The sequence below is a fragment of the Canis lupus genome, chromosome 4 (assembly GCF_011100685.1).
Source record: "Canis lupus familiaris isolate Mischka breed German Shepherd chromosome 4, alternate assembly UU_Cfam_GSD_1.0, whole genome shotgun sequence".
Lineage (NCBI taxonomy): Eukaryota > Metazoa > Chordata > Mammalia > Carnivora > Canidae > Canis > Canis lupus.
In genome coordinates, this window is record NC_049225.1 from 51,281,959 (window position 1) to 51,424,616 (window position 142,658).

The following is a 142,658-nucleotide window of genomic DNA, read 5'->3' on the forward strand; positions in this document are numbered from 1 at the left end:
AGACAGAGAGTAGGTATTAGTAAATACTAGTTGAAGGAATTTAATTCATCCTTTCTCCATTCCAGGGGTAGTTACAGTCATTATCCTCATTTTTAATTTTTTTAAAGAGATTTTATTTATTTATTTATTTATTTGAGAAAGAGAGCACACACACACACACACACACACACACACACACGAGCAGGTGGAGGGAGAGAGGGAGAGGGACAAGCAGACTCCCTGCTGAGCAGAGAGCCATACATGGCTCCATCCTGAGATCCAGAGATCATGACTTGAGCTGAAGTCAGATGCTTAACCCACTGAGTGACCAAGGCGCCCGTAAATTTAAAGTAACCTCTATGCCCAACTTGGGGCTTGAGCTCACAACCCTCACAACCCTGACATCAAGAGTCACATGCCCTACAGACTGAGCCAGCCGACTGCCTGTGGTCTGCACTTGTAGGTGAGGAAAGTCAAACTCAGTCTTGCTTATTGGGGTCACCCAGCTCACTGGGGGTACAGCTGGAATATCAACCCTGGGCACATCGGACTTTGGCCCCTAAGCTTTGAACTGCAAGAACTTACTTTATCAGTAGCCTAGTTACTGAGGAATACTCTTAGTCTTGATCATCAAATTTAGTGTTGGCAATGTAATGTTTTTAGGTACTTTTTTTTTTTTTTTGAGATCTTATGTATTTATTTAAGAGACAGAGTGAGAGAAAGAGAGCACGAGTAGTTGGAGGGGCAGAGGGAGAAGCAGACTCCCTGCTCAGTGGGAGCCCAATACTGGATCATGACCTGAGCCAAAGGCAGATGCTTCACTGACTGAGCCACCCAGGCACCCTTTAGGTATGTTTTAGAGATTGCCTTGCTTATATGGCATAATGGTTTTCACACCGTGTAGGGTATGATTTAGAGGTTTAATAAGAATGAAAAATGCAATGGTTCAAAAGCCTTAGAGGGTAAGATAAATACTTGCAACTGCCCAGGTTTGATCTAAGGGTGAGTAGTGGATGTCCTGGCAGAAACTGGAGAGTGAGCCATTTAAAGGGAGCCTCAGGGCACCTGGGTGGCTCAGAGATTTAGCATCTGCCTTGTCTGCCTTCGGCTCAGGGCGTGATCCTGGGGTCCTGGGATCGAGTTCCGCATCAGGCTCCTCACGGAGAGCCTGCTTCTCCCTCTACCTCCATCTCTGCCCCTCTCTGTCTTTCATGAATAAATAAATAATTTTTTTAAAAGGTAGCCTCTATAGTGGCCCACAGTTGGTGCCTTACAGTAGGGTTTAGCAAACCTTTTGTGTAAAAGACCTGATAGTAAATAGGCTTTGTGAGCTATATCATCTCTGTGGCAGCTACTCACCTCTGCCATTGTGTAGCATAAAAATAGCCACAGAGAATACATACATGAGTGAGTGTGGCTGTGTTCCAATAAAACTTTATTATATAAACAAATGACAGGCCAGATTTGGCCTTTGGACTGTAGTTTGCTGATCCCTGCTCCATAGGACTGTAATCCAAATCTTTTGATTTTTCAAGAGAAATAGAGTTGGGATTTTTATTTTTAAGATTTTTTTTTTGGGATCCCTGGGTGGCGCAGCGGTTTGGCGCCTGCCTTTGGCCCAGGGCGCGATCCTGGAGACCTGGGATCGAATCCCACATCGGGCTCCCGGTGCATGGAGCCTGCTTCTCCCTCTGCCTGTGTCTCTGCCTCTCTTTCTCTCTCTGTGACTATCATAAATAAATAAATAAATAATTAAAAAAAAAAGATTTTTTTTTTTAATTCATGAGAGACACACACACAGAGATAGAGAGAGGCAGAGACACAGGCAGAGGGAGAAATAGGCTCCATGCAGGGAGCCCCATGTGGGACTCGATCCCGGGTCTCCAGGATCAGGCCCTGGACTGAAGGCGGCGCTAAACCGCTGAGCCACCCAGGCTGCCCTGGAGTTGGGATTTTATGTGAAATTTCCCAATTCTAAAAATACTATATGGGCTGCCAGTCTGCACTCACTAATTTAGTGGCTGTCATATATTGCCTGGGAAGTTTGTGTGCTTCTGTTCAGGAACTGAGACCTGATATCAATAATCATAATACACATACACGTGGCAGGTGAAAAATACTGTAGTTCAAGAGAGAAAATTTCCTCTGGACCAGGAAATAATTGTTAAAGTCTTTAAGGAGGAGCCGGTGTTTAACTGGAGTTTAAAAGTTAATATTTTTCTATGTAAAATTTATACTGTGGGAGCATTCCCAGCAAAGGCAATGGTATGAGCAAAAATATTTAGAGAACCACAAATATTCATTTGACAGAAAGCACCAGGTGATAAGGCTGGGAAGCAGAAAAGGAGATCAAGGGACTACCAAGGAGATGGGGTCCAGCCCAGGGAAGGTTGATGTTAGCAGTACCCATTTAAGATGGGAGCCTGAGGGCACCTGGGTGGCTCAGTGGGTGGAGTGTTTGCCTTCGGCTCAGGTCATGATCTCGGGGTCCTGGGATCCAGCCCCATATTGGGCTCCCTGCTCAGCCGGGAGTCTGCTTTTCCCCCTCCCTCTGCACCTCCCCCCTACCCATGCTCTCTCAAATAAATAAATAACATCTTTTAAAAAAGTTAAGATTGGAGACTGGAGGGATCAAAAATGGAAAACCAATTTAGACACTGCTCTAGGGCAGCCCTGGTGGCTCAGCAGTTTAGTGCCACCTTTGGCCTAGGGTGTGATCCTAGAGACCCGGGATTGAGTCCCACATCAGGCTCCCTGCATGGAGCCTGCTTCTCCCTCTGCCTGTGTCTCTGCCTCTCTCTCTCTCTCTCTCTCTCGAATAAATAACTAAAATCTTAAAAAAAAAAAAAAAAGACACTGCTATAGGCTGAACACTTGTATCCTCCCCCAAAATTCATGTGTTAAAGTCCCAATCCCAATGTGATGGTGTTTAGATGTGGGGCCTTTGGGAAGTAATTGAGTTTGAATGAGGTCATAGAAGTGGAGCCCCCATGATGAGATTGGTGCTCTTTTAAGGGGATGAAGAGATCAGAGCTCTCTCTCTCTCTGTACCATGTGAAGATATAGAAAGAAAATAGCTATCTAAAAACCGGGAAGAGAACTCTCAAGAACCCAACCATGATGGCACCCTAATCTCAAACTTCCAGCCTCCAGAGCTGTGAGAAATAAATATCCGTTGTCTGAGGCCCCTAGTCTATGGTAATTTGTCACAGAAGCCCAAGACAGAGACTGCTGTAATAGGCAGTAAAGGTTTCTTGCAGTTCTGAGTTCAGAATCAAATTCTAGCTCTAAACCTACAATCATAGAATGCCAGAGCTGGGAGGGATCTCAGAGGTCTAACCGTAACAACCACCCCCCTACACACACACACACACACACACACACACACACACACACACACATCATTGAAGCTATGATCTGAAAGGAGATGTCACTTGCCTATGGTCATGCTAGGGCAGAGGCTGGCCTGCAATTGGATTCCCAGGTGCCTTTGAACACGTATACCAACGTGTTCTGGAAGCCTATCTCTCAGGAAAGAAAAAGAGGTTTGACTATACATGTCCTGTAAGTTATAAAAACCCAACATAAAATATAAAGACAGCAGGAAAAACATTTGCAATAAATCCGACAGACTAATCCTTGTTAGCTTTAGTATATAGCAAAACTTGAATATGCCAACAGAAAGAGAGATAAAGAACAGTTTGCAGAAAAAATACAAATGACAGATAATCACGTTTTTAAATTCCAGTCTCACTGGAAAGCGAAGAAATGTGAACTAAAACAATATATTCAATTTCATAATCAATTTGAAGGAAAATCTAATATATATTTCTTTCCTTGTTTTGTTTGGTTAATGGTGACTTTGTTTTGGTGAGGGGTCATGGAAGCCGTCACTTTCTAACACTGTATTGACAGGAATGTGTTTTGATAGAATCTTCCTGGAAGTTAATTTATAACGTACTTCAGAAGCCATAAAACTGTCTATACCCTTTATCACAGCAATTTCACTTCAAGGAGTATATCCTCAAGATATAACTAGAGAAGCATAAAGAAAGTATGTTTTTAGGATTTTTAACTCAGTGCTGTTTATAACACATGAACACACAGAGAAAAACCGGAAGCGATGTCAGAGTTACCAATAGCTCTTGTTCAGAGTTTAAAATATCCAACAATAAAAGACTGGTTAAATAAATAATGATTTATCCAGATGATAGCATATTATACAGCCATTACAAATATTTTTGAAAGATATTTTTAAGGTATCTCATGAAAAATGCTCATAAGACGATTTGGGGCTTAGAAAGAGCAGGACACACACTATGTATACATGTGATTACAACTTAATAACAAAATAGTAATTTTGGCTCACACTTGTTCAGTGCCCTGTACACACCAGACATTGTATGTACCACTTGATCTTCATATAGCTCTACAAAGGAGGTGCTGTCATTATTCTCATTTTGCTGATGAGGAACCTGGTGTTGAGTCACTGGCTGAGAGCAACAACTAAAAAGAAGTAAGGCCAAGTATAAGGCCAACAGCAGAACTTTTGTGGTGCTGGGATTGAGGTCCTTGTATCAATAAACAAACACTTCAGACTTTAGGTGCTCAGGTTGAAAATCTTGAAGGCCTTCCTGGTTCCCCTCTTTCACACCCCACATCTGGTCTAATAGGCAGGGCCTCCTATTAGCCTTCACTTCGAAATATGTTCCGAACCTGGCCTCTTCTCACCTCCTCCACCACGGCCACCTGGAGTCTCTGATCTGGTTTTCCTTGCCCTCCCAGGCTATGTGCACCCTCCCGCCCCCGCCCCCAAGTATATCAACCATGTGATATCACACTGCTGCCTGGTGCTGGGAGGAGGCTGGGGTTGTTGAGGGCCTAAGTAATATTTTAATCATGCTTAGGAGGAGAGTGAAACTTGTGTAATCAAAAAATTTTTAAATAGAAGATGGCCCAGCCTCCCCTCCCCTCCTACCCTCTGGCCTCAGGATCTCCAGGTGAGTGGCTGCTAACCTCATTCTTGGCCCTTCCCCCTGAGCTCTCTGCCCACCTGGAAGCTTAGGAAGCACCTCACAGAAGGTGACCTCCTGGCGCCCTGCTGCTGGCAGCCAGGACCTTCCCATCTTGAAGGCCCCACCTGCAGGCCTCAACAAGCTCGCCTGGTTGCTTTTTACTGTCCCTGGTCTCAGTTTCCTTCCTGCTCATTGTCTGTCAGAGGAGGGGGGTCTGGCAGGCTCAGGGGCTTTGAAGTTAATGGCTGCTTTTATTTCCTCCTCCTGAAGTCTGGGTTGTTCTGAGGGTCTTGCTCCATTGTCCCCCACAGACTCCTAGTCAGTCTGGGGGGCTCCTTACCACACACTCATTCCTGAGTTCACAAACTAGGGCTGATGCCAGGTGTGGCCACATGGCTTTTTTTTTTTTTTTTTCCTTTTTTAAAGCCAATGTTGTAAAAATTAAGGGGCATCTCAATTTCTTCTTTCTCTTGAAAAATCTTACAGTCTGGCAATACTAGGCCCAGATACTAGAACTAGAACAATCAGAGGATATTGAAAGGGCTTCTTGGTTTGGATGTGCCACAGGCTCTGTCTTCACAGCAATCCCCCACTCTCTACTGCTTCCCTGCCTCACCCTGGCACCTCAGCCCCTGGCCCTCACAGAGAAAAATAATTCTCGATCCCTATCTCTCTTTCCAAGCATGTCAGGGGTGAGAGGTCAGGGGAGGTAGACCAGGAGAGCTGTGAGACTTTGCTTCTCCTCAGCAAGCTTCTCTCACTTAAGTGTCTTGATCTCGTTAAGCCTTGAGGTCTGTGTTCTTCACCGACCATCCCATTCCATCCCTTCCTTTGATAGGAGAAACTGAGGACCATGGGAAGAAGGCGGCTCACCACATCCCCACAGTTAGTTTACACAGAGCTTCAAGCTCTAAAGAGCAACATTCTAGGAAGTTTCTAGCATGTTTGCTGTTATTCTGAATGACAAACATTAGCAAGCAGTCTGTACTTTCCTTCGTGTTTCTTCTTTTCACAGCCACGACAGTTTTAAGGAAAGAGTAGTTCCTCCCTTTTGCTAATAGGAACAATAGGTTCAAAGAGCATAAATGTCCACAGTCACACAGCTTCCTGGGTCTCACATGAAAAACGGGGATTTACCAACCTGAAGTCTCAGGCCTCATTAGCTCTGCTATCTATATGTCCCTCATTTATATGCTAGCGCAGTAAACCTGTATTGACCACCTCTTTTTTTTTCTTTTTTAAAGATTTTATTTATTTATTCATGAGAGACAGAGAGAGAGAGAGGCAGAGACACAGGCAGAGGGAGAAGCAGGCTCCATGCAGGGAGCCCAACGTGGGACTCGATCCCAGGACTCCAGGATCACGCTCTGAACCAAAGGTAGACGCTTAACTGCTGAGCCACCCAGGCGTCCCAGTCCACCTCCTTTATTTGAGAGAAGGCACAAGCAGCAGTGGGGGGAGTGGTTGGGGTGGCGGAGAGGAAAGGGTAGAGGGAGGGGAAGGGGCTCACTGCCCGCTGAGCAAGGAGCCCTGGGCCTCAATCTCAGGACCCTGAGATCATGACCAGAGCCAAAGGCAAATGAGCCACCCAGGCACTCCAACCATCTCGTTTATTTTATTTATGTATTCATTCATTCATTCATTCATTCATTCATGAGAGACACAGAGAGAGGCAGACACACAGGGAGAGAGAGAAGCAGGCTCCCTGTGGGGAGCCTAATGGGGACTCGATCCCAGGACCCCAGGATCAAAACCTGAGCCAAAGGCAGACAGATGCTCAACCACTGAGCCACTGAGGTACTCCCCAATCACCTCCTTTAAATCAGGCACTGTGCTTGTTGTATTCAAGGAGCCTACACTATATGACGGTAAACAATAATGTTGGGGAGAAATAGGGAAAATTTTCCCTCAAATGTTGCCCATGGAGAGGGAGGGGTGAGTTCAGATTAAATGATAAGCATAGAATATGTTCGGGAGGAAATATAAATGAGTATTTTAGTCCATTTGGGGTGCTCTAACAAATACCACAGACTGGGTCACTTACAAATGATAGGAATTTATTTCTCACAAGTTCTGGAGGCTAGGAACACAGATCAAGATGGTACCAGTATGGTCATGTTCTGTTGAGAGTCTACTTCCTGATTCATAGCCAGCACCTTCTCACTGTGTCTTCACATGGTGGAAGAGGCTAGGGATCTCTCTGGGGTCTCTGATCCCATTCATGAGGGCTCCAGCCTCATGACCTAATCACCAAAGACCCCACCTCCTAATATCATCACTGTTGGGTGTAAGGGTTTCAATATACGAATTGGGGGGTACACAAATATTCAGACCATAGCAGTGGATTTCCTCTGGAGTAGACTTCAGAGGGGTCAGGGGTGGGAGCTAGGTCAACTACACAATTTGCAGTACCCCGTGTAAAATGAAAATAGGGGGCCCCTGCTCAGAAAGCAGGGAAATGTACTACTAAAGGCAGTAAAATATGAAGGTTTCTCCTTTCTCCTGCCATCTCTCAACTTGTCATAGATTTTCTTAGTTGCCAGTTAATGTTCTAAACAAAGAAAAATGTAAACTATTAGCATGAGTTTTACTATTCATCTTTATACGGGCAATGTCACTTTTCAATACAAAAATAATAGTATTTAATTTATATGCAGATCCCTGAAATTATACAATTCATGTTTCATAGCTTATGTGCACTCATGTGTATTTAGTTCCTACAATAACAGTAGAAATGCTGCAGAAAGTTAACTTAACGGTTCCTAATTTCACTGCATTTGTTCTTGTTTGACTACAATCACAGTATTACACTTTTTTTCTAAGGTCTTATTTATTTATTCATGAGAGACACAGAGAGACAGAGAGAGGCAGAGACACAGGCAGAGGGAGAAGCAGGCTCCATGCAGGGAGCCCGTCGTGGGACTTGATCCCGGGCTCCAGGATCACGCCCTGAGCCTCTCGCAGAAGGCCCTGAGCTTCACGGATTCGTTCCTTAAGGACATCTTCGAGCGCATCCGTCGAGGCCTCTCGCCTGGCCTGCTCCACCAAGCGCTCCACCATCACCCTCAGGGAGACCCAGACCGCTGTGCACCTGCTGCTGCCGGGGGTGCGGGGCGGAGGGGGGGGGGCGCGAGGGATTAGCAAACACACCGTGTCCCAGGCCTCCGAGGCCATCATCCGGTACACTGGATGCCAATGAACAGCTGCCTCAGGACCCTCTGACCACCCCATAAACCAAAGGCTCTTTTCAGAGCTACCTCATTTGGTGGGAAAAGACCTGTAGCTCCCCACAGTGCCACGTACTCCCGCGTTTGGCCCTATGCCATTCTGCCCATCCTTAAAGCATGTTTACCATGTATTAAACATTACCAAATGTAAAAAAAAAAAAAAAAAGAAAGAAAGAAAAAAAAAAAGAAAAGAAAAGTGACTTCTCCAGAAGCAGAGAGAATACATTTTTGTTGTTTTAGGCCACCCTTGTTTGTGTACTTTGTTACAGCAGCCCTAGGAAACTGGTATACTTTCTTTCTGTGTTCAGAGCAAGTTCTAGTTCAAGTGGAAAGCATGGCCTCTGGGGGTTGCCTCCAGGAACTCCCATGCCTCGTAGGTCCACTGGAATTCTGTGCTCTGGGACACAGAGAGCATCGTATGTGAAGGGCAGCAAGGAATAGCAGTCTCCTCGGGCTCGTGTGCATGCTCCACTGTCCACTCACGCTTCATTTACAAACAGGGCTTTGAAGGTAAAACTTAAGAATTTCCAAGTGGTGATGGTAGAGCATTAAACCAAGCACAAGCCCTTCTGAGCACAGGCCTGTACGACCGCATAGGTCACACACATGTGAACTGGTCTCCAGTAGGAGAGGGATTCATTTCATTTTTTACTTTTTCATCTTCTCCCTTTCCTTTTTAGTTAAAAGCAGTGATATGGGCCAGCTTTACAAATGTCCTAGGTTTTGAGCTCTGTTTGCAAAATGCTGCCTTTTTATTCTTCCTGCCTGGTTCTCAGGCCTAATCTGTAGAACTGTATCTCAAGAATTTCTAGTCAAAAAATCAAAAACAAACAAACAAACAAAAAAGAATTTCTAGTCAAGGAACATAAAGGATTTAGCCAATGTTCTTCTGACTATGTACAGCACACAGCTAGAACCAGTCTGAAGGTGTTGGCATGGTTTCTGGTTAAAGACCAGCGTGGTAAGTAAACACGGCTTATGTCTCTAGGTTGATGGTCCAGATGTCTTCCTTCTGTCCCTATAAACAGAGCCAGCCTTCATGAGTTAGGTCCTGAATGGAGCAAAGCACACCATTAAGACCCAAAGGAAACACTACTCAAAGTATATGCTTATCTGCCCCTGAAAAGCTGAGTACTTCAAGAATTTATATCACTGACTCCCCTGCCACTGCAGGGTGGTCATGGCAGCAAAAGGCTGGAAACAACCTAAATGCCCAGGAGAAGATTGGTTACATATCTTATGATGGATCCATTCTCTGGGACATGGGATAACTGTGCAGCTCTGTGGCCACAGCCATGGAACCAAAAGGAAATAACAAGGTGTAGAAGGATGTGTACCATATGCTGTCATTTGTGTACAAGGAAAAAGGCAGAAATGCCTATGTTAATAAATGCACAGATCACTTGTGGAAAGAAACATAAGGCTCCAGTTTTCCTTGGGGAAGAGAATGAGCCCTGGAACCAGAGTGAGAAGATGTTCAATTCACCATATATACTTGTAATGTGAGAGCTTGTATCCTATGAAAAAAAGAGAGAGAGAAAGAAAAGTTAAAGTGAGCACTTGATAATATTAGATTGACTTGTCCTCTGAGGAAGATGGAAAATGTCAGAGAAATTTTCTTTTTCCTTATTTTATACCTGGGCAAGTTGTAGGTAGACGATAGTCTTGCCCTGAATATCTGGGTCCCAGCCTGTGAGCTTCAGAGATTCGGGAAGATAGGGCCTTTTTTTTTTTTTTTTTAAAGATTTTATTTATTTATGCATGAAAGACACAGAGAAAGGCAGAGACTTAGGCAGAAGGAAAAGCAGGCTCCCTACGGGGAGCCCAATGTGGGACTCCATTCCAGGACCCTGGGATCACACCCTGAGCCGAAGATAAGCGCTCAACCACTGAGCAACCCAGGTGTCCTGGGATGAGAAGGTCTTAATTGGCTCAGAGTAAAGCCCTTGATGAAAGTTTGGTTTTGAATGAATGAATGAATGAATGAATGAACAAATGAATCCTTCTTGGCATGGGTGGGGTGTGGTGGCGGGAAGAGAGCATTCCAGTAGCATTGCTCCCCTGCCAGGCACCAGAGGGGGGCACTGACACCATTTCTACCTGTGGACAGTGACTCACCACCCAAACCATCAGTGCAATGTCTCTTTATTCTTCAGAGATCCTGGGAAAACGAGAGTCTCCTGAGGATGATACACAAAGGAGAGCAGAGTATGCATGCTTTTTTAGAGTCCTCTTAAAATTGTTCCTGGAGAAAAGCCAAGCTTCTACTTCCCTCTGTCTCATCTATCTGAACTCCTGGTAAGCGAGAGCTAAAGTTTAGGAAAAGAGGAGTCCAAATTAGTGAAGAAGAAAGGCCTTTATTCTTTCACTGGACCCTGCATAGAGAGGTGATAACACCGCTATGCAGAACAGTAACAGCAACAAAAAAGCAGCACAGTACTGTGAGTTGTTACTCAATGGAAGGTCACTCTCGGAAGTAAGTATATAATGCGACGTAAAAAAATAAAATAACATTGGCTTCTTTTTTTGATTATAAAAGGAATGCACATTTCTTACAGAAAACTTAGAAAATACAGATATCCTAGAATAACAAGTAACAGAAAATTTCCCATAATCCTACCACTCTGATGACACAGTTAATACTTTTATGGATAGTCTTCAGTTTCTTTTACGTGTGTGTTGAACCAGTCCATTCTGATAGTTCACTATAATAAAAAGGCATTGTGATGAAACCCCCTACAAATAAATCTTTCTTTGTACTCATCTGCTTATTTTTTAAAATAAATTTCCAGAAGTGGAATAGTTAGATCAAAGGATACATTTAAAATTTTTTTTCAGTTACATCTTTTAGTAAGATGGTATTAATTTATACTCCCAACAACACTTAAATTTATCAAGCTTGCGTATTGTGTTTTTAAAAATCCTCAACAAGGATGTTCTTTTCTTTTCTTTTTTGATGTTATTTATTTGAGAGTAAAAGCGAGGGTGAGAGAGAGACCATCAGTAGGGGAGGGGAGGAGGGGCAGAGAGAAAAGCAGACTCCTAGCTGAGCAGGGAGCCCGACAGCCCAAAATGGAGCTTGATCTCATGACCCAAGCCAAAGGCAAATGCTTAACTGAGCCACCCAGGAGCCCCATACTGCACTATTTCTAAAATAATAATAATAATAATAATAATAATAATAATACTGTCTTTGCTAGCTAGTATGAATATTTTCAAAATGATACTAATCCATTTGAATTTCTTCTTTCATGGCATGCCTGTTCATCCATTTCTGAATTTTGGTGTTGGTGTCTTATGTAGTATTGATTTATAAGAGATCCAGATAGGGGCAGCCTGGGTGGCTCAGCGGTTTAGCACCGCCTTCCGCCCAGGGTCTGATCCTGGAGACCTGGGATCGAGTCCCACAAGGGCTCCCTGCATGGAGCCTGCTTCTCCCTCTGCCCGTGTCTCTCTCTTTCTCTCTCTCTCTCTCTCTGTGTGTCTCATGAATAAATAGAGCAAATCTTTAAAAAAAAAAAAAAGAGGTCCAGATAGTAGGATCAACCTTTCGTCACATTTGTTAAAAACATTTTCTCCAAATTGTCATTTGCCTTTTCGATGATACTCGATATGTCTAAGTCTTGTACATTTACTCAAACATAGATACTCATCCTTTGGTTTCTTCCTGTGCTTTGTATCTGGGCTTTCTCCTCTGAAATAATTCACCTATATTTTCCTATATTGTCTTGTGATTTTGTTGTTGCTGTTGTTTGTTTGTAGTAGTTCTTTGGGCTTGATAAAAACTAATGTATAGCTAGGAACTCATAACATGGACGCCACCTTAGTAGCCTGTCCCACATCATAAACCTAAACCTAAGTCAGCCTGTACTTTTCTGGAAAAACTTGGCAAGGAAACCTAACATACACCAATCACAAATCTCCAAATTAGCTTTAGCTAGTTTACCTTACCTTAGAAAATAGGACCTGCTAGTCTTGTAAGGAAATTCCTAACCTCCAACTAGCCAGTCATGCTCTCTTCTGCATTGCCTTTTTTAACATTCTAGAAAACTTCCTCTTGTCCAAAATCCCTCTGGAATAGAGCTCCACTGCTGAGACCCTGTATTCCCCCAATCCATGGACTGTCTTCCCTTGAATAAGGGATATCAGACTTGTTACTAAATTGTTCTGCCATTTAACAGGTTCTCATATTTATATTGGTGATGGTTTAAATAAATATCTAGTTTTACTTGTTCCTCCAATTAATTAATTTCCCCAGCCTAATTTATTGAAGAATTTATTCTTTTTCCCTCAAAAGTGAAATACCACATTTATCCTAAGGTTAATTTTTAAGTATCTTGTATAGATATCTAGACCTCAATTATTCCACTGATGCTTATCCATTCATTTTTTTATCAACGTCACACTATTATAATTACAGCTTGGCAATATGTTTTTTAAGATTTGGTAATGCAACTCTATTCTCCATTTTTAAAATATAAAAATCTTAGGTTTTCTCACAGATACTCTTCCATTTGAATGTTACAAAAAGTGTTGTGTGTCATCCCTCACCCACCCCTATCTATCTGCAATCATTAGAATTTTATTACAAGAGCCAATTTGAGGGGCGCCTGAGTGGCTGGCTCAGTTGATTGACCATCAGACGCTTGGTCTCAGCTCAGGCCTTCATCTCAGGGTTCTGAGTTCAAGCACCGAGTATGGAGCCTACTTAAAAAAAAAAAGTTAATTTGAGTAAAGTTGGAATTTTCACCTCCTTCTATTTCTTCAAGCCTTTCTTATGTTTTAACTTTGTAACTTCTTTATTAAGAACCTGCACTTATCAGTAAGTTTTTTCCTAGGTATTTCATTCTTTTACAAGAGCATATGGATACACACACACACACACACACACACACAATTCTTTCAACATTAAAATTGCTCTCTCTAAGCTCCAGTTGAAACTTATGAAAGCTGACTTTTACATTTTTTTTCCAGGTGGGCATGTGTTTGGAGGATATCAGTCAGAAACTAAAGGTTCCTTGTAGTGGTTATTTATTGTTTTTTTTTTTTTTTTTATACCTGCCACTTCGATTATCCCTTTACACGAATTATCTTATTTAATGATACACCATCTCCAGCAGGCTGGTGCCATTTTTATTCCCATTTACACAAGGAGGTTCCCAGTCTGAGAGTGTGTGAGGAACTTGGCAAAAATCACGTAGTTTGTAGGTGGATTTGAAACAGGTCTGTGATCTCCAAAAGTATCAGGGGGGGAAAAACCAATCTGCCAGGAGGAGAGCCTACCAGTGTGCCAATAGATCAGCTGATTCAAGGGAGTGCCTTTCCTAAAACAATCAGCTGCACTGAAATGATCATGCTTTCCACCCACCGTACCCTTCAAAAAGACTGGTTTTCCGCCAACCTGGGACGCAGATCTACAATCTGCAGGAACACAATAAATACCAGTTTTATTCCCTCGATCCTCTTTTAGAATTAATGAGTCGTGGATAACCAGGGCGGCTCTTCTGGAGCTTTCGTGGGAATTGGAGACCCACCTCCCCAACGCAGGACAAGTTTAAAAAAAAGAAGAAAGAAAGAAAAAAACAAAAAAACAGGTGGAACCTACGTGGGACAGGCTCCGGCTGCGCGGGCGGGAGACCGGACTTGGGGGAGCCGCGCGCCTCCCGCGTGGTGCGCGCAGGTGGCGCCACGGGGCCTGCGCTCCCGCCCGCCGCCCGCCCGCCCGCCGCGCGCCCGGGAGGCCACCCCGAGTCCCCGCGAAGGTGAGAGGAGGCTTTCCACCCAGGCGGGGGAGGAGGGCGGGCAGGAAGCCGAGCCAGCGCCGGCGAAAGAAAAGACTCCAGTTCCCAGCCCCCCGCCCCCCGCCCCGCGGGGTGCGGGCCGGCGGCGCATGCGCGGCGCCCGGCCCCCAATTCCCCCAGCGAGGGAGGGAGGCCCCCGGCGGCCGGGAGGCTGCGAGCCGCGGCGGGACCCGGGCGCACGGGCAGGGGCGCGGCGGCGGCGGCGGCGGCGGCGGGAGCGGGGAGCGGGGAGCGCCCGGTTCGCGCGCGGACGCGTGCGGGCGCCGGAGGGCTCCGAGGGCTCCGCGGGCTCCCCGGCTCCGCAGGCTCCGCAGGCTCCGCAGGCTCGGCCCTCCCGGGGCCCGCGCGCCCCCGCCCCCCACGCCCGGAGAGGGATGCGTGAGTCTCGCCCCGGCTCCGGGGCAGGATGTGGGAGCAGGACAAAGGCTGGGCGGCGGGGGAGGAGCTGGGGACGGCGAGCCGGTGGCCGCGGCCGGAGCCCCGGGCTCGGGCGGACCTAGCGCGGTCCACAACTTTCGCGGCAACTTTTGCGAAAAGGGAGATAGAAATTCCGCCAAGTTGCTGCACGGCGCCGGGTCGGCCCGGCTCCCGCGGGCGGAGGGCAGAGGGCAGAGGGGACCCGCAGCTCCGCCGCGCCGGCCGGGGCCCCGGGGCCGAGCCCGGGTAGGGACGCGGGGGGTGGGCGCCCGGGGGCCGGGCTGCGGCTGCGGCTGCGGCTGCGGCTGCGGCTGCGGCTGCGGCTGCTCAAGTTGCCGTGTCCACGCAGGGAGCGCCCCGAGAGCCCGGTAGCGTCGGCTCGCGGCGCCGCGTCCCCGAGGATGGATGAGCCGTGGTGGGAAGGGCGCGTCGCCTCGGACGTCCACTGCACCCTGCGTGAGAAGGTCAGTTCCTCCCGCCGCGGTCCTGGGGCGCGTCCTTAGTGGGGTCTGGATCCGATGTCCGCGTAGGCACTGGACACTCCCGGCGCCTCGCTTTCTTGCAGCCCTTACCTCTCTCCCCGAGTGTCGGGGTGGGGTGCGGGGAGGGGGGCAAACCGGAGACTGGGAGTGCTTTAACTGGTTTTAGGAACCCAGACCTCTACACGGAGATGGTCACTGTACTCCCTAAAGCCGTATTTCCCGCAGTATTGACACCTGAGATGATTTTAAATAGTACATTTTTTTTTAAAAAAGTGATTGTGCGTTTATTTTTAATGTGAAACTTAAAAATGCATACCTAGCAAGTTCTGCATAGGATAAATGATGCTGATTCCCACCGACTATAAAGATGTAGCAGTTTCTTTTAAGATAATAAAAGTTGTGACTCGGTAGAAAGACGTGTGGTAAGTGACAGTGTAAGGTATATACAGTTATGCCTCCCCCCCTCAAAAAAAGAAATCTCTAGGATGGAACTGAATACAGTTTAAGAAACACTAGTCTAAATGAGAGGCTATGAAACTGGGAGGAAGTGGGGAGAAAACAAACTCTCCCCTGCCCCTGCCAGTGTGTCTCTGGGGACAGCTGAAATGTGATCCCTGCACTCACTCCCCTCACTTAAAGGAAAAGGAAAATGTGCCGATGGGCACTGCGGAAGGTAGATACCCCCAAGCAGATTGGTGACATGGCCTTTGTGTCTTGCCTTCTGCCTCTGGACTGAGACTGGGAAGGGTGGTTTGAGAAACAGGTGTGATATTAAGGAGTGTATTGGTTTTCTAGGGCTACTGTGACAAGGGGACTTAAGAACACCCGAAATGGGTTCTCTCACAATTGTGAAGGCCAGGCATACAAAATCAAGGTGTTGGCAGGGCCACCCTAATCTTTGCTGCTCCTTGGCTTCTAGATGCCTCATTCCGACCCTGGCTTGGTTGTCACAGGGCATTCTATCTGCGTGTCTGTTTTCTCTCCATTTAAGGACACTAGTCATTGGAATAGGATCTACTTTAATCACATATGATCTCTTGTTAACTAATTACATCTGAAAAGACCCTATTTCCAGGTAAGGTCTCCTTCAGAGATTCTAGGTAGACATGAATTGGCACTGGGCTAGGTGGGGGATGGATATTATTCAGCCCAACATAGGGAGGGAGACGTCTTCCTGGTGGGATACCGGGGTCCCTACACCAACAGGTCCCGCATCCAGTGCATTTGTATCCAGTGTCTATGGAGTTCTGCTTAAAAAGTCACCAGCTATCCAGGCTTTTTTTTTTTTTTAAGATTTTTATTTATTTATTCATGATGAGACACAGAGAGAGAGGCAGAGACATAGGCAGAGGGAGAAGCAGGCTCACTGCAAGGAGCCTGATGTGGGACCCGATTCCGGAATCCCGGGACAACACCCTGAGCCAAAGGTAGATGCTCAACCGCTGAGCCACCCAGGCATCCCATATCCAGAGTTTTCCACCCCCTCATCAGGGAGTAGCTGTCTTCCAGCCAAATTATGTTTTCTTTTTTTCTGTACCTCCTAGTCTACCTCTGTCTTGTGTTGGTTACCGCGCTGTAGCTTTTTTCTGCTTCCTTTGGTCTTCTTCTTGGAACAGAATGGCCAAGGCACAGCTCATTCTGGGCATCTGGAGAAGAAATCAAAGTCTTGGTGTGAAGTTAGAAAGCAGGGATAGTGGGTTGGTAGACCAGGCAGTGTAGTCTTGGTCCTTTTCTGGAGGTGGTGGCTAAGTGAAGTAGTGAGAACTGCCATGGAACCTGGGCTTCCGTGTTTATGGTGCTTGTCAGTTCTGCTCTTAGGTTAGCAGCAATGACTTTGACCTAATTTGTCCCTTTGTAGCAGGAAGGATTTCTGAGAGCAGTATAAACTAAATCAGCTCAGTCACCTGAGAATCCCCAATCTTTATGAGTCTCCCAGCCACTCAGGAGCAGGGGCAGGCAGTCCCCCGTTGTGTCTCACCATGCCAGAGCGCTTAGTTTCCTCTGGGCTGCCCACCTCAGAGGGAGGGCAGCTTTGTCCAGGGTTTACAGATTAGAAATAAAAACCTCACCCAGGGCTTGATGCCCAGGGTCATCTGTGGTCTTGAAGTTAATCTTATAAGGGGAAATCCCATGTTCCTTTGGCTATAGTGTCCCACCTTCCCAATATGTTAACTATTTTTCTTCTTTATTTCCTGTCTCTGTTCAAAGAAGCAGATAGTTTGAGACAATTTGGCTTCATGGAGAGTTTGCAGAGAAATGTGTGGACAGGGGGAAGCTGGTATCCATACCAGCCTCACCTCTCTTAAGGATTGAGGGCTGGCCTTTTATTTTTCCCAGAGCAGTATTTTAGTAAATATCTGTTAGGCTCACTCGATTAACGCAGGAAACAAGGCTGGATCACAGAGAGAATGGGAGCCGCACTTTGTCAGATGTGCGATTCCAGAATAGCATTATACTACCGAATGTAAAATGCGACACGTGGAAATGAACTGTGGTGTTGAACGCAAACTAGTTACGGGGATCAAACTCTGAGCTGGTTGTTTAAACTCTCTGAAATTCTTTGAACCTGGTGCCCCCATTGTCCATTCTTCCCACTAATACTGGAACTTAGATCGTGTCAGTTCCCTGCTTAAAGACCTCCAGTGTCATCCCGTTGCACTCACAGTTACTTCTACCTGTAATACCTGACACAGTTGGGCCCTGGCCTGCTCTCCTACCTTGCCTCCCACTCTTTCCTCCTTTCTCTTACCTGAATGAGTCAAGCTCATTTTGTGTCTCAGGGCCTTTGCACTGGCTGTTCCCTCTATTTGAAGTCTGCTTTTCTCTATTACTATTCCTTTGTGTCTCTCTTATCAACTCATCCTGTCTTGTTTTCTTGATAGTATTTACCAGTATCTGGAATTATTTTCTGCTTATCATCTTTCCCCCTATGCTAGAATGTGTGCTCTGTAAGAACAGGCCTGTGTCTGTCTTGTTCAGTGCCAGGTGTCAGTGTCCAGAATAGAGTCCTCTGATCTGAGTGGAGTGGTGAAAAGAATGAATCTTCTTTAGTTTTCTCTTCTGTAACGGGGGGGGGGGGGGGGCGGGGTGTAGTTGATAGGAAGATAGGAATGTTAGGAGGGAGTGAGAGGACTGGAGGACTATGGGAGATTCGTGGTAGGCACGTGATAGGCATTGTGCCTCTTCCACTTAACGATTGTTAAATGTGAGGCCGAATGTGAAACCGACAGTCACTTTCATGTAGCGTGTGGTTAGAGTAAGGCTTGGGGTTTGTGACCACCCTTAGAAGGCTTCACAAGTGCGACAGGTAGTCCTTGTGAAGAAAGGCATCATTATCCCATTGGGCTATTGGATCGTGAGGGTTTTGAGGCTGGGAAAGGCATCAGTTTGCCTAAAGTCACGCACCTGGGACCCAGCAGCTAGACACCCATCAGCAAAATCTAAGCAGCTAGTCTCAAGCATCCTGACTGTGAAGCAACCCTCCTCCTACCCATTAGGCTCTGAAGAACGGTCTCCTTCTCAAGCTGCCTTTACTCCATGCTCAGCCTTCAGTTGCCCCCTTTGTCATCCTTCCTGGTCGTATTGCTTCTGTTGAAACTGACCTAGAACCCCTTTCTCCAGCTACTTTCTGGGGCCAGGGGCTACCAACCAATACAGTGGGGTTAGGTTTCTTACTTGTAACACCTGTGCCCTTGAACTCCTTCAGTGAACCTGAGGGGAGGAACAGATCCTTCAGTGAACCTGAGGGGAGGAACAGATCCTCACTGCCAGTGGTGACAGTGAGGCTGTTGGTGGTGTTTCCTCGGTAACCAGTTGCATGTCCCCATGAGTATTCAGATTAAAGCTGAGAGTCACCTTTTCTTTCTTCCCCCCAAAGAGGAACGCACCTTAAGTTTAAAGTGAGCTTTAGAACTAGTTTAAAATTTAAGATCCTGGGTGCTGGGTTGGCTCAGTGGTTGAGCGTCTGCTTTCGGCTCAGGTCGCGATCCCGGGGTCCTGTGATCGAGTCCTGCATCGGGCTCTCTGCAGGGAGCCTGCTTCTCCCTCTGCCTATGTCTCTGCCTCTCTCTCTGTGCCTCTCATGAATAAATAAATAAAATCTTAAATAAAATAAAATTAAACTAAATTTAATATCCCATCCTCCCAAAGTCATGTCGACAAGCCCTACTTGGCATAATCTGGTAGCTTTATCTTCAGGAGTCCTGGGGAGCCTGTGTGCCAGATGTTCTCTCCTTCATCCTATTCGCCTCCTCCTGGAATCGGGGGTCACATGATACCTTGGGGGTCTTCTTGCCCTGCCCCAGATCTGCAGAGCAATCAGCCTACTTCTGAAGCTTGCTTCGTTGCACTCTTAGAGAACTTTAGCTACGTAAGACCATGTTTCTTAAACCAGTAGACTGATAAAGGACATTTTTATTGACTTGTGGCTGAATTTATACAAAGATCTTCCTAAATACCATCAACAGATGACATTTAGTGATGATAACGTTGGCAGCTACTGTCTATTGAGCAATTACTGTTGCAGGCGGTGTGCCAAGCATGCCCCCCATGTGCTGTCTCATTTACATCTCATATCTGCCCTAGTGCTGGCATTGACCTTGTTTTATGGATGGGAAACTAGAAGACTCGGGGGGTGTAAGTAACTGTGGAGAGCAACCAGATCATTGGATCAGAGCTTGAACATAAATTCATTTGCAAAAACACCCATTTTAACAAAGATTGGAAACGAGTGTCAGGAGACAATCAAGGCTCTGCCGTCTAGAGCACTGAAGGCTCTGCGGTTTAATCTATGTTACAACGGCTCTCTTGGATTTTCTAGAAACCACCCTGAGAAGCTAGCAGTCCTGGGCTCTGGCCTGACTCTGGGCATTGGAAGGGCTGAGTGCCTGGCCAGGGCCTTCCTTATTGAGTTCTGGTACCTCACCTGTGTGTGGTGCTTCTCAGCCTCAAGTGATGTGGCCTCTCCTATTGCCTGTCCCTGGGGTGGACATGATGGTGTTCTCACTTCTCAGAGCAGGGGAGGGGACACCTCCAGGCCTCCTTCTCTTACCTGAGCCCTGACAGCCGCAGGTGGTAGGATCTCACCCCAGCTCGGTCCCCTGCCCCTGGGTTAAGGCCACACCATTTTCTAGTGGCTTCTAAAGCTTTCATATCCTTTTATTTATCCCTTCCAATATCAATGTTTTTTTTCTTCTCACTCTTCTCCCGAAATTCCTTTAACTTCCCTACTGCAAGGCTGAACATTTATACAAAGTGCTGATCTAAGTCCATGCTTCACACCGTAATTGGTTTTCTATTTCCTTCCCCTCCTTTTGGGTTTCTGCATACTCAGGAGACAGTTGTTCCCAAATCATGCAGACAAAACTGGATCTGCCAATAAGAAAATGCTCTAAGGGCACCTGTGTGGCTCAGTAAGTTAAGTGTCTGCATTGAGCTCAGGTCGTGATCCTAGGGTCCTGGGATCGAGCCCTGTGTTGGGCTCTGGGGCTCCCTACTCAGCAGGCAGTCTGCTTTTCCCTCTACCCCTTCCCCTCCTGCTCTAGCTCATTTGTGTCCTCTCTCTCTCTCTCTCTCTCTAGTAAATAAAATCTTTACCAAGAGATGTAGCAGTGGCCTAGACTTACAGAACAAGGAGGGAGGGAGGGAGGGAGGGAGGGAGGGAGGAAGGAAGGAAGGAAGGAAGGAAGGAAGGAAGGAAGTGGGGAGGGAGGGAGAAGAAGGAAGGAGGGAAGGAAAGAAAAAGAAAATGCTCTAGACACTAGTGATGGGATATGTCTGCCCGGCTTAATTCCAGAAAGGTGTCCTTTAAGCCTTTCAGACCCCAGTTGCTGGTTTTGACATGCCCTTACCTGTCAACAGGGCTGCTTTCTGGTTATGGTCTTCAAGGGAGACCTGATGCTGCTGGGGAAAGTGAGGCTTTTTTGTCTCAGCAGGGTTTCCCACAGGCCTGTTTGCAAGCCTGATCTGGGCTGCCCCCAGGGGTTGTATAGTGAGGATGGAAGGTGGGTTGGTTGTATAGTGAGGATGGAAGGTGGGTTGGGAAATGGGGTGGGGTGGGGAGCTTGGTGAGACGTCCTTCATAGAGGCCTCAGCTCTGAGGCTCTGTGACACCAGCACCCCCACCTGTTTTCTGAAGGGAGCCAGGGACAAAACTGAATCAGAACTCCTGCTTTCTCCGGAGCCGCCCTGGTCTTAGATGACAGAAGCGCTCAGTGTGCCCACAGCACCCACTTGAGACTTGGTCTCCGTGCATCTTACCAGTGGAAGAAGCAAATTATCTTGGAGCCTTCCTTTCATCTGCACCTCAAGGGAGTGCGATCCCTGCTGCACCTGTCTCTCAGGTGTCCCGGGGGGAATGCATGGGTATGGGCCTCCTTGGGCAGCCTTTGGGACCTCTGGATTTGGGGGTGGGGTGGAGGGTTGGCGGGCACCCCTGTTGGCTTGGGAAGCCTCTGCTGAGTGAGGGGAGGACGTTTAAGGCTTTGAGCTGGCCCTGTGCCTTTGCCCTTGACTTGTTCTTTGTCTTCCTAAACCACATAGCCCCTTGGGGAAAGGGAGTGCAGCCAACGATTCTCTGGTGTATCTGGGCACCTGGCAGAAAGAGGTGACACTGTGGGTCTGCTGTTTTCTCTCTTCTCGGTTTTTTTTTTTTAAGTTATTAAACATACACATACACACAAAGTAGGGTGGGGTTGTATTTTGTTTTGGGGGTTTTTTTGCTTGTTTGTTTAGGAGACTGCAAAAATAAATACAAGCAAACAGAAGAAAGTAAAATTCCTCCTACAGTCCCAGCACTTGGAAGTAATCTCTGTTGATATTTTGGGTTAGATTCTTCTGTTCCTTTGTCTGCATGCCATCATGATACATTTTTATTTTGGTTTTTGGTTTTTGGTTTTTTTTTTAGTAAAAATGGAAAATATCTTGTCTCAAAACACTCTGCTCATTTCACAGTATATCATGCACACACTTCTGCATTATTGTTCTGCACCCAATTCCTGGTTATTGGACATGAGCAAAAAAAAAATGAGAAACAAGCAATTGTGCTTATTTAGAATGAGTAATATGAAAACATGATTAAAAACTAAGCTATATAAAAAGGTAGATGGTGAATAGGTTTCCTTCCACCCTGTTCCATGCCCCTAGCTTCCCATCCTAAAAGATACCACTGATTTCAGCTTCTCGTGAATCCTTCCAGTTATTCTATGCATAAGCAAACACACATGTGTATGTGTGTTCTAACACAAGTGTAGTATAATTTATACTTTCTTGTACCATTTGATTTTTTAAATATGTTTAGGAATTTAAATATTTCCTGTGAGGCCAGTGAACAGAATCTCCATGACCAGAAGGAATTTTTTTTGGTCTTTTCTGCTCATTGTAACTATAAAGGTATATAGTAGATACTCAAATTTTTACTGAACAAATGGATGGAATATTCCTTCTTGGTCATTTTTTACCTAAATATATATATTTTTATCTTACAAAATGCTATTGTAGTATGTATATTATAGTTAGGAAAAAAAGTATAGTTATAGTATAGTTAAGAAAAAAAGTACATACTATTGTACTCTAAAAAAAGTACTATACTATAGTATATTAAGAAAAAAAAGTACAAAAAAAAAGAGAAAAAGTACATACTATTGTAGTATGTATATATAGTTTTAAAAAAGCTATCTATAGCTTTTATAGTTATATCATTTACTATTTTTCTACAATATCATGTATCATGTTTTATTGTGTGGACATACCAGGATTTAATTGGCTCATCTCCTTGTTGGATATTTAAGTAGGTCTGCTTATTCCTTTTTTAAAATTGTATGATGTAGAGATCTTAAGTGTGCATACAGTTTACAGTGCACAGTGAGTTTTGATAAATGTATGCACTCATGTAACTACCACCATATTCAAGATATGAAACATTGCCATAGTACCTGGTTGGCTCAGTTGGTAGAGCAAGTGACTCTTGATTTTTCTGGGTCATGAGTTCAAGCCTCACTTTGGGTACAGAGATTGCTTGAATAAATAAACTTGAAAAAAGATCTTTAAAAAAGTTACAGGACATTGCCATCAACCTAGAAAGCTCCCCTGTGCTCCATCCTGCTCCCAACCCCAGGCAAGGATCTGCTATTTGTGGACTGTATTTGTCTTTTCTGGAGTTTCATATAAGTAGAGTTACCCATATGTACTCTTTTTCTGTCTGCCTTTTTATACTTCACATAATGTGTTTGAAATTTGTCCATGTTGTTGTGTCTATTAGGAGTTCTTTTTCCTGCTGAGTAGTAGTCCATTTGCTTATGTATATAACACAGCTCTTTCATCCATTTCTCTCTTGTCCTCTGAGGCATTTCTAGTGTACCGTTTGATTTTAAATTGCACCGTGGTAGTGACTCTAGTCTGTCTGTGAGTGTGGTTGTGGGAATAAATTCCTAAAATGAAATTGTTGTTCACAACAATTTCAGAAGAACTTTGCATATCACCAGTTAATAAATTCCTGAAAGGTTGCATCTGCTTGTACTTCCACTAATGGTGTGGGAGAGTGCCTGCTTCCCAGCAGCTTTGCTAGGCCTAGATATTGCTTAAAAAAAAAAAAAAAAAAATCAGTGGCCTTTAGATAGGTCAAAATGGCATCTCCTGACTGTGTTTGAAAGGAATCAGAACCCAGAGTGGGAACAGCACTGGAGGCTGGAGGGGTATGAGAAGGGAACTCTCAGTATCTTCCAGGACCTGGGGAGCCCCATCTGCAGCAGGGATCTAGCCTGGGATGCATGTCAGGCTGGATGAGGGCTGTGGGGGTAATCTTCCACTCTGACCAGAAAACTCCCAATGCTCTCTCTTAGCCCCCTCAGCTTGGGCTGCTCCCTACCCTCAAGTGGCACGTACTTAGAAACTGAATCCTTGGGGCACCTGGGTGGCTGGGTGGCTGCCTTTGGCCCAGGTCATGATCCCAGGGTCCTGGGATCGAGCCCCACGTCGGGCTCTTGGCTCAGTGGAGAGTCTCCTCCCTCTGCTTCTCCTGTTCATGCCCTCTCTCTCTCTCTCAAATAAATAAAATCTTTTTTTTAAAAAAAGAAACTGGGGGATCCCTGGGTGGCTCAGCGGTTTAGCGCCTGCCTTTGGCCCAGGGTGTGATCCTGGAGTCCCGGGATCGAGTCCCACGTCGGGCTCCCGGCATGGCGCCTGCTTCTCCCTCCTCCTGTGTCTCTGCCTCTCTCTTTCTCTCTCTGTCTATCATAAATAAATAAATAAATCTTTAAAAAAAAAAAAAAAAAGAAACTGAATCCTTCTTGAAGCTCAGGACATTTGATTGTCCTGAGACATCGGCTCCCTTGGAGGTCACAGGAGCAGGTGGTGCCAGAGCCTAGGCATTCTTTGTGATGGAGACATCCTCACTGGTACCATGAGCTACTTAGTCCAGAACTTGACCATCCAGTGACTTGGGTAGGGGGCTGGGGGTTACGAGAATGGGGGGGAGGGTCATTAGAAGAATCAGGAACTAGATTCAATAACTAAGGAAAAGTTGGAAAGAACCTAAATGACCATCAGAAGGGAATTGGTTTTGTTGTGGTTCATCTAATACACTAAAATATGTTGGACCTATTAGATCTAATGCTGTGAAAGACAGCTTTGCACATAATGGCTATTGATTTTTCTGGTCATTGTGAAAAACCCAGACAACTACGTGCACGTCTGACTCTGGAGCATATCTCTGTCTTTTTAACTTTTTATGATAGAAATTTTTAAAGATACACAAAAATAGTAAAACGAATCCCTATGTATCTTCCACCAAGCATAGTACTTATTCCCTCTATTTCCCAGACAGCGTGTCATTTTACCTATAAATATCTGCTAACAGATCTTTTTTTTAATATAACAACTATGCCATTATCACATCTCGCAAAATTAATAATTCATTAATATCTATTTTTGTCCAGTCCATATATAGCTTCTCCACTTGTCTCAAAAATGGCTTTTATCATTGGTTTATTCAAAACATTATCCAGATAAGGTCCACATACTACATTTCTTTAAAAATTATTCTTGAGGCACCTGGGTGGCTCAGTCGGTTGAACGTCTGACTCTTGAGTTTGGCTCAAGTCATGATCACAGGATTGTGGGATCAAGCCATGCATTGGGCTCCACACTCAGTGGTGAGTCTGCTTGGAATTCTCTCTCCCTCTGTGCCCCCCTAAATAAATAAATAAATAAATAAATAAATAAATACATACATACATACATACATACATATTTTTTAAAAATTACTTTTAAGTGTTTTATTCTCTGGTAGTGTTCCTGCCCCCTCACCATTCCCTTACATTTTTTACCCATAACATTGATTTTTTTTGGAGAAGCCAGGTCATTTGTTCTGATAAATGTCCCCTACCCTTGATTTGGCCTGTTACTTCCTCATGGTATTATTTGCCTTGAGTTCGCTGTCAACAATTTGTTTTCTATACTTCCCTACTCTTGTGGGATTTTAATATGCTCTAACCTACTTATTGTCGAGCTGACTGTGCAAACATCATTTCCTCAGAGAAGCCTTCCCTTACTCCCAGACAAGGTCAGGCCTGGGACCATTGTTATGTTCTCAGACACGCCCCCTGTTATTCCTTCAGCACTCGGCACAATTTGTAATTATACACTTATTAAAGGGATTATTTGATTTAGAACAGGCTTCCCCCTCGTAAAGGGTAGGCTGGGGCTGTGCCTCTTCAGTTCCAAGCAGGATGGCTACTGCACATCACGAACACCTTATCTGGAGTCTGTGCCCCACAGCCCACACATTGCCTTCCTGAACTTGGCTGTTGAAACGGGCTTATAGGGTGGGCCATGGGCTTATGGGGGAGGGCGCGTGGCTCCCAGTAACTCCATCCTGCTGCTGGGAGCTTAAATGCTTGGCCAGAGTTTCCCTATTCAGTGGGAGAGGTGGGGCTTTAAAGCCCTGTGATCTGCTGTCCAGAGTCTTACTTAGGACAAGCAGAAGAGTTGCAGCCAGCCTTGAAGTTGGTGATGGTGAAACACACTTCCCCTGAGTGACGTGAGAAGGCAGGAGTTAGTGATACAAAGCTGTTGGCTCACAGTTGATCTCTCTTGATAGTCTCTCCTTTTGTGCTCACTTTCTGTTTTGAAATAATATCAGACTTACAGAAGAGTTGCCAGCATGGTACACAATTGTGATCATTTTTTTTTTAAGATTTTTATTTATTTATTCATGAGAATAAATAGACACGGGCAGAGGGAGAAGCAGAGGCTCCATGCAGGGAGCCCGACCTGGGACTCGAGGGTCTCCAGGATCAGGCCCTGGGCTGAAGGTGGTGCTAAACCACTGAAGCTCCCAGGCTGCCCAGTTGTGAACATTTTAATGCATTTGCGTTATTGTTCTCTTCTTCCATCTTTATTCATTTTTTTTTTCCTGGAACCAATTTGCAGGCATAATACCCCATTATCCCTCAACACTTCAGGGTTTATTTTGCATGGTTACTTTTGAGATTGGCCATGAAGTGGTTTCAGGGGGTAATTTTTGTCAGACCCCTAGGGACATTTTCTCAGGTGTTAGGAACTTCCCTTGGAGGCCTGTTTGGGAAGGAAGGGATTTTAGCATTCTGGGGAGAAAGGAGGAAGCCTAGTGGCCACAGACAGCCTTTCTAAACCTTGAGTCTGGGCAAGGCAAAATTCTGGCTCATTTCCTTGGACCATCTCCAGTGGCCTCATTGGCAGACAGCCTCTTCATCCACCACTTACTCAGCCCCAAGTATAACCTGACTTTGGGGGGGCACTGTGAGCAGTGTGGACTCAACCATGCCCTGGGGACCCTCAGCAGTAGTAACAAGAGTCCACATTACTGTACATTAATGGGTGCTTGCTTGACAAACATTCCCTTCCATGATTGTAGTCCTCAGGCAGCCCCCTCTAGTATGTACTGTACTTATCCCCATTTTACAGATGGAGACATCCTCAAGTTTAGATAGTTAAATGACTTACCTAAGGCCATACAGCTAAGAAGGTGGCAGAGCCAGGATTTGAAGTCAAGCAGCCTGGCACCAAAACTCACGTTGTTAACCACTGTACAGATGGTGACACCTTGTTGCCTAGAGATGTGTGAAAAGCTTCAAAGAGGAGGTGTGGTTTGGGCTGGGTTCAAAGGATAAGCAGAAGCTTGCTAGGCAGAGAGAAGTGTGGAGGAAGTTCATCTCCCGGGGTCCAGGGCATCGTGTGATGGCCACGCTGTGATGGCTATGCTGTGATGGCCACACTGTGATAGCCACGTGGTGAGCTGCGAAGGGCTGACCGGTGAGTGAGGGAGGGGAGGGAGAGGACCCAGGAGCATTGGCTGGGGGATGTGGGGCTCCCAAATGTGTACCTGTATCCTGTGAGCATAGGGAGTACTAGGAGGAGGGAGTGCTGGATCACTGGAAATGACCTTGGCAACCTGTGTCTTCAGTGTTGGTGGTTTTATCCAAAGAAATGGCATCTGAACGAAGGGTGGGAAGTTGGGAGACTTGAGAGTTTAGGAAATAGAGTCAAAGGACCAGATAACAAAGGAGGGAAGGGCTTCAGGTTTCTTCCTAGTTGGAATAAAGTAAATTTCTATTGCTGAGCACAATTGGCTTTTTTCATGGTGAACATGGTTCTTAGAAAACTCCTCCTAGCATGTGCTGGTTTCTGCTAGGAGTCTCTTTAAAGAGACTCCCGCTAAGTTAAGGGATTTGATGTTTATTGGGTGCCTGTAAGAGGCCAGATGATGTTAAATGCATGATGTATATTATGTCATTGATTATTAATGTTGCTCTAAAAAAAGGACAAGTTAGTTGTCCCGACCTAGGCACTGGTAATTCTTGAATGTTGGTGCACATTCATTCTTGCATTCAACATATGTGTGTGTGGGTGTGTGGGTGTGTGTATTAAAGATTTTATTTATTTATTTGACAGAGAGAGAGAGAGAGAGAGAGAGAGAGAGAGCAAGCACAAGAAGGGGGAGCGGCAGGGAGCCCAGGGCAGGGCTCAATCCCAGGATCCTGGGAGCATGACCTTAGCTGAAGGTAGATACGCCTAACCAACTGAGCCACCTTGGTGCCCCTAACATATTTTTTTAAAAGCTGACCACATGGCAAGCACTGCCAGCTGCTGGGAATAGAAGTGTGAACAAAACAAAGTCTCTGCCTTCATGGAGCATATAGTCAGGCATCAGGCTCAAATGAAGCACATGGAAGACACAGATGGGCGCCCAGCTGCATCCCCAGGAAGTCTGATACAGTAAGTCTGCATCTGGGGAATGTAGAAGACAGCTAGGGCTGCCTCCAATTGGGTGGCTTAAAACAGAATTTTATATTCTCGCAGTTCTGGAGGCTAGAAGTTCAAAATCAAGGTGTCTGCAGGGCTCTGCTCCTTCCAGAGGTTCTTAGGGGAGGATCCCACCTTGCTTCTTCCTTGGCGCTCCTTGGCTTGTAGCTGCTTTAGACCATTCTCTGTCTCACTTTCACCTGGTCTTCTTCCTGTGTCCATCTATACCTTATCTTTCCTCTATGTCTGTCGTGTTTCTGTTTTCTGTTCCCATGAAGATGCCAGTCATTGGTTCAGGGCCCACCCTAATCCAGTACAACCTCACTGTACCTTGATAATATCTGTAAAGACCCAATTTCCAAAAAAAAAAAAAAGTCACATTCTGAGGTTCTGAGTAGATATGGATTTTGGGGAGACATTATCCAACTCAGCACAGGAGGAGGCCTTGATTTTTCTGTGAATTCTCAGAAGATTCCAGTGCCCATGATCAGCTAAGTACAGTTGCAGAAACCCTGAACTATAAATCCTCAGGGGAAATGGAGTCCCAGCTGGAGAGACTCAGGGGTAGTGGGAGTGGCTCCCCTATTGACCTGTGTCAGGCTGCGTGGTGGGGTCAGGGTGCCCAGGTGTGAGGGATGTGGTCACATCAGGAAGTGCCGAAATGAGCTTGGGGACAGTTTTTTAAAAGCCTGTGAGGGTTGTCTGTGGGGGCGTTGGGAGGTCTCAGGGGGCAGGGGGGTAGGAAGGGACCACGGAGAGGTAGGCACACATGTCTTTGACCACAGTTGGATGCCCAGCAGCTGTGGCCGGGCCTGTCACAGAGTATACCCTGGAGGGCAGTGGCTCCTGGGAATGAGGACGAATGTGTCCAGAGCTGGCCCTTTCCTGAGTTCAAGGGGCCAGTGAGAGATGTGGTGGCTTGAGGTGACCTTTCTGTCCTCTAGAAATAAACTACAAGCTTACGGGTCAACAGGAGGGGATGTCACCGACATTGTTGGCTCCCTGTGCCGCAAGACACCCCCTCCTGAGTGTTGAAATAGTATTCTCGCCGAGATGTTGGTTGTTTACCGAAAATACCTCCTAGGGCTTTATGAAGCAATTGGGGCAGAGAGGGGAAGGAGGGTGATCTTCGAGCCTCGCAGGGCCTCTCAGGTCAGTGGTGTGTTCTCCTGAGGCCTCTGAAGAACCAACCTACGCCCCTCCCCTTTCTTTCTCCCTTTTAATTTGCAAGTCTCCACTTCCTGTTGGTCACCTTGGTTACACATGGTGTTTCTTCATGTCTTGCTACTCTTTGTTCTCAGGCAGACACGATCCTTCAAGCTGTTTCCCAACCAGCTGGCCCAGTGCCTGGAGGCCCAGCCTCCCTAGGGAGGCAGCAGTTGGCAGCCCTGAGCATGGTGGGAAGCACAGAGGAGACCGGTGTGGTTTTCCTTCAGTGGCTGGTGTGGGGGAGCAGCTCAGCCCTGCTTTTGCACCTTGGGCCATTCATGAAGTGGTTGTCACACTCGGTGCAGTGTCACAGCCCACGCCCAGCCAGTTCCTCTGATGTCTAAGTCCAAGATTTGCCACTTAGGTGCAGCATGGCTTCAGTTCTCTGGGTGCCAACCAGTACCGGTGGTGGTCCCACTGACTGTGTCCACCTCAACAGAGTGAGTGCTGGGCTGGAGAGCCCAGAAGGAGTTACAGTTGTCAGGAGGGTGATCAGATGATGGGAGAGAGAACTGGGGGCATGTGTGTGTGTGGAGAAACGAGACTGGAGGGGCATATACCCACCTGTGTAGCTGTTCACATTTACCTCTCAGTGGTGGGATTCCTGCTGAATTTAATTTTCTTTGTACTCATATATGTGTTTTCTATAATTCCTATAGTAATCAGATATTTTATAATCAGTTAAATATGACATTACTTTGGAAGGAAAACACAAACCTAAACTATCCCATGGAAGCTACAGAACAGCATTAGAAGCATGGAGTCAGAAAGGCCAGATTCAGATCCATCCATCACTTATTAATGGGGTGAGGTGACCGTAAGCAAGTTGCATAGCCTCTCTGAGCTGTCCTTGTCTGGAATACTGGGACGAAGATAATCTCCACCTTGTTCGGCCTGTTGGAGGATGAGAGGACAATGCATGGGACACAGTACCTGGCAAATGAGATACATATGTATTTAAAATTATGTATATAACACATGCATATAAAATGGGAGGTTGTATAGAGTTGTTCATCACAATGGGTGATTCTAGATATGCAGGAAGACCAGAGAGGAGGTATATAAGCCTGGGGATGCTGAATTCTAGGGAAAAGAGAAAGCTCTGTCCTTGCCTTGGGGTGGTGGCATGTGCCTCAGTCTACCCAATGTAATAGATGGTTTCCAAGTGTTTGCAGAGGGTTGGGAGTTGCCAAAATTGTTAAATATATACGTATATATTTATATATATTACATATATATGTATTTAGGAATTTATATATATTTTTTCCAGGAAAAAAAATATAATATATGAGGTAGGGCAGTTGTAAGGAGGATTTAATTTGGAGCCCAGTCCCTAGACCTCACAAGGCAGGGCACTCAGCTCCTGGCTGCCTGGGTGAGCTGGCATCTGTACCCTCTTGTGCCATTCCTAGGCTCCTAATACCATAGCTGTGTGGAAATTCTTACCAGGGCAATTCTGCAGGTGGAAGCAGTGGTTTTTTTGTTTGTTTGTTTTCTTTTTTTTCTTATCTCCATGAGCTTTTCAGTAAATCTTTTGCTTCACATCATCAAGCTTGGAGTTGAGCCAGGGATTTTCTCTGGAGTTTCACCTTGCAGACACATTGGGGTTTGATGTTCCCAGAATACCAGTGCCCAGCTGCCAGCACCCTAAAGTACCTCTCCCAGAATGTGCTCTCTGGGATGTTACTCTGCACTTCCCCCCGGCCCCCACCACCAAAAGTGATGGTGGTGATGGTGATCTGTGGTTAAACAGATTTAACCTTGAGTTTCCTAAAACTATGTTTTTTCCTGAACATGTTTCAGGGCTTCCAGTGAGCTGATAAATGATTCCTTTTAGGAAGGAACAAAGTAGTACGCAGTATATAGTATGGCTCGAAGATCCCTTCGAGCGAACCTTGGGTCTGGGATGTCACAGAACACACATTGGGAAACATTGCCTCTGAAATGTCTGAGTATAGACTGTATAATTTATCACTTTGAAGTTCCCAGTCCCTTGTAAAACACTACCGGCTTCCTCTCTGTTCACTCTCTATTGCTATTGGGTAGACTGAGGCACATGCCACCACCCCAAGGCAAGGACAGAGCTTTCTGTCACCCCTAGAATTCAGCATCCCCAGGCTTTTATACCTCCTCTCTGGTCTCCATGAGTATCTGGAATTGTACGCTATGATCGTTTCATTCAATCTAAGATCAGGAACAACTCATTTTTACTTACCTTTTCATTTCAAGTATTTGCCTTTGTCCAAATTGGAACATTTTGGTAATTATAAAGTGTCTCTTTTGTGTCAAGTAGTGGGGTCACAGAGTTGAGCAAAATGAACCCATCCCTTTCTTCCTGATTGTTTACAGTTGAGGAGTGAAAAAAGACACTAAAAGTGAACGGATGGATGGATGGACGGACGGATGGAGCAAAGTTCTAGATGCTTAGAGAATATGTGACAGGGGCATGACCAGGAAACACATTTCAGAAGTGACTTCTCAGCTAGATCTGAAGGAAGAGTGGGTTAACAATGAGAAGTAGAACCATAAGGCAGTTAGAGAACAACACAGTGCAGGACACCAGGGGTTAAAACGAAGACTTCCCTTCCTCCCTTAATAGTAGAAAACAGGGGTGACTGGCTGAGCTTTTACAGTGCACGTGACCTCCAAACTCCTCTGAGGTTAGCCTCAAAATGCCGGCAGAACCTGTGTGTGAAGAGCACAGGCTGAATTTTCTCCCCCATCTGTCTGTCCTGCAGCAGTGACAGGCCAGGGTCCTTGCCCAGCTGTCCTGGCCATGGGCTGGGGCCTGTTGAACTGCACTTCAGCCTGGCCTCACTGGTTCTCCGGGGCATATCTGAGCCCAGCCAGGTGGAGAGTGTTTGCTGCCTCTGGCAAGGTCACTGCCTCTGTGGGGGAGGGGAGACACAGGCCTGCAGGCTTCCGAAGCCTGTCCAGGCAGCCCGCTGCCTCTGCGTGCGTCCCAGCTTGGGCTTTGCAGGCCTTGTGATTCACTTGTCCTTGGCCTTTCTCGGAGCACTATCCTTCTCAGATAATCCTCTTTCAGCTTTGGAACCCCCAGACAGAGCTCTTGGTCAGCAAGCAGAGTGGTTTCTAAAGCCTTTCTGGACGTGTACCACCTTCCTTTCCCCCAGAATGGTGCCTCTAGTCATAGAAGTGTCCCTCATCACAGCGGAGTTTCCCACTCAGGGCAGTCCCCGCGACACACTCCTCATTAGTCCCCCCAGGAAAGATACAGGACTGGACAAGGGTGTCAGGGGTGGGGCTGGGATGGCCACAGGCAAAGAAAGCATTCCTCCAGCAGGTGTTGGCTGGGGTCACACCTGTATTCATCACGAAGAACACTCCATTCCATTCGTGTGTTCATATATTCATTCACTCATTCGGTAGGTATTCATTAACCCTTTCTGTGTGCCACATGCCGGGGGTACAGCCGAGACCTGGAGAGAAAAGTGGCTCCTTCTCTCACAGAGATCACTTTCTGCAGGTGGAAGGAGGAGGACAGTTAATAAGCAGGTAGACCGTTTACTTGACAGCCACTGTGCAGTGTGGGAACACGTGGGCTGCTGTGGCATGGAGGGAGGTCAGGGAAGGCCTGTCTGATGAGTTCCAGAACAGACCCTGCAAGGAAGAGAAATGGCCCAAATGTCCAGAATGGAGGTCTGGTGGAGTCACAACACAACCTTACTAGGATGAAAGGCTCAGCTGCTATTCATGGTTTCCATGCCATCTGAAAGGGGAAGTGGATTATGATCCACTTGTAGATTATGATTCCACTTTGTGGAAGTTTGCACAGAGAAAAACAGCCGAATAAGACCTCTCTGTGCATGAGAGATCAGTAGTGATATTTGTTATTTTTTTCTACGTTCAAAAATTTGTCAGTGAATATATAATTTATGACTAGTAAAAAGCAAAAAAAAAAAAAAAAAGAAAAGAGAAAGAACACTACTGAGTTGGACCTGAGTGAGACCTTGCATCTTGTAAGGACAAGGTGGGAGATTTAGCACGGGGCTCGCATGGGGCATGTTCTTAGAAACGGTGATTTTCTCATGGTGATGATGTGTGGTTGCCCAGGCATCCTTGGGGATACATTGTGAGCTGGGCCTTAATATGGTAAGTATCCAGGCCCTCCCTGCTTTTCTTTTCAGACTGGAAACACAGTAATTAAAAATTCATATCGGTTACACATTGAATGTTTTTTTAAGTTTCAGTCTTTTCTTTTTAATGTTATTTACTTTTTTTTTTAAGATTTTATTTATTTGAGAGAGAGCATGTGCGAGAGAGCACAAGCAAGGGGAAGAGCAGAGGGAGAGGGAGAAACAGACTGCCTGTTAAGTAGGGAGCCTGACATGGGCCTTGACGTGGGGCTCAATCCCAGGACCTTGGGATCATGACCTGAACCGAACCGAAGGCAGACGCTTAACTGACTGAGCCATCCAGGCACCCTAATTTGTTTTTATTAAAAAATAATTGACATGCAATGTTATATTAGTTTCAGGTGTCTAACATGGTCATTAGACAATTCTATACATTAAGCTGTGCTCACCATAAATATAGTTACCATATGTCACCATGCAGTGTTATTACAGTATAGTGACTGTATTCCCCATGCTCTAGTTTTCATCCCTGAAACAATCTATTTTTTAATTGACGTAACATTATATTAGTTTCAGGTGTACAACATAAGGATTGAATATTTTTATACATTGGGAAATGATCACCACATCAAGTGTAGTTATTAGCATTTTCACTTCACAGTTACATTTTTTTTCTTGTGATGAGAACTTTTAAGATCAACTTTCAGCAACTTTCAAATGTACTACAATACCGTATTCCTAACTATAGGCACCACGCTGCACGTTACCCCCCAGCATTCATTTACTTTATACTTGTAAGTTTGTACCTTTTGACTGTCTTCACCCATTTCACCCATCTCCCACCTCGGACACTCCTCTGACACCTCTGACACCTCTGACACCTCTGACAACTCCGACAACTCCCAGTCTGTTCTTTGAGTTTGTTTACTTTGAGTGTTTTTTAAAAAATCCACAACGTCGAAAGCATGAAAATAAAAATCACACAAGATCTGAGCCTTCCAAGATACCGCTGTTAACATTTTGTTGTATATATAACAATTTTTTCTTGTCTATTGCTACTGTTTTGTTTTTGTTTTTTACTATTACTCTTTTTAAAAACCAAAATGAACTACTTTGATAACATAAGCAGTTTTCTGTAGGGCAGATTCCACCCCCACAGCTGAACTGCATCATGGCCACCTGTCCCCGTGTCCCTGGATGGCTCCTGTCCAGATGTAGCAGAGGAGCCGTTTTCTCCCGTCAGGTCCAGGTGATAAAGGGCCGGTGGCTTGGGAGAGAGTTTCTGGAAGCCTCTGCCTGTGCCGCTGCCTCTAGTCATCGGTGCCCCCCCCCCCCTTCTGATGTTGCCCCTGCCCTGCTGGGAGGAAGGTCACTGCCTGGCCCGGTTCCTGCCCCTTCCCGCCCACACTGGCTGCTGAGCGCCTGCCAAGTGCCTGCCTAATCCGGGAGGGCTTTATAGGCCGCCCCTCGCAGGCTGCTCTTTTGTTTCTGGAATCCAGGCCCCTGGATAGGAGGGGTGGCTTCGTTCACCCTGGCTGCTGCTGGCTGCCTAGGACTTTAAGCCGACTTAGGTCAAAAGTGTTTGGGGAGGAATGCGGATCTTTAGAGCAAAGCCTTTATAATGAAGGCCTTTCCCCCCCTAATTGGGTTACAGAAGGATTCAGCCGGGCTCTCAAACTAAACACGGTAGGTAGGCGTGCTGGCGTTCCACGTTGTTGGTTTGCGAAGGAATCACCCTTCTCAGCACCAGAAGCTGAGGCCGGGAGCCCCTCATTCCATTTGGCTTGGGGGTTCTCTGAAGACCTGGGCTGGGTAGGTTTCCTTTCCTGCGGAAGCCCTCGGGCCCAGCTGTAAACCCTCAGGTAGAAAGCTTCAGTCCACCCAACAAAACGTGTTCCTTTGAGAGTCCAAAGAGCTTTTGACAGAGGCAGATAAGCTCAGTTTATCTCAAGTTTGATTGCCTAGCTTGAGGAAGAGGCCACTAAAGCTTGCTGATTGCTATTAAGTGCCAAATACTTTACAGTTGTGGCAGCGTGACCCCCGATTTTCAGATGAGGGCACCGAGGTTCAGAATTCACATGGCCAAGGTTAATAAATAGTGGAGTTCAGATTCCGTCCCGGAGCTGCCTAACGTAAGTCTGTGCCAAGCCGCTCCCCAGTATGTGGAGAGAGGAGTGTATTTGGTACAGGGAGTATATTACTGCATTCATTCTTTTTTTTTTAGTGACTGTTTCAGAGCAGTGTGAGGTTCACAGCAGTATCTTTTTTAAAAGATTTTGTTTATTTGACAGAGCAAGAGTGTACAAGCAGGGGGAGCAGCAGAGGGAGAAGGAGAAGCAGGCTCCCCACTGAGCAGGGACCCTCCTGCCACCCATATGGGGCTCGATCCCAGGACCCAGGATCGTGACCTGAGCCAAAGGCAGACGCTTAGCTAACTGAGCCACTCAGGCACCCCTTGGTTCACAGCAACATTGAGCAGAAGGTACAGAGATATATAATATACCACCATATATATCCATATACCACCTGCTCCCACATTTGCACAGCCTCCCTCGTATCCACGTGCCCCACCACACCACAGTGGTACATTGGTTACAATTGATGAACCTCAGTGACACATCATTGTCACCTCAAGGTCTGCATTAGGGTTCAGTCTTGCTGTACATTCTGTGGGTTTTGACAAATGTATAATGACACATATCCACCATTGTAATATTATACAGAGAAGTTTCGTTGCCCTGAAAATCTTCTGTCCCTCACCCACCCAACCCCCCGGCAACCACCACTCTTTTTACCCTCTCCATTGTTTTGCCTTTTTCAGAATGTCCTAGAGTTGGAATCATATAATATGAAGCCTTTTCAGATTGGCTTCTTGCACATAGTAATTTAAGGTTCCTCCTGCCTTTTCCTGACTACTCATTCTTTTTTCACCCGCACACATAGTTCTTGAGCACCTGCCCCTGTGTCAGGCACACACTGGGCATGGGGTAAATGGTGCAGGCAAAACGGACACGGCCCCCACCCTCAGGAGCAAGAGTCAGTACGAAGACACACATAAATAAGTAAATATTTGGCCATGAGGAACAGCTTGCTATGAGAACCAGGGGGACCTGATGTGAAATGATGAGGGGTCAGAGAAAACCTCTTTTAGGAAATGACGTTGAAACCAGTATCTGAGCAATGAGCAGAAATGGGGATGGAGAAACGGGGATAAACAGCCGTTCTAGCTTTCAGAATCCTGGCCACTTTTGACGCCAGCGTCTTCTGGGAAGCCCTATCTGCTTACTCCTCCTTGACATGTATTGTTGCCCGTTCCAAAGGTCCATAACTTTTTTATTTCTTTTATGCACGAATTCTTCCTTTGAGAATCGGCTCAAGCCAGTGGTTCCTTTTCCCAGAGAAGTATACAGAGGGAAGAACTACAGTGTGTTGCTTTGAGCACTCTTCTCCCAATTAACCCAAGAGAAATGTCCAGAAGCATTAAGTTTGGCTGAGTTGAGCAGGGAGGGAAGTTAGGACTTTGCATATCTTCCTTGTTGTGTTTTGGGACTTTGAACTGCCCTGATGAGGGCCAGGCAGCCTGGGACAAAGGTTAGTTGTCTGATTTCCGGCAGCTGCTGCCTTGGAACACCAAGGATCTGTGATTGTGATTGCTTCTTGTCAACAGCCTCTGAGCCCTCTGTCAAGAAGAAATACCCCAGTAGCCTGCAAGCTTGTGGGGGCTGCTGGAGGGTGGAAAGGGAGGCTGCTTTTGGAGCTATAGCTGCCCCACTGGCCGCAGCTACCAGCTGTCTGGCCATAGTCTTAGAGGATCCCAGCTGAGAGGTCTTCATGTATAGCCACCCTGCCTTTGTTGATGCCCTGCTCTAAGCCCTTCAGCGGCTCTCTCTGTTGCCCTTAGGACAGGCTAGATATCTTAGCAGGACACGCAAGATAGGACTGTGCCCACCACCCCCACCTGCCCTGTCCAGGGACACCCTACCTGTCTCTGTAGAGTGCTCCAGATTCCCTGGGGGGAACACCTGGGTAACTTTGCAAGTGCTGTCTTTACTGCTGAGCTTCTTTACTTCCTGCATCTTCAACAGGTCAATTCCTAGACATCCTTCCAAATCTTGCCTGGATACATCTCTCCTTTTTTTTTTTTTTTTAAAAAAAAAAGATTTTATTTATTTATTCATGAGAGACAGAGAGAGAGGCAGAGACATAGACAGAGGGAGAAGCAGGCTCCCTGCAGGGAGCCTGATGCAGAACTCTATCCCAGGACCCAGGGATCACAATCTGAGCCAAAGGCAGATACTCAACCACTGAGCCACGGGCCACCCAGGTGTCCCACATCTCTCCTTCTTGATGTTCCCACTGACCACTCCTCTAGACCAGTGGGGCCAGGGCATTCGCTACTCACTACCAGGACCAGGATGCAGTTCCTCTTTCCATCCCCGTCCTCCCCATCCCTGTTGTCATTTCTTCCACAACTGGTTATTGGGCACCTGACAATGTTCCCTAGTCACCCTAGGGTGCTGACCAAATGGTAAGGAGCCAATCAGACCCAAACCCTGCCCATAAGGACTTTGAGATCCTACGTTGACCACATAAATTCATCAAACACTGGAGATAAATAATACACAGAGAAGTCAAGGTTCTTCTTTAAAGAAGTTAAACTGACGATAAAAGATCTTCTCCATGATTTAAACAACAACAAAAAATCAGGGGAGACTGGCTGGCTCAGTTGTTGCATCTTGTGACTCATGATGTCCAGGTTGTGAGTTCAAGCCCCATATTGGGTGTAGAGGTTACTTAAAATGAAGGGTTGAGAAAGTCTTGTGGTCTCAGATCAGTTGCACTTAAGTAAAGCCTGGGGTCTCGAGACTTTTTCAAACTCAGTTTCTTTATATGTAAACAAAAGGGAGAGGCAGTAATTTATTCACCATGGAGTACCTTCCATGAGCAAAGCTCTAGGGTTACCAAGAGAGCCATCCTGGCCTCCATAGGGGAATAAGCCAGAAGAGAAGAGATCCCAGCAGGAAATCTCAGGTCAGCCTTCACTTCCCCAGAGAAGGCCTCACTCTCACTCCCTCTAAGATGCGGTGCTTTCACTGCATGTAGCCTTCCTTTGTAGTGTTGATCACAGTTTGGACTTGTGTAATTGCCTTATTATTTGATTTCTAGCTCTCTTACTGGGCCATAAACTCTGTGTGAATGGGTGATGTGTCCATCTTATTGTTTTTACAACAGCTTTATTGAGATATAATTCATATGCCATAAAATCACTCTTTTAAAGGATACAGTTCAGTTGCCTTTAGTGCATTCAGAGTTGTGCAGCCATTAACACTATCTAATTTCAGAATATTTTCATGATCCCAAAGAGAAACCCCGTATCCATTAGCAGTCACCCCCCATTAACCTCCACCCAGCTCTAGCTCCCAGCAACCACTAACGTTATTTTCTGTTTGTGTGGATTTGCCTATACCAGACATTTCATATAAATAGGATCACAATATGTGGCCTTTTATGACTGGCTTTTCTTCACATAGCATGTTTGCAAGGATCATGTTCATGTCCTTTCTTTTTTATGGCCAAATAATATTGTGTTGTATGGATATGCTACATTTTGTTTATCCCTTGATTCCCTGATGCACGTTTGGGTTGTTTCCGTTTGGAGGCTGTTATTGATGCAGACTAGCTGGGTCCAAGGACCCAGAAGGGGTCCTGCAGAGCCAGCCAAGAGGGTCCTTGGCTTCTCACAGGATAGAAATTAAATGTGAGCCAAGAGGAAGTGAGAGCAGTTTGTTGAAGACAGAGCAGATACAGACAGAGCATCTGGGAGGCTCAGAAAGGAAAGAAGAGTGAGTCTCCTCTTTGCTTGGGGCCTGGGGTTTTTATTGACGATGGTGGTCTGGTGCAGTGTCTTCTCAGGCATCCAGGAACAAAGAGGGGTGTTTAGGTGTCCATAAGTCATTATGCCCTGAGGCCAGGGGTCTTGGTGAGTCATTGGTCTTGAAAAATGTTCATGATGACCCTGCCCCATCACTCCTTAGATGTTATCTGTTGGGCTCAAAGATTCCAAAGAGATTATTAACTCCTCGATCTTTACAAGAAGGACAAATGTTATCTGTACCATAATGCGTCCGTAGGGCAGGAGTGTAGGTCCTAGGAAGGATAGAGACAACAAAAAAGTAGTCTCTCTTGGGATCTCTTCAGTGTCTCTGTCCTGTGAGGGATAATGCTGCCAGAAACATTCTTATACATGTTTTGTGTGGGCATATTGTGGAATTTGTTCGCATCCTCACCAACACTTGTTTATTTTCTGATTTTGTTTTTATAATGGCCATTGTAATGGATGTGAGGTGGTATCTCATGGTGGTTTTGATTTGCATTTCCTAGTGATTAAGTGTTGCACATCTTTTCATGTGCTTATTGGCCATTTCTGTGTCATCTTTGCAGAAATACCTAGTCAGTCCTCTGCCCATTTTTAAATTGGGTTGTCTTTTTATTGTTGAGTTGTAAGAGTTCTTTATATATTCTGGATACCGCCTCTTACTGATACATGATTTCCGAACATTTTCTCCCATTCTGTGGGTTGTCTTTTCACTCTCTTGAAGTCTTTTGAAGCATGAAGATTTTAAGTTTTGAAGTCCTTTGGGACACCTGGGTGGCTCAGTGGTTGGGCGTCTGCCTTCAGCTCAGGACCTGATCCCAGGATCCAGGATTGACTCCCACATCGGGCTCCCTGCATGGAGCCTGCTTCTCCCTCTGCCTGTGTTTCTCCCTTTCTCTCTGTGTGTTTCTCATGAATAAATAAATAAATCTTTAAAAAAATAAGTTTTGAAGTCCAATTTAGATTTTTTTGTTGTTGTTTCGACTTTTGTGTCATATCAAAACCATTGCCTAAGCCATAAAGATTTGTTTTTGTTTTCTTCTAAGAGTCTTACAGTCTTAATCTTACAACTAGGTCTGTGTCTGTCTTTTACTAGATTATATCCTCAGTGCCTGGAATAATGTCTGATATACAGAAGGTACTCGATACTGAGTTAAATGAATGAATTGATATCTCTTGAATGAATGAATGAATGAATGAATGAACAGATATCACTTGTCCCAGAACTGTTGCTACCTAAGTAGAGCCCAGGGCTGTGAAAGTAGCATTGTACAGACAAGGGACTCCAGTTTGTTTTACTCTCACCCCCGTGAACCTACCATGAGCGAGCTCCCACAGTTATTTTTCTGCCAGGTCTTTGTTTCCAGTTTTTCCTCGATTTTGCGTCTCTTTAGTTTATGTACTCGCCCGAATGTAGCTATGGCATTTCCTAAATTAACCATGTTGGGCCTACTTTGGTTCAATTGCAAATAGAATAGATATATAAGAAAATCTTTCCTGTCATAAAAATCTTGGTTGGTTTGATATTTCTCTTGTTGGCTTTTCTTGTGTTAGAGAAATAAATTGGGATAACGTGGCAGTACACAAATTACAAAGTGAAAGTTGCTTCCTGGTGGAGAAGTATGTTTGGAATTTACTTTTAGGAAAAAAGTGTACATGTAAGCAGAGAGCGGAAAGGTAAAATGAAAGCCAAGGAATCTGGATGAAGGTTATTTTAGGAATTCTTTATACTATTAACAGCTTTTTGTACCTTAAATATTTTTTAAAAATCATCTCTCGCAGTCTCACCTACAGAGAAAATTAAGCTGGGGACCCTGAGAGGTGCCTGTGTGCTGGTGTTTACATTCATCTTTCATTTAATCCTCAACCGTTGAAAAATGACAAAAGTGAAGGCAGGTGACCAGGCTGGCACAACTTGGTTGATAGTACAACCGGAATTTGGATGCTGGTCTCTGACCTCCAGTCCTGTGCTCCTGTACATGCTAATCTTTTCCCCAGGGAATGACTGGGGTCGTTGGCACCTGTTACCTCCTTCACCTGCCTCTGCCATCCTATCCTTGACACTTCATAAACCTGTGCTCATTGAGGGCAGATGGGAGATGGTCCGGGAGTTTCTGGAATGGGGGCGCGGGACTACCATCCTGGTACTGGAAGGAAAACAAACAGGGTGTGGAGGGAATCTCTGCCCTTTAACCAGCCAGCAGATAGGCCCCCCCGTGTCTTGCTTTCCTGGGGCATCTGAGGCTCTCGAGGGGCAGCCCTGACCCCCTCCTTCTGTCCTGCCTGTCCTCCAGGAGCTGAAGCTGCCCGCCTTCCGAGCCCACTCCCCACTCTTGAAGAGCCGCCGGTTCTTTGTCGACATCTTGACCCTGCTGAGCAGCCACTGCCAGCTGTGCCCCGCGGCCCGGCACCTGGCCGTCTACCTGCTGGACCACTTCCTCGACCGCTATAACATCACCACCTCCAAGCAGCTGTATGCCGTGGCGGTCTCCTGCCTCCTGCTCGCAAGTATGTGCACTCACTGCTTCCTGCTGCCCCCCTCCTTGGAGCCTGGGTGCTCCCAAGTCATTTTACATTTCTGAGGTCTTTGCACGTCTTCTGTGTCCATCCTTTGCTGAGTGCGAACTATAGTGGTAATAATCAACATTTTCTTTAGCATTGGTTATGTACCAGGCTAAGTGATGAGGATTTTAGCCACTTGGTCTTAATAAATCCGCACCGTAACCCTAGGAGATGGACATTTGATGGTACCCCCATTTAACCGAGGCACGGAGAGATTAAGAAGCTTGCCTTGGGTCATCTAGCTTAGTAGATAGCAGGTAAAATTTGAACCCAGAACTGTGAGAGCCAGAACCTGTGCTCTTTTGGTCCGTGTTACCTGCTTCCTTGCATGAGGCCTCTGAACGTGCTAGAAGGAGAATCTCTGTTCTTCGGGGTATTTGGAAATGTGACTGCTTGACTGGGGCCAAGCAGGGCCCACTGTGTTGTCACCAGGCCTGGACACTGGCCTCCTAGGGTTTGCATCTTCCAGCAAGGCCTCACAAAACACACAACATACCTTTGACAGTCCGTCTACCTGCCTTGGTAGAGACTACCACATGACTATGCTGCTCAGGGGATGTGCTTAAAACACGGTTCTGTCCTGTCATCCTACCATCCTGCCGCTTAGAATCCACCCCCTGGTTTACCGGCAGTCTGAGGGTAGGGATCAGCTGTCAAGGTCCTGTCTCTCTGACCTGGTGCATCTCTAGCCAAGCCCCCTGCTGTCACAGAACTTTGCATGCACTGTCTCTTCTGCCTGGAGAACTTCCCTATCCCACCCCACCCCACCTGTCTGGTCCTAGTTAAATGTCACCCAGGCCCTGCATCCCTGAGAAAGCCTTCCCCCGTTGCCCTAGGCAGGTGAGGTCTCCCTGATAACACATTTCCATGGCATCCTGTATTTTAATTAACATCCATCTCCAGGGCAGCCCCAGTGGCGCAGTGGTTTAGCACCGCCTGCAGCCTGGGGTGTGATCCTGGAGACCCAGCATCGAGTCCCACGTCGGGCTCCCTGCATGGAGCCTGCTTCTCCCTCTGCCGGTGTCTCTGCCTCTCTCTCTCTCTCTCTCTCCCTGTGTCGCTCATGAATAAATAAATAAAATCTTTAAAAAAAAAAAAAAACATCCATCTCCCCCACTAAACAGTGAGTTTAAGGAAAAGTAGGGAACCTAGTACATAATAAGACCTCAGAAAAAATATTGGTGGAATAAAGGAATGAATGAAGCTAGGGCCCCGCACTTCTCCAAGGCGCCTTGACGCAGAGGGGCAATATGCCCCAAAGTGGCTAGCTGTAGTCATGACATTTCCTTGACATCTCTTTCTTTCTCCTTAAAATTCAGCCAGAGTTGATATTCCCCTCCACAATAAGTTGCTGTCCTGTTTTATTAAATCGGCTCCTCCCCAGTCCTTGAGTCTCACAGGTGCTGCGAGGAGATGGTACCCACTTTCTCCTGTGGCTTTGTCTGCTCTTGGCACGCTGCCATGAACCCCTATGGGCACGATCACCTAGTTCTAGAAGCATGGCTTTTGAGTTTTAAACACTCTGTATTGTTTTCCACCATGGCACCATCCACCTGCTGTGATGTGTAATCCCTTTCACTGCTTAGAGTTTACAGCCGCCCAGTTTGTCATTTGCTCTACGTTGGGCCAGCTGGATTTCCTGTGTTCTACAGAGAAAGCAGTCTTGCTGGGCGGGAATCCAGCCTGCCTAGTACTTCAAAGTCCCAAATCAACATGCAGCTCTCTTCCGTCTTAGGCTCACAAGACATCCCCATCAGCTTCAGCCGAGGGCAGAATGGGCATCGCGTTTCAGGCGGCCCAGGAGAAGTCTGCACCGTGGCCTTTGGCCTGCTGCTGTCTGTGATCTATGGGCTGCATCGAGGCCCCATGGGGGCAGGGGACTTAGATTTCCATGGGGCCATGGAGGCTGTCCCCCAGCATCTGTCTGGGGAGCAGGGACGTGAGGCGCACACTGGAGACGCCTTTGTGCAGCTGCCGCCATGGCAGAGGGAAGGGGGCCTTGCAGACGGGGCGGCAGACGCCCTCACCCACATGTCTGAGGGCAGCAGCCAGCCTGGGGCGGCAGGAACGGATTTTTCAGGACACCTGCCATATGCTCAGAGGCCTCAGGAAAGAAAAGTTTCCATGACAGCCTGAAATCCTATTGAATGCTCCTTCCCCTCTCCCCAAGCTGACTGTAAGCCACAAGGGGGGTCACCTTGCCTCAGAAAGCTTTGAGTTCTGCTAATTCAGTACCAAATAATTCCTCAATAAGAAGAGCTACAGTTCTTGCCCCCACCTGTCAGGTCTTCAGGCTTTAGAGCTTCCTCCAGATAAAGGCCTTTGCACAGATGCAACCTTGTACCTATGTACAGCCCCTCTGCCCCTTCAAAGTAAGGGTCAGTCAAGGGGTCTGTGTACAGGCCAATGGAAAAGGCGGGGGGGGGGGGGGGGAAGCAAGAACTTATAGGTTGTTCCGTGGTGGACAAGTGGCAAAGCCACCCCTTGGTCTTCCAATGACTGAGTTAACTGTCTGCATTTCCTACACAGGATGGCATCCTACTCTAAATATAGTCTAGATATAAATATACTATAAGAATAGGAGAGCCACTCTCTCTACCCTCTGCTCCATCTTCTACAGCTTCCCTCCCCCTCTGTCTTTTTTTTTTTTTTCCTCCCCCTCTGTCTTTTTGCAGTTGTAGTAGTTGCTTAATTGAAAGGATAATTTGGCAGGATGGAGACCTTACAACTCCCAGGTGAGTTGGCTTTGACAGTGTGCCATGCCTGTCATCCCTGCAGCAATAGTTTTGTTACTTACTGGTCCCTCTCCGTGCACCCAGCCCTGTGCCAGGCACTTAACACTCATGTCATGTGGAATCCTCTCAACCAGCTTATGTGCTTGAGCTGTCATCTGCCCATTCTGTAGGCTCAGAGAGGCTGAGTAACTTGCCGAGGGTCACACAGCTCAGAGTTTTGTTTATTTTTAATTGCAGTAAAATTCCTATCACAACATGAAATTTACCATTGTAACCAATGTAAAGCGTACAGTTTCAGGGCATGTAGTACATTCACACTGGTGTACAACCATCCCCTCTCTAGTTCCAGAACATTTTCATCACCTTAAAAGGTACCCTTGTATCCATTAAGTGGCCACTTCCCATTCCTTCCCACTCCTAGCCCTGGCAACCACTAATCTATATGGATTTGCCTATTCTGGATATTTCATATGAAAGAGTCACATAATAGTGAGCTTTAGTGTCTGGTTTCTTTTACTTAACATTTTCAAAGCTTATCCAAGTTGTAGCACACGTGAGTACTCCCTTCCTTGTCAAGGCCGAATGACGTCCTGTTGTATGGATATACCACAATTTGTTTAGCCTTTGTCTTTTGATGGACATTTGGGTTGTTTCTGCCATTTGGCTATTATGATCAGTGGTGCTATGAACATTCACCACCAGCTTTGTTTGGACACCTGTTTTCAGTTCTCTTAGGTATAAACCTGAGAGTGGAATTGCTGATTAGAATTGGCTCTTCGGGATCCCTGGGTGGCGCAGCGGTTTAGCGCCTGCCTTTGGCCCAGGGCGCGATCCTGGAGATCCGGGATCGAATCCCACGTCAGGCTCCCGGTGCATGGAGCCTGCTTCTCCCTCTGCCTGTGTCTCTGCCTCTCTCTCTCTCTCTCTCTCACTGTGTGCCTATCATAAATAAATTAAAAAAATTAAAAAAAAAAAAAAAAAGAATTGGCTCTTCAGTGCAGCCCAGGTGGCTCAGTGGTTTAGCGCTGCCTTCAGCTCAGGGCATGATCCTGGAGGCCCCGGATCGAGTGCCATGTCGGGCTCCCTGCATGGAGCCTGCTTCTCCCTCTGCCTGTGTCTCTCATGAATAAATAAATAAAATCTTAAAAAAAAAAAATTGGCTCTTCAACGTTGAACTTTTTAAGGAAACTCAAGAGTTTTGCTGTTGCCTGGCTGTTGCTGCTCAGAGATGACTGGGTGTTGACTCCTTGGCCCCAGGACAAGGAGCAAACTGAGGCAGGAGGAAGGGTGGGAGGGGCGCCTGGGTGACTCCGTCGGTTAAGCCACTGACTATTGATTTCAGCTCCGATCATGATCTCAGGGTCCTGGGATCAAGCCCTGCCATGGCTATGTACTGATTGTGGAGCCCGCTTAAGATCCTCTCTCTCTCTTCCTGTTCCTCTCCCCCTCCACACTCATCTGTGTGCTTTCTCTCTCTAAAAAAATCTTTTTTTTAAAAGAGAGAGTGTGGGAAAGAAAACCAGGAAGGCCAGAGGCATGACCAGGATGGTCTTTTTGCTAGGGCAGCATGGCCTTAAATGCAAGACATTGTTATTATGATAAAAAAAAAAAAGTATGAAATACATTTTTATTGTTAAAAATTCCAAATGAGGGGCACCTGGGTGGCTCAGTGGTTGAGCGTCTGCCTTTGGCTCAGGTTGTGATCCCAGGGTCCTGGTATCTAGTCCCACATCAGGCTCCCTGTAGAGAGCCTGCTTCTGCCTCTCCTGCCGTGTCTCTCATGAAGAAATAAATAAAATCTAAAAAAAAAAAAAAAAAAAATCCACATGAGTAGCACTTATATAAAAAAAAATTTCTTTCCCCCAAACCTGTGGTCCTTTTGCTACAGTTTGATCTGTATACTTCCAGACCCAGACTTATTTATGTGTTTTCATAATTGGGAAAATAAATCTATTTTCATTTATAAGGAGGAAAAATGAATCCTATATTATACCCATATGAACTGCCCAGTAAACAAAATTGTAAGATTCTCCCCTTCCCCCTGCCTTTTTTATTTTCTCTTCCTCTCTCTCTATAGAGATATAGATGAAATAGATTAGATAGATAGATAGATAGATAGATAGATAGATATAGATATAGATATAGATATAGATATAGATATAGATAACCCCAGCTCCATCATACTTTCTCTTCTGGACTATAAGTCCTATCCTGTCCTTCACTGATTGCTTCTGGTACATGAAAGGCAGGAAAAGCTAAGGGTGACAAGTCTGTTTCTTGGGCGTAAAGTCCTGACTTTCAGGTTTTCGTAGGTGAGGCTGAGTCCTCTGCTAGCCTTCATCTCAGCTCTCCTCCTCCTCCAGGAGAGGGGAGCATCAAGCAGGGGGTGGTCACATGGCCTTTCTGCAAGGCACTGGCCCTCTAGCAGGCCAGGATCCTTTAGCCCAGAGTGAATCTGTCATGTTCTGCTGCATGTACTTGGAGAAAGGCTCATCTTCCTACCGTATATTTTTATTTTTACTTATTTCTTTTTTCTTCTTTTTTTTTTTTTTTTTTACTTATTTTTTTTTTTAAAGATTTTACTATTAGAGACAGAGAGAGCACGCACACAGGAGTGAGGGAGGAGCTAGGGGAAGAGCAGAGGGAAAACTAATCTCCAACAGACTCCACACACTGAACACAGGACTCAACGTGGGGCTCAATCCCACGACCCCAAGATCACGACCCAAGCTGAAACCAATAGTTGGACACTTAACCTTCTGAGCCACCCAGGTGCCCCCCTCCCGTAGATTTTTAAAACTAGAAATGGTATACTCACTTGGATAGTGAGATTCAGAGGATAAAGGAGAAAATCCGCTACCCATCCCATGTGTCAAAGATAGCTTCTGGCAGTAGTTTCTTACATCTTTTTCCCAAATTGACCTGTATTTTCTAGAAATGTTCTGTGCATATAGAGACATAGAGTTAATCCTCATAATTCAAGGATTCTGTACTTGCAAATTGACCCATTCACTAAAATGTATCTGCAACCTCAAAATCAGCACCCACCGAACTTTGGCGGTCATTCACGGACTCTGCAGAGTCACTCCCTGTGCATTTCCCGGCTGAGGTGGAACAAGGCAACCCTGTGCCTTCTTGTTTTCAGAAGAAAACAAAGGTCCTTAAAAAGGGTCGTGCTTAAAAACAAGGGTTCTTTGCTTAGTCTCTTTAGCGCCACATTTTCTCATTTTTCTGCTTTTGGCAGTTTACTGTTTAAAATGGCCCTCAAGGGGTGCCTGGGTGGCTCGGTCAGTTGAGCATCCAAGTGTTGTTTTCAGCTGAAGTCATGATCTCAGGGTCCTCAGATCGAGCCCCCACCTGCTCCGCATCTCTCCTCCTCGCTCGTCCTCTGCCCCCCCCCCACGCAGGTGTGCTTATGTGCTCTCCCTCTCTCCCCACCCCCCCAAATAAATATATCTTTTTAAAAAGTAAATGAAACAGTTCTCATACTGAAGTACTGTCTCACGTTCCTGAGCACAAGGCTGTGATGTGCCATAGAAAGAAAATACGTGTGCTGGGTGAGGTTTATTCAGGCATGAGTTCTCACGCTGCTGGCTGGGAGTTTGGTGATAATGAATTGACAGTATGTTGAACAGAAACTCACAGGTTTTGTATTGACCGATTAAGGAAAACGTGACCAGAGGCTCACAGGAACCTAACCCCATACTTCCCCCCTAGGAATATGGTTCTGTGTCTACTTGTTCAGTGTCCCCAGTGACTTTATAGAACATAGCTTCTGCAGAATGACCAGAATCAACTGTGTATTTACATAGGTGGGTTCATACCAAAAGTGCTTCCTTCGTAGTACACCAGGGACCATCTTTCCTGTCAGTCTGCAGGGTTTTACCTTACTCTGTATTGATGGTAGAGTTCACCATATCATAAACACTGCCGTCTGTTTGATGACTCCTCAATCAGTGGGCATCTAGATTGCCATCGGGTTTTTTTCATTACTGTAAATAATATGACAACAACTATCCTTTTTGCACACGTAAGTATGTCTGTGAGAAAAATGCCCAGAGGTGGAGTTGCTTTGGTCAAAGGTGTGTGCATTTAAGATTTTGAGAGGTAGCAGTAAATTGCTTTGCAGAGGCTTTAACCAACAGGTGAGCTCCCTTTTTTCTTTTTTCTTTTTCCTTTCCTTTCCTTTCCTTTCCTTTCCTTTCCTTTCCTTTCCTTTCCTTTCTTTTTCTTTTCTTTCTTTCTTTCTTTCTTTCTTTCTTTCTTTCTTTCTTTCTTTCTTTCTTTCTTTCTTTCTTTTCTATCTATCTGTCTGTCTGTCTATTTGACACAGAGAACAAGTACAAGCAGGGGAGCAACAGAGTAGAGGGAGAAGCAGACTTCCCACTGAGCAGGAAGCCTGACTCGGGACTCGATCCCAGAACCCGGGGATCATGACCTGAACCAAAGGCAGATTCTTAACTGACTGAGCCACTCAGGGACCCTAAGATCCCTTTTTTCTTAAATTCAACTTAATTTGTGGGAGCCTTTGGCACCACACTTCTCTATCTAAATAAACTATCAGAAGAGGAGCAGTGTGCCTCCCCCATGTTGGCCCCTCACAGGTGTCTACTTGTGGCTGTTCTTCTGTGCTCCCAGCAGGGAGTGCATTTGCATCCCGCCTTTCTGCCTTGTCCTGTCCAGGATGCTCAGATGAGAAACTAATTCCCCAGACCAATTGCTTTTAAGACTCCATAAGCCAGAAAAATCAATAGCCTCATCTCTTTTCAAAGGCACCGATTGAAGCCATTGGCTGTCTGGTACTTATGCTCTGGGCCTCAGGAAATTCTAGGAGAGGCCTGTCTCCCAGTAAAACACCTTCACTCCCCCTCAGTCGCCAAAAATCCCTTCCCTTCCCTCCCCCTGCTTTGACTACTTAGCAACTGCTGCTTCTGAAGAGCAGCTTCCTTGACAGCAGGGAGGGTAGGATGGGGTCTCTCTTGGAGATTTGGAAACTTGAAAGCATTGAAAGCAGTCTTAATCCCCCCGTAGACCCTAGACCCTAGACCCTAGACCCTAGACCCTAGACCCTAGACCCGGATGGAGGAAGGCCTAGGGAAGTTAAGCACACTAGCTCTCCCCAAAACTGGGAGTGCTTGAAATGCCTCTAGGGCACTAATTATAGCCAGCAGATGCAAAGGGGGCCATTTTTCCAGGTGGCCTTTTTAGGGGTGTTACTTTGGACAAAGCATGAGATTTATTGATTTTATTTACAGGATTATACCCAAATCTGCAAGGAAAGAAATATGGCAGCCCCCATGCAGGAGGTAATTCGTGCAAGGGGGGCTAGGAGGGAGCACTACCATTTCCTCCCTGCCACAGTCTCACATTTCAGAAATTGGCATGGGTCTTCCATTTGATGTGTGCCCTTAATATGACAGTCATTGATTATTTCCTCCAGAAAGCTGCTGCAGCATCAATGGTGCATCTTCTAATCAGTGACGTTTTGGTGGTGGCCACGCAACACAGCCTGGGGTGGACTGGAAAAAGTGGTCTGTTCTGTCACATGAGGGCCACACCAAGTACATCCGGGCTTGGGGCTCTGATGTTGCAGTGCAGTGAGTGAGGAAGGACTTGGTGATTTTCCATTTCCTTTTCCCATCTCTGCAGACTGGCAGGCTTAGAGCTATTTTCAGGGAAAGGATTTTGTGTGACGCGTCAGTCAGGAAGCTGGCTGGGCCGGAAACTCAGAAATGTAGTTTGCTTTAGCAACTGTAGTGCTCAGGCCTACTTGTCCAGGGCCTGGAGTTCTGGGATCCAAGTGGGGGTTTTTTGTTTTTGGGGGGTTTTTTGTTTTGTTTTGTTTTGTTTTGTGGCTGGTGAGAATAAGGGAGGAATCTTAAAATGCATGGGTTAATTAAAGATGCAATTAACCTTGACCCCATATGGGTGAGTCACTCAAAAGACCTTGATTTGACCTCTGCTGTATACCAGAAGCTATATACCTGGGGAGGCAGTAGCAAACAGAAAGAATATCTACAGGCCTTGCCACTGAAGACAAATCATTTCACACACATGTACTTACTATGCACTGAGCCTGGGAGACAGCAGGGCACGAAACGATCAAGTCCCCGTCCTCATGTTGCTTATGATCTGGAGGCATGTTCTAAAGAAGGAGCCTCCCAGCCAGGGATCACCAGCAGGTCTCTGGGCACGTGCCAAGCACGGGCTAGTGGCTTCTATGAAAATCTCAGTGTCTTGACTTTCAGGAGAATAGCCTGACCCACTTCTTCGTGGGATAATGACCAAGACATTGACGTCAGGCACCCTGTCTGGTCTTCACACTTATCTGCAGCTTGTGCTGGGAGCTAGGCCTTCATCTTTCTTTTCTTTTCATTTATTTTAACCTTGAACCCTCTCTGAATCCTTGTGTCTTACCGACCGAACTTTGTCCCCTGTTACATCCAGGATTGCCTTATACACATTCTCTTGTTAATGCTGACGTGGAGGAGGGCAGAGCTGTCAAGTTTTTATTCATCCAGGGCCCCTTCCCCTGAGGGAGAGCCACTGCCGAGTTTTCCAGATTATATGTCTTCCTTGCCTCACCTCGGAGGCCCCGGCTCTCAGTGGTGGAGGGAGTTTGCTCCCCTGTTCACAGCAGCCTCCCCTTCACTGGGCACCCACCACCTAGTCAGTGAGACTTGTAATACTACCAGCAGGGCAGCTTTGGTTCCTTTAAAACTTTCAGATCCAGAGAGGAACTAGGCCAGCCCATTATACCCCAAGTGGTGAGATTAGAGATGATTTTTAGGTTAGGTGTCTTTGCCTGGATTTTCGAGATTGTCTTGAAGGAGTATCTGTTGCCTCTCCCTGCCTCCTGAGTCTTTGTTTTAATTACAAGCATTTCAATGTCTAGACAGGAAAAGTGTCGTCTTTGTCACTGACGTGTTAGGGTTCCTGGAACTCTTCTAGGGCACTCCGATTTGTGAGTACTTGTAAAGCAGATTCTCACTGGGATAGTCTTGGACTAGGACAGACACACATGTTCTGGAGCCTTCTTTGGTAGTTACTCTGCCAATTCTGGCTTCTAGGTTCCCATCAGTGGCATCTTTTAAGAATTTTAAACTGTTTTTCTTCAGTGGGAGAATGATATTAGTTCCTTGTAGAAAATTAGAAAATAGAGAAAGGAATAAAGGAATAAAATAAAGGGGGCCTGGCTGGCTAAGTCAGTAGAGCATACAACTCTTGATCGCAGAGTCATGAGTTTGAACCCTGCATTGGACGTGGAGCCAACTTAATTAAAAAAAAAAGAAAGAAAGAAAAAGAAAAAAAAAGAATAAAATAAAAATTACTTGCAAACTTACTACATTTTTTTTTTCTGTAATCAAAATTTGGGGTGGAGGGCAGACCTTGCCTGACCCCAGTGATCACGGAATGGCTAATAGGTTGTTGATATGCCAGGCAGTCTTCTGAGTTCTTTGCATGGATTTACTCATTTGATCCTCAGAACAATCCTATAAAATAGGCAGTATTATTTTCTCCACTTGCTAGAGGAGAAAGCTGAGGCCCAGTAAGGTGGGTGACTTACCCAAGGGAGTGTGAATGGGGATCCAGGTAGCCGTGTCCCTGAGTCCTTGCTCTCAGCCACCACACCACAGTGGCCTTTGTCCTACAGCTGGATCGCTTCCTTCGTTGGCCACACCAGGGAAGACAGACAAGCAGCTGGCGAGGTTGCTAGGAGACTCCCAGCTCTCTCTTCGGAGCCTGCAGACCACATGTTAGCTGACCTGGTTGAACACCTCAGTCTTTAGGACCAAGTTACAGATTTGGAAGACGCTCCCCTTCTAACCTTGAAAGAAGTGGCCACCTCCTCCTTTTCCCTGCTCCAGCAGAGGTGCCAGGACCCCTGATGTCCACACCTATAGCACTGCCATCCAGAAGGATTCATTCTCTGCTCTTGCTGCAGCTGCGGCCCCATCAGGCCTGGTCCAGAGCAGCCCCTGGCAAGCTGGGATGAGCATTCTACAAGGCAGTGACCTCTGTCATCAGAGAGGACTCCATTCCTCCGCATGAAGTACTTGCTCAGCCCTGGCCCCAGATGCCCACCGTGTACCTGAAAGGGCCCCCCACCCCGCAGCCCCTGCTTTTAGATAGGCAATGAAATTATTCATGAAGCAGAGCACAAAGGAGTCCAGGATTTCCAGGGGCCACTGCGTGAAGTCATTGTACCAGTTGCTCCATTCTGAGACAGGGAAGTCCTGTGTCAGAAGCCAGAAGGGAAGCCAATGTGTGACTCGGCTGGCCAAATGCCACCTCTGACCTGGGAGGCATTTTTACAATTTCCTCCCGAAGAAAACAACCACCCACAACCTCACCTCTTGTCTGTTTCCAAAGTTGGACTTAGGAATTGACTCAGCCTGTCAGAAATGTGCTTACTTTTATTCATTTATTATTCACTCATTCATTGATTCATTCTTTCCTACTCTGTGTCAGACTAGAGGTGCAGCCATCGGTGGAGCAACCTGCTTTTAAGAGAGGAAGGAGGGGCGCCTGGGTGGCTCAGTCAGTTTAATCACTGCCTTCAGCTCGGGTTATGATCCCAAGGTCCTGGGATCGAGCCCCCTCATCCGGCTCTGGGAGCAGGGAGTCTGCTTCTCCCTCTCCCTCTGCCGCTCCCCCTGCTTGTGCTTCCTCTCTCTCTCTCTCTCAAATAAATAAGGTCTAAAAAAGTGGGGGGAGGGGGAGCTAGGCCCTGGGAGGAGGGACACACTGTAAGGCAACCTGTGGAGGGGGACTCGGTTTGTGCTCCACCATCTCCAAGGCTCAGTGCATAGGAGGTATATCTGCAGAATGAGTCCTCTTCAGGGACAGGGACTGTCGACACTGCTTCCACTTAGGCCGTCTCTTTGGGGCTGTAAGACACCCACCCCGTAAAGACCTTTCTTTGTGTCCTGAGGAAAGATGGGACCCACCCAGGGAAGGTCCCAGATCCACCTTCATGTCAGGTCTCCCCAGCTGGCCCCTAAGATCAGAGGGTTTTTCTCTGGGACGTTTTCTAACCTCTAGATCCCTGCGGCACGTTAAGGGCAGAGTGGGGGCGGGGTGGGGGGGCACGCCCTGCTGCCTCACCTCCTGTGGTCTTCACAGCTTCTGCCCTCCCTGGAAGAGCACCAATGCCCTGCCTTTAGCTAAAGGCTTCTCGTGCTCTCTCCCTAGCTTTCTGTGTCCCCCATATCAGATCCTATCCAGAAACTAACCTGTCATCCCCGTGACTACAATTGCACAGTTGGCCCCAAATCGACAGAATTTCACAAAGAAGAGCAAGGTCCAGTGTTGGCAGAGCACTGGGCACCATTCCAGAATGCTGAGTTCTCACGCTACCTTTGCCAGTCCCACCTCTGTTGTTACCATCACAGGGGCCAAGATTCTGAGACCTGCCCAGCCCTCTGCCAGCAAGTGGCTGCGCCTCTGTAGAACCCCAGGGGAGTCGTCATCAGAGTGCCCTCTGCCCTCCGTGCTGCATTGCCAAGTACAACAGCCTTGGAGAGGGTGCTGTCTTCAGAGTAGTGTCCTGGCTTCTCTGTCACATTGCTCACAGTCTGTCTCCCATGGCTCCTCAGAAAGACACTGCCTGCTGGATAGATGAACAGTGTCCCCTAGGGAGACCAGTGGGAAGCCCCCGTCTGGCCTCCAGTAACTACAGAACGCCAAAGAATTTTTAACTTTTTTTTTTTCAAGATTTTATTTCTTTATTCATGAGAAACCTAGAGAGAGAGGCAAAGACATAGGCAGAGGGAGAAGCAAGCTCCTTGGAGGGAGCCTGATGTGGGACTCAATCCCGGATCCCAGGATCACAACCTGAGCTGAAGGCAGGCGCCCAACTGCTGAGTCACCCAGGTGTCCCATCTGCCAAATTTTTTTAATGAAAAAGCTGGTTTGGGTGGATGGGGGGGTGGGGGTGGTCCTTTATCACAGAAGGCCCCTTCTGTGTATCCCCTTATAGATACACTCTTGAATCCCCACTCTATCATTGGGGTAAAGTAGGTCCTGTTGATCCTACAGATCTTCAGTGGAAAGGCTCAGGCATCAAAGTGCTAACTAGCATAAGCAGAGAGGAGGATGAAGATGAGTGTGTGTGGAGAACAGGGCCATTGGGTGGGGAGGGGCATAGCCGACCTCATACCCACGTCCACGGGAATCCCTGCACCCACAACTCTCTGAGATGCTCTGGACTTCGGAGCCATTTATTTATCATTTAAAAAAACTAATCTTTAACCAGTTTATGCCAGGTGCTGTGCTGGGTGGAGGGGTTCTGTGATATTCTACAAAGCACAGTTGACCCCTACCCTCATGGAGCAAATAGGCATATTTCCAGTTTTCCTTTGTCTCTTACCCCTGGGTGATTGGAGCAACTCACTCAATCCTTCTGAGCTTCTGATTCCAAGTGGGAGACACTCCCAGCCTCCAGGCTTGTTACCAGAATGGGCTGAGAGGGCAGCCACAGGGAGACTTCCCCTCCACGGGGGCTGCCTGTGTTTCTTGATGCCAGCTATTCTGTGGTGGAACCTGGCAGGCGGTGCAAACGTGGGAGTCCCTATGCTCCCAGAGCTCACACCCTGGTGTGTGCACATCCTGCCTCTTGCTGACTAGCTCAGTGACCTGGAAGTGCCCCACCCCCTTTGGGGAGGACCCATCCAGAAAGGCTGTGGACCCATACTCCCCTTTGCCTCCCCTTACATGAACCTTGGAACCTGCAGCCCCAGAGTGGAGTTCAAGGTCATAGTCCAGAGGAAGGAGACTGGAGCCACTCCAGCGTCCAGCACAGCCCGGCCGGTGGCATTGGGTGGGGGAACCTTTTATTGAGCTTGTTTCTACCCCTTTATCAGAGCCTGTAAGAAAACGTAGCACTGGCTACCAGCTTTGGTTCATCTGTACCTAATTAACAGGACTTTAGAAGAATATCCCAGGTTTGGGGAGCAAAGGATAAATACTGTGTTCTGTAATCCATAGAGCAGCAGCTGCTGCCATTTACAGGGTGCTCTCTGCACCTGAGGCCCGGTGCCAGTCACGTTACCTGTGCTGTGTCCTGAGCCTGTCTACCATCCTTGGAGGTATGGGTTTCCAGGTGATGGCCTGAAATCACAGAATGTATATGTGTGTATCACAGAGTTAAGGATGGAACACTAGCACCTGAGCCTGAACTTGACTGAGGCTTTTGCGGAGGGCGTTCTCACCCTATTTCCCGTCAGGACCTCCCACAGAATCTGGGTTCCCCCAGGTCACAGAATTCTCAGCCCTCTTTAAATCTTCTCAGCTCACATTAAACATTTGCCCTCCTGGTGGCCACTTCTCTGCCCTCCAGTGAAGGAAGAATCTGAGAAGGAAAGAATGAGCATCGGAAAGGTCTGCCTGCATTCAGCCGGGCGCTGCCGGGAACTAATGAGCCAAAGTACCTGGAGAGAAAGCTCTCCACCAGAGTTTCCTCTGGCCTCTCAGGCTCCCTCTAACCCTAACTGCCCAGCCCTTCCCACTGTCCCTCCGAAGCTGGCAGATGCCCCCTGAGGGCCAGGCAAGGCTGGGAAGTCACTGGAGCCACTTTCTATGCCCCTGCCCTGCCTCTCTTTCCTCCTCATCTGCACTTCACAGATTAGGATGGGGGCTCCTGGGGGCTGTGGGACAGCCATGGGGGTCTCAGTTCCTAATCTGATTTTGTTCTCGTTCTCAGATGACAAGATGGGGGGAGAGCTTTAAAATAGGAGAGTGGCCCTTCTTGGGGAACAGTAGCTTTGCCTGTTTTTAAAAGCATTGCATTTCAAGGCACCTGGGTGGTTCAGTCCCTTAAGCATCTGAATCTTGATCTCAGCTCAGGTCTGGATCTCAGGGTTGTGAGTTCAAGCCTACCCAAAAAAAATTTTTTTAAGCATTGCATTTCTTTAGGTAAGAAGAGGTGCCAGCCGTTGCTTTAAAACCTGGTTCTCCTTGGCCAAGAAATTGTGGCCTCATATCAGAGCCTAAGTATAGCTCCTGAATGGGCAGCAGGTAACCCTGAATGAGTCTGTAAACAGGCCTCTTGCTGGGCCTGAAGGTCTGACTGTGGGAAGGTCACGGGGAGCGGTAAAGCAACCGCTTAGGAGCACATGAGTAGCCCTGGGCCTGGACTTCAGGTGAGGCAGCACTGGCTTTTTATAGAATTCTACTCCCCTACGTGCACCTTTTTGTTTAGGAATTTTTCCAAAGGCAGTATAAATGTTGATGATTGTTGGAGATGGGTAATGTATCAGGGGTTCATTATAGAATTTCTTTTTTTTTTTTTTGTATATTTTAAATTTTCCAAAATAAAACATTTTTTAAGCAATTAAAAAAATATTGTTTCTCTTGGCCCCAATTCAGAAAAGTCAGGAATCCCGTTTGGCCTGCTTAAGGCTTGTTTGCTAGGACCATAGGTGGAAGAAGAAAAGCCAGTCTCTAGAGTAGTCAGTTCGTAGAGAAAGAAAATAGAATGGTGGTTACCAGCCGAGGGGGAGCCAGGGACAGTGAGTTACTGTTTCATGGGTATACAGTTTCAGTTTTGCAAGATGAAAGGAGTTCTGGTGATTGTTGCACAACAGTGTGAATGTACTGAATGCCACTGAACTGTATGGTTAAAATGATAAATTTTATGTTATGTGCATTTTACCACAACAAACAAAAATGCTATTTAAAAAAGAGAGGGACCCAAAAAAGCCTGTCTGCAAGAGCCCCTCCTGAGGCTTGCTGGATTGACAGCGTCCTGCCTCTGTGGTTGAGTTAGGCTGCTTGGTTGGACTTGTGGTCGTCAGTCCAATAATTGTGTGACCCCAGGGATTGCTGGGGTTCACTGGGTTGGCTGTGTACCAGCCCCTGGGAGTACCAGGAGGAACTGTCATCCGGGTGTACAAGAGGGTCCTCAAGGGCATTATTTGCAGGCTTCACCACCACCCCTACATTCAGGGCTTATGTGCCTCTGCCTGAACTCCAGACCCTGGGTATGTGCTTCAGTGGTGTTAGGACTTTTTTTTTAATCTTACAGGTATGTTAATATGACTCTCACCACTTTGGGGCGGTGTGAACATCCAAAAAAGAAAAATGTAGATAGAACGATAGAATTGTGAAAAATTCTTTTTCAACCCCTAAGTAATTGTTTATTCAGGGAAAAATCATTTGTGGATGCCAGATCATTGAGTTAAAGGTTGTTGGGAGACAGGATATTCAGTCTGAAGGTGTCACCTCACAGATTACTTATTAATTTCGCAGGAAAGTGGTACCTTTAAAATGGAGAGATCTGGGGTCACCATCTTAACCAAGCGATCAAACGTAGCATCGCTAATGCTGGGACAAACTGATGTCATCCGGTAAGAAGGACAAAACATTGCCTCTGTAGTTTCCTTACTCAAATTGTCTGATTGTGAGGAGACAATCCAGAATACGGGGCATTTTTTTAAAGATTTTATTTATTTATTCATGAGACATGCAGAGAGAGGCAGAGACACAGGCAGAGGGAGAAGCAGGTTCTCCGTGGGGACCCTGATGTGGGACTCTATCCCAGGACCCCAAGGATCACACCCTGAGCCAAAGGCAGACACTCAACCACTGAGTGACACAAGTGTCCCGGGGCTTTTTTTTTTTTTTTTTTTTTTTAAGTTCTAGGCCCAACGCAGAACTTAGGACCCCAAGATCAAGAATTGCATGCTCCACCAACTGAGCCAGCCAAGCACCCCCAGAATTGGGGCATTTTAGAAGAAAACTGGCATCAATTCATCCAGAGTCAGTGTCATGAAAAACAAAGAATGGGACTAAAGAGATATAACAGACACCATGTGTGAGCCTTTGAATCTGGATCCAAAAAAACAAAAGTTATAAAAGACATTTTGAGGATTCCTGGGGAGGAAGTCCAATGTGGATTGAATGTTAGAAAATGTTATTGCAGGGGCGCCTGGCTGGCTCAGTCGGTGGAGCGTGCAGCCCTTGATCTCAGGGTTGTGAGTTTAAGCTCCACGTTGAGTGTAGAGCCTACTTTAAAAAAAAAGAAAAAAAGAAAAAGAAAAAAAGGAAAGGAAATATTATCGCATTAATGCTGATGTTCTTAGGATTGGTAATAGCATTATGATTATATAGGAAAATGGCTTCAGGGATGGATGCTGTCCAGGGGTGGCACGTCACATCTGCATCTTAATTAAGAATGGTCCAGCGAAACCAGTATGTACACACACACACACACACACACATACACACACACAGAACAAATGTGGCTCAGAGTCAGCAGTGGTGAATCTAGCTGAAGGGTCATCTGTGTTTACTGTTAACATCATTTCATCTCCTCTGTGGATTTGAACATTTTCCAAATAAAACGTACATTGAAGGAGTCAAAAGAGAGTCTTTGAGTCTGTGGCTCTGGCCTGACTTGGAAAGACTCAAACGTCTGTCCCCCACACCTCCCGGGGGACCTGCCTGAAGACTTCCAGGCATCTGGTGTCAATACAGTTTGTTGATAAGGAGCAAGCAGCTGAGTGGCTGCACTTGGTGGCAGCGGCAGCCCCGAGGACAAAGGGCTGGCCCCGCTCACGGTCACGGGAGGAGGGGAGGAAGTGTCTACCAGGCGCGTGCAATGTCAGGAAACTCATAAAACCTTTTCTGGCCTCGAAATGTACCGTGCTGGGGATAGTCGCTAAGCTGGGGTCCGCTGGCCAGCAGTCAAGAGCAGGTGCTCCAAGGTCGCTCCTGGATGTGGAACAAAATTCCTGAGCTTTTTCTCTGAGCCTCTGGGGGTCGGAACAGACCCTCCCTGGGGGATCCAGTGCCCGGCCCAGTGTGAGGACACTGTCCGTTTCCGTGTGCCGGGCACTACTGAAGCACGTTGCTCTCTGCATGGCCATTTCATCTCCACAGGGGCCTCTTCCTAACGAGGGAACAAACAGCCTGTAGGGTTTAGCGCTTTTAGTCCAGAGCAAACTCACTGAGGATTCAGACCCCACTCTGCCTGGCTCTGGCCTGCAGAAGCTTCCCCAGCCTGGGGAGCTGGTGAATTCTGATTCCTTAGTAATCCGTGGCCCCTTCCCTTAGAGGGTAATCCTCTTGGGCCTGGTGGCTGGGGGAGGCAGAGCTCTGAAAGGTCTGAAAAGCTCTGAGGCCAGAGAGGAGACGAATCTCACTGAGCACATCTGCCAGTTAGGATAGATTGCTGGCTGCCAGCAATGGTGTGGACAGCTCTTACTGCCCCTCCCAGTAGGACACACATTTTTGCCAGGGCAGTGACCTTCGCCATGCCACCTTTTGCCCTGGGGAAGAAAAGAGCCACTTGTATCTCAGTGTCTGAGAACAGTGTTGGCTTAGTTCAGCACAGGATTCAGGAAAAATTTCACAACCTTGCAAAAATGTTTTTTCTTTCTTTTTAATTTGCACAAAGATATGATCATTGAAGAAAAAAATTAGGGATTACAGATCATCTGAGGTCATCAGAGAACAATTGAAATGGCCTAAAATTCAACTATCAGGAGAGTGCTATCCTTCTTTCAGTGAATATTCATTGGGCAGTTACTGTGTACCAGGCACAGTCCTGGGAACTGGGGGGCACAGCTGCAAATGGGTCAGATGTGATTCTTGTCCTCACAGCCTGAGATCTATTGACCTATGGGTCAGGTGCTAGCCATTAATACTGAGTTGTTGGATATTAAGCAGTCTGAGCGTGAGAAATGCCTTGATGACATCCAGTGACCTCTGAACTGAGCGCTGGGGGACACATGATGAGGTGAGTGAAGGGATGAGCACTCCCAGCTGGGGGAGCAGTCCTGGGCTTAGGGAGGGTGTGGGGGCCTGGCAAGGCTCCATCGGCCAGGCCCTGCCACAGGATTTCCAGCCATACAAGAGACTCTTCACCCTTGGGCGGCATCGCCCATGCCTTTCCTGCCTGAGTAGCCCATGCATGCAAGACAAGGGAAGGTGTATGCCCTGGAGGTGGTGCCATGCAGGCTTAGGCCCTGGTGGGCAGGGCTCTGGAAGGAGAGGGTCTAGGCCTACCCTAAGTGTGTGGGGCTGGTCAGCCATCAGTCTGCACTCCTCACCGTTTTTTCTGCTCAGCTCCTACCCATCAAAGACCAGAGCTTCATGTCACACCATCTTTGCCCACTTAGTGGGCTCTTTAAGGCTCGAGGAGAAGATGGAGGCTGGCTTCCCAGAGTCCAAGTTTCATTTCTCTGACATTTTTGGAGGCCTTCCTGAGGAATGCATTGTATCTGCTGCAAGGCAGCCTGAAGTGGTTACTTCCTTATCCCTCCTAAGAAGGGCAGAAGTCTGATGGGAACTGGGTCGCGGGTTGTTCACCGTTGTGCACAGGTGTGTGGACGCCTTGCCGTTCTTTTCATCGGCGCAGACAGACAGATGCATGCTTTCTGAGCTCAGCTGGGCTGCACACTGTCTCTCCTAGCACTCACTCAGCAGTTTCTGCTTCTTGTGGGGTTGGGCTCAGAGGCTACAGGTGACCACTCTGAGGCCGGCCGCAGGACTCACCATGTGATGTGGAGTCACACAGCACGGGGACTGCAGTGGGAGGAGGCTTCCAAGGCACAGGGACTTTGGGATGAGAGAGAGGGAAAGGTTGGTGGAGCGAAGGGGAAGGGTGCTCCATGCAGAGGGCTGCGTAGATGAAGGCTCGTGGGCCAGGGGGGGCAAGGGGCCTTCAGAGAAGTGTAGAGATGGAGGCCACAGCCAGGTGTGCGTGTGGGTGACGGCTGGGAGGCCCATAGCTGCCCCACCTGCAGACCCTCCCACAGTGGGGGCAGCCACTGGAGCTATCCACCACTGGTGACTGCCACGGTTTGCTGTATAAATAAAATATAAGTAAATAAATATAAACCTCAGTTCCCTTGACCCATGAGTGGGATGATGAAGTCTCAGTTTAATTTTTGTGTCTTGCTCTCTGTGGCTCTATGTCATGTGGTTTACTTCCAGGACCTTCCAGTATTTATTCATTTTTCCTCCAGTGCCTTCCGTGGCACTGTTTGATGTGCCTATTTGTGGGGTTTCACATCTTTTTGCCACGACCATTGATATGAATATATCCCAGTTATCTATTCCTGCCAAATGAATCCTGCCCAAGCTTGGTGATCTAAAACAACAGTGATGTGGGTTGCATGGCATTTCCTCTGCTGGCTTCACCTGTGCTCATTCATACAGCTGCTGGAGGGTCTGGGACGGTCTCATTCATGTGGCTGAGAGTTGGTGCTGGCTGTAGCCTGGGCACCTCTCTTCTCCTTATGGCCTCTCCACCTCCACCAGGCTAGATCTGCTCCCTTACATGGTGGTCCAGCATGGCACTCTGAGGGAGGAGGGTGGAAGTTGCAAGGCCTCCTGTGGCCTCACCTCGGAAGACATACACATAGACCCAGTGTTATTGAGATATAATTGACATATATTAGTTTAAAGTATATAAAAATTGGGATGCCTGGGTGACTCAGTAGCTGAGCATCTGCCTGTGGCTCAGGTCGTGATCCTGGAGTCCCGAGATCGAGTCCTGCATCGGGTTCCCCGCAGGGAGTCTGCTTCTCCCTCTGCCTATGTCTCTGCCTCTCTCTCTGTGTTTCTCGTGAGTAAATAAATAAAATCTAAAGATAATAAAGTGTATAAAAATCATTTGATACATGTACATACTGTTAAATGATCATCACAGTAAGTTTAGTTAACATCCATCACCTTTACTATATTTTTTCTAGTGATGAGAACTAAGCTCTACTCATTCAGCAGCTGTCAGATGTAGAATATGTTGTTAACTACAGTCACCATGCTGTACATTACATCTCGGGACCAATTTATAGCTGGAAGTTTGTGCCTTTTTTTTAAAGATTGTATTTATTTGAGAGAGAGACAGAGAGCATGAGTGGGGAGGGAGGCAGAGGGAGAGGGAGAAGCAGACTCCCTGCAGAGCAGGGAGCCCGACCTGGGGCTGGATCCTAGGACCTCAAGTCTATGACCTGAGCCAAAGGCAGACACCTAACCGACTGAGCCACCAGGTGCCCCTGGAAGTTTGTACTTTTGACCACCTTCACAAGTGTCACCCACCCCTGTCTCTGGTAACTACCAGTCTGTTCTTTGTGTCTATGAGTTCGGCTTTTTTAGATTCCACATGTAAGAGGGATCATACAGCATTTGTCTTTTTCTGCCTGGTTTTTTTCACTGAGCGTAATGCCCTCAAGGCTTATCCATGTTGTTGCGAATGGCAGGATGTCCTTCTTCATACGGCTGAATATTATTCTGTTGTATATAAATACCATCTCTTCTTTATCCTTTCATCTCTCAGTGGACACTGGGGTTATTTCCCTGTCTTGTCTGTTGTAATTAATGCTGCAGTGCACGTGGGGGTATGGATAACTTCAAGATAATGTTCCCTTCTTGGTTTTCCTCCCTTTCCTGCCTTCTCCCACTTACCAGTCTTTCCTTGGCTCACCTCCCAAGCAAACTGTTTCTGAGGGAATCCAAGCTAACAGCCTGTTGATGGGGTTTAAACCCAGTGCTGAGGGCAGTGGGGAGCCATTGTAGGGCTTTTCTACATGTGGGGGGACAGGATCAAATTTGCAAGATCATTCTGACTCTGGCTGTCTGATCCCTGACCAGTCTTGAGATTGAATCAGGGAGGGCCAGAGAGGGGGAGAGGGTTGGGGAGAGGGCTCCCATATTCCCCAGGCCCCCACTGCTGTCGCTGACTGCCGTTAAACACCTTCTATGTTGTACATGCTGGCCTGGATATCGGATATGCATTCTCTTGTCGTCTCTGACAAAAACCTTATGAGGTTTAGGTTCCGTTTTACAGGTATAAGCACTGAGGCACAGAAAGGGTGAGACACCTGTGCACAATCACACAGCTGGAAGTGATGGCTTGGAGATTCAAGCCCAGGTGAGTCAGATCCAGAATGTAGGCAGTTAGTCCCCTTGGCAGTGGGGCCTTTTGGCTTTCTGTCCTCCCTGCCAACACTGTCCAGGCATTTTAAGATGGGCCTTTCCCCCCTGGCGAAGTGCCGTCTTCTAATAACCTCTGCTTCTCCCCCAGGTAAGTTCGAGGACAGGGAAGACCATGTACCCAAGCTGGAGCAGATAAACAGTACGAGGATCCTGAGCGGCCAGAACTTCACCCTCACCAAGAAGGAGCTGCTTAACACGGAGCTGCTGCTCCTGGAGGCGTTCGGCTGGAACCTCTGCCTGCCCACGCCCGCCCATTTCCTGGATTACTACCTCTTGGCCTCCGTCAGCCAGAAGGACCATCACTGCCACAGCTGGCCCACCGCCTGCCCCCGCAAGACCAAAGAGTGCCTCAAGGAGTATGCCCACTACTTCCTAGAGGTCACCCTGCGAGGTGAGGCCTGACAGCAGGGCCTGTTACCCCTTCCCCACCCACACAGGGCTGGGATCACTTGGCACTGACAGACACGTCCACCCACGGAGTCCCTATGGACTAGGGCCCGTCCACCCAGAGCACTGCCACTTTGCAGGGCATACACAAAGGAGGGGCAACAATTTTCCCAGTGTGTTGCCAATACTATGTAAAAGACAGTTGGCATCTTATGTACTACAGTTGGCGCCCTACAAACTTACTAATCACCTGCTGATTTTTCTTACAGTAACTTGGTCCATTGCAAATGATCTAAATAGGACAGATTTGCCAGTAGGTTGTCCCAGAAAAGCTATCATACAGATAGGGTGGGGCAGGGGTTATGTTTTAGTAATAAAGTTTAGCAATAAAGTTACCCTTTTAAAGTTTGGGACTTTATTTGAATCCCCGTCTTCCCACTGTCTTAAAATCTAGGTATTAGGTAAAATACAAGGTCAGAAATAGCATCGATGCAACCACCCGATAACTCACCACAAACCAAAATGGTCCCGAGTAACAAGACAATCATCAATTATGATATCAAGCATTAATTGAGCATTTACATGCACCAGCCACCTTATTTTAGTTCTTTGGGTATGGGTATATGATGTCATTTGAATTTCACAATGACTCCACATGCAAATCACTTCTGTTATTTTCATTTTACAAATCCGTTTCCTTAACGGATGCTCAAGAGCTGAAGTAACTTGAAGTACCCGAGGTCATTGCTAAGATTTGAATCTGAGGAGTCTGAGTTGGTGACGGTGCCCATAACCATAACGCCACCCTGCTTGACTCCTGCTTTAACAGGCAAACGTTGAAGTCATCAGAAATCATGAGCAATGTAAGATGGAACGATAGATAATACACTGATAACCAGCGTCATTCATGAAAATCATGGGAATTTGAACAATTTGCCTTTGCACACAAGTAGTGCCAGCTTTGCTGTGTTGCTGGACATCTTTGTAGGACATTGAGATTCATTTCACAACATACACACATACTGAAACATCACGGTGTACACCTTAAATATATATCATTTCTATTTGCCAGTCATATGTCAGAAAAGCAGGGGGTGGGGGACCTGACGGAAGGTCCTCCGTAAACATAAGTTCAGTGCTAGTTTTAGTTGGGAATATCAGATGCTTGTGACCATGCATTCATCATTCATTCATTCAACAGATTTTTATTACGTGCCGACTGTAGGCCAAGCTTTGTTACTATTAGTAAGTAGCCTGTAGTCATCACCCGAAACAGAAGCCTCTGCAATGGTGTGTCATTCCCCCTAACAGCCCAAGAAAGGACATGTGTTTTGTGGTGCTGTTCCTAGCCCATCAGCGAGCCACTTGCAGCTCCCTGGAAGCTCTGGGTGAAATTTTGAAAATCATTAGACTGGCACTAGAAATCCCAGACTGAGCACCAAGGTGTTTAAGATTCAGGAGTGGAACTTCACGCTGTTTCTGATTTTTCATCTGTGCGTGTGTGGCAGTAATGAACAACCTTGAACCTAATCCTTTGTCTGCCAGTTCTCAGGAGGTGCAGGGCAGGAGGGGCACTGGGACCCCAGAGCGAGGCTTTATGATGCCGACTCCTATGGTTCTCTTTCAGATCATATTTTCTACAAATTCCAGCCTTCTGTGGTTGCTGCAGCCTGTGTTGGGGCCTCTAGGATCTGCCTTCAGCTTTCTCCCTACTGGACCAGAGACCTACAGAGGATCTCAAATTACTCTCTGGAACATCTCAGCACGTGCATTGAAATCCTGCTGGTGTAAGTTGCGTCCCTAATCTTTCTGTGTTTCTAAAATATCGAGGCACTTGCTCTGGAGACCCACCTTAGGCAATTTTTCAGGGTTGAAGGGTCATGGTGTTTCCTCCGGATAGCGTGTCACGTAAAGTCAGCCATGACGACTCCTGATAGAAGTGAGGTTTGCAGAGTTGGTCCTTCCTATTTTGGGCAGCTTTTGGGTTTGCAATTTTAAGGTCAAGGGGTTGGAGAGGAGAGAGGCTATGTGCGTACCCTTCTGACAATCTGGGCTGTCTGCTCTGAGTCCCATTGTATCAGTCCTATGGATGATTACACTGAGTGATTACACTCATAAGCTACTTTTCTCTCTCTCTTTCTTTTTTAAAGATTTTACCTATTTACTCATGAGGGACATAGAGAGGCAGAGACACAGGCAAAGGGAGAAGCAGGCTCTCTGCAGGGAGTCCAATGTGCGACTCGATCCCAGAACTCCAGGATCACACCCTGAGCCGAAGGCATACTCTCAGCTGCCGAGCCACCCAGGCACCCCTAAGCTGCTTTTCTCAGACACGGCCACAAAGCTGACCTCTTAGCCAGCTAAGCCCAAAGTGGCTTAACATAAGAAGCCACAGCCTCCTTGCAGGGGTCCCTGGGAATCTTGGTGAGGACATGTTGAGTGTATCAGAGAAGGTGCATAAGGGCAGCAGGACCCAACACCATGAAGGTGTTCAGCGGTGACCACAGGGAGGAGACAGAGGGGACAGAGAACTCCAGGCTGGCTGCACCCTGTCCCTCTTCCACCCAACAGGTGGCAGCATCTTCTAGATGCCAGCCCTCCTCACCACGGGGCGGCCCCTTTGGAAAGCTGCCTCCCTGTGTGGGAGGCTTTGCCTGTGGCTAGCTGCCTTTGTCTCATTACCCGCCCTGCTCCCTGGGCCTTGTTTTAAATCTGCGTTTGCTGTATAAGACTGATGGATCACTGACCTCTATCTCGGAAACCAGTAATAAATTATATGTTCATTAATTGAATTTAAATACATTTTTTAAAAATTGAAAAAATAAATAAATGAATAAATAAAAGCCGTGTTTATTGAAGGTGCCTAAAACTAGGGCATATATGGTCTGATCTGAATGCAGATAGGTGCCCCCAGATTCTTAGCCACCATTCCTGCCTCTTCACCGTGGTGGTGGCTCCGGGCTGGCCGCCGTCTCAGAGGCACAGCCTCAGTGTCCTCCTGTCTGAACCTAAGCCTCTAATGGATGAATGGATTTGTTATTTCAGAAAGCTTCATGGGGGCAGCCCCAGTGGCTCAGCGGTTCAGCGCCACCTTCAGCCCAGGACCTGATCCTGGAGTCCTGGGATCAAGTCCAACATCAGGCTCCCTGCATGGAACCTGCTTCTCCCTCTGCGTGTCTGTGCCTCACTCTCTCTCTCTCTCGCTCTCTCTCTCTTTCTCTGTCGCTCATGAATAAATAAATAAATAAATCTTTGGAAAAAAAGCTTTATGGGAAGCTTTTTTTTTTGTTTTTTGGATGGAAGTAAACCTGTTGTCCCGTTTTCAGAAGGTGACACTTAGGCCCCCCGGGTGGCTTGCTTAAATCTGTTTAGAGGTGCCTTGAAGGCAGAGACTGTGCTCACCTAAGTGCCAGGCCCTGTGTTGGGTGCTGGGGATGCAGTGATGAGCAAGAGCAGAGGGCCCCTCCCCCCTGGAGCTTGCGCTTGGCACGAGGGGCTGGAAGATAACCCAGAAATTATCATCTGGGAGGTTGACCCCTGAGATGGGGCAGTGTAGCGGCTTGAAGAACAGCTAGGCTAGACTCGAGGGGCCAGAAAGGGTTTCCATAGGAAGCAGATCCAGGCGTGGGATCCAGACCCAAGCCTGGATCTGCGGTCTCAGTCCAGTGAGAGAGCAGCAGAGGCAGTGCTGTAGGCAGAGAGCATGGGCTGGACCGGCCCTTGAGGTCCTGACACCCAGATCTCAAATCCCACTTAGGGGCAACCTCAGGGGTCTCCTGCTATGGCCTTTGACCGCAAGTCTCACCCAGGTCCTTTCCTTTCAGAGCTTATGACAACGTCTTCAAGGACGCCGTCGCGGTCAAAAGTCAGTCCCTGACAATGGTGCCCAGCAGAAGCCCTGCGCCCACCCAGGTGCTGTTCCAGCCGCCCACCTACCCCACCCTCAGCCAGCCAGCAACGACGCCAGCCCTCGCCCAGTTCCAGACCCAGACCCCCGTGCAGGACCTCTGCTTGGCCTATCGGGACTCGCTGCAGGCCCACCGCTCCGGGAGCCTGCTCTCAGGAGGCTCTGGCTTATCCCTCCACACCCTGTACCCCACTCTCCAGCCCCTGGACGTGTGTCCCATGTCCCTCCCCGCGCCCCTCAGCGTGCAGATGGCCATCACGGCGGAGCCCAGGCACTGCCTTGCCACCGCCTACGGAAGCAGCTACTTCAGCGGAAGCCACGCGTTCCCCACAGGCTGTTTCGACAGATAGGGCACCTCCGGGCCACACAGGGAGGTCTTGGAGACTCACCTGGGCAGAGGAAGAGGACACAGGTGAGGGGAGCTCAGCCGAGTGAGGCAGTGGGGAGGCCATCCCCACAGAACCTCGTTGATCTTGGACACAGGGTTCATGTTCTTTTTAAATAAAGCTGACCCAGAGCAAAAGTCAATGACACCCCTCCCCTGAGAGAATTCTGAAAAATGTCTTCCACGTGTGTAGCTGGGGTGCAGGAGGACTGGCTCAGCCACCATCCTCTGGAGGAAAGGCCCGGTGATTGAGAAAGACCTGGGAAAACAGATGCCAGGAGACTGGAAACTGGATGCAGACCACCGGCCCATGCACGTGTTTGGTTTTTAGCATTAGAGACATCTTTATTCCTTGCCAGCGGCAGCTACACTGAAAAAAGAAGGGACTGCCTGATGTGTTCTCAGGACCCCCAGCAGATGCTGTATTGGGTGCTCTTTCCCTGGCTCCCTCCAGGGGAGCCTGCGTGCGTGCGTATGCCTGAGTGTCTGCCCTCCGAGGCGTGGGGTGGGTGGCTGTCTTGCCTTTGTTGTCAAACCTAAAACCTTATTTGGCCTTTTAGATATTTCACATGCTGCTGCTTCCTGAAGTGACCTAGCTTTCTGTTCAGTAAGATATCTTGTTTACATACTGTATCAGGGATTTTGTGATACTTGAAAATTCCTTAGGAGAAAAAAAAACAAAAACAAAAACGTCGATTGCCACACTGCCTGTCCCACACAAGGGCTGTAAGTTTGAACCCAGCTTGTGACAACAGTTTTGTTCTCAAAAGCATATGATTGGGAAGAGCCACTTTCCAGGCTCTTAGTTCCAGAAGATTACGTGTCTTGGATGCCATGTTCACCTTAGAACTTCAGCAACCACCCAGAGGAAAAGGTGGTTGAAAGGGAGACAAAGGTTTATAACTAACGACCCCCACCTCCCTCCCTCCCTCCACAGCGTGCTTATGGTGCATGAGGTTAAACCTAGCCTTGGCTTTGAGTTTGGCTAATAGGGAAGGCTAAAAATGTAGAATATTTGCTCTCTGCCAGCTGGATTTGGGGAGCAGGGCATGTACGTGGGTACATGTCACAACCACTGACGGGGCATGTGATTGGTTGGATCGAAAGCCAGTATTTGGGTACCCGCAGCGAAAGGGCTCTCAGGAAGACTCTTGTATCCATGTGCAATATGTTTTTATGCTGACTTGTGGCTTGTGCTCGTTGTATTTTTTTGGTTGGTTCGGGGTCAGGGGGACACATTGTTCACCCATCAGAACTGGGAGGTGCAAAGAACCATAGAAGCATTTTTTTGTTTGTTTGAAGAAGAACCATCTTGATTTTCTTGGCTGATTTGCCAGTCCAGGAGACTGGCTCGGGGACTGCCAGGAAGGCGGCTGCTGAATTGGATCCGAAGGTGATTTTCAGAGCAAATGAAAGCTTCAACATGGAAGCAGAATTAAGAAGAGGTGACGTGGATGAGGTGCTACTGCCACTTTGTCGCACGAGTGTGGAAAAACCACACGTTCATTTGTTGCTTATCTCTTTTTTTCCTTTGCCAACCTTCTATTTATGTGAGACTAGTTTGGATTCCAAGTTAATGTGTCTGTCTATTCTGGGACTGGGGCTTGTGAGGGGGACCCCCCCGTAGAACCTCACAGCCAGCCCAGCACCCAGAAAAAGGCATCCTGCAATAAACATATCACCTGCTCTTGGTCTCTGTTCTCTTCGTGGCCTTGTCCTCTCAGCTAGCCCCATGGGTGTCTTCTGCTCCTGCCCAGAGGTTGTGTGGGGCTGGACAACACAACACTGGCTCCAGGGGAGCTGGGTGCTGCTCTCTGAGCCGGAGCTGGGCCTCGCTGGCGACACCCGCAGCAGCAGTAAGGCTCGACAGCCCAGTTCTACCACTGTTCAAGGTTCTCTCTCCACAGAAACAGAACCCATTCTATCGGTAGCCAGAGATCTATTTTAAGGAATTGGCTCACAGGGTTGGGGCTGACAGGTTAGGAATTTGTAGGGCAGGCCAACAGGCTGGAAATTCAGGTAAGAGTTGGATGTTTCAACTGAGTCCAAAATCTAGGGTAAGCCAGAAACTCAGGACTTCTGTTACATGCTTTGGGGGCAAAACTCCTCCAGGGAACCTGTTTTTGCTCTTACAGCCTTCACCTGACTGCATGAGAACCCCCTCCCCACCCCCAATGTGGAAAGTAGTCTCCTTTATTTAAGGCCTGCTGATCATAAATGTTCATTGCATCTACAAAATGCCTTCACAGCAACATCTGGACTAGTGTTTGATTAAACTGTATACACAGCCTAGCCAAGCTACCATGTAAGATTCACCACAACCACTTACTAGTTGTCAGGAGGCAGTTGACTCAACTGCTCTGAGCCTCAGTCTTCTCACCTGTTAAAATGGGGTTGCTAACACTTGCTTCATAGGGGTTCTCATGAGGGTTAAGCAACATAATGCACGTCAAAACCAAACGTAAAGTCTACTTCAGGATGCACCATTATTTTATGTACCTGTAAGAATTAAAGAATTTTCCTTGCCAGGGAAACTGGCACAGTGCTTAAGATACTGCTGATTAAATATTGCATTCTTTTTTCAAGAATGTTAAAATGTAAATCTATGTGTATCACAGAATCCGTGGATCATGATGTCAGCAATTATGGAAAGTGTCAGACTCTTTCTGCAAGAAAAAGAGCCCCACCCTCTGCTCTCCCAGGTTCCTGCAGGAGAACCATCCTGGGGACATGATGCCAGTGTGGAGTCGAGTGGCTCTCGCTAAGCACCAATGCCTTTAGTTGGGACGGGGAGGTGTGGGGAGATGCCACTGAGGGCAGGCAGCTGATGTCCAGCCCCAGGAGGTGTTTGGGAACGGCGTGTGTTAGCAGGCAGGGCAGGGCTGGGGGCAGTACTCCTGTTTGCCATGTGCAGGCCAGGTGAGGCAGGAGACTCTAGGTTTAGGGGGGGTATTCGGTGACAAGGCAGGTCACAGATTTACCAAGAACATCCACTTCACTACCCCTCTGTGTTAAGGCCTCGGTTTCTCCACCTGTTCCCATAGAGCTGGTTGAGTTGGGTGGTTTTGAGCTTAGGAGGGAAACTGAGCCACAGAGGGCCCCCTGCCCTTCCTCCACCAGAGGGATCCACTTGTCCTTCCACACATGGGCATTCCTTGTTCGGTTTTGTTAGTTCCCGTGCTGGCCAGTAGTTCGGAAAGCTTGAAAAGGCACAGAGATGACCTTAAAGGCCTCTCTAGGACTGACTTTTCCTACTTCAGAGATTTTCAAACCACTGAGCAAGCTGCGCAATGACCTGGAGCCCTCTCCGAGAGGAGCAGGGCCTGGGGGTCTGCATTTCTAGCTGGCTTCCCGGTGATTCAGATGCAGGTTTTCTTTGAAGTTCCAGTGGAGGACTTCATACGGGACCTGGTTTCTGGCCTGAAGGACAGAGTAAGGAAACTGCATCCCAGTCAGTTTCTGAGCCACCTGAGCTCCGGACGTAGACTTAATTCCATACTTCGTTGCTCTTTGTTCTATGCAGTATTTCTTTTGCCGAGCCGTGTGAAGGGCTGGGACGGGCTGGGACGTGCAGACCGTTTTCCAGGGAGAGCCTGCTTGCCTTCTGGTTTAACATCCTAAGCGCCTGGATGAGGGTCGGGGGTCAAGGTTCCACTTCCTCGTGCCTTTTGGGTTTATAGTCTATCTCTCCAAAGCCACCTACCTGTTCTGTCATTTCTCTTCTCCCTTGATCCCTCGAGGACACGTGGCAATGTCTGGAGACATTTTTGGTTGTCACCACTGGGGTGGGGGGTGGAAGGCATACAGTGGGTAGAGGCCAGGGATGCTGCTGAATACCCTACAACCCAGGACGGCCCCCACAATAAAGAACTGTTGAGCCCCAAATAACAACACTAGGAATATTAAGAAACCTCAACACATTACCTCCCAAAGAGATCTCTGTAAATAACCTTAGTCACTCATTACCCTTTTTATTTTCTTCATAGCTGTTAAACCCATCTGAAATGATCTTGTTAGTTTTCTTTACTTGGTTTGATGGCTCTGCCCGAAATTACTTTCCCTCAATAGAATATAAAGAATATTACCACCTGGTGATGGTGGCATTAATCATAGCAGCTGGTATTTACTGAGTGTTTACTGTGTATAAAGTGCTACGCTAAGGAATTTGCTCCAATTTTTGATAATCACCCGAGTAACACTAAAAGGTAGGATTGTTATTAGCTGTGTTGTACAGAACAGAGAATAGGGGGCGTGGAGAAGTTATTTGCAGCAGAGCAGGAAGGAGCCACACCCTGGGACGCCTGGGTGGCTCAGCGGTTGAGCATCTGCCTTTGGCTCAGGGTGTGATCCTGGGGTCCTGGGATTGAGTCCCGCATCAGGCTCCCTGTAGGGAGCCTGCTTCTCCCTCTGCCTGTGTCTCTCATGAATAAATAAATAAAATCTTTAAAAAAAAAAAAAAAGAAGAAGAAGAAGAAGCCACAACTCATACCCAGGCAGTCTGCATCTGCCCTGTCGCCTTGTTGTACCTCAGTCAAGGGTTTTGAATGAGTGAAAGGCTCTGTGACTGTCCCAGCTGGCCATCTCACTCACCTGGTAGGAAAGACATGACAGGATAATGGATACGGGTTCATAAAAGAAAAGAGTTGCCAGGCATTCATGCTCCTGATTTACGGGGTGGCAGGCGTGCTCTCTGAGCGTGCTCACCAACGGGCAGAAATGCAGGAACAGAGCTTCTTGTACATCTGCCACAGGCTAACGTGATTTACGGCTCCATCTGTCTCCTCCAGCAAGCTCTGGTCTGGGAGGGGTTCCCTGAACCCCATCTGTGAAGGTGGTGATCTCGGGCTGACTCTAGCAGTCCCTGGCCCCAAATGCCTAGCAAAGACTTACCAGCCTCATTCACCCCATTCTCGGTTCCTAAGGGAAGACCTCTGTGACTTGAATTTCAGCAGCAAGGCCAGAGCATTTCGCAGGAGTCTCAAATCCAAATACACACTAGGATCGAGCAGGAAGGTAGTGAATCCAGCTGGGTGATCAAGAGTGACCTGGTGGTTGCTGCACTGAAACCAGTATCTCCCTAGAGGATATGGCTTCTACTCAGCTGTGGTCAACTATTACCTTCTAGGGGCATATGCTCTGCAGTGCTGAACCTTCAGATGTCCAGAGCAACTAGAAATCTATACTTTCCAGGAAAACTACTAATTTTTCACTTAATTTCAAAATTAAATTTAAAAAAACACAAGAGAAGATCAGTAAAACACATTGTTAAGTTAGAATAGTTCTTGGTCTGGAAGAAGCATGAAACTTCTAGTATATAGACAAGAACACTGGGCCTGGGGTGCCTGGATGGCTCAGTGGTTGAGCATCTGCCTTTGGTTCAGGTTGTGGGATCAAGTCCCGCATCAGGCTCCCTGCATGGAACCTGCTTCTCCCTCTGCCTGTGTCTGCCTCTGTGTGTGTGTGTCTCTCATGAATAAATAAATAAAATCTTAAAAAAAAAAAAAAAAAAAAAGAACATTGGGCCTCAAAGGTGGAAGGTCTGAGCTTGCTCTTAGCTTGATGACCTTGGAAAAAGCCACCTCCCTATTCTCAGCCTCTGTGTCCTCATTTATAAGGTGGAATGGCTATCAGCTTGAGCTAGGCTTTAGGTTTATGGTAACAAAGCATGGAATACATAGTATCATTTATTCAAGGGTGAATTCTATGAGAAAGAGTGTAAATAAGGGGGCCTCTCCCTCCTCTGGGGACTCCGGTGAGTCTCTGAGCTTCTCTTCTGACCTAGCTCTAGCTTCTAAGGAAAAACACAAGTGGTCTGGCTTCTGCTGGGCCAGCTCTGACCAGTGTTCTCCCAGAGGCACAACGGGCTGGACACACAGAAAGGCATGCCTTCTGCAAAAATGGGAGCACTGGGACTGGAACAGTGTCCAAAGTCATGTGTGGCTGGGGAGCACTTCACAGTGAGAGTTCTCTGGTCTTCCTACCGAAGAGCACAGTCCAGCATGTCTAGGGTAGCGCCTGGGCTATCCTTTTAGGAGGACCCTCAGGAGATGCTCATGCACAGGCAGGTTTGGATACTTCTCCCTCCTTTAAATCTCTGACCCTGTGTGTGCCCCTTCTCCCCAGTAGAACCACCAAGAGGAGCCCTTATAGCTGTTTAGTGAACACTTACGACGTTCTAGGGCCTGTATATATGTGACACTTAAATCCTGCTCTCTCCCCCTTCCCCCTCCCCTCCCCCAGTCTTTTCCCATCCTCACACCACCACCAAGAGCTAGTATTGCTACTACCATTTTCCAGAAGAAGACACAGGGGTTCAGGAAGGCTCCGGGTCTGAATATGAGTGAGGGGTAGGGATTGGTCTCAAATTTAGAAATGCCTGATTGAGGAGTGCCCTGTAGCCACCAATGCCATGTCATCCCTACATGACACATACACTCTGCCACCAAAGCCCAACCACTCAGGATCTCATTGTCCACCCTTCGCCCCGCCTCCAACAAACACTCACTCCTCCGTGTTCCCAGGGCAGCAGCTGGGGAGTGTGGAGCACCACCCAGTGGTGTTTGTTCTTTAAAGTTGCTTTGGAAAGCTCCTGCTTCACCAGATGACTTGGAGGGAGCGGAGCAGTTGCCCTGGCAGAGTGAAAGAGACGACTCCCAAGAGTCAGAGTGAAGGTCACCACGAGCCTGGGGTAAAGGGCACCCGGACTGAGGCCTGTGGAGTGGGGAGTCACCACGGCATCTTGAACAGTGCAGCAAAATGATGAGGCTCCTCTAACTTTTTGGAAGCCAGGAACATGGGTTTTCACCCTTTATCCTTGCATCCCCCTCATGACCCAGAAAGGAAAGGTCTTATTGGTCCGTTGTACACACGGACAAAGTAAGACTTCCAGAAATCCAGCAGCTGGTGCACGTGACTTGAGTCAGTGAAGGAGGCAGCTAACCCTCTCATCACGCTGGTTGAGAATGGTGGTGATGATGGAGGTGATGGCGGTTGGTCACGGTGGCAGCAGCTAATATGTCGTGAGCTTGCAGCGTGACAGCTCTATCAGGCAAGTACAATTACCCCTATTTTCAGATGAGGAAACAGGCTCATAGGAATGGATGAACATACCCCAAGGTGACACAGCTTCCAGGCAGTAGAAAAGGGATTTGAACCCTGGCAATGTGTCTCCAGAGTCCAAGCTCTTAACCGCTGTCCCTTCTACTGCTTGAGGACACTTCCCCACCAAGATGCCAGCAAAATGGATGCTTTACTCCAGCTCACCTTACTCCATCTACCCACACTGTTCTCAGAGACTCACTCTCTGCTGTGTACTGTAGACACGTCTTCCCCTCTCTGAGCCTCTGTTTCCATGTCTGTGCAATAGAATTTAAACTAGCTGAGCTCTGAGGTCCTCTGAGATCCTATGCGTCTGTGACTCTCTAACAATAGTGGCTTAAGGATTTCTCTCTTGCTAACAATTTGAATTTGTCCTTGAATCAGTTGCCAGAGTAAAAACAGTCTCAACTCTCCTCTCCTCTACCTCCTCCTCTTTCTCCCGTCTCCCTACCTCCCTCTCTCCCCTCCCCTTCTCTTCTTCTCTTCTCTCTCCTCTCCCTTCCTCCTCCTCCCTCTCTCTCTCAATCTCTCAATTTTCAGCCTAATTATGGTTAACTCTCTGTTATTTAGAGACTTATTATCCAAGCTCATTATGAGTAATTATTCAGTCTGGAGGGGAAACAGCAACACTGCTAGTTTAATTTAATGCTTACCTAGTTCACTTAATTAGCAATAGGTCTTGGCAAAACGATGGAATGTACGGGGTCCTGGCTTGGTGGGGGTTGGGGAAGGCTGAGTGCTGTTCTTGGGAAGATAAACAAGTTTCAGGGCAGAATGTGGGAGGAGTCAGGAGTGAGCTGCCAGCGAGCTGGGCCATGCCACCTGTCCAGGCTGAGGACGGCCTGTGACACTGGAGGACTGCACATTCCACGGGCTGGAAGGGCCTTGGGTCAGGTAGCACTTACGAAGCACCTGCTATGTGCCAGGCCCTGGGCAAGGCGCTGAGCAAACCTTATTATTTATTTTTTTTATGATAGTTACAGAGAGAGAGAGAGGGAGGCAGAGACACAGGCAGAGGGAGAAGCAGGCTCCATGCACAGGGAGCCTGACGTGGGATTCGATCCCGGGTCTCCAGGATCGCGCCCTGGACCAAAGGCAGGCGCCAAACCGCTGCGCCACCCAGGGATCCCCAAACCTTATTTCTAATGCCCCATATCTGGGACTTGGGCATTCAAGATAATTGAGATAATCAGCTCTCAGAGCGAGTATGTTCTGTTTTCAGTAGCCTGGCAGTAACTTGATTTCGTCAAGGAAAATGTTGCGCACTTGATGCTGCTCTGTCTGTTACATCTCTGTCCTCACCAAGGGAGGCCACAGGCTCAGGGTTTTGGGCAGGCAACGGGATCTAGCTTTGTTCAGTTTTGGCTTTTCTGATAGTTTTCATCTATTTATGGCAAATGATGTTGAAATATAGAAGTGATGTAAAGTTTCCATTGCAGAAAAAATAAGTGAATCGTCATACAGAAAAATATGACGTAGGAAGTCAAGGTGGTGTCGTTGCCAGGGAGGAAGGAGAACAGAAAAAGGACCGTTGGGTGCTCGGGGTGAGGGATTTATCTAGCCAGGGGGCAAGCTGCGCCCCCTCCACTCCCATGCCCCCAACAGACATAATCAAGCAGGGATGACCGAAATCCTGGGTCAGAATCCTGCACTCGGCACCAGGCTCCCACCAGGAGGTCAGAAGGACCCTGTGGACCATCCTTCCCAGCCAGCCAAAGCACCTTGCAGCTTCTCCCAGGCACCCCTGTGCAAACCAGGACCTTCCAGTCCCTTCTTGTCCCTCTTGTCACTCCCATGGCCCCTTTGCCATCTAATACTCTCTCATTTCTCCTTGGTCCCTCATTGGTCTTTGTGGCCCTCCTTTGTACCACTAGGTAAACTGAGGCCCAGAAGGATGCCTCCACAGCCAATTAACAGCAGAGCCACGGCCGTGCTAAAATACCTTTCTGGCTCAGCCCTGGTATGTTTCTCCTTTGTCTGCCAGCCATGGGGTCCAGCAGCAGGGCCCTTTCCTGGAAGTGCCACTTCTACTCCTACCCACCATCTAATACACCTGTCCTGTGGCCCGTGTGAGAGTCCGTGTGTTACCCTTCCCAGGTGACATGTGTCTCTTTAAATCAAGAGACACAGCTCTGTGTCTCTACCCACAGAGAGGTGGGTGGCAAGGAGGGGTAAGGGCGTATGGAAGTGTGCCCACCGTGCTTCTCGAACACCGCCTTTGGCTACTTCCAGAGGGTCGGGAGTATTGCAGTCCCCAGTCAAGCCTCCCTCTGCCCTGTTGCAGAGCCTACAAGGTTTGGCCTGAGTAGCCATCCTTGGGCCTTTCGCACCCCTTCCCAGCTAGAAACTGCCCCAAGATACCAGAAAACAAAAACAAAGACAAAGAGGTTCAGAGCCAACAGAATGTCTGTTCTTATCCCAGCTTTACTAGTGGCTTTGTGGTCCCGGGGCAGCCCCACATGCTTGCTCAGGCCAGCCTCTTGCTCACACGCTCATAGGTCACGTTTCCGATGGTGGAGATCTGAAAGAGCAACCGGAACACAGGGAGTCAGTGTGGGAGACCCTAAGTGAGATGGAGCACAGCTGGGGAAGACGGGTGTCCAGTCCCAGCCCTGAGTGGAAGTCAGCAGGTTGCACCATATCTATGAACCTCAGTTTCTCAATTTGTGACACAAGCCTCTGTGCAGACTCAGTGTGGCAAAAGTGCTAAACAGATGTTAGGCTGATGTGGCTCTTCGTAGTATAATCTTCCACCTGTCTGTTCATTGAAGTTCACCTACTCCCAGCACTTCCCATGTGTTCTCCCATTTACTTCTCCCAACAATGCTGTAGGATTATACCCATTGTACAGATGAGAAAACTGAAGTCTAGAGGAGTCAAGTAACCCCTTTAAGATCAAGAGGCCACACTCAGCCTCTGCACCACATAGCATTTATGGGGTCCCTGTATTTGGTGATGGGAAGATAGAGTCCCTGTCCTGGGGGAAGTGTAAGATTTTATGGGAGGTGTAGGCAAGGGGGTGCTGTTTAGTGAAGGCCCACTGTGTGCTGTGTTCCGGGCCCGAGGCCATCAAGACCCACTGGCATGGGACACACAAATACCCTATCGTGAGTTGATCCTGATACCCAACAGAGGAAGCAGCCTTCTCACGGGAAGTAAGTGGGTGGCTGCAAAACATGGAGTTTTGTGTAAGCAGTTTTGTCAAGGGCAGCAGTGTGAAGTGGTGTGTGAAATTGCAAATGGAGCAAGATAGAGTAGAGTGGGGGCTGCAAGCAGGGAGGAGGCTGAGACTTGGTCTAGAGAGAGATGATGAGAGCATGGTGAGCCCGGCCAGGGAGGAGGGATGCCCACCTAATGCACTCCCCATTGGTAGAGAAGGACAGAGGTGACCGGGAAGATTCTGGGCCTCTAGGAATGGGGGATGTGCAACCAAAACAGCTTCTCTCTGGTGCCCAATCTGTGTGCATGTGTGCATATGTATGCACACGCGTGTTCGTGTGTGTGTGTGTGTGTGTGTTGGTGACAACCCTGAGCTCTGGGCACTGCTCATACCATGCAGGCTCCAGAGTCAGGAGCCTCTAGGAATCAGTAAACAGGTTTGTTCAGTTTGGGAAGATTGATCCTCCTTTTGGGCACAACCTACTTCTGGTTCCCCTGCCCTGGGTTCTCCCCACATACTTCACAGGCCACGAGCTTTGCTTCTGGGAGTCAGAACCCACTGGCTGACATTTAATGTAAAAATGTGTCCAAAGCTTTTATCAGATATTCTAAGAGGTCAATTTCTATTGACCTGGCCTATTTCTGACGTGGGACTTGATCCTAGGACTCCAGGATCATGCGCTGGGCTGAAGGCAGACTCTCAACTGCTAAGCCACTCAGGCATCCCAGATTTGTATTTTTTAATTAAAGACCCACTGGGGGACACCTGGGTGGCTCAGTGGTTTAGCGCCTGCCTTTGGCCCAGGGCATGATCCTGGAGCCCAGAGATCGAGTCCTGCATCGGGCTCCCTGCATGGAGCCTGCTTCTCCCTCTGCCTGTGTCTTGCCTCTCTGTGTGTGTGTCTCTCATGAATAAATAAATAATATCTTAAAAAAAAAAAAAAAAAAGACCCACTGGCCTGGGAAGAGCTGGCAGAGAGCCTGGTCCTGAAGCCAGCCAGTGGGACCTGCCTCCACCATGAACTAGCTGTGTGGCTTTGGACAAGTTACTTGTTATCTCTGAGCCTCTATGGCCTCTGTGTAAAATGGGAATAATGGGAGGTCACTGAGTCTCTTGGGCCCCTAGACTGGGTTTGAGATGAGGAAAATGAGAAAACAAGAGGGAGAGAAAAAGAGAGAGGGGGGATTGGGGAGCCTTGCGAGGGTAGGCTAGACCCCAGGGAGCTCGGACTCACAAGGGGAGAATGAAGTGTGGAAGAACCTACCTTTTGCTTTTGACTTCACATCCATTTCTTTCACCTGGGGAAAATTCTGGAGCCCCAGGAGAGGAAATGGAAGTGAGGTGAGAGCAGCACCTCCAGTCTGTGTTTATAGAGCAGCAAGTGTGGGAAGGGTCCATCCACAGGGGTGTGTGTGTGTGTGTGTGTGTGTGTGTGTGTGTGTAGATTTCTTAATCCACTTCTTTTAAAAGGTTTGATTCATTGCCAATGTTTAGCAGTCTGGAGATTTCACAGGAAAGTGCAAATTTCCAGCTTCTCTAGAAAAATCAGAAGGCCAGGCAGGAAGGGCCTGAAGTCCCTTGGGGAAGTGCAACAGCAGGGCCGCTGCCCTTGCAGGGCCCACCGGGACTCTGGGGAGGGGCCCTCGGGCTTCTGCACTCGTGCCCCCAAGGTGGCAGAGTCACTGGCGAGCGTGCATTCCCAGCACTGGCAGAGAGGCTAGGTGGCCTCCAGCTAAGCATTAGCTCCCAGTGCCTCAGTCCCCCCACCTGGAAGATGCAGATAACAATTGCCTCCCTAACAGGTTTATTGTGAAGAGCCAACAAGATGATGTATACTGGGTGCTCAGCACAGAGCCCAGTGCATGGGAAGTGCCCAGAAGCCAGGGCCCAGAGGCCCGTCTCTCAGGGGCCATGGCTGGAGGCAGAAACTTGTTCTCATCACTGTCCCAAGAACCAGCAGGACACTCACCTCCACCAGTTTGTCACCCACAACCTCCGAGGTCTGGTGATAGTTGGGGAAGTCCACCACGATCTTCCCCCCGTCCATGTGCACGGTGGCCTGGAAGAGAAGCAAAACGCTGACCCTTGCTTGGCAGAGGGCCCCCCACAGGCCAGCCCGGGAGGGAGGAAGGGTTCCCAGCAGCTCTCCCAGCTGTCCCCTCTGGGATTTAATTTGCCATGTGGATGTACGATGACATATATCCAAAGATAGAGATAGCACGCACAAGTCACTCAGCCTTGCCGTGCCTCAGCTTTGTCACCTCTAAAATGGGGATGGCAACTGGACCTGCTGCAGAGTTCTTACGAGGATTGGACGATTTCATATGACATGTGGGAAGTGCTTAGAGCGTGGTGAGCCCTCCTTGTCGACTGTGGAGTTAGTTCTATGATCCTCATTGCTAGGATGATGGTGATGTCGCCCAGGATGTGGATTGCGGCATTGTTTGTAATTGTAAACAACCTAAACATCCAGCCTGGACTCTCCACCGGTAAGTAACCTGAATATCTATCAAAGAGGGACTGTCAAATGAATGATAGCCTTTCCTTACTTTAGGATACCGTGCGAGCATTGAAAAGAATAAGGCAAGTCAATACTTGCTGACACAGAACGACATCATGAGAAATTGTTAAATTTTTTTTTTTAAGATTTATTTATTTATTTATTTATTTATTTATTTATTTATTTATTTAATGATAGACAGAGAGAGAGAGAGAGGCAGAGACACAGGCAGAGAGAGAAGCAGGCTCCATGTCGGGAGCCTGACGTGGGACTCGATCCCGGGACTCCAGGATCACGCCCTGGGCCGAAGGCAAGCGCTAAACCACTGAGCCACCCAGGGATCCCCGAAATTGTTAAATTTTTAAAATACACAAGTGACAGGGCACCTGGGTGGCTCAGTGGGTTAAGTGGCTGCCTGCAGCTCAGGTCCTGACCCCAGGGTCCTGGGATGGAGCCCTGCATCAGGCTCCCTGCTCCGTGGGGAGGCTGCTTCTCCCTCTGCCCTTCCCCCCTGGCTCCTTCTCGTTCTCTCGGTCTCTCTCTCTCAAAAATAATAAATAAAATCTTTAAGAAATAAAATACACAAGAGACAGAATAGGAACATTATGACCACTTATTCTCCACCGTGGCAGCCTACGGGGCAGAATATTCACGGTCACGGTCGGGGACGATAGAGGGGACCCAGAATGGGTGGGAGACCCGAGGGACCAGGCTCAGGAGGATGAGGAGGGCACCTTCAACTTCTTTCTTAGGTAAGATTGCGGTTTCGAACGCGCATGAATCCGGTTCTAGGGCTGTTCATGTCTAGCCTACACGGAGGTCACGCTGTCTGGAGCCAGGCTGCCTGGGTGTGAAGGCCTGTTGGGCCGTGGGGCCGGGGCAAGCCACCAAGCCCGTGGCTCAGCCCAGCTCCCTCATCTGTAAAATGGGCCCGTAATTGTAGCGACTCGGTAGGAGTCCCCGCATTAACACGTGTGACGTATTCAGCAGGAGTCTGGGCTACACGAAGTGGTAGGCAAATGTTCATTAACATCTTGAACAGTTTCTCTACAGCGTCTGTTATTGATGTAGTGTCAAAAAACTGGGGGGGGGGGGGGGTTAAGTTGCCGGGTAATTCAGGCACTTAAGGCTGGAGGCTGGAGGCTGGGCGGGAGAACAGAGGCTCGGCTTGGGGTGCAGCCCCAGGGGACACGCTTGAGACCAGGAAGGGGGGGTGGCCAGTGGCCTCTCACCTTGAACTTCTTGCCCCCCATGGTCTCCATGTCACACTCCGTGCCGATGGTGAACCTGTTGGTCATGGAGTGGCCCCCCGGGTAGTGCTGGGACCAGGTGAAGTTCTGTCCATCCTGCTGCACCTCTGTGACAATCTTGAAGTTTCGGCCCCTTTCGATAGCGTCGCTGGGGAGCCCTGGCCCGGGGACAAGGAGAGGGGTCACGTGGGAGCCGCCTGCCACCGGGGCCCTGGGAGAGGGCTTCCTCCGTGGGGCAGGCCGCGCGCTGGGAGGAGCACATCCCAGCTCCACCAGGCCCCGGGAGCTGGGAGGAGCCACTGCCTCCCTGAGCCTCAGTGTTTCCATCCACAAGATGGGAGATAATAAGGCCCATCTCACGGGGCTGTTGCAGGGATGGAATTAAAGTGATTGTGTCTTGGAAAACTCCTGGTGTACAGCTGACAATACCAGCCGTTCCGCTAACGCAATAACAGACAACTGACACTGTCAAGGTCACAAGGTCTGGAATGAACGGGAGCATCAAGACTGTCTTCTAACGCTCTTGTTTCACAGATTAGGCAGTGAGGACCCCGAGCGGGAAAGGGGCTCCGGGGAGGCTCACAGCAGCCCCTCGTCTACAACGGAGTCTGGCGCCCTTTCAGCACCACCGGGTTGGAGGCGAAGCCAGGTAACTGTTCCTTCGGGGCCACTCCCAGAACTGACTCTTGTCTCCCCAGGGCCCCGGGGCACACCTGCCCTGCTGTCACGACCTCTCTGCCCACTCGGAGGACCTGTGCTCCCCGCCTCCCCCCCCCCCCCCCCCCCCCCGGCCCAGGGCCGTCCCCTGACTCTCTACAATGGCATGCCTTAGACTTAGAGCATCAGGATTTGTGCGGGATTGTCAGGGCCATGGACCCATGTTTGTTGAATGGCCCGATGAACGCATGGCTGGTCGAACCTGGTCTCTGTACTAAACCCTTGGTCCCCTCTCCCCGGGTACCACTCATCATCTCATCGTTGAGTCCTGGGTTCTAATGATCTCTGCCCCTATTTTACAGTGTGACCCTGGGCATGTCGTGCTGAGGCAGCCCATCAGCAGCGTCAGGTTGGCCCTTGCATATAGCAGGTGTTCCCTATACGTCTGAATGAATAAGTTAAACCAATCAAGTCTTCAGCTCACCCACTACCAGCTGTGCGACCTTGGACTAGTAACTCAGCTTCTCTGGGCCTCAAGGAGTTTGGATTCGCGGCCCCAGGCTGGCTGTGACAAACCAGCCCAGGGAAGGGGTGCTCATGTACTCACTCACCGAGGCGCTTCATGAACTCGTCATAATTCTTGTCACTCTCGAACTCGTACTTGCCGTTGAAGGCCATGCTGCTGGGAGAGCCGGAGGCCAGAGAGCACGGGGACGAGAAAGAATGGCCTTGCGCTGAGGAGCCCAGTGCCCCAGCTTATAAACCCTTCCACATGCTGGGGCTGGGCCCCTAAGTCACCCCATCTCTCCCTGCAGCCCTGAAGAGGAAGCGCTTGCTGTTTTATGACGTGGGCAGGACCTAGAGGAGCAGAGCCCCGAGGTTATTCACCCTGGGGAAGTGCTGGCTGTAAGCACTGCCACTCCCAGCAAGAGCGGTGGCAATGCCATAGCATCTGAGGCCTCATCCACCTCTCCCTCCTGCCTTCCCTCTGTCTTTGCCCTGCCATGCTCCCAACATTCCTTATTTTACTTGTTCACCCCCTACCCCCATTTATCCACCAAAGTGCTTCGAGCACCTACTGCATACAGGACTGGCACTGAGGCAACACGGGTGAATGCAACGTACACCCTCCCCCAGAGAGCAGCCAGTCTAGTCCAGAGACAAAACGCAGGCCTGCAGAGAACCCTCATGCACACTGGATGTGCTGAGTCCCTAGACAAATGCAGATGTGTGACCTGGGGCCCAGGGAAGGAGCAGGCCCTGCAGCTGGGGGCAGGGGCATCTTTGTATAGGAGATGGCATTTGATGCGGGTCTGGAAAGAACCATAGGACTTGCATGTTTAGAGAAACAGGGCTGGAGAAGGCAGGGAACACAAGGAAACAATATTCTAGGATGAGGGAACAGTGTGATTAAGCTGGGAAGGGCCATGATGAAAGGAAAAATGAGTCTGGTTGCAGCAAAGAGCGCTTGAAGGAGAAGAGACACAAGCAGGCTGCAGATACTGCCAGCAAGGCGAAGCAGCAGCCCAGGGGCACACGGAGCAGCTTGGCACAGGAGCTGCCGGGGTCCACTGGAGACCCGCCACATGCCAGGCTCAGGCCAGGAGCTCCATGTATTCGGACTTCACAACTGGGAGGGCGGGGGTTCAGACCCCAGACCTCCAGCACCGCTACACGCTGGGCCTCCATCTCCCCCTCGAGAACTCCTGCCCTGCCTGTCCGATGGGACTGCTCCCTGGGTCAGACTGACTGACCGTGCCTTCTATAAGGACTCTCCTTTTTCTTATTATTAATGATGGAAATTTCTGCGAGTCTGTCACCTTTGGCAGAATCAGCTCTTCATGAACCCCCATCATTTCTTTGGGACTGAGTGGTTCCTGAACTGGTGAAATCCACTTTGCCCCATTTTGCCGATGTTCAATCTCCAGTCTTAGAATTCCTTTCTCCTGCCAGGGTCTTATTTTTAAAAAGTCATAAACACACACACATACACACACCCACATCCTCCTCATCATTATCGTGATCACAGATTTTCTGATAAGTTATATATATTAACATTTCATGAGCCAGAGCAACTAAGTTCTATCAGTTGATACAGATGGCCCTTGATAATGGTTTTTTTATCTATCCTTCTAAACTTAAAAATGTATACATATGGGGGATCCCTGGGTGGCTCAGTGGTTTAGCGCCTGCCTTTGGCCCAGGGCGCAATCCTGGAGTCCCGAGATCGAGTCCCGCATCGGGCTCCCAGTGGGAGCCTGCTTCTCCCTTTGCCTGTGTCTCTGCCTCTCTCTCTCTATGTCTATCATGAATAAATAAATAAAATCTTTTAAAAAATGTATACATATACTTCTTACATAAATGAGACTATATTGTTCTGTAACCTCATCTTTATACAATGATATGGGTATATGTCTGTATCATGACATATTTCACATCCCTTTTGATAGCTCCAGAATGTTCATATTCTATTGTATGTCACAATTTACATAACCATTGCTGGATCTTCAGGTCATTTATAATCTTTTTCTATGACAAATAACTGAGATAAACTTTTTTTTTCAATTTTATACCTCTATTTGACAATCAGCAATTAGTTCTTATCTACATTAACTGTCTATAGATTTTCAAAAGTGGTGACAGGTACCCACTTAGGTAACCCACATATAGAGCTTGTTTGGTGAATTTTCCTCCTCATGATGTTTTTTGGACAACCGTACAAAGGATTCGAGGAGATGGAACATTCCTTATTCCCTTGGCCCAGACAGCTTTGTTGAGCTTGGTATCAGTGCACACATCTGGAATTCCCATCTCCTTCATGGCAAATTTCTGGATCTTTTTGAGTGCCCAAGGGGCATGCTTCTCGAAACCCACTCTATGGATGCATTCGTGAATGTCAACGGTGTGTTCTTTGGTAACTACCTTGATGATGGCGAATGGCCCTTCTTGCCATCCTTCTTTGCAGGAGTCATTCTGCCTGGCTCAGGGTTGGAAAGTTAAGATAAACATTCTCACTCACACCTCAGTGTACATGTCAGATTATTTACTAAGGATGAATTTATAGACATGAAACCCCTGGAACAAAGGGGTTTTTGTATTCATATTCATATCTGTAACTCTACCACCTGTCCAAAAGGCTATAGTGGTGTCCATTCAACCTAGAGCATGTGAGGATTTCTCCTCTTTGATACTAATGACGGCGTAACAACAGCAGTAGTAGCTAACATTTATCAGGTGTTTATTATGCATTGGGTACCCTGCTGAGTGTTGTTACACAGATTATCTCATTTATTCTTCAGAAGGACTCTATGAAGTCAGCACCATCATTGTCCTCATTTTGCCAAGGAGGAAACAGGGCTTCAGAGAAGTAACTTGCCCAAAGCCACAGAGCCCCTGTGTGTAGTTTCTACTTATTACCAAATGCTACTACTTAACAGCATTTAAAGACACTTCTGAAAACACTTCATCACTCATCATCCTAACACAGTGTTAATTTTTTTTCTATTTTCCTCCTCCCTCTTTCACTCTTCTCTTGTCTCTTCTCTCATCCTTGCTTTCTTACCCTAATTATGGCAGAAAAATAATAGCCATAATCACCACCTAAATGCTATATTCCACTCCATTTTTCTTTGCTCAGCATTAATTTGCAAACACAGTCCCATGTTTCCATAAAGCTGCCATGTTTATTATTAAAAACAGCTGCAGGGCACCTGGGTGGCTCAGATGGTTAAGCATCTACCTTTGGCTCAGGTCATGATCTCCAGGTCCTAGGATCAAGCCTCATGTTGGGGTCCCTGCTCAGTGGGAAGTCCTCTTCTCCCTCTCCCTCTCCCCCTGCTTGTGTTCTGTCTCTCCCTCTCAAATGAATAAATAAAATCTTTTTTAAAAATGGCTGCATAATGTTTGCTGTTGGACTTCTGGGAGGGGAAGTTTACCCCACTAAATGTGAGGCCACAGTGAGCTTCTGATGTAATTTTAATTTTTTTAAGATTTTATTTATTTATTCATGAGAGACACACAGAGAGAGGCAGAGACATAGGCAGAGGGAGAAGCAGTCTCCCCAGAGGGAGCCCGATGCAGGACTTGATACCAAGACCCCGGGATCATTCCCTGAGCCAAAGGCAGACACTCAACCACTGAGCCACCCAGGTGCCCCTGTATATGATTTTTTAAAAAGCATTCCCTTCAACTAAAGTCTCAGGATGGGATTCAAAGTTATGGTATCTGGAACTTTTTTTTTTTTTAAGATAGATGATGATAGATAGATAGCTGATAGATGATAGATAGATAGATAGATAGATAGATAGATAGATAGATAATAGGGATGGTGCCTGGGTGGTTCAGCAATTGAGTGCCTGCCTTCAGCGCAGGGAGTGATCCTGGAGTCCTGGGATCGAGTCCCACATCCGGCTCCCTGCATGAAGCCTGCTTCTCCCTCTGCCTGTGCCTCTGCCTCTTTCTGTGTGTGTCTCATGAATAAATAAATAAAACCTTAAAAAAAAAAAGATAGATGATAGATAGATAGTGGCAGTGGGCAGAGGGACAAGAGAAGGAGAAAAGCAGACTCCCCACCGAGCACAGGGGCAGGGCAGGGGCTCCATCCCAGGATTACAAGACCATGATCTGAGCTGAAATCAAGAGTCTGATGTTTAACCAACCAACTGAACCACCCAGTACCCTGGGATTTGGAACATTTTTATAGCTCTTAACATGTTTTGCCAAGTTGTAACTCAACTGGTTTTATATCCAGCTTGTCTGGGTGCTGAATTTGGGAGGATGCAGAGTTTAGACCGTTTTTGGTACTTTCCCCAAACATACTGTCCCCCAACATTTCAAACTATGCCATCTTGAAAATCTATCTCTTTTCATTTTAATAAACTTTATGGTGGAAAGGGCTTTTAATTTTCTTATTATAAAAGTAATTGATGTTCATAGTAGAGAATTTGGGAGGAGCTAATCACAGATAAATTAAGAACTACCTAGATCCCACCAAAGGTTCTTTTTTTAAAATAATAAAATTAATACATATTCATTGTTTAAAAAGACAAACACTCAAAACTGGGTAAAGTAAAAGTGAACGTCCCATATCCCAGTCCATTCTCATTTTCAAGAATCAGTTGCTGTTAAATTCAGAGTATAGTCTTCTAGACATTTCCCAGATGCACACAAAAATACTTTCTTTTCTTTTTAACAAAAATGAAATCCTAGGATAGTGTTTTATCTTGCTTTTTTTCCATCTAGCAATATATCGTGGACATTAATGGATGTTATTTCTTCATGGAAACTCAAAAATATCCCACTATTAAGAAGGACTTTCCGGGGATCCCTGGGTGGCGCAGCAGTTTAGCGCCTGCCTTTGGCCCAGGGCGCGATCCTGGAGACCCGGGATCGAATCCCACGTCGGACTCCCGGTGTATGGAGCCTGCTTCTCTCTCTGCCTATGTCTCTGCCTCTCTCTCTCTCTCTCTCTCTCTCTGTGACTATCATAAAAAATAAATAAATAAATAAATAAATAAATAAATAAATAAATAAATAAATAAATAAATAAATGAAGGACTTTCCAAGGACATCTGGGTGGCTCAGTGGTTGAGGTCTGCCTTCGGCTCAGATAAGATCCTGGGGTCCAGGGATCAAGTCCCGCATCAAGCTCCCTGCAGGGAGCCTGCTTCTCCCTCTGCCTATGTCTCTGACTCTCTCTCATGAATAAATAAATAAAATCTTTAAAAAAAAAAAAGGACTTCCCAAATGGATAACTCCACTAATAGAATACCTTATGTCACCTGGCCTAGGTAGGGGAAAACAAAGGAGCATTTGCCATCTTCCTATAAACCTGGGAGGAAAATAACTTCACCTGCAGTAATTGGCATGTAAGTTAGATAGAAGGTGACAGCTGGTTGGTGAGCTAGAGAGGCTTAGGGGATGGAGTATAGACTCCTGGACTCCCTTGAGGTCTCTAGTACTGGAGGAAGTATGTACTTTATAGAGTCCCACCTTCATGCCTTTGGCCTGCCTGGAATGACAGCTCACCTTTCATCTGTCTTTCCAAATTCTGTCCTTCCAATTCTACCTCCACTAGGGAGCCTTCTCTTATGATACTGACTTCTAGAGCGTCCCTTGCAGGAATCCCCATAGTGTGTACCATCTGCTTGTAATGGCTCACAGGGAGACCTGAGCTTCAGTGTTACCTGCATTGAGTCTTCATGTATTAGCTCTGAGACTTTAGATACGCAACTTTCATTCACTCAGCAAACTTAAGCTGAGCACCTGCTGTGCTCTATACTCTGGAAACACCAAGTATCTGCCTTCAAGTCTTGTGGGAGACTCAGGCTAGGAAACAGGTAGTTACAACACAGTATAATAAATAAGATAAAGGGAGGATATTGTGGGAAAACAGAGCTAGCACACTGACCACCTCCTAAAGATTAGGGAAAGTTGTTCTGAGAGGAATTGGTCCAATCAACCAGGCTTAACTTACTCATTATTAAATGTGGATTTAAAATAAAAACCGTATCTCAGAGTTTTAATGAAATTAAATTAATTTATAAATAAAGTGCTTAGCACAGGATTCAGTATCTCCTAAATGCTCATTGAATGACAGTATTATTCCCACTCATTGGCAATTTGTCCAGCTTATGCGCCTACTGTTTCAAATTAATAAATATTTATTATAGCATTAATTTAACTCTTCACAAAATGTGTCTTTTATTGCCCAATTAGATTGTAATCCCTTCAAGAAAAGAAGCTGCATCTCATCCCTCCTTGTAGATTTGTACCTAGGAGACTCTGGGATACCATTGATTTCATTTTATTTGTTCAGATCAGTCTGCAATAGACTATGAGGCTGTGTTCTTAAAAAAAAAAAAAAAGAAAAGCTTTATTTTATTTATTTATTTGAAAGAGAGAGCTGGGGGAGGGGCTAAGGGAGAGGAAGAGAGAGAATCTCAAGCACTTCATGTTGGGCTCAGAGCCCAACTCGGGGCTAGGTCTCATGATCCTGAAATCATGACCTGAACCAAAATAAAGAGTCAGACGCCCAACTGACCGAGCCACCCAGGTGTCCAGGAGAGTGTGTTCTTTATTTTTTTAAAGATTTTATTTATTTATTTGAGAGAGAGCGAGCATGGGCAAGGGTGGAGGGGCAGAGGTAGAGGGAAAAGCAGGCTCCCTGCCAAGCAGAGAACCCCACACAGGGCTCCATCCCAGGACCCCAAGATCATGACATGAGCTGAAGGTAGATGCTTAACTAACTGAGCTACCCAGGTGCCCTGAGGTTGTGTTCTTTACAGTGTGGTCTTCATCATACACTGCTGAGGGTACAGGCAAGGGAGACTTGTGAAAAATGGGCTCCTAGGCTCTAACCCCCAGAAGTTCTGACTTGGTAGGTCTGTGTGGGGCCCCAGAATCTGCATTTGCCATACTCCTGGTGGTTGAGCTGCAGTTACCTGAGAAGCTCCAGGCCAGGGGACATGGAAAAGAGTGGGTAGGATGGACCAGACAGCCTCTCCAGGGCCCCACTTCACTTTCTTACCCATTGACTTCCTTCTGCAGGTCAGAATTGCTTTCTCCTCAATAGCTACTAACTCAAGGTCAGCATCAAAGGCAGGATGGGTGCGGTGGGGGTGTGGGACAGGACAACGTTGGCACCGGGATGCCTGACTCAGCAGCCCTCCTCTCCCCTTCACTGCAGTTTATGAGTGCATCTGGCCCTCCATCCCTCCTCTCACCTGTGCCCTGCCTCTTCCCTCTTCAGCTGCGGTTCGCCTATTTGCTCAGATACTTATTGAGAACCTTCCAAGAGGGGTAAATGAACTCAAACTGCCTCCATATCACAATGAGTTTTTATGGAGCAATTGAGCTAATAGAGCAACTCTAACCCAATGGAGATCAAGAAGAGCCTCAAGGCTAATGCCCCTGGGCCACCCCAACTTCCCACCTGGCCTCTGGCTCCTGCTTCAAATCAGCCACCATTATTCTGAGAGTAACTAGCCTAGGGAGTGAGAAATGCAGGTGCTTTAGTCCATGGTTGGAAGACAAGTCCTCCTCCTAACCTCCCCACCCCAGGACCTTCCAGCACCTTACATGGAGTAAGTGATTGATCAGGGTTACACATTCCTTAATCAAACCTCCTTCTTCTTCTTTGCTCAACCAAAACTCTGAAATGCTAGTTGGGGTTGATCCTAGAGCATCAAGGCTAGATGAGATCTCTGAGGGGCAATTTATTCCATGATGATTTTCCTAGCTCTGCTCTCAGGTGTCGGAAGCTAAGAAATTCAGCATTCCCTTGGAACAGTCATTATCTTGTTAACCCACAATTTGAAGCAGAAGTGATGGAGACTCTGAGACCCAGAGGCCAGGGTTTGAATCCCAGATCTGATATTCACTGTCTGGGTGACCTTGGTTAAGTCATTTATCTTCCTGTGTTTCTGTTTTCTCATGAGCTAATTAAATAAGTTAATTTCGGTAAAGCATTTTTCACAGAGCCTAACATACCTTGTTTCGTTACCCTTTGCTTTATTCTGCTTTGCAGATGCTGCATTCTTTACAAAACAGTCGAGCAAGTCTACTGGCCCTATTTTTCCAACAGCATTTTTTTGCTTTGTGTCTCTGTGCCACATTTTGGTAATTCTAGCAATATTTCAAACTTTTCTATTACCATTATATTTGTGACAGTGAACTGTGATCAGTAATTATGAGTCACTGGAAGTTAAGGTGATGGTTAGCACTTGCAGCAATAAAACGTTTTTTTCAGACATAATGCTACTACACACTTAGTAGATTGCAGCATAGTGTAAACATAACTTTTTTTTTAAAGATTTTATTTATTTATTCATGAAAGACACAGAGAGAGGCAGAGACATAGGCAGAGGGAGAAGCAAGCTCCCCATAGGGAGCCTGATGTGGGGCTCGATCCCAAGATCCTGGGATCATGACCTGAGCCAAAGCCAGACACTCAACCACTGAGCCACCCAGGTGCTCCTGAACATTTATATGCACTAGGAAGCCGAAAACTTCATTCAACTCACTTTGTTTTGATATCCGCTTTTTTTGCAGTGGTCTGGGATTGAACCTGCAATATCTCTGAAGGTTGCCTGTATATAAAAGAGTGTTACGTAAATGTTGCTGGGGCAGGCCAGCTGTGTAGTTTCAACGCTGCTATGTCTGGTCACCAGCTTTGTAAAAAAACAATCATCTCCATCTTTGCTAAGCGTCAGAAGCCCCAGAGTTTGGTCCTCATTCTTGTCTGTTCACTGAGCACTCACTCCCCTGGTGAGCTCTCCCTGTCCAAGGCTTTAAATACCTTCTATGCAGATGACTCTCCAACTATCTTCTCATCTTAGACCACCCCCTGTGACTTATATCCAACTGACTATCCAATGGCTCCACCTCATGTCTTGTGCCATCTCAAACTTAACCTGTCTAAAACCCTTGTTCTTCAGACCTCAGCAAAGCCTCCTCCTCCCCTGTACTTCTTCAGCTCCATTGATAGGGAATCTCAGGAGCCAACATCCATTCCCAACCTTTAAGGTGCTAAATACTTTACAAGAATTACCACTCAATTCTCCCAACCAATCGGTTAGATAGGTTCTGATATTATCCCCACTACTTAGATGAGGAAACGGAGGTTCAGAAATGTCACACTCAGGTGGTAAGTGGAGATGACAGTCTGGCTTCAGGTCCTGCCCTTGTGTCCTCTCACTAAATGCAGCAATTTGGTTTGGATGCAGGCTCCAGAACCAACCAATTCTTGGAGACCATTACTGCCCCTGCAATACTTATGGAGGGATCCCAAAGTGTCAGACCCTGTGCTGAGTGTTGGACACATGGCATCTTGAATTCCCAAAAGAGCTGTTATTATCCTTATATACAGAAGAGAAAATCTAGGCTCAGAAAGATTAGATGACTTATCCAAGATCACAGAGCTTGTTGTTGATGACACTTGGATTTGAATTCAGTTCACTCTGACCTGAAGTGGTACTTAACACCACTATGGATCCTCTCAGACCTCTGATGAAAGCAGAATGTCAGTCTCTGGTTCTAACAGAGTTATGACCCATGCGTTCATTAATTAATTCATTCAACATACATTTCCTGAGCACCAGGGTAGGTGTTAGAGAGCAGAGATACACAGCAAAACAGTCCCCACCCCAATAAATGAAGCTCTACCCTTATAGATCATCCCCTTTGCCCTACTGCACCTTCCAATTTTAGCCTTACTTTCTTTCCTATCCAGCCCACTGATGCATCACTTCCTCTGCTGGGACCCTCAATGTTCATTGGTTACTTTGGCTTCATAGGCCCCATCCTTGGGCCTCTTCTGCCCCAAATTGTCTTTCCACCCACCCATCTCCAGGACTGCTGACTACAATCAGGAGAGAAAGCCCAGTGCAAGGGAAGAGAGGGTGACACCACCACAAATTCATGATCTTCCCTCAGCCAGGTTTTGAATACTCAGTAGTCCTTCCCGTCATCACTGGGTGGTCATCACCTCTTACCAAGTCTTCTACATCATTCTCACCACCCAAGTCCACTCCAGTCCCAGCCATCACTTTAATGACCACATAGTAATCCACAGTGTGGGTGTATTGCAACTTATTCAACCAGTCCTCATTGTTGGACAATTAAGTTAGGTAGGAACAAATACATACATGAATAGGAAACACCACAATGTGGAGAAGACAAAACAAAAGCATTATTCAAGGCTACCAATGAACATGAATAGTATTATTTGAGGCAGGTAGGATGGGGCTGAAGTTCTGGTAGATGTTCATGGATCATGAGATTTATGGCAGAGTGCGCTTCATAACCATCCATGAATGGAACCAGGAGGCAACATTTTATACATATACGTGAATGTTTTGGAGCAGGTTTATGGCTTTCATCAGGTGCTCTAGGGGGCCTCCCCAAAAGTGAAAGGCCACGAGTGTGGTCTATAATTTGTAACAAGCACTGATCAGAAGGGCCCAGAGAATTTATTAAAAAGATCAGTGAAGTAAAAACGTGAGTCTAAATCCCACACAGACCAGGGGATAAAGCCTGACTCTTCAATTTCATTTGTATACCTTTGAGTAACTTACTAAAAACATTTGAGCCTTTAAAACAGGAATTTAAGGGGCACCTGGCTGGCTCAGTCCATAGATCACACGACTCTTGATCTTGAGATTATAAGACCAAGCCCCAAGATGTAGATAGAGATTACTTTAAAAAAAAATCTAGGGGGGATCCCTGGGTGGCGCAGCGGTTTGGCGCCTGCCTTTGGCCCAGGGCGTGATCCTGGAGACCCGGGATCGAATCCCACATCGGGCTCCTGGTGCATGAAGCACCTGCTTCTCCCTCTGCCTCTCTCTCTGTGACTATCATAAATAAATAAATAAATAAATAAATAAATAAATAAATAAATAAATATTAAAATTTAAAAAAAAAATCTAGGGATGCCTGGGTGGCTCAGCAGTTGAACATCTGCCTTCAGCCCAGGGTGTGATCCCGGAATCCCTGCAGGGAGCCTGTTTCTCTCTCTGCGTGTGTCTCTGCCTCTCTCTCTCTGCATCTCTCATGAATAAATAAATAAAATATTTAAATAAATAAATTAAAATTTTTTTAAATCTAAAAAAAAAAGTGTTCATAGGTCATACAACCGTACAGGAAGAGTGACCTCAGAGACAGACCTCACAGAGATGTGATGGGAAGTCCTGTAGCCTTTGGTCTGCAGGGCAGCCTCCTCCCTGGAGACAGTATTTGCCAGACAAGGAAAACCCTTGTTTTCTGTTTCTGCTCCATGTCTCTGTTCCACTCTCTTTTTGAGCTGATGGAATGTCTGACTGTTGTAGGCACAGCCCTTCAGATTACAAGTAAAGAAACCCACTTGAGAGAGGCTTGGCCTCTTTAGGTTAAAATAAACTATACATACTTGTTAATATTTGATCTTCTAGACTTCTTAAAACAACAATTCCACATGGTTCAATCTAATGTAAGGATGCAGGGCCAACTTAGGGAACCCAAGGGGTGGAAATGGAGTTGGGTGTCATGAGGACCTAGGACCAGGAACTGGAGAGCATCAGGAATCAGCTTCTCTGCTGTCATGTGCAGCTTCTCTCTCTGTGTCTACTTGATTCTTGCTTCCTGCTGTCCTTTCTCTGCTGTCCACGTGCACACACACCCGGGGGCTTTCAGAGCAACCAACAGACGCTGCTGAGTGGGGAGAGAGAATCTGATTGGTCTATCGTGAGTCAGGTGTCTGCCTCTCCCACCCCACCCCACCCCATCATCTGTGGGCAGGGAGGCAGGGGTCTTTATTGCAAGCAATGGAAACAGATGTGAGCAGAAAAGAAATTTATTGGAAGGATAGAAATTAGATCACAGAATTTTCAGAGTTGGAAAACAAGCCAGGACAGGAGAGGGTAATCAGCTAGAACTATGGCCTCAGTTGCATCACAGAAGTGGTTTTGTTGGGGGACGCCTGGGTGGCTCAGAGGCTGAGTGCCTGCCTTCAGCCCAGGGTCTGATCCTGGAGTCCTGGGATCGAGTCCCACGTTGGGCTCCCTGCATGGAGCCTGCTTCTCCCTCTGCCTGTGTCTCTGCCTCTATCTCTCTCTCTGTGTGTCTCTAATGAATGAATAAATAAAATATTTCAAAAAAAGAAGTGGTTTTGTTGGGATGTTGTTGCCAGTACCCCCAAAAGCTGGACTGGGCAGTTTGCATCCCTATCAATGGTGAGACGGCTCACTGGCATTGTAGCCAACATTCCCCTGGGCAGTGGGTATGTCCCCCTAACTCCTTCCCACTCCCAACAGATACCAGAATGGATTCTCTTGTCCCTGCTTCTTTGTATCACCAGCTGCAGAGGAAATGTCCCAGTGGGAATGTCTGATTGGTTGAGCTGAAGTCATAAGCAGGCACCTCATTGCCACTGGATGATGAGAACATGAGGCCCATCTGGCCTTTGCTGCTTCATACTGGGAAGTGGACCCCACCTTCCACCAGAACCCGTGCTGTGGGGAGTTCTCTAAACATAGGCAAGAGTGCAGATACCCACCAATGTGTCCACTGCTCAGGTGGACAGGGACAGTTTTGAAGAAGGTACTGCGGGATGAGCAGACACCCAGAAAGTCTCCACAACAGTGACCTCTCTCCCAGGATCCTGCCCAGCTCACATGCCATGCCCTCCAAGAAGCCTTTTTCTCCTTCCAGTCTAGTCCATCCAGGTTTGGTTCTCTTCTGCTTAGAATCTGCATAGGAGGACACAGGATTGAATTGTTACTGTTACTTTTCTACCAGAGATTGAAGCAGAGGAGGGCAGGAAGTCTACCCTGTGCGCTTCTCTGTGCCCCATACAGCGGCTGACCCAGGGTGGCCTTGTAGTACGAACGGTTACCAGTACTTGTTGGTTGCCTCAGTCGGGGCTTTTCCGGATGTAACAGACACTGATTCTTAGTGATAAACAAAAAGGGAATTTCTTGGGAGGGCATGGGCAGCTCGTAGAAAGGATAGAAAAGCTAAACCACCAGACACCTCAAGATGCCACATAGCGCCAGGGAGCAAGAAGGAAAGACCAGTGAATCACCTTCGACCAACCTCCATCCTTACAACACTCCACTTAAGACTCAAATTCACAAGCTCTGTGCAGTGGTAGCATCATAGCCAATGAGGTTTATCTTAGGAGTGATTATTGCTAATTGAAAGACTCAAAATTCCCAGCTTGGCTAACTACTGGCTGTATCATTTGGGCAGGTGACTAAATTTCTGTGCTTGGGTTTCCACATCGGCAGAATGGGGCTAACAAGTCAACCCACCTCCTGGGAGGATGGGATAACACCATGCGCTAAGGTACTCAGAAAGGGGATGGCACCTGCTCTTACAGGAAAGGGGAATGTATGTTCTTACAAGACCTACAGGTCCTCTCTCCGATTTCTTAGCTACCTAAGACTGGAAAAGAAGATTGCTCACCCCACCTCCACTGGTCTAATCCTGACTTGGGGCTCTAGCCAGGAAGGAGGAGGAAGTGTAGGAGGTAGATCCAACAACATCCAGGCAACCTCACCTCCACACTCACAACCAAAGCAGCCCATGACCCTCAGAAGATACTGCTTCGGGCCAAAGTCAGGTGCCAAAAGGTCTTCATCCAGTTCCCTGTGCAATTATTCATCCCCCACTCTCCTGCCTCTGGCTAATTGTGATTAATTCCTGTGGCAGTCACAGGAATCACTCCTAATGAATTTCTAATGAACTCATTTGGTGTTAATGCAGTATGTAATTCCGCAGGACACTCATTATAATTTAGCCTTATTAAGTCTCCAGTTATTGGGAACCACTATTGCTCTAAGCTCATAAGCAAGAGAAAAGTAATTATCCAGAGCAGGCAGTTAAATTATGGAAAGGATTGGACATTCAGAGAAGGCCAGGAAATGGCTACTCCTAATTTTTTTTTTTTTTTCTCCTTTGGGGTGTACAGCTCTGCAGAGAACCGGCTGTGCAGGTCTTTGAGCTGAGGCAAGAGTGTCCTCCCTGACTTTATATTCTGTAATGTCAGAGCTGTGCGGGCTGCAGCCTGCATGGTGGGATTTTTAGGGCCCCTCCAAAGCTGGCCCCGCCCCTCAACGGTGCACTTGCCTACTGCCTGGATCTGAATGGGCACCACAGGGACGGATTCCTTTGCTTCGGAGGCGCTGTTGCACGTTGGGAAGGTGACCTATGACGCACCTCAGAGTTCATAAAGTGATTACAGATAAGCTATCTTATCTGAACATCACAGCATCCCGGTTATTGTCATTAAACTCCTCTGACAGATAAGAAGATTGAAGTTCACAGAGGTGAAGCCACTTGCCCAAGGCCACCAGGTGCCAGAGTGGCAACAGAATCGGAATCTCCAGACCCCTGGGTGAGTTCTCTCTCCAGTTTACCTCTCATTTAGCACCTGGCACGCTTCTCATGCACACGTGACACCTATTCCCCCCTCCATCAGACGTCCCTTGAGGTTGGAGCTGTGTCTGTGACCCTTTTACCTGGGTTCAGATGATGGGCTGCAAGGCTCCCTTGATAAGAGCTGGGCGGCCCCCTGAAGACACCCAGAAGATTCACGCACAAGCTGATTCATTTTTCTTCCCGCTTCTCCCTCTAATTTTCTCGCCGTTTCTCACAATCAGCTGTATACTTTTAGCTAAAATGTAGATTACACTTTTTTGAAGTTTGAAATCATTTTCTTCTGGAGACAAAAGTAACCCATGCTATTTGCATAAAATTCAGAACCATGCAGAAAAGTCTAAAGAACATAAGGATCATCTGTAACCCTATCACTCAGATACAACTATTGGTTAACAGTTGGTATATATATATCCTTTCAGACCTTATGGTATGCACGTATCAACACACGTACGAACATTTTATTCATAACAGGATTCTACTCTATGGACTTGTATATACTATATGTATATGAACTATTTGGGAAATTGCTTGGTTTTTTTTTAAGCTTTTATTTTTAAATCATCTCTTCCCTCAACGTGGGGCCTGCATTCACAACCCCAAGAACAAGAGTCACACACTCCACTGACTGGGCCAGCCAGATACCCCTGGAAATTGCTTCCTTTCTTTTTGAGAGAGAGAGAGCACAGCAGGGTGAGGGCAGAGGGAGAAGCAGACTGCCCGCTGAGCAGAGAGCCCTGTGCGGGACTCGATCCCAGGACTCCGGGATCATGATCTGAGCTGAAGGCAGATGTTTAACTAACTGAGCCACCCAGGCACCCCAGCAAATGGCTTCTTATTAAACTTAGGAACATGAAATTTCTGAAAAGATGAATTTACATTGTCAAAGAATAAAAGCTAACTCTAGAATATTCTTGGTAACTGCTCTAGGTTATGAGAAGATACCAAAGAAGGGAAATTGAGAGAATATAACCCAAATCACCTCATACACAAGCCAGAAAGGAAATATACTTTTTTTAAAAAAGATTTTATTTATTTATTCATGAGAGACACAGAGAGAGGCAGAGACACAGGCAGAGGGAGAAGCAGGCTCCATGCAGGGAGCCCGATGCAGGACTCAATCCCCGGGACTCCGGGATCACACCACACCCTGAGCCTTAGGCAGGCGTGCAGGCGCTCAACCACTGAGCTATCTTATCTTCCACAACATCTTGTTAATCATTGTGCATATCAATGGCACAAAAAGAGCAATGGATGGAAGACGAAGGTCTGAGTGCAAAGTCACAGGGCACCAGGGGTCAGGGTGAGTGGGTGGGCCATGGGAGTTTAAAGGTAAACCCAGAAGCCTGATGAGATCCTCACCCAACTCCCCAGCCTCATTTTCTGTTATGCCCTCACTCTCTGCCACAAACTCATTATCACTTGGACCCCCCCCCCCACACACACACACACACACTATGTTATTTTGCACCACCTTGCCTTTACACATACTTTCCTCTCTCTCTACAATGCCCAGTGGCAGAAATAGTGAGAACTCATTTTTGTGCGATACCTAACTCAGTTGTTTGCCTAGGAAGTAAAATAAAGAGAGCTCCTTGGAGAGCCAAGTAGGTTTTGTGTCAGTAGGGACAAAAGTGCTGGGTGGGTGGTGGAAAGGTTTTCTTTCCCATGTGAGGTGGAAACAGACTCATCCCAGCCTTCCTTAGTGCTGTGTTTAGTTCAGTCTCCATGACCATGGAGCTGCTGTGCACACCCAAGCCACCCTCACAGCCAAGCAGACCCCTTCAGCTGTGGGTATGTTCACCGTGGCTATTCATACATGGGAAGGAATGGGGCAAATTCATGTTAATATCAGTGTGACCAGTATGTGTGGCTCCGTGCCTCTGTACAAAAATGCGCATTGCCCAGGTTTCTTTATGTCTGTGAATAGGAATAATAGGAATTGCATGCATGTGTGAGAAAGTGTATATATACACATATCAGTGCCCCTGTAGCTATGTGTGTAGGAGGATGTGTGCTTTCCCTGAGCATAGGTGTGTATACATGTGGAGTGTTACGTACTTGTGCATACATACAAAGCACAGTACACAGGTGCTCAGCTGTGGTTTTCTGTGAGTGGCTCTGGAACTGTTTCCATATGGGCATGGAGAAGTGTTTATTTACTGAAGGGAAGGGAGAAATTAGTTGGATGCCTAGACTACAAATAAAAACAAACAAAGCAAGGAAAATAAAAACCCTCAAACAATAGAGTTATTATCTCACATAACTGGAGTTCCGACACAAGGAGGAAAGGACTCTCTAGTGGACAGATTGCATTGATCAAGAGTTCTTTAAGAACCTATTCTTTCCACCTCTCTACTATGTTTGATTCTGTATCCTTCTGGTCACAAAGTGTCTGCAGCATTTCCAAATCCCACATACAGACATGAAGAATCTGTTAACAAATAAATGCATCTTTGTTTTTGGGGTGACTTTCCTAAGAAGGAGGAATTTTTTCCAAGGAGCCCCAATCCTACTTCCCCCCATGTCTCATTGGTGAGAACATGGTCACATGGTCAAAGCTAACCCAATCTCTGTTAAGAGGCCCAAGACCACCAAGTTCCACTTAAACTAATCAGGAGCCCCCTCCTGGAGCTGAGGATGGAATTAGCTTTTTAAAGCACAAAGCTTAGGATGCCTGGGTGGCTCAGCAGTTGAGCATCTGCCTTTGGCTCAGGGTGTGATCCCGGAGTCCTGGGATGGAGTCCCGCATGGGGCTTCCTTCATGGAGCCTGCTTCTCTCTCTGCCTATGTCTCTGCCTCTCTGTCTGTCTCTCATGAATAAATTAATAAAATCTTAAAAAAAATAAAGTACAAGACTGCTTAGAGGAATGGCAGTCATTTGACAGATTTCTGTCAGGACGATTAAGGGGTGGGGCACCTGGCTGGCTCAGTTGCTAGACTCTTCATTTCCAGGGAGTGAGTTTGAGTCCCATGTTGGGTGTAGCGATTACGTTAAAAAATAAAAAAACAATGTTAAAAAAAAAAGAAGAAGACAAATGGAAATGCATGTTGGGTAGACAGTCAACAGTGTCTAGTACAAAGGTGTGTGTATGCAAGCATGTCTATAAGTGTACGTGAGTTTGTGTGTGTATGAACATAGGTGAGTATATGATAGGTATGGGTGTTCTAATTACATATTGTTCCATAACAAACCATTCCAAAACATAGTGGCTTAAAACAACAAAAACTTTCTCAGTTCTCATGATTCTGTGAGTCAGGAATTTGGGCATGCCTGAGTGCTCATCTCCACACGGCATCATCTATGGTCTCTCAGATAGCTTAGCTGTATTCCGCTAGTCGCTAGGCTGAGCTGGAGGGCCCAGGCTTCCCTCCCATGTTTGACACAGTGCTTCTCTGCACAGCTCCTCTCCCTCCTCACATGACTAGTTTGGGCTTCCTCATAGCATGGTGGCCTCAGGAAGGCTGAACTTCCAAGGAGGAAGCAAATGGCTGCCAGTCCTCTTAAAGCCTGGATTTAGAAATCTCAGAATGTTACTTCTACCACAAATATTCAAGAGGAGGGAGATAAAAGGTGGTGCTTTTCCACCTGCTGATAGGTGGAAAAGCATGCACATGCAGAGAAGAAAGGAATCCACGGCAGCCATCTCTGGAAATGATCTACAACAGGAGTATGTATTGAACATGAGGGGGGGTATATCTAAGTGTGTGCATTTTTGTCTGTGGACTTTAAGAGTGTGCGTGTGTGTGCGTGTGCCTGTCAGTTAACACCTGACACATGTACACTGCATGTCCGTTTATGTGCATATATGTACAGGCAGGTGGGTTTGTGTGGAGGGATGTGCATGCACACACAGGAGAGGTGTACATGTGTACAGGTGCAAGTGTCCACCGGAGCTAGCGGCTGCAGTATGTGTGCATGCACAGCAGGAAAAGCTGATAGAGTTGACCTGCCCTAGCTCTGGCCTTCCTGGGTAGATACGCTGAGCTTGCAAATTCTGGCCAAGGTAACAATCTGATCATTACTAGGATTTTGTCCTTGCCTGGGAGGATGTGTGGGTCCCAAGCCAGGCAAAAGCCTCAGCCTTTACCAGAACCCCATAAAGCCACACTGCTAGCAGTGGAAAGGACACCCTCTACATTGTTTTGATTTCCTGAGATCCTGGGGATTTCTACCTGTGGAACCAATTACTCCAAGATCCCCACCCTATCCTAGCCCTGCCCTGGGGGCTGTAAACCTCAAGACAGGATTTCAGAGTCAGTGGGAAGCCCAAGCTCAAGGCTGCTCGCAGGGTGGCCTTGAACCTTGGCTTCTCTTTCAAAGCATATTTCCCAGTAAAGAATATATGACCATGGGGCAGGAAGCAGGGAGGAAAAGAGGTGGATTGCGTACTCCCTTGTGCTACCACTATGAGTCCTCTATGGAATCTCAGTTGCCACAATGAGCTCTGAAGCAAGGACTCAGTGGGTCTTTTTACAGGGAAGGGAAAGGATGCTCAGAGACGTCCCACAGTCACACCTTATAAAGAGCCAATGGGAGTGAAGAACAGGGGGATGGAAAGGAGAGAAGGTATATCATTTTTCTTTGGCCACCATTTCCTTTTCATTAAGGAGAGCTTTAAAAATTGGGGCTCCTTGCTCATTCATGCCGTAAAGCAAGTGGCTCTTGATCTCAGGGTCATGAGCTCAAGCCCCACATTGGGCGTGGAGCCTACTTAAAATAAACGAATGAATAAATAAAAATAATATTTGGAGTAGGTATTACATGCCAATGTTTCAATAATCAAGAATAAGGAAAGGGCTACAAAGAAAATCTCCCCCTCATCCCTTGACCCCTCTGCCATTCTGATCCCCATGCCCTGCCCAGGCAACAGAACACTTGCCTTCAGAGCAATATGATGCATATAGACACAAATATGTATACATTTGTATGTGTTTATATATCCCCCCTGCCTGTCACACTTCGATTTTTAAATTTATATAGCCTGAAGAATGTTCCATGTTGGTGCCAAACAGGTCCTCCTTCTTGATTCCAGCTGCCTGGTATTTCATTCTGTGGCTCCATCACAGTGTACTGGACCAATCACCTACTGATGCAGCTTTTAGGTTACTTCCAACCTTTCAGTGTAACAGAGCTGCAGCGGAAACTGTGCATTGTTTTGTTTCACATCTGTAAGATTACATCTGTCAGATGAAGTCCCCTGAAGTAGCAGAGCTGGCCAATCATCCCCTGTGAGGGTTCATATTCCCCCAGCATGTTTGAGAGCACCTTCCTGCCTCCCCCAACCCCTAGCTCCATCTCTGGGCTGGGTATGAAGGGATGTCAGGTGCAGCCAGGCCGGGAGGAAGGGTGGAGTGGCCCCAGGGAAGCTCAGGGCAGGAAAACACTAGCAGGCCCTGGGGAAGGCCCTATGACATCAGCTGGTGACCCAGACCTCTCCCCAAGACAAGGCAGCACGTCTGTTCCCAGTGGCCTCGGCCACCTGTGTACCGGGGCCAAAGGGTTAATCGGAAGATTCTGGGCTCAGGGCTGCAGCCTCAGCTGGACAAGGGGCTGTAAGCAAGCGCTCCAGGCAGAGCGCTGAGCTGGCACTTCTGCAGCCTGAGTTCAGAAGGCTTAGGGAATCTGCCCAAAGAGGTCCAGCCCTTAAATCACAGTCAGGATTTGATCCTAGACTTAGCACTGTGCTTCATGGTCTCGGCTTCCCCTTTGGGCAGTGAGGGGCTCAGAGAGGATCTGGCTGGGGTAGGGCAGGTGGGCATGTGTCCCCCCTCCACGGAGAAGACTGTGTCAAGTTCCACTTCTTACAGGAAAGCCCGAATCTCCAGCAGTCCCACACTGGGGTCTGGTGCTAGGGCTTATCAGAGCAGGGTTCAGAGTGGGTTTACGGATGGAGGAAGACAAGCTTCGGTGAAGGATGAAGCTAGGTAGGGACAGAGAGAGAAAGAGAGACCCCAGCAGGTAGGACACAGGCTAAGGCCAGCAAACCCTCCTCTCTCTGGCCCCAGGCCTCTGGCTGCCACAGATGCCCTGACCTGGGGCGCCCTCTGGTGACACTCTGCAGCCTGGCCTGCGAAGGCCCCCCCATGGGTCGGGGCCCAGGGGAAAGGCGCTGCCTCCTTCTGGCCTCGAGCATCTCTGGGTGGCTGGCTGGCCTGCCACTGTACCCAGGAGTGGCCTTCTTTGGAGGAAAGTCAGCTTAATAATAGCCATAATGAGGCATTCACAAAAAGAGAGGAGGAAAGGGAATCTTGTAGCCATGATTGGTCCCTCAGAGCTACAAGAGAAGTGTGACAAATCCTGCAAGTGTCCTCCCTAGTAACCCGGGACATTCTAGCATTTGTACCGTTGACATCTCTGCACCTGCACAGAGCTGCCTGGGGCCACATCTGTTGCCCCATCACCAGAGGCTGGGCCAGCCTCGGCCTGTGGGCCTTGCTGAGCCAGAGGACAAAGCCTGCGATGACACAGAGCCAAAGCCATAGTGTAGAAAGGGGCTCCTCAGACCATCTTATCACTTATTTGCCTGTCTAGTTAATCAATCTTCATGATCCTCTACTATGTGCAGACGCCTCAGCCCCGGGGATGTGGAAATTAGCAATAGGCAAGATCCCTAACTTCTGGGAACTGAGATGCAGGGCCAGCAGAGGCAAACAACAAAGGGACAAGGTGAAAAAGTGCTGTGAACCCTATACAACTGGGTGATATGCCAGCATCTAAGGAGGTCATTTGCACACTGGTGGGCAGGGAAGGCCTAATAAGATCACTTGGTGGAGACATTTTAATGCTTAGGACAGGGGACTGCAGACAACGGGCAGAGGAACCTCAGGCAAAATTCAGCTTGTGAAGAGCTGGGGTGGGGGTGGGAGGCCTGCTCAGCATATGGCAGAAATCAAAGGAAGGACAAGGTGGGGTGAAAGAAAGAGCAAGAAGAGCTGAGGTCTGGCAGAGGGCAGGAACCACACATGCTCCAGGGCTGTGCCAGAGGTTTGATTTGATTCTGAGGGCTGAGGCGGTCACTGCAGGGCTTTGAGTCTGAGGATGGCACAATCTGATTTGCATTTTTAATAGGTCGTGCCTTTTACTTTGTGAAAAATAAAGGGTGGAAGGAATGAGGGTGCAAGCAAGGAGGCCAGCTAGGAGGTGAGTCCAGGTCTCTAGATACCTGGAGGTATCTAGAGGCGGTTACTGCAACGGGGTGGGGAAGAGTCATGTTCTGATGGATCTTAGTGGACAGAAGCCCTGGAGTGGCCGGAGAGTGAGACCCGGCTGGGTGCCTTCCCTCCCACTCCGTGCCCTTCCAGCCTGGGCCTGGGGCCTCAGGAGTCATCTCCCTCAGCCCACTTCCAGGCGGGGCAAAGGACCTTAGACTCCACTGCCAGAGGCCCCCAGGCTCTATCGTGGGTGCTGTGTTCAGAGACTAGGGACGCGGGGACCAAGAGTGCTTTCAGGCTTCCATAACCCCCCCCCCCCCCCCCCCCCGCAGTCTCATTCTCCTCTCTGGGTCCCTCCTCTGCCCCCTCCCTCTCTCTCCCGCCCTTCCCTTTCTTTCTTTCCCTCTCTCTCTCTCTCTCTCTCTCTCTCTCTCACACACACACACACACACACACACACATGCACGCAGTTTACTGCAGCCTTATCAGAAAGAAGCCTCCAGCAGAAACAAGGAGTCTCCAGGGACAGAGCAAGAGGCGCTGACTGAGGAGCTTTCCAAGCAGGGGGAGGTAGCCTTTGCTGCCTTCCCTGTTCCATCCTCCCGCTCCTGCTGCCTCCACAATACCCTCCTGGTTCCTGCAGCAAGAGGAGCTGTGGTTCTCAACTAGAGGCAATTTTGTCTTGGGCTATTTGGCAGCCTCTGAAAGCATTTTCGGTTATCCTACCCGGGGAGAGAAGGAGACAGGCCACCTAGGGGGTGGAAGCCAGGGATGCTGCTAAACCTCCTACAAAGCACATGACAGCCCCCACTTCAAAGAATGATCTGGCCCCAAATGTCAACGAGGCAAGAGAAACTTCCCTAGGCTCACGGCCATCCAAAATAGAGGAGACTGTCCCCTTCCCCAAGGTCCTGCTGTCATCACGCTGCCATGGATCAGGTGGTGGCCATGTGGCCGCACAGTGGCTGCATTATCTCCCTTAGTCCTCTCAGCCACACGGGGAGGTAGGTAGTAGTATGTGCCCAAGGTCACAGTCAGTGAGAGGCCAAGCCGTTAATCAGACTCCAAAATCTAGGGTCTCACTGCCCCCTCTCCAGGGAACAGATTTCCCAGGGTGTGTCACTGTTATTAGCAATGTGACACTTTGTTTCAAGTGAAGTCTTACTGGGAAGTCCACTGTATAAGAGATAAAGTAGGACTGCCTGGGTGGAAGCGGCCTGGGAGATTATCAAAGGGAGGATAATCCATCCTCCCCCTCGAGCCTCCAAAGCCATCTCTCTATCCTGGGCCACTGTGGAGGGGGCTGCCCAGGTTGCGCTCTGCAAAATGGGGGACCCCATTCCCGTGGGCCACTTGTGGGGCTGGTAGGGCTAGGGCAGAGTTCCCTTTAGGGCAGGGGTGGCAAACAGGTAGCATCCTGAGTGTGAACACGCACTGCTTATTAGACGAGGTGCCATGATTAACTAAGGAGGAGCAGAAAGGGGTATGGGGGTGGCTGTGAATGCTGAGTACCTGCCTTCCCTGTTCTGAGGTATGGGAAATACGAAACTGAATTTTACTAGGAGATATCTTGTCCCGCTCTACTCCTTGCAACTCAGTGGTGACTGAAAATCATAGCTGTCAACTCTGCACTGAAAAAAAAAATGCACAAGACCGGAGGCTCATATACCTGGCAGTCCCCTAGAAGAGCCTCCAGCAAACCCTGGATTAGGGAACCAGCTCTGCCTCTTTCCCAGAACCCTGGCAGGTTTGCTTTCTTGGGTGCTTCTACATTTGTCTTAACCAATATTTTTTTAAAAAAGATTTTATTTATTTATGAGAAGCACAGAGAGGAGAGAGAGAGGCAGAGGGAGAAGCAGGCTCCATGCAGGGAGCCCGACGTGGGACTCCAGGATCATGCCCTGGGCTGAAGGTGGCGCTAAACCGCTGAGCCACCCAGGCTGCCCTGTCTTAACCAATGTTGACCTCAAGTCCTCTGTTTGGGCAGAGAGGGGCTGTTGAGATTTTTTTTTCTTTTTTCTTTTTTACTGTCTTCACTATCCTTTGGTGAGGAAGGTTTAGAGCTAGAAGTGGCCAAATGAGACAGATTGAGGATGCTCCTCCTCCAGGTCCCACACTGGAGTGAGATCCTTCACCCTGGGAGCCTTGGCTTCTTTCCACCCTTTGTCAAGCCGTTTGGCATCTCCGGGGGTCTGGCCAGGAGGACCAGCAGAGACCTTGTAATGCAGGACAGCAGGCACTGTCTGTTCTCGCTGCAAGGGGGTTCCCCAGCTGCCCTGGAGCCTGGGAATCTTCCAGCCTGGGATGAATCATCCTGGCTCTCTGCCTTTACCTCCTCCATCGCTCTGCCTGGACCCAGCTACAGAGAGAGGCCACTAATGCCAAAAGTGATGTTCTCCTTCCTCTGTAGCTAGAGAGGCCAGGAAACGCAGGCTGCAGGCCTCTCTGGGGCACGTACCACGTACCACAAAGAGGAGTCCAGCAGAGGGAAGGGCTGGCAGCAGCTGACCTCCAGGAAGGAGAGGCAGGGAGCCACCTCACGCATACCCTTTTGTACTTCTTGAGATGTGTACATAGTGGAGCTATTCTCAAGAAAAAATTAACAAGAGAAAGTATCAATGGGCGTCTGGCTGGTTCAGTTGGTAGAGCATGCGACTCTTGATCTTGGGGTAATGAGTCTGAGCTCCATGTTGGGCATAGAGTTTGCTTTAAAAAAAAAAAAAAAAAAAAAAAAAAAAAAAAAAAAAAAAACCAGCCTGGTAAATCAAAACAAACCAAAACATATTTTGGGGGCACCTGGTTGGCTCAGTCAGTAGAGCCTGAGACCCTTGATCTGAGTTAGGGTCAGGGGTTCCAGCCTCATGTTGGAGGTAAAGTTTATTTAAAAGAAAAGAAGAAGAGAAAACATCAGTTTGGGACTTGACACTAGAGCCTCCAGATAGGGAGGTGGCCAGGCCAATGCAAATACAGAGAGTGGGCCACAGCTAAGTGGAGGGGCTCTGGAACTCACTGCCTTGTCTTGGCCTCAGAAAGATGAAATTCTGCTTCCCAAGAAATTCCTTATCTGTGCATTTATTTGGGAAATAAATACTTCTTGAACTCATGCTTTGTGCTTTGCACTACACTTGGTGCTGGTCAAGGTCCCTGTGTCCCTGGAACAAATAGCCCTACAGTGTGTGTGTGTGAGGTATAGACAGGGAAACAGGCAGACAGAAAATGCAAAGTGCTAGGACTGGGACCCACTACCAGGCTGCCCTCAAGGTGGGGTCTGAGGAGCCAAGGAAGGCCTCCTGGGGGAAGGGTTATGGAAACTGGGGTCCAAAGAATGAATCAGAGCCGGGGAGGGCTGGAGGTGCCAGTAAGAGGTGCTTCAGACAGAGGGAGCCTAAGTGAGAGGCCCAGCTCTGGCACAGAATGAGTATGGGGATTTCTGATTCCAAACCCATGTGGCATTATCTCTAGCTACCTCTGAGCCCAGATAGCTTTCAGCAGAACCTGGGCATACATACAGTGTCTCTGGTCTTACTGTGTGTGCACATATCTCTGCCCAGGGGGTCAGAGAGTCACTAACCCCGGGCCTGGGTATGTCTTTGTGGTTGCCCCACTGGCTAACATGGGGCCAGGCACATGGTCAGGCTCCATTTCTCTTGAATGGTTATGTTGCAAGTTCATGATCTCCCACTGAGAGGACAGAGATCCAGCCAAGATGAGTCATTAGCTCATCAGATATTTGTTGAGCACCGACTCTTTATCAGATATGGGCTAAGCACTGGCGATTTAGGAGAGGACAAGCAAACAAGTTTGGGCTGGAATGGAGTTTACATTCCACTAGGGGAGGTACCCTGCGTGCAGAGCATCAGATACCAGGACTGCCGGAAACAGGACAACATAAGGCTTGTGATAAAGGGTGGTTGGGGATGGGGATGGCCAGGGACGCCTGCCTGGGGAGGTATTACTGTGCCATCTCCTATATGAAGACCTGCAGATGAGGCAAGAGGTCAGGGGAGGGCAGAGGATTTGGCACCCTGGTGAGTCAGAGGAACAAAAAGAATGACACCACTAAGGCTGGAGCAAAGGGAATGAGGGCATGAGAGGGGGTTCAGGGCAGAGACAGGGAGGGACTGGGTGGCACAGCACCCTGTGAGAGATATAAGGTTTTAGATTTTATTCCAAGTCAACTAGGAAACCTTCCAAGTTTCTAAGAAGGGGTGTGGAGGGACTTGATCTGCACTTTTATTTATTGTTTGTTTTAAAAAATGTTAAAGGTTTATTTATTTATTTTAGAGACGGAGAATGAGAGAGAGAGAGAGAGAGAGAGAGAGAGAGAGGAGGAGAAGGGCAGAGAGGGACCAAAAGAATCTCTAACAGATTCCCTGCTGAGCATGGAGCCCCGTGCAGGCTCAGTCTCACAACCCTGAGGTCATGACCTGAGCCGAAATCAAGAATCGGATGCTTAGCTGACTGAGCCATCCAGGAGTCCCTTGATTTGCACTTTTAAAAGATCACAGCAGCCCCAAAGGATATATTTTCAAGGATGAGAGAAAACAACTGGCCAATATGCTGGATGTGGGTTGAGGGAAGGGAGGAGTCCTAGAGGGCTCCTGGATTTGGGGCTTGTGCAGTCAGTTACTCTGGAGCTACTGTCATTAGAGCTCAGTTTGGGGGTCAGATAGGCCCAAACTTCAATCTTCACTTAACTGTTTCAAGCCTTGCTTTTCTCTTCTGGAAAATGACAACACATGACAGTTGCACATAGAGGTTGTAAATTCTTGTCCCCTGACCAAAGAGATACAGATGTCCAGAAAAATAAAGTGTCCTGTATAAGGTCACATAGCCAGACTAAGTACCTCCAAGTTCACTCAGAGGAAAATAAGGAAGATGAATAGAGGCTCTGAAGGCCAACCCAATACTCAGTTCAAATTCAGCTCTGAACATGTGACTCTTGATCTCCGGGTTATGAGTCTGAGCCCCATGTTGGGTGTTGGGTATAGATGTTACTAAAAAAAAAAAGAAGAAAAAAAAAAAGAGAGACTTAAGAAAAACCTCACTTCTGAGCCTTGGTTTCCTTACCTATAAAATGGGAATGTTTTTGTCTCTCCTAGGCCTGAAATGATTAAATGAGGTATTGCATGGTGATCACCTAGCACAGAGCTGTCACATAGTAATAACTCAGAAAATTGGGGCGTGCAAGGCCTATCCTGGAAGTCCCTATGCTCTGTTGAGGACACATTTAAACTATAACACAAAAAAAATCACATCATTCACACAGTATCTTCATCTGTGGTCTGACTTCATCCCCATAATCATACTGCAATCTGTCAGTATTCTGCAGATGAGGAAACAGCTCCAGAAAGGCCAAAGAACCAGCCCCAGAGCTCCCAAAACAAAGCCTGGGCTATAAACCAGGGCTTGCACAGTGTCGCCTGGGCCACGTAGTGGATTTTAATGCAGTCTGCTAGCTACGCATGGTTTCCACGTTTTTTAACGTGGTATTATTTATTTATTCATGAAAGACACAGAGAGTGAGGCAGAGACACAGGCAGAGGGAGAAGCAGGCTCCATGCTGGGAGCCCGATACGGGACACCAGCCGGGGACTCCAACATCACACCCTGGACGGGAGGCAGACACTCAACCACTGAGCCACCCAGGCGTCCCTAAAAAATATTTTTAAAAGAACACGCTTTCTTGACACGTGAGAATAAGAAACTCACATCTCAGCTGCCATTAGCAAGGCCTTAGGGGAACACAGCCCGGCTCATTTTGCTACAAGGGCAGAGTTGAGCGGTGGTGACAGGGCAGGGCCTAGAGATCCTAAAATATTTACTCTCTGGCTCTAGCGGAGGGGGGGGGGGGAGGGGGAGGGGCGGAAGGGAGAGGACGCGCCGAGCGCTTCTGGAAGGCACAGCTGCACTTCCACGGTTCTCGCCCGCCCGCCCCGAGGCCGGACGGATGGAAGCCGCGGAAGCGCCCCCGGTCCACGGTCCACGGTCCACCTGCAGGCCGGGGGCACGGGGGTGTTCCCGCGAGGAGGAAGGCAGGTCCCTCACGGGCCGCTCCAGCTGCAGGGACCTTGGAGAAACCGAGTCCAGCCGCCTTTTTTTAGACGAGAAAAAGCCGAGGCCCGGAGACGGGAGGGAAGCTGCCCGAGGCCACCGGGCACGTGGCCGGCAGCCGGGGCCGGGCGGGGCGGGGCGGGGGCGCGGCGGCCGGTGCCCCTGGGGCCTCTTCCGTTCAGTGCGGAGCCGGGGCCCGGGAAGGGAAGGCGGGCAGCCCCGAGGCCTCCCCGGCGGGAAAGCGGAGGCGCCTGGGCCCGGCCGGAGCGGCTCGCGGCTCCCCGCCCCGGGCTGGGCCTCCCCGCGCTCCGCGCCCCACCCCGGCCCCAAGGGAGGCCGCGCGCAGCCTGCGGCTACCGGGGCGCTGGGGCGTGCCCAGCCCTCTTCTGTCTTCCGTCTTTTGTCTGTGCGCTTTGCAGAGCACCGAGCCCCGCCCCGCCCGGGGGCTCCGAAAGCCGCGGGGGAGCGCGCGGGGGGCGGGGGGCGGAGGGGGCGGGGCGGGGAGTCCCGGGGGCTCCTTCCCGGCGCCGCCCGCAGGATGAGACACGTTCCCAGCCAGCATCTGTGAGCGGCGAGGCTCAGGGTGGGCGCTCGCGGAGTCCGTTTGTGGGACCGCGAGATCCTTCAGGCCGGAGCCGCCCCGGCTGCCCCCAGCCCCTGCACAACTACCCCTCCCACCCAGATTCCCCCCGTTGGGCGACCACCCTGCCCGGGGGCCCTCAGGAGCCACAGCCCTCAGCCAAGGCCTGGGTACCGAGCCGCCTCCCCACCCCGGACCCCATCCTTTCCGCCCCTCGAGGGAGGCCTGCTAACTTCCGCACACCTGTGGGGAGGCGTCGGGGTAGGGCCACCTGCGCGCTCCTCGGGGACCCTGGCAACCCGTTTCTCTTGCCTTCTCCTTCCGAAGTCATTTCTTCCTCTGGACTTCCTACCGCCAGTCTAGACAGCCTACAACCCCACTTGTTACTCTAGGGAAGGAAACGTTCAAGGTCTAAAAGGTGGGTGAAGAATTCAGTTTACATGGGACAGATTAGCAGGAGAAAAAAAAACACTACAGTTTTATTACCATGTGCATAGAGGCCCAATAGTGAAATTGAGACTCAAAGAAATGACCAACGGAGGCAATTTTTTTTTTAATTTTTTATTTATTTATGATAGAGAGAGAGAGAGAGAGAGAGAGAGGGAGGCAGAGACACAGGCGGAGGGAGAAGCAGGCTCCATGCACCGGGAGCCCGAGGTGGGATTCAATCCCGAGTCTCCAGGATCACGCCCTGGGCCAAAGGCCGGCGCTAAACCGCTGCGCCACCCAGGGATCCCAACGGAGGCAATTTTTATGCTTTTTAAGACAAAGAGGCGATAAATCTGTGAGGATAGACAGGACAAAGAAAATTTAACTTTGGGAACATTTGCTCTGTAAGGAATGCTAAACAGAAGAATTTGGGCTGGAGTGGTAAATTAGTGAAAAGTTAACAGTTGCTCATACAGTCTTCTGGGCTCTGAATTTTCAGTCTCTGATTAAGGAGGTTTCTCTACCTCCTGGTACAGGGAGGGGGACTTTCATGTGGGAGATTTATTTCCTGCTTTCAGAGGGAAAAAGGAGTGTCTGGGTGTCCTTACACAGGCTGTCTCTTCAGTTAACTTTGATTTAAAGTCACCGATATGCCAAAGTGGCCCATCTTGGGATAGCCTGCCTTTGGCCCCTACATTACTCTCTCCTGCAAGCTTTTTCTTTAAGATTTTATTCATTTATTTTGAGAGAGAGTGAGAGAGTGAGCACATGAGCAGGGGGAGGGGCAGAGAGGGAGAAGCAAACTCCTGGCTGAGCAGGGAGCCTGATATCAGCAGGGCTTCATCCCAGGACTCCAGGATCATGACCAGAACTAAAGGCCGACGCTTAACCTACTGAGCCACCCAGGCACCCTCTCCTGCAGGCTTCCTTTTTTTGTTGTTTTTTAATTTACTCATGAGAGACACACAGAGAGAGGCAGAGACACAGGCAGAGGGAGAAGTAGGCTTCCCGTGGGGAACCCCATGCGGAACTTGATGCCAGGGCCCTGAGACCATGAGCCAAAGGCGGACGCTCAACCACTGAGCCACCCAGGCGTCTCTCCTGCAGGCTTCTTAAAAGTGACTCTCACTGGTCAGACACCTCCCTTATTCCTGTTACCCTCTGCCCCCCCGCCCCCTCAGCCACATCCTCCCACCGGTGGTATCCTTAACTCCTATTGCCAGCATCACAATTTTAGGGGTCCTTGTTCCCTTCAACTGCCACCTCCTCTTCCTCCTTTTTCCTTCTCTTCCCTCCAGCATGTCTTCAACTTCATCCAGGCCTCCAACCCATTGTCTCTGTGAGCCACCTTCTCCCTTCCTTCCAGTGCCGTCCCCAGACACCCAGTTTCCTTTACCACACCCGCCACTAGTTTGGTTTCGCGTGTAGTACTTCCTCTTGCGTGGCATGCTTTCTTGAAAAGCTTTTATTCTCCCAAAGAAATGTCTTGGTTTCCCTTATACTTCACTGACTGACCCTCCTCAGGCTCCTTAACATGTTCCTCATCTAGTTGGCATCAGAATGCCCTGCCCTGGGACACCCGGGTAGCTCAGTGGTTGAGCGTCTGCCTTCAGCTCAAGGAGTAATCCTGGAGTCCCAGGATCGAGTCCCACATCAGGCTCCCTGCATTTAAAAAAATAAATTAATTAAATAAATAGTACCCAGAAGCTATAATACCCACATTTGTTTCTTCAGTTCCAACTTCTCTGGGGTCCAGCCACTAACTTGACACCTCCACGTGGGTGTCTAGCAGTCCTCTCAAAGCTAGCATGTATTCATCTTAGTGATGCTGCTCTTTTTGTGTTCATAGGATTTTCTCCCCATGTCCCAAGTCCTGCGCCCCATCATGAGCCTCACACCCCCCCACCCCACCACCTCCACCCCTATCTTCCCCACTGCAACGAATGGCATTCATACCACAGGTGCTTAAGTCCAAACAAGGTATCATCTTTGATTCCTCTCCTCCCTTCTGTGGCCACAGCCAGCCTCTCAGGAGTTCTTGTCAACTCCAAATGAATCCTTGACCCCAAAGTCTGAACTCTCACCCCCTAAATTATCACAATATCCTTATCAGTGATATCTCTGCTTTTTTTTTAAAAGGTTTTATTTGTTTATTCATGACAGACAGAGAGAGAGAGAGAGGCAGAGACATAGCCAGAGGGAGAAGCAGGCTCCCTGTGGGGAGCCTGAGGAAGGACTCGATCCCAGGACCCCAGGATCACACCCTGAGCCAAAGGCAGAGGCTCAACCGCTGAGCCACCCAGGCATCCTGATCTCTCTGCTTCTTCCCTTGATGCCCTGTGGTATATTTACACAGCAGCTAGAGTGACCTGTCAAGGTGAAGTCGTGCCTCTGCTTGAACTCCCACTTCCCTCCCAGTGACAGTCCCTACAGAGGCCCACAAGGCCTAATGACCTGGGCCCTTGACCTCTCATCAGAGTGGGTTAGGGCTGCTGTAACAAAATACTGCAAACTGGGTGGCTTACCAACAACAGAAATTTATTTCTCACGGTTCTGGAGGCTGAAAGTCCAAAATCAGGGAGCTAGCATGGTCAGGTGAGGGCCCTTTTCCAGGGTCACATACCTGTCTCTGTGTCTTCACATGGCAGAAGGAGGCCAGGAATCTCTCTGGAGCCCCCTTTATTAGGCCACTAGTGCCATGTGTGAAGGCTCTGCCCCGTGACCTAAGCATTTCCCAAAGGCCCCACCTCCTAATACAAGTACTTTGGGGATTAGGATTTCAACATAAGAATTTTGAGAGGCCACCACATTCAGACCACAGCCCCTCTCTGACTCATCTCCTGCTAGCCCACTCAGCCACGTGGGCCTTCTTTCTCCCTGTTCCTTCCACATGCTCATTCCCCACACAGGACCATTGGCTAGTGGTCTCCTCTGCTTGGGAAGCTCATTCCCTCACCTGCCACATTTGGTTCAATGACACCTTCTGGGTGCCAAGAGGAGGCACTTCTCATTATCATGAGGTCTCCTTAGGGACCAGAGGTTGCACTGTTGACAAGGGCAGGAAATTGTGTCTGTGTTGCCCTCTGGTATGTGCTCTGCACTTGAACACTGCCTGGCACACAGGATAAGTGACATCAAATCCCTGGAGCCTTAGCGCCTTTGCTCAGCAGCAACCTTCCCCAGCTCTATGCCCCTACAAAGCCAAAGCTCAGCCCCCTCCCTGTGCAGGAGCCCCAGCCTCTCTCACATTTCCCTGATGACACTTATCACCTAGTGTACTTGGTGTCTGTTTCCCTGACCTGATATGTCAAGTTGGCTGTCTTCTTTCCCTCCTGTATCTGACTGCTGGGAGATAGGCTCTCAGCAAATACTGACTAGATCAGGTTAACATTTGCATTACTATACTTCCCCCTGACCCTCCAACCCAGCCCTGAATAGTGAAGAGGGACCAAGAAAAGTTCCTTGGATTTTTAATCAACTCCTTTTTCCCAAATAACTCCTAGCAGCCACAGCCCAAAGAACCATCCGATCATATATTTTATTCAACTAACCTTTATTCAGCAATCCCCATGTGCCTGGGAGGTGTTTATACATTAGTTGTATATTTGATATCCGTTTAATCTTCACAACTCTATGACATAATGTTATTACCCCTTTTACAGATGAGGAAATTGAGGAACATGGTAGGAAAGTCTGGAGTCAGTCCTCTGCTAAACCTTAAGACTGGGAAGACCCAAAATCCAGGCCAGAAATTCCAGCCAGACTCTGCACAGAGCCAACTGGATGCATCTCACACTCCACAGGTCTGAAGAATTTGACTCTCCCTCATACTTCTCTTCCACGGTTCCTCACCACCACCCCCATGCCTCCATTTGCAGGTCATCCCAGCCAGAAACAGGCCTCACAGATCTAATCCAGCACCAAAGCCCTCTTTATCTTTGGCAATCCCACCAAGCAAACCTCCAGGCATTTGCCCCCAGGCCACCGCGCCCATCCTCTAGATCTTGAGCTTTCTAAATGTATAATATCCTGCAACAGTTCCCCAATGTCCTGAGGAAGAAATCCATGTTCCAGTAGCCTGTTGAATCTCCATTTCTACCTTGCTCCTCCTATCCTCCTGGAGCGGAAGCTCTGGTGGCAGCTGTGGCTGACTGCTGGGCCTCTGCTGGGCTGGCCCCAGTTCCTCTCTTTGTCTGAAGAATTGCTTAATTGGTTGGACCAGAAGACTCAGCTTGCCCTCTTTGTCCCCTGGACTAGATGATGCTGTGACATCCAATGCTCATCCCTCCCCTAGTGGAATTGCTGGTCTGTCTGTCCTGTCCCCCGATGTGTGAATGTAAGCTGCAGAAGTGCTGGGATTCCACTGGTCTTGGAAACAAAGGCCTGGCAGACAGAGCAGATACTCAATATTATATTTGTTGAATGAGTGAATGAATAGATGAACAAGTAGGAGGATCTGTTTGTTTTTATCTATCTGTTTTAATTTTTAAAGATTTTATTTATTCAGTTGATAAGTCATGCACACACACTAGCAGAGGAGTGGCAGGCAGAGGGAGAGGGAGAAGCAGGCTCCCTGCTGAGCAGGGGACCCAATGTGGGGCTGGATCCCAGGACCCTGGGATCATGACCTAAGCTGAAGACAGATGCTTAACCTACTGAGCCACCCCGGTACCCCAGAAGGATCAATTTAGATACCAAGCAGAGAGGTAGGCACATTTACACAGTTGTCCTAGGATGGGGTTGTCATACTCAAGTAGTGGAGTGGCCCAGAGCCTTGGTTTGCAGGCAGATAAATGGATTTGTATCCTGTTTCTGACAGTATGTGTATGGGTGACATTAGGCAGGCTCCTTGGTTTCACTGTGCCTGGGGTTTTCCACCCGGAAGATAGGATGACAGTATCATCCCCAGGTGGTTAAAGTAAAAGGCATGACGGGTGGGAAGGGCTCTGCAGACAGTGTTTATTTTTTTTTTAAGATTTTATTTATTTATTCATAAGAGATACAGAGAGAGAAAGGCAAAGACACAGGCAGAGAGAAGCAGGCTCCTCGCAGGGAGCCCTACACGGACCCAATCCTGGGACCAGGATCACGCCCTGAGCCAAAGGCAGACGCTCAACCGCTGAGCCACCCAGGCGTCCCTGTTTATTAAATGGTGGCTCTGCCTGTTTCGGCTGCTCAGCAGGATGACAGAATGACAAAGACAAGGATTCGATGATCAGGCTGCCTGGGTCCAAATATTGATTCTTCCATGTATTAGCTGTGCGACTTTGGGCAGATTACTTAACTGATCTGAGTCTCTGTTTTGCCATATAAATTGGGGTCATAGTGTCTATTTCCCAGGGTTGCTGTGAGAATAAAATAAGACAATGTAAAGCAGTTAGCACGATGCCAATAATGGGTGGCTGTATTTTTAGCCAAAGCTACAAATGTAGCACATTTGAGTCCTGTAAAGGGGTATGGTGGGCAGGACCCCTGGGTTCTCCATAAGTGACTTAGAGACAAACTCTTTCTCTCTACTGTTCGGTTTTCACATCTGTACAAAGGAGCAGCTCACCTGGCTCCCTTGAGCTCTGAAGTGCTGTAAATCTGAGTCTTGCCTGATCTTTGCCTTCCCTGACACTCCCTGGCACCCTCTCTAAGGAAAACCATTTTCCAAGGAAAGAAGAAAACTGCTTTCCCGTCCCTCCATCTCTCCTCCCTCAGCCTCTTCAAAGCTGGCTTACTCTGTGACTCATCCCCTCTGGGGTCCCTGTACTTCTGCTTCCACTGGGTGCTAAGGGGTTAATCTTAGGCATTAATGGAACCAACAGGAACTCAGTGTTAGCTCACTAATGGGTCGCCCCATCTGCCCTCCCTGTAACATAATGCCTTCACCCTGGTAAAAGGCACTCAGGGATTTCCTGTTGGCTCCAATCTGCTGGTTTCTGACATCTTGAAAGGCAGAGGCTGAAGAGGGAAGGAGTGGCCTGATAGAGGTGGGGACAGGATGAGGAAGGCTCTGAACCAACAGTCGGGTCATCTGGACTCTCATCCCAGCCCTGCCACTGAGGTGCTGTGCGAGCTTGCACAAATTCGTTCCCCTCTCTGGGCCTCAGTTTCTTCATTTGTGACCTGTGCAGATTGAGCCGTAATGGCCTTGCTGGAGCTAACATTCTGGAATTATCCGATCCTGTCACTTTCACAGCTGAGGGGAGTATGTGCTTCCAGCATCAATGAACATCCACAAACTATTGAGCACCTAACAATGTGCCAGTCTATGCCGGGCACTGTGGTCAGGGTGCAAAGGTGTGTCAATGAGGCACGGTCCTACCCCAGGAGCAGGCTCTGTGCTGTTCTGCTACAGCTTTTCTATTTGCAAATGGAAGAGTGCAGAGAGGCCTCCATGCTTACTGAGGACCTCCTGTCTGCCAGGCTGAGGGCACAGAGCAAGTACAGAGAGCTGCAGATCTTCCATTTCTTTAAGTTTCCTTTTTTTTTTTTTTTCTTTTTTTTTTTTTTAATTTTCATTTATTTATGATAGTCACAGAGAGAGAGAGAGAGGCAGAGACACAGACAGAGGGAGAAGCAGGCTCCATGCACCGGGAGCCCGACGTGGGATCCGATCCCGGGTCTCCAGGATCGCGCCCTGGGCCAAAGGCAGGCGCCAAACCACTGCGCCACCCAGGGATCCCCATTTCTTTAAGTTTCCTGATGATACCATGTTCGCTCACCTCCTGGCCTTTGTACAAGCCATTCCCTATGCCTGGAATAGTCTTACTTCCCCTTGCTCTTTGTCTGTCTAACTCTATTTATTTTTCTGGCCTTGCCTGTCTTTTTTCCTTCCTTCCTTCCTTCCTTCCTTCCTTCCTTCCTTCCTTCCTTCCTTCCTTCCTTCCTTCCTTCCTTCCTCCTCTATTTCTAGAGCACTTACCATATGCCTGGCTGTGCCAAGGATTTGGGATCTAGGAGTGAACAAGACACACTGTCTCTGCCCCCTGGGAGCTTATGGATTCTTAGGGGAGATAACAGCCAATTAAACACTTTCATAAAAAAATAAAATACAATAATTTAAGTCACAATGCACACAAGAGGGACAGAAACAGAGCTGAGATAGAAGGTGAGGTGGGGGCGCTCTTGGAAGAGGCAACAGCATGCACACAACTCAGAGGCAGGAAAGCAAATGGCTTGTCAGGAGAGTGGGCAGGCCAGTGTGCTGGAGTGTTGGAAGGGAGGAGGCCAAGCAGGAGGCTGGAGAGAGGGCCTGGCTGGAGCAGATCAGCTTGGGGGTCCTTCGTGGGGAAGCCAGGACTCCTTCCCCACGTTTGGATAGGTGCTCATGCTCCCCCTTTCTTTCCCTATCACAGCACCCATCACCCTGGATCACAGCACACTTCCTGCTCATTTCTCTGACCTCCCTGCCCCCAACCAAATAGACCACAAATCCTAAGGACAGAGACCACTTCGTGTAAGCATTGTACCCTTTATTATTTTTTTTTTAAGATTTTATTTATTTATTTTGAGAAAAAGAGCAGGGGATGGGGTGGAGGGAGAGGGAGAGAGAGAATCTCAAGTAGATTCCTTGCTAAACGCAGAGCCTGAGGTAGGGCTCAATCTCACCACTGTGAGATCATGATCTGAGCCAAAGTTAAGAGTCAGATGCTTAATAGACTGAGCCACCCAGGTGTCACCCCCCCCCCACACACACACACTTTTTATTAAGATTTAATTTTATTTTTGTAAGTAATCTACACCCAACATGGGGCTCTAACTTACAACCCTGAGATCAAGAGTTGCATGCTCCACTTACTGAGCCAGCCAGGGACTCCTGTACCCTTGATTCTTGACTCACTGCATAAAGCAAACTACTTCTCATCCGTAGAGCTGCCAAACACCGTCTCTCCATTTAGCCCCATTTTGTTTTTTGTTTTTTTAAGATTTTATTTATTTATTCATGAGAGACACAGAGAGAGAGAGAGAGAGAGAGAGGCAGAGACACAGGCAGAGGGAGAAGCAGGCTCCATGCAGGGAGCCATATGTGGGACTCCATCCTGGGTCTCCGGGATCGCGCCCTGGGCCGCAGGCAGACGCTCAACCACTGAGCCAGCCAGGCGTCCCCATTTGGCCCCATTTCTGTTAATGGCTCTACCTTTCAAACAGCAGCTCACACAAAATACCCAGGAATCATTGCAGACACCTTGATTTCAATTTCTCTCCTCCTGGGTATCCAGAAAAAGACTTGTCCCCTCTATTTCTTGCACCATCCCAGATCTGCCATGGCCAGGGCCCTGGCCCAAGCCACCATGGAGCTGCTGTGCTGTCCTCCCTTCTACTCCCCCCATCTTAAAATGTTGGCAAGTAATTTTTCTTCTTCTTCTTCTTCTTTCTTCTTTCTTCTTTTCTTCTTGGCAGGTTGAAAAGCAAAACAAAAACAAAAGCACAGTCACTCCCCACTGTGCTTAAAATAAAATCTTTATCCCGGCCTTCAAGTCCTTGCTGATCTGGTCTTGTCTGGGTCCAAGCTCCTGTCCTACACTCTCCCCTTTGCTTTTTTAGACATCCTGCTCACATTCTCTCTCTCTCTCCCCTGTTGCTTGCCTATTCCAAGGTTCATTCCTGCCTCAGGATCTTTACAAGTGCTGCTTTCTCCTTGTTTATTGGTTCAGTTATTTATTGTCAGTCTTCTCACTCTCAAAGGTAAACAGTGTGAAAGCTGAGAACTCATCTGCCTCATTCACAGCTGTCACCCCAGAACCTGGCACATCAGAGGCCTTCAGTTTTGGGGTGTTGAATGAATGAAATAATATATTTATCTCTTTTATATGCCAGGCTCTAGTCTAAGCATTTTGCATGTAGGATCTCACCAAATCTCACAGTGGCAGCCCTGAGAGAGGAGTTGCAGCCTAGAGAGGCAAAGTGACCTGCCCAAGGCTACACAGCTAGGACGTCCTGGAGCCTGGCTGCAAGCCAGCCTGCCCCCCAAGACCACATTAGCAATTACAGTGATGTGCTGATCCCCATAGCAAACCCTTATGTTGTGAGAATAAATGAATGAAAGAATGAGCAAATGGCAAACACCTGGATGGAGCGGCATGCTTGAATGGCAGACATGCCCAGCTTTTAGGAGCTCACCGCCTTTAACTGCGTGGGTCTCTATTTTGAAGTGGGGAAAGAAGGGAGCGCTCTCAATGGCTGAGGGATCCGTGTGGGGGCCGTTCTGTATCCAGTGGCCCTTGTGGTTCTCTGCTCTGCCTAAAGTGGTTGCCATGTCAGCCTGGGCAATGGGGAACCCCAGGTAGCATCCTGGGGGGTATGGGCTCCCCCCCCCTGCCCCCCACCTACAGGAAGCTTGCTATCCGGTGAGAGCCCTGTCTGCCTTGGCTGCCCACCACCCGCCAGCCCGAGCTTCTTAGCTCATCAATCACGCTGCTGTGCTCTGCCAGGCTCTGCATCTGAGGAAGACAAGTCAGCTGAAGATGGAATGGGCCTCAGGCCGGGGATGGGAAGGGAGTGGAAGATGCGGAGGGGGGGCGGGGGAGGCCCAGAGACACAGCCAAGGTCTGGATTAATCCTGCTCTGCTGAGGAGGGTTGACTGGGGACAGAGGCAGGGGCAGGGTTCCCATTAGAAAAGCAGAGGGGGGAGCAGAAGCGGGGGAAGGCTGGTGTGGGGCCCGAGCCGTTTCCCCTTGCAACTGAAATTCAGTCTCCCCTGGTGCCCAGGGAGCAGACAGACAGCTCTGGAGGGCGGGCAGTTTATGGGGGGGATTCAGGCAGGCTCAGCTGCCCACCCACACTGCTCCAGGCGCCCCGTGGCTTGGCTTCCCAGCACCCCCTGCTTCCTCACCCTCGCAGGGAGGGCCAGAGAGGCTGGGGCATCTGCACCTTCACCACTCCCAGTCCTTTCTCAGATGGCAGCCACTTGGGATTGGGCTTTGCGCTCCCTCCCCAGAGAGGTTCTGCTGAAAGTCAAGATGTCTGAGCTGAAAATTCCTTGGAGATCTTCTAGTCCAGAGAGGCAAATCGGCAGGCTTTTGTTTTTGTTTTGCTTTTCCGACTGCACAGTTTAAAAAAGAAGAAGAAGAAGAAGAAGAAGAAAAGAAAAGAGTTAGTTGCCAACATTGAAACAGGAATAGATTGCACATAAAAATCTGATTTCTAGTTTCCCTTAAAAAATTCAAAGATCTGACAACTTTGGGCTGGCTTTCCCAGAGCTGAGTAGAGGCAGCTAGCTGCCAATAGAGCCTACCACACCTGTTCAGCCCTTTGTGTTACCTCCCAGGTTTGGAGTGGGCTTGGGCTTTTCGACCCCTTGCCTATCTGGAACCCCTCCCTGAGGAAACTGAGGCCCACCAGGGGCAAGGGATGGGAGCAGCATCCCAGGGATGAACACCCTGACGCTGGTAGGTCCCTTGGTTTCATGTCCCAGGGCTGCCCTCTTATGAGCTGTGTCATCTTAGACAAGTAACCCAAGAACCTATGGGCTTCTTAGTTTTCTCAACTGACCATGGAGACAATGGCAGTTCCCCGTGAAGAATAAACATTTAGCATGTCCTTTGTGTGTTTACAAGGAACATGCTCTTACTTTTGAATAGTAAGGTGTATGGTAATATATACATGCTACTTTTAATATCACTTCCCCCATCACTTCCCACCAACCACCCCCATGCTTAGTGACCTAGAACAATATTGTAGTACTGTCTTTGGCAGGTCTGTGTGTGCCTTGGTTCAGATGGGTGGTTTTTATCTGGGGTGTCTGGCATTGTGGCTTTGTGGTCACATAGTGGCAGAAAGGGGGGTTGCAGTCATTTGAATGCTCGACTGGAGCTGAACATCTCAGATGGCTTTCTCATATAGCTGACACTTGATGTTAGCTTTCAGCGGGAGCTCAGATGGGGCTGTGGACCACAGTGCCCATGGGGGGCCTCTCCATGTGGGTTGGGCTTCTCCCAACATGGGTAGCTGGGGGCTGAGAGTATCCCAGAGGAGGCAATCAAAGAGAAGCAGATGTAGCTGAATGACCTTCGATGTCACAGAGTGGCACTTCCACCATTCTTTATTGGTCTCAGCAGGTATAAATCCCCTGAGATTGAATGGGAGGGGACACAGAACCCACCTCTCAAAGAATGTGGGGGCCATCTTTTAAAACCATCACAACATATATGTAAACTGAAAAATAAGCTCCCTTCCACCTCATTCCCCCAGGGCTGAATTACCCTCCCTGGTGGCAACCACTAATCCACTTCCTGTGTGTCTTCCCAGAGAGAGTCCACACATATATGGACATGAGAGTTACACCTATACAGATATCCATACTAGGTACTCTGCTTATCCAAACACTATACCAACTCAAGAATCAAATGGATTCAGATAGCCTCTCAGATAAGCTATTTGCTCTCAAACTCCTGCTATTTGCTATCTGAAACGAAATGCAGGAGTCAAAAGATTCCAATAATGCAGCATCTCCTGCTATCGGAACCCTCATTATCTGAATTCAGAAACCAAATAGATTTGAATAGCAAAAGATGCTTGTATAAATATGCATAAAAAACATCTCTCCCCCACCTGAAATGTGAGCATACCTGGCACACCGTCCTGCACCTTGCATTTTTCACTTAACAATTTATCTTGGAGATCAGCCTATTTGTACAGGGTCTCATTCCTTGTACGAGCACAGAGCATTCCATTGTTCAAATGCACCATCATTTGTTTAATCAAATTGGCCACTTGCTTTTTCTCCCAATCTTCTGCTAATCGTAATCCACATGACAGTGAGTAACCTTGTCCCGAAGTCTTTATGCAGTTGTGTAAGATTATCTGTGTGATAAGTTCTTAGAGGCAGAACTCTAGGTCGAAGGGCAGGGTTCTATGTAACCATCTCTACTACCTCCCAGCTGGACAGGCTCAGACTCCACGTCTTGTGCTCTGGCCTGGATCTTCCACCCTAGCCTGTGCTGTCACCTGTGCGATCCTGCTTGCTCCAAGCTCCTTCCTAGCTACTGGCAGCTGCTTCCTAGCTACTCACTGAGGGGACACAGGGGCCTGCGGTGGGGAGGGGAATGAGAGGACTCTGCAGGGACAGAGATGATGGCGTTTGCAAAAGGAGGATGTGGGCACCTGGGAGGTACTTCATCCACTTACTTGCCTCCTGATTTTCAGCAGCATTTATGTCTGTTTGTCTTGGACCTCAAAGTAGTTGCTGAGGAGATTCAGACTGTTGTCCCTTTAAAGAGAATAAGATCTGGGACGCCTGGGGTGGTAGAGCGTCTGTCTTTGGCTCAGGGTGTGATCCTGGGGTCCTGGGACAGAGTCCCCCATCGGACTCCCTGCAGGGAGCCTACTTCTCCCTCTGCCTATGTCTCTGCCTCGCTCTGTGTCTCGAATGAATGAATGAATGAATGAATGAATGAATGAATCTTTAAAAAAATAATAAAGATTATGAGAGCTTGCTTCTGTGGTGGGTCCTGCACCTGGCTGTGCAGAACCATCTGTAGAAGCTTCCAGATGTACAAAGGCCAAGAGGAGGTGGGTATAATCAGGAGCTTTGCAATGTCACAGGATGCTCATAACTGCTGGATTCTACTCCCATGCTTGCCACAGCATTGAACTAGGCATCAGGGACTTAAATTCTTGCCCCCACAGTATGTGTCTTCCATTCCCATTTATGGCATGATTGTCCTTATGTGCTCTGCATTTTGATGAGGAGGCTGTACAGCATGGTGCATATGCAGTCATTTCCTGTTTGGTCTTAAATCCATCCCCTGCCCTACCCCTGCTGGGCTCAGCATCTGGGGCTCAACAACATTTCCCAGACTGACCTGCCCACTGGTTTCCTATTAGGTTTGGCCAATGGGAGGTCCGGGCAGATGCCAGGATGTAAACCAGCACTAGTAGGTCTGCAGTCTCTGGTCATGACTCCAGAGAATGGCTCCTTCCTCCAGTGTCCCAGCTCTGCCCAGGGAGCATGGCTCTTGGGCCATAGTGACACCTCTCCCTGGGCAAATAGTGCTTCCCTACAGCTGTTACTCTCTAGATTGTCCCACCAGTTCTTGGTTTCCATCTCTGCTAGCCTGTCTTATTGGTTGCTCATATTCACTCCTTCTCTTCAGCCCTCTGCTGTGGGGTTGACTTCCTGCCTGGACCACTACTGATGGGTGGGTGAGCATGTGGATACAGGCTGGTCAGAATGCCTAGATTCAAATCCCAGCTATACCAGTACTAGTTGTGAGACCCTGGACAAGTCCCTGACCTCCCCATGCTCTAAAGTGAGAATAATAATAGTTCCTTCATCTGTAAAGTGAGAATAGTAATAGTACCCACTTCCTTCCGCTTTTTGTCAAGGTAATTCGACCAATAGTTTGTAAAGTGCTTAGAACCAAGCCTGGATATAGTAAGCATAACATTAAAATTAGGGTTTGTTTCTTTCTCTCTCTCTCTCTTTCTCTCTCTCTCTCATCTTGTCCTTACAACTTCTCTGAAAGGAGCTGTTATGTCCTTAATTTCCCTGGACATGGAAACAGAAGCCAGAAAGGTAAAGTGACTAAGGTCACACAACTATAGTGATGGGATTCAGACTAGGCCAGTCAGACTCCAGTTAATACCCACTCTATCACACAGCCAATTCAAATCACATTTGGTGTCCAGGCTGGGGACCTGGGCAGGGCTGCTGCAGCTCTCAAGCTGAATGGGGGGCACTGGGTGGTTTGGTCTGCTTGTCACCATACCCCTCACCCCCAGCCCATTTTTGCAACCCCAGCCAATATAACCAGCAGCCTGTTTCCCAGTACAGAAGGAAAGGGGTGAGTCATGTTCTGGAAGAGAAAGAAGTGGTGGCAAAGGAGGCATAGGACCATTTTCACCCTCTCATTGTAATGACCAGTCACTGAGCTCTTCTTATGGTGGCAGATACTGAGCTCATGATTTTTCATGACAAATGACTTAAGATTTTTGTATCTGCATATAAAAGAAACCCAACTCATTTGACTTAAGGAAAATGCTAATGAGTTGGCTGGAGGAACTGGGAAGTCTAGGAGTGGATTTGGCTTCAAGTAGTGCAGAGTGATGTGTGTTACATCATCATCAACATCGTCATCATCATTAGCATCATCATCTTGGCTCTATTTCCTTCTAAGAAGTAATTTCATCCATGGATACATGGGCTTTGTCCAAAGTCATATTTTCCAGCTCCGGAACTTCAAGCAGGAGAGATCCTTCCCCCAGGGAGACTCTGGTTGGCCCATGGGAATATTGAGTCCACCATAGGGACCAATCGCTATTGCCAAGGAGGGGATATCATAATTGGCTGATATGGTCAACACCCCATCCCTATGTCCAGGAGAAGGCCAAAGCTCCATGACTGCAAGTCTCAATGGAGCACATGGAACAATCTGGATCCCAAGGAAAAATAAATATAAAAAAAGAGTAAATGAACAAATTCATGACTGTGTCACCAGTTATGCATTACTTTTTTTAATCTGTACCATATTAGCTTCATGTTTCAGAGGAGCAGTCAGGCACAGAGACGTTGAGTAAGAAGGCTACTTTTACCCATGATAGTTCCTGTCCTCCCAGGCCCAGAAGACTCAAGGACATGGATGGAAAGGGAAGAATCTAGGAGGGGTGAGGAGTGGGAGAGAAGATGGCAGACTTTGCTTTGGGCCCTGCCTTCAGTGGCCTATAGTTCTTTCCAACAGGAAAATCCAAGCTTTCTCTGTGGGCAAGGAGCTCACCAATGCTTGTGTTCAAGGACTCTGTTGTACCCCCTTGACCCAGGACCCTGGCTGGGAATCTGCCAGCTTGTTTTCTTCTCTGTGGGCATGAGTCAGGCTTTGCTCCAGGCTCATGTTTGCTGCTGAGCTATGTTGCTTGCTAACTGTAGGTCTGTGCCCACAGGAAGCTGTCCTCATCACAGGAAATGTGTCAAAGCTTAGCTGCCCTATTCCTGATGGACAATCTCTGTGCCTCTCCCCAATCCAGCTCTGTGCCAGACAGTGCTGGCAGGCCACAGCCTCTCCCATCTCCCCAAGGTTCTATCATGTGCTGTTCCTTTGGCTTACCTGGAAAGCACTTCCTCTACCCACTATCCAGCTGACTCCTCAACATATGGAATTCAGCCTGGATCACTGCCTTCAGAAAGCTTCTTTGCCATGCTTGCTGCTCTTCTCCTGGTATCAAGGCCTCTTCTCTGTGCTTATTTTTAGCAAGCACTAATCACATTCTGATGAAATTCTTTTGACTAGTCTGTTTTCTTCACCAAATCCTAAGATCTCTGATGATAAGAACTTCATTTTTTAACACAGCTGGTGCTCCATAAACGAGTGTTGGATTAACAAATGAATTAATAAAGGGCACCAGGGGGACATGTGACATTTGTTTCGCAGGCAGGTTTGGGCACTGACCAAGAGTGCTCAAGGGTTACTTTGGGGGTACAGACAGAGCAGCAATGCGGCCAGAATCTTTGGGTCTTCAAGAGCAAATCCCTCTGATTTCAGGGAACCAGGGCAGGTCTTCAGAGGCCCAGGTCACTGCAGGCTTCTCTCTGCCGTAAAAAAAAAAAAAAAAAAAAAAAAGATTCAGTAAAATTTAGTTCTTAAGTAAATTATAGAGTAAATCATAGACTTGAGTGGAATGGTAGAGTCATGGAAGCAGGTGTCAGAGGGAGATTTTTTGATTATGTAAAACTTTTCCTATACCCTCTTAGGCTCATTTTTGAGGCCTGCAAATTAAACTGAAAAAAGTCAGATTTGCTCACATCCAGACAGGAATTCACAGAAAAAAAAAAAAGACTCTGGATAGTGGTTAGAATTTGGGATTCAGGGATCCCTGGGTGGCGCAGCGGTTTAGCGCCTGCCTTTGGCCCAGGGCGCGATCCTGGAGACCTGGGATCGAATCCCACGTTGGGCTCCCGGTGCATGGAGCCTGCTTCTCCCTCTGCCTATGTCTCTGCCTCTCTCTCTCTCTCTCCTGTGTGTGACTATCATAAATAAATAAAAATTAAAAAAAAAAAGAATTTGGGATTCATACACCATCTTCATTGGGAAATGCAAATAGGGAGAAGGCACTTACAGGAAAACAAATGACTTTAAGTAAAGATAAACTGGCCCTTAGGAGACAGATGAGATGATAGTTTTGTGACAATGTCTGTTTAGATGCAGCAATTCTAATCTCTAGTCAGTCTCTCCTGGTTGCCTCCCAGAGGGGATTTATGACAATTGAGTTATTTTGGGAGGCTATTGCATTTAGGCAGATAAGCCACATCAGGAATTCAAATGCCTTCTGCCCCAAATAATTTTGGTGCCATGGTAGCATATTCTTGACCCCTTCATTGAAAAGTCCAAGGATTATGGGGCTTCTGGCTGGCTGGTTCATTCAGTAGATCATGTGACTCTTGATCTCAGGTGTGAGCTCAAGCCCCACATTGAACATAGAGATTGCTTACAAAAAAAGAAAGAAAGAAAGAAAGAAAGAAAAAGAGAGAAATAAAAGAAAAAGAAAAGTCCAGGAGTTAAATACTGCATCTGTTAAAGCTGAACCAGGGGCTCAACCCATTTTGTCAAGTCTCAGGTCTCCATCTCTTTCTTATAAGCATCAGTTAATTAATTAATCTGTTCCACTCTCTCTTCCTTCTCTAATTCTCTCCCTCTCATTCCACACTGTCTTCTGTGATGGTTTCGTTCTCAAGAAAGCTCCTCCCCTGTCATGGCCAGATGGTCTCTAGCACCTCCAGATGTGCACCAAACCAATTGCTGGCAATTCCTTTTTTCCCAAGAGTTCCAGCAAAATTCCTTGGATGGGATCTCACTGGACCCAGCAAGCAGAAAACGTAGCTGATGAGCCACGCCAGGCCTGGCATGCATGCCCACCGTGGAGCCAGGCGGGTAAAAAGGCCAGGTCAGCCTCACCCAAGCTGCATGAACTGAGAGTGGAGGAGGGGTGGTTTCTGGAAGGATGACGAGGGTGCTACTAATAGAAGGAGTGGAGTGGATTCCAGGCAAGGGAAAACCACAGATGTCCTTTATAGAGAGAGAAGTCTACAGTGAGAAAAGCTGAATCATAGTCGTGGAATCAGAGTTTCAGAAGGTTGGAGCTGAAGGACCCCTTAAAAATGGGCTCATGCAGGCCTTTCTGTGACAGCTGCTTGCCTAGTGCTCTGGGGAGTCCTGTGCTGTTACTGGCTGATGCCGGAGTCCTGGGCAGCCGGGGGGCATAGGGGGAAGGGTCCCCCTGGTATTCTCTCTCCCTCCTCGCTGCTCTTCTGCTGGAAGATGCTGGGTCACAGCTGCCCACCAGGGGCCTTGTTATGCTCCTTCCCGGTGAGCTCTGGGCTCCGGCCATCTGCCAGCCTGGCAGTCAGCCACGCAGATCATGGGCTCCACGCTCCCTCCGTGACACAGAGGCCCAGCCGGAAAGACATCGGGGCTCCTCCGGAGCTAGAAGCAATCCAGGGAACAGGGAGCAGTACAGCCTGAGGCAGAGGCCCGGGGCCCTGCTCAGACCTAGGAGGCTGAGCCCCCCACCCCCTCCCTCCAGCAGCCCTGGGAGCCAGGACCCGCCACTTCAACCACCAACGAACTGGGCCATCCTGTTCAGACCTGTTCAGACACTCCTGAGGCTTGGGCCATTGTGTTTCTCCCAACTGAGAGCTGAAAGCCAGAGGAAAAGACAGTTAACCTAAACAAAGCTCTATAGAGTGGAAAGGCCAGCCTTCCTCTCCCTTTTCCCAACCCTCCACTTAACCAGCAGAGGTTTGGAAGCTCAGCAGAGGCTGAACAGGGTCTCAGAGAGATTCCTCTGTGGCTCCTGCCATCCTTCCTTCTTTCATGTCCTCCTTCCCTCTTCCCTGCCCCCTTCACTTCTCACATAGAATGTTCCAGCAGAAAGGGTGCTTTACAAACACCAACTCCAGAGATTGCAGACTGACGGCTCATGGTTCAGAACATGTTGTATTTGGCCCTCCCACTGTTTAAGAAAAAATTGAGCCAACATTTTGAAAATTGGGAGATTTTACATAAAAATTCACATGTCTAGCTTCTTTAGAAAGCTACGATCTGTTAGCGCTGGGCCTGTGTGTCCACATGGTACCAACTGGTCAGCTGCTCCTGTGGACGGGGAGTGGGCTACAGTCCCCTCCTGCCCCTTCTCCGGAGACCATCTACCAGCTTCCATCTTCCTTCACTCTTCCCGTTCTTGTTTTCATTACTTTAGAAAGTTTGCATATATGACCCCACCAGAAAATGAAAGACTGACAGAGTGGCATGTTTTCAGGAAATCAGAGGATGTTTCTATCATTAGCTTGGCCCCAGTGGGCATTTGTGCTTACAACCCCAATGTAATCAACACCTTAATTTTGCAGAAAGACTGATCTGGCCTCAGAAAGTTACAGTCCTCTCGACCCAGGATGCACACTGAGCTGGTGGAAAGGTATCTGTACCTGTGCTTCTTGGATGGGGAGGGGGCTTGAGGTGGCTTGAGGTCCCCTCCATCCATACCTGCCCTCTCAGCAGGGATGAGGACATACTTTCCAAAGCAGCAGTGTCACCCTTGTCTCTGTGCCTCTGGCTTAAAGAGGGAGCCTTTGCAGAGGAGACAAGCAGCAGAATGGAGGTCTGGGACTCCAGCTGTCAGAAGCCTTCCAGAAAGGGAGGTGGAGGTGGGATGGACCCAGAGCTCTCTGTCTGGAAGCAGAGAGCTGGCTTGTTCTCTGAGGCTACAGGCTCTGTGCAGTGGCCTCTCTCTGGGAGACAGCTATCACCTCACCAGACAGAAGTTTGTATTGAATCTTGCTGTTTGAGGAAGGAGCTGCCTGGGGAGGCCGGAAGTTGGCCAAACAAGAGCAAAGGCTATTGATGGGGATGTTGTAAGGAGAGAAGAGTTACAGGGATTGGGTTGAGCAGAGGCTATTTTTTGGAGGTTCTCTGATACATATCAGAGTTTTGGGGAACCCCTAAAATGACAAAGTTATGTGTCTGAGGAAAGTATTTATGGCTCTTTTTCAGATTCCCAAAGGTTCACTTGAGCCTACAAATAGGTTATTGTGCAAGTGGCAGGTAGATGGCCAAGAGGCAGGACAGTGCAAAGTGAGGAGCACAAGACCATCCCGGGCCTGGGTCCAGTTTCCCTCCCTGTTGTTAGCCATCTGCTGCATCACTCCAGTGGCTTCTCTGCCTGACCTCCTTCCGCCTCTGTTTCTACACTTGTAAGACAAAAATAATAATGGCACCTACTTTGTATTTTAAAGGTTAAGTGAACTTACATTGATAGTTGACACAGGATTAACTATGATTGTTGCTAATTTTCCTTTCAACTCGGAGCTTCTACTGTAAACAGATTCATGCATTTTGAATGTGTGCATACCTGGTAAGGCTTAATATAAGTCTTGCATTTTTTCAGGAGGGGAAGCTATGATCCTTAGGTAGGATTCTTTAATAGTGAAACTTCAGTCTGTGATGGAGCAAGGAGGGGAAGCTGCATAGCTCTGCTTAGAACTTTCTGATTGATTGATTGATTGATTGATTTTGGAGAGAGAGAGAGAGTGAGCAAGGTGAGGGGGGCAGTGAGGGAAAGGAAGAGAAAGTCTTAAGCAGACTCCTCACTGTGCACGGAGCCCTACACACTGGCTCAATCCCACAGAACCTGAGATCATAACCTGAGCCGAAACCAAGAGGTGGCCACCTAAATGACTGAGCCACACAGGTGCCCCTATTTATTTATTATTTTTCTGAGTAGTCTTTGCACCAGATATGCGGCTCCACTCATGACCCTGAGATCAGGAGTCATGTGCTTCACTGACTGAGCCAGCCAGATGCCCCTGCTTAGAACTGTCTTAACATGGCCTTAGTTCAAACTAAGTTAAACTTAGGTAAACTTATGGCCTTAGTTTCTATATTTATAAAATGGGAGTCATGACAGTTCCTACCTCCTAGGGTTACTTTAAAGATTAAATAGCATCATTCATTCAAAACATTCAACCAGTGTTTTCCACAAATGAGAAAGCGCTCAACAAATAAATGATGTTTGTCACCATCGTTCTGGGTAGGACGTTCTTTGGGAAGATCCTAAAATCACAAGGGATGGGTGTACTGCCTTGCACATACTAAGTCTCAGTTGTCACTGTAGGTTCCTGAGATTTATTATGTACATGTACAGGCTCCCCTCTTAGACCTAAGGCCCTTGGGGACAAGAAATGGCAGCCACCACAGATAGTGGAAAGAGCATGAAGCAAGAGCAACAAGTTCCAGCCTAGGCTCTGGCGCTTAATTGGCAGTCTCTACGCTTCATCTCAACATTTCATTTGTATGAAAATGTGCCTAAGAATTATTCAGTCGCTCCCCTCTGCTGATCACTGCTTAAAATGATTAAGGGAGACAATTTAGGTGATACAAACAAATTTATTTAACACTTCATGAAGCAGACGGTCTCTGTTCCTGAGGGTCCAGAGAACAGCAAAATGGGGCAGAAGGCAGAAAGCTTTTATAGGGTAAAGAATAAAGAACAAGGAAGAGAAAAATAGAAAATGAATAAGGAACAAGGAAATGAGTATGGGGCCCAGAGTGAGCTTGGCCTTTGGGAATTGGCTGCCTGGATACACTGCGTTTCTGGTTTGCCAGAACATTTACAGGGATTCAAAAGTAACCTAAATTTCTATTTCCCTGACTTGGTTCTCCAGGCAGGAGTGGCTCCCTGTTGGGCCTAGACATTTATTTCAACAGCACACGATGCTGACCTTTATATGGCTGAACTCACTTAACCACAGGATCACTTTGTAAAGTACCTTGTATTATTATCATTCTATTTTACAAATGGGGAAATCAAGGCTCAGCAGTTGACTCCAGATGACACAGGAGGTAAAGGATGGAGCTAGTTTTGGACCGAGAGCCTGTGTATTTCACTATTTTACACAATGATCTCTAAGACCTCAATATCCCACACGCAGCAGGAGTCAAACATCCTAGAAAAGCTGATCTAACTCTGGGCCGTTTTATTCTCCCCATCCCATCGTATCTGCCTCATATCTCTCTTCCTACTTCTACCTTCCAGTACTTCTGGGTTGCCTGGACCTGGGTTTCAGCAAAAGAGGTGCCGGTACCAAAAGCCCTCATTTTATGTTCTCTTCTTTTCTAGGCCCTGGAGATATGAACTACTCTTGGTCCACACAGCTGAATATATCTCCCTTAGGCTGACGGCTTCTCGAAAGTTACTGAAATAATTTACCTAAAGTGGCCATTTGTCGTGTGGTGATTTGAATAAGCAAAGCTTGATCCAATTCGAGTTTGATTCTAGAGTGCCATTTACTTCACAACTGTTTATTAAATGCTGGTAATGTGCTAGATACGACCCTAGCTGTGGGGCCAGAGTGATCAGTTACTCTCTAGCAGGTGAAAGAGGAAGAATGAAACCAATAGGTACCTACCTAAACAATTTCAGATAAGGATAAACGTCATGGAGGTGAGAACGCCAGGCGAGTGAGTGAGAGCGTGAAGACATGTGGTTGGTATGCAGAGGGTTCTCTGAAGCAGTGTGGCTGCCAGCAGGTTTAAACTCCACCATGGGCATCATTCCTCAGAAGATCTCCAGGAGGAAAGTATTATGATCTTTATTTTACTGAGGACGAATGAGGCTTCCAGATGTTAAAACCTTACCTGAGTTGCAAAGCTCAGAAGTGGCTGGCTGGGATTCGAACCACATCCCTTGCATACCAGGTCTGTTAACTTCCCTGGCGTTGTGCTCGCTTCACTATAAAATGAGTGGGTTAGAGAAAGATGGCTTCTAAAGGTCTTTCTTCTAAAATCCTATATATGGCAGGAAGCTGGCAAGGGAGGTTATGTGTGCCTGGGTGGCTCAGTTGCTTAAGTATCTGACTCTTGATTTCAGCTCAGGTCTTGATCTCAGGGTTGTGAGTTCCAGTTCCATGCTGGACATAGACATTACTTAAAAAATAAGTTAAAAATAAATTAAAAATAGAAGTGCCTGGGTGGCTCAGTGGTTGAACATCTGCCTTTGGCTCAGGTCATGATTCCGGGGTTCTGGGATCGAGTCCTGCATTGGGCTCCCCACGGGGAGCCTGCTTCTCCCTTTGCCTGTGTCTCTGCCTCTCTCTCTTTCTCTCTCTCATGAATAAAATAAAATCTTAAAAAAATAATAAACTGGGATCCCTGGGCGGCTCAGTGGTTTAGCGCCTGCCTTTGGCCCAGGGCTTGATCCTGGAGACCGGGGATCAAATCCCGCATCAGACTCCCTGCATGGAGCCTGCTTCTCTCTCTCTGCCTCTCTCTCTCTCTCTCTCTCTCATGAATAAATAAATAAAATCTTAAAAAATAATAATAAATTTAAATTAATAAATAAATAAAATCATATATATGAAGAATATACAAAGGAGATCTGGTGGCAATTGATGCCCCAAGAGTAGGTACTCTGGCTATTCCCTCTCTATGCAAGGAATAAAACACTAATATGACAAGAAAGCTGGGAGGACCAGGCTTACTCATATCCTGCCTGTGCACTGGGGTTTTGGAGAAAACATATCAATGGCTTAGTAGCTGCTGAACAGGTCAGCAGTCAAAATACCAAATGCAAATGCCTCGCACCCAGAAATTCCTGCCTTGTGGAGACAGAGGACCTCAGGCAGTCTCAGGAAGGGCTCACCTAGGTGGGCCAGCAGGAGCTTGTGCTAAGGGTGTGGAGCCCTTCTTTTTTCTTTTTTCTTTCCTTTTTTTTTCTTTAAGGTTTAATTTGTTTATTCATGAGAGACAGAGAGAGAGGCAGAGACATACGCAGAGGGAGAAGCAGGCTCCCTGTGGGGAGCCTGATGCGGGACTTGACCCCAACCCCAGCATCCCAGGATAACGGCTCAACCACTGAGCCATCCAGGGGTCCCATGGAGGGGACGCTTTATAATCTATGGTTTCAGGCTCACAGGAGCTGTAGTTTTGGCCTTTCCGAGCTCCCCCCTCCAACTCTATGACAAAAGGTGATTCCTGTGTCACCTCAGCTGTGAAGGGTCCCTGACCAAGCCATAGACAGAGTTGACCAACTTGCTTGCTCCTGCTTCCCTAGCTCTGCTTCCTTCCTTTATTAGAATACTAGGAAGAGGGATCCCTGGGTGGCGCAGTGGTTTGGCGCCTGCCTTTGGCCCAGGGCACGATCCTGGAGACCCAGGATCGAATCCCACGTCGGGCTCCCGGTGCATGGAGCCTGCTTTTCTCTCTGCCTGTGTCTCTGCCTCTGTGTGTGTGTGTGTGTGACTATCATAAATAAATAAAAAATTAAAAAAAAAAAGGATACTAGGAAAAAAGTGATGATAATGAACATCTATTATGTCCTGTCCTAAGAGGCCTTAAAAATGATCTCATTTAATTTTTCTTTGTCGTAGGGTGGTAACATATATGTACCATAAAAACTTATTATTTTAGCTATTTTTCTTTTTACTACTGAAATTTTTTTTTACCTTTATTCAAGTATATTTAATATACAGTGTTGTATTAGTTTCAGGTGTACAATAAAATGACTCAACAATTCTATACAGTACAGTGCTCATCATAAGTGTACTCTTAGTCTCCATCACCTATTTCACCCATCCGCCACCCACTTACCCTGTGGAAACTACGAGTTTGTTCTCTATAGTTACAAGTCTGGTTTTTTTGTTTGTATATTTTATTCTTTGTTCATTTGTTGTTGTTATTGTTTTAGAGCAGGGTAGGGAGGGGCAGAGGGAGAGGGAGAGAGAATCTTAAGCAGGCTCCACATTGCGCTCCATGCTGAGATCATGACCTGAGCCAAAATCAAGAGTCAGACACTTAACTGACTGAACCAGCCAGGGCCCTTTTTTTCATTTGTTTTGTTCCCTAAATTCCACAGATGAGTGAAATCACAGTATTTATCTCTCTGACTGACTTATTTCACTCAGCATTATACCCTCTAGATACATCCATATTGTTAATTATATATATATGTAAATCCCACATTTTCTTTATCCATTCATCTATGGATGGACACTTGGGTTGGGTTGCTTCTATATCTTGGCTATTATAAATAGTGCTGCAATAAACCTAGGGGTGCATATATCATTTTGAATTACTGTTTCCATTTTCTTTGGGTAAATACCCACCAGTGGAATTACTGAATTATATGATAATTCTATTTTTCATTTTTGAGGAACCTCTATACTGTTTTCCAGAGTGGCTGTGCCAAATTTACATTTCCACTAAGAGTGCACATTTTTTATCCACATCTTTGCCAACACTTATTATTTCTTGTGTTTTGGTTTTAAACATCTGACAAGTGTGAAGTAATATCTCATTGTTATTTTGATTTGCATTTCCCCGATGATGTGTGATGTTGAGCATCTTTTCATATATCTGTTGGGCATCTGTGTGTCTTCTTTGGAAAAATGTCTATACATGTCCTCTGCCCTTTTAATTGGATTATTTGTTTTTTGGTGTTAAGTTGTATAAGTTTTTTATTTATTTTGGATATTAGCCCCTTATCAGATACATCATTCACAAATATTTTCTTCTGTTTAGTAGGTTGTCTTCCATTTTACCTATTTTTTTAAGTGTATAATTCAGCAGCATTAGGTATATTCACAACCAGCCCCTGGTAAATATCATTCTACTACCTGTCTCTGAATTTGTCTATTCTAGGTAGCTCATGTAAGTAGAATCACAAAATATTTGTCCTTTTGTATCCAGCTCTTTTCACTTAGCATGATATTTTCAAGGTTTATTCATGTAGCATGTATGAAAATTTCATTCCTTTATATGGTTGAATAATATTCTATCATATGTATATGCTACATTTTGTTTATCCATTCATCCTTTAATGGACATTTGGAATGCTTCCACCTTTTTGCTCTTGTGAATCATGCTGCTATGACATGGGTGTACAAACATCTGTTCAGTTCTGTGCTTTTAATTCATTTGGGTATATACCCAGAAATGGAATTACTAGATCATCTGCATTTTATAGATAGGCAAACCAAGGTTCCAAAGAATTCATTCACCCAAGGCCAGGAAGTGAATGAAAACTATGTCATCCTTGCTTTCTCAGAGCTTATAGTCTAGTGAAGAGAAGAAAGACATTAAGCAGCTAACTACACAAAATGTTACTTAGTCACAATTGTGACAACTGCTGGGTCTTCCCTTGCTCTCCCATAGCTGGTCACCAAGCCCCTCACCTCTCCATAGCTCTCAAATCCCCCTTCTTTGCTACTCTCCACGGCTGCCACCATCAAAAGCCGCCCCAGCAGTCTCCCAGCAGTCTCCCAGCTTCCACGCACCCCCAGCCCGGTTTCCTGCAGCAGCTCAGGTGCTCTCTAAAGTGCCAATCTAAGCCTGCCACTGAATCCTTTAAGATTCTTCAGTGCCTTCCTGAGGTTCTCCGAAACGGTTTCTCATTCCCGTGTGTTCCTGCTTACCTTCCCCTCTCCGTGAATGTAGGACTGAAGATCAGGATGTACAGACCTCCAGGGCAGTCCCAGCCCAGGGCTTCTCCGCCTTGAAACTACAGACATTTTGGGTGAGATCATTCTTTATGTAGGGGCCTGTCCTGTACATTGTAGGATGTTGAGCAGCATCCCTGGTCTCTCCCCACTAGATACCAGTAGCACCTTCTTCCCCCAACTGTGACAACCACAAACGTCTCCAGACATTGCCAAAGGTCCCCTGAGACACAAAGTCACCCTATACTATCTATTGTGGTTGTAGAAGCTCTTCTCCCTCCCAGCAAAGTCATACATGCTCTTTGGGTGTCACTCCTGGATGTTCCCATCAAGCTGTATCTGTATTTGCCCCTTTCTCTTGGCCAGACTATGTACATCCTGAGAGTAAGGACCATGTCTAATTCATCTTGGTCCCCAGCACCCAGCTCAGTACCTGGCTTTATCCAGACTGAACACAATAAAATTTGTTGGATGAAAGAATGAGTAGATAAAGTATAATCGGTCCATCTCTCCTCACAAACAATGACTTCCTTTTGAGGAGAACAATCCATCTCTGAGTCCTTAGTAATCCCAGGAGAGCTTGCACTTGGGTAGATATTTCTGTCACTATCCACATTCACATATCCCTTATCATATATTGTCATCACTAACTATTGACAGATGGGTTGCTAAGGGAAGCAAAGGTGTTTGGGGAATGCCCTAATTTTTGAAGTTGAGAACAAAGGGACAGCATGGGTAGTGGATTCAGGGCAGTGCTGCCCAATAGAACTTTCCATGGTAATGGAATTGTTCTAATAACCTATGGTCTTCAAGTATAGTAGCCACCAGCCACATGTGGCTATTGAGTACTTGAAATGTGTCAAATACAAATGAATAATTAAATTCTTTATTTTATTTAGCTTTGATTAATTTAAATTTAAATCTGGGCAGGTCTAGAACATTAGTATTAGAGTCAAGAAGCTTGGATTCTAGTCCTGCCTCTGACTTTAACTCATCTGTGCGGCTTTTGACAGTGCTTTTCCTTCGCTGAGTCTCAGTTTCTCGTTCTGTAAAATGAAGGATTAAGATTAGGATAGGGATGACAAATATGTTTCCTCTGGCATGCCAGCCCTCATGGATCGCTGGTGGCTGGCTGAGCACCACCTGCAGGAGAGTTCTGAAGGCCTGTATTGTGTGGAAGAAAGAATGCAAGGTCTGATGAGCCCCTGCAGTGGATCATGAGGGGGTGCTGCAGGCTTATGGCTCCGGACCGTCAGCTGCCGGGAGTACTGGCATGTTATCAGGGCCAACTCAGCTGAGCCCCTCTCTAGGAGTGGCCCTGGACTGAAAGAGCACCACCCCACTGGTCAATGTGGGGGTCCATAATTGGAGGAAAGTCTGCACAGGTGATTCCAGCTCCTGATCTCCCTAGTAATTCAACATCTCCCCTGCCTCCCATCCTGCTTTGCTCTGTCCCCACGGCTGCTGTCCCAGAAAGCATCTCCAGTAAATTTCCTGCATGCAAATCTCTGTCTCAGAGTCAATTTCCCAGAGAACCCAGCTCTAAGACAGCATGGTGATGGTGAGGGTGGGGGCTAGGGATTGGTGATACTTGGGTCATAAATTTGCCATCTAGGGCCCAGAGAAGTTGTAAACCAAGTTTTCTCACAATGGCCCCTGGTATCTACACCAAATGACAAGAAACAGCCCAGCTACAGCCTCCTTCTAAGAAACTATATTCCCACCTGCATCCCGCATCTGCTGCTGCTGTCATTAAGCACAAGCCAAGATGAAAACCAAGGGCAAAGCCCACAGCTCACTAATTTCTGATGGTTCTTTGATGGTTCTACCTTGCAGAGAAAACTGGGAGGCTGCCCTGAGTTCCCTGACATGCCAGCAAGCCCCAGGAACCTTTGGGAGGCCCGAGAACAATCTGACATTGACAGAAAGGACAGGCCTGGGGGGAGGAGACTCTAGGTGACACAGGTCAGAAGTCACTTGTCATGCAGCTGCATGGGGTGGGGAGGGTAGCACTAGCACGATAGAAGTTAAGTTTCTTGGTGTATACATATGCTGAGTATGTCTGTTTACATTCCATGTGCAAGGAAAAGGGACATTACAAGCATTACCTATTTAATGTGTTCCACCCTTTATGTGTTAGGGAGTCCAATCCTATTTTACAGAGAAAACTAAACTCAGGTCCGAAGAGAACTAACTCACCTAAGATTGTACAACCAGTATGTGGCATTGCTGGGATTCAAACCCAAGACTTTATGATTCTAATGCCCATGTTCCTTTCCTACCACTTTCATGGCTTGCCATTGTTGTGATTACAAACCTAAGGGTTCAAGTTCATCAGAATATCAGAGTGTGCAGGGAGCCTGCTTCTCCCTCTGCCTGTGTCTCTGCCTCTCTCTGTGTCTCTCATGAATAAATAGATAAAATCTTTAAAAAAAGAAAAAAAAAATATCAGAGTGGACACGCCCTGAGAAATGACCCAGTTTAGGCACATACCCAGTAGGCACCAACTCTGATCCATTGGTGGTGTGCTGATTAGGACATCGTGTTAAAAAGGATTCTGAGACTGATCCCCAAGAGTGCCACGATGGGTTAGTGACATGTGCCATGGCAGGGGTATGCATAGCCGAATGTAGACCTGGTCTTAGTCATCCCAAAACTGGTCTAATTCCCTCATTTCACAAATGGAGAAACTAAGACCTCTCAAACTGATAGGACTTTAGTAAGATACGGGTTGGTCAGTGGCAGAACCAGAGCCAGAATCTGGGCAACCAGTCCTTCTCATTGTCTTCTAAGGTCAGTCTGCTCTTTGTGCGCTCTGCCTCAGATCCTGGCAAAGGAGCTGCTTGCTGTACTGAAGCTCAGAAATCCCTACTTCCGGGGGCATTCAACTTGGTGGTGACCTTCAGAGGTCAGGGGTCTTGGGGTTGCCTAGTTCTACACACACCACTGGACTAGGATTTAGAGTCCTGAGAGGAAAAGCCATGAACTCACAAAGAGCTGTTCAAAAGGGCCCCTGGGACTGAGCAGACGTCATAGCTTGACCAACTACAAGTTTCACCCCCCACGGCTCTCCATTTCCCATTTTGTCAACCAGCCTGTTGGAGGATGGGGGGAATTCCGGGGATTCTAACAAAACCAATGTGTTTAGTCCATGGCCTTGATTTTGAGAAAATATTTTCTTTAGATTCTGGTGTTCTCTGCAACTGCTGAATAATTTTTACTCATCATCCCCAGGGGAAGCAATTTTGCTACCTCCCTCCCTCCCACCAGACAGAGAAAGGGAAAGATGCCATAAAGACATTTCACAACTCAGATGGGCACTGACTTGAGCAAGAAAAAAGATCATTCAATCAGAAAAAGCGTTGGTTAAAGCTGAGCTGGCAATGGAACAAATCCCTACCATCGGGCCTGGGGGAGCTCAGAGGAGGCTGCTGGACGAATGAAGGAATGAACCAATTAGAAGCCACCCCCTCAAAGAAGCCTTGCTTGGCAATCCTAATTGGAAATGGAAGCTGACTTCCACTTTGACCCAGTCTTTCTCTCTCTCTTTCTTTTTAAGATTTATTTATTTATTTATTTATTTATTTATTTATTTATTTATTTATGAGAGAGAGAGCACAAGCAGAGGAAGAGGGAGAAGCAGGCTCCCTGCCTAGCTGGGAGCCCAATGTGGGGCTCATCCCAGGCCCTGTGATCATGACCTGAGCCAAAGGCAGACACTATTTACTGAGCCACCCAGGCACCCTGATCCAGTCATTTTCTATCTTAAAATTCTCACTTGTTTCTTTTTGGATGTATCAGTATCTCTAAAATTTATTTATTTATATTCAGCCTTTCTTCATTAGAATGTAAGCCTCTCAAGATCAAAGCCCTTGTCTACCTTATAAACCACTGTATCCTCAGTAACCAGAGTGGTGCCTAACACATGGTACTCCGTAATATTTGTTGGAGAGCCCCCTGAATAAGGAGCTAAGTCCCTGAGAAGCCATATGTAACACAAGCCTTATTACTTTTTATAACAGCTCTCCATTTAAAGCATACAGGTTAGGGATGCCTGGGTGGCTCAATGTCTGAGTGTCTGCCTGCAGCTCAGGGCATGGTCCCAAGGTCCTGGGATCCTGTCTCATATCTGGGTCCCCATAGGGAGCCTGCTTCCCTCTGCTAAGGTCTCTGTTTCTCTCTGTGTCTCCCATGAATACATAAATAAAATCTTTTTAAAAACAAGATAAAATAAAGCATACAGGTTAGTGCTCTTTAGTATATTCATAGAGTTTTGTAACTATCACCAAAGTCAATTTCAGAATATTTTCATTATCTTAGAAAGAAATTTCTACCCACTAGCAGTCACTACTCATTCCCTACAACACCCCCAGCCCTAGGCAACCATTAATCTAACTTTGTCTCTATGGATTTGCCTATTCTGGATACTTCCTATAAAGGGAATCATACATTATGTGGTCCTTTGTGACTTCTTTCAGTTAGTGTTATGTTTTCAAGCTCTATCCAGGTTAGAGCATGAATCAGTATTTTATTTATTTGTTTTATGTTTGTTTATGTTAAATTCCAGTATAGTTCACAAAGAGTCTTATATTTGTTTCAGGTGTATAATATAGTGATTCAACACTTCCATACAACACCCAGTGCTCATAACAAGTGCCCTCCTTAATCCCCAACACCTATTTCACCCAGCCCCTCACCTACCTCCAAGTTGGTAACCACAAGCTTGATCTCTATAGTTAAGAGTCTGTTTCTTTCTTTGTTCTTTGTTCGATTTTGTTTGTTTCTTAAATTCCCCATATGAGTGAAATCATATGGTATTTGTCTTTGACTTATTTCGCTTAGCATTGTACCCTCTAGCTCTACCCGTGTCTTTGCAAATGGAGTACTTCATTTACTTTTATTGCCAAATAGTATTCCATTGTATGGATACACCACATTTTATTTATACATTCTTCAATATAGACATATTGTTGTTTCTGCTCTTTGGAGATTATGAATAATGTTGCTATGAACTTTTGCGTCCAAGTATTTGTGTAGACATATGTTTCCATTTCTCCTGAGTGTTTACCCAGGATTGGAATTGCTGTGTCATTTTGTAACTCTGTTCTACACTTTTGAGAAATGGCCGGATTGTTTTCTTTTTTTTTTTTTT

The 142,658-nt window shown here is 47.6% G+C and overlaps 2 protein-coding genes, 1 long non-coding RNA gene and 2 other non-coding genes across 6 annotated transcripts; 4 read left to right on the top strand and 1 right to left on the bottom strand.

Annotated features, from left to right (window-relative positions):
- Positions 1-14,788: 14,788 nt before the first annotated feature.
- On the top strand, positions 14,789-69,993 carry CCNJL (cyclin J like). Its single transcript, XM_038534872.1, has 5 exons — positions 14,789-14,903; positions 41,675-41,888; positions 63,711-64,013; positions 65,637-65,796; positions 67,834-69,993. The coding sequence occupies exons 1-5, from the start codon at positions 14,841-14,843 to the stop codon at positions 68,264-68,266; spliced, it is 1,173 nt and encodes a 390-aa protein (XP_038390800.1). The 5' UTR covers positions 14,789-14,840; the 3' UTR covers positions 68,267-69,993.
- A 7,810-nt stretch (positions 69,994-77,803) lies between these two features.
- FABP6 (fatty acid binding protein 6) lies at positions 77,804-83,798 on the bottom strand. The gene is made up of 4 exons (XM_038534873.1): positions 83,578-83,798; positions 82,292-82,467; positions 80,529-80,618; positions 77,804-77,920 (listed from the first exon to the last, which is right to left on the bottom strand). Exons 1-4 carry the CDS (start codon positions 83,642-83,644, stop codon positions 77,867-77,869), a joined length of 387 nt encoding a protein of 128 aa, XP_038390801.1. The 5' UTR covers positions 83,645-83,798; the 3' UTR covers positions 77,804-77,866.
- MIR8902 (microRNA mir-8902) lies at positions 79,822-79,926 on the top strand. The gene has a single exon (NR_128873.1). It is a non-coding gene; the product is annotated as a microRNA mir-8902 (primary transcript).
- Positions 83,799-96,575: 12,777 nt separating the features above from the next.
- LOC119871729 lies at positions 96,576-96,722 on the top strand. Its single transcript, XR_005358711.1, has one exon. It is a non-coding gene; the product is annotated as a U4 spliceosomal RNA (small nuclear RNA).
- A 15,208-nt stretch (positions 96,723-111,930) lies between these two features.
- On the top strand, positions 111,931-133,488 carry LOC102157234. 2 transcript variants are annotated; one of them, XR_005357623.1, is made up of 5 exons: positions 111,931-112,086; positions 115,760-115,900; positions 130,424-130,491; positions 131,067-131,266; positions 133,192-133,488. It is a non-coding gene; the product is annotated as an uncharacterized LOC102157234 (long non-coding RNA). The 2 variants fall into 2 exon arrangements; XR_005357624.1 differs by lacking the exon at positions 131,067-131,266.
- The last annotated feature ends 9,170 nt before the right edge of the window (positions 133,489-142,658 follow it).

What these genes read in the sequence shown, in the direction of transcription:
- FABP6 (XM_038534873.1), bottom strand. Translation starts at nt 83,644, where the DNA reads ATGGCCTTCAACGGCAAGTACGAGTTCGAGAGTGACAAGAATTATGAC. An exon ending in CGAGTTCATGAAGCGCCTCG is followed by an intron (nt 82,468 to 83,577) that starts GTGAGTGAGTAC and finishes TCCCCGGGCCAG; the next exon opens with GGCTCCCCAGCGACGCTATC. An exon ending in TGGGTGACAAACTGGTGGAG is followed by an intron (nt 77,921 to 80,528) that starts GTGAGTGTCCTG and finishes TTGCTCTTTCAG; the next exon opens with ATCTCCACCATCGGAAACGT.
- CCNJL (XM_038534872.1), top strand. Translation starts at nt 14,841, where the DNA reads ATGGATGAGCCGTGGTGGGAAGGGCGCGTCGCCTCGGACGTCCACTGC. An exon ending in CTCCTGCCTCCTGCTCGCAA is followed by an intron (nt 41,889 to 63,710) that starts GTATGTGCACTC and finishes CTTCTCCCCCAG; the next exon opens with GTAAGTTCGAGGACAGGGAA. An exon ending in TGCATTGAAATCCTGCTGGT is followed by an intron (nt 65,797 to 67,833) that starts GTAAGTTGCGTC and finishes CTTTCCTTTCAG; the next exon opens with AGCTTATGACAACGTCTTCA.